Source organism: Nesoenas mayeri, assembly GCF_963082525.1.
Source record: "Nesoenas mayeri genome assembly, chromosome: 23".
Classification (NCBI taxonomy): Eukaryota; Metazoa; Chordata; class Aves; order Columbiformes; family Columbidae; genus Nesoenas; species Nesoenas mayeri.
Genome location: NC_137574.1, coordinates 5083922 through 5225776, shown reverse-complemented (window position 1 = coordinate 5225776; position 141855 = coordinate 5083922). Strand labels below are relative to the sequence as shown.

Genomic DNA, 141855 nt, shown 5'->3' with positions numbered 1-141855 from the left:
AGACTTGCTGGTCATTGTTTCCTCTAAACATCTCCCCAGCCTTGATTGCTTCATAAATATTAATTAGCACAGAACTTGCTGATAAGCCAAGGAAATGGCCGTTGACACGCAATGGGAGAAACACAGCTGTGTCCCTCCCCACCCTGAGATTGCGATGAAACTCCAGATCAGGATGTTAGTGCTGGGCTACAGAATCCTTCTGGTTGGAAGAGACCCTCAAGATCATCAAGTCCAACCAAGACCGTCAAGTCCAACCAAGACCATCAAGTCCAACCAGAAGTGAGCAGAAGCAAGGCAAGGGTTTGGAGCGGTGAGTTTGGGACGGGTGATTCACCGGGGGACAGAGTTACCTGCTAACAAGTGTCCTGAGCACAAAGATAAAACAATCCCGTGATAACAGTTTCCTGGGAATTACTTCTTGCAATCGGCCTTTTGTTCCATGCAAATATGATGCAACTATGGGCACCTGGGAGCATTTTCGTGACACTGGGAGCAGTTGGAAGGGAAGGTTTCTGGGCATGACTCACAGGTTCATCTGATCAGTCCTCCCTGGGAATCATGGTTTGCCTCTCAGGGTCCATTCCTGCCATGCACAGCTCTAAAAGCTTTAGGGTTGAGCAGGGAGACACCAAAAATAAGCCACTTTAGGCACATCTCTAATTTTCTTGTGTAAATTTGCCATTACATGACCAAATTCAAGCGAGCAAGTTGTTCACGCAAGTTTACGTTCCTCAGTTGTTGAAAAAGCGCCCTTCACCTCCAAGAACTTGTATATAAGAGTTTATAAAGATGTAATTATATATAACCTCAAATGTTCAAGGCATTTGGAAGCTGCTTTGCTGGTTGGAGAAGGTGCTTCTCCTGCCACCGCACAACTGGGGTTGGTGGCTTGGAGAGCTCAGTCTAAAGGCCAGGAAGAACCTGGGGACTTTGTGATGGAGGTGGCTAAAGAAAACATCCCCTTTGTTTAGTTCTGCAAGTTTAGACACTTGTGTTTCATCTGGAGAGCCAGCCTGGAGGTGCATCCCCACCCTCGGGGAGAGGAAGGATATTCCTCTTTTCAACCACCTCAAGGGTAAAGACCGTAAAACTGGTCATAGATCCTGAGAATCTGGGATAAAAGCGGACTATTTCCTGGAAAAAAAGCAAAACAAAGCATTTTGGCATGGGGTGTAAATGCTCTTTGTGGGAGATGCCACCCCGGTGCTTTTTCCTGGTTATCTCCATATGTCTGTGTTCCATTTGTTGTCACCCAAGCAGCTCTTTAGGTCTCTGAAGTGCCCTCTTGCACTTGGACAAATGCAGAGTCAATTAAATTAAACCCACAGTGTTAGTAGTAGATAATAGATGGGACAGAGGCAGAAAAACATGGGCGAGGGTCTCTCAGATGAAGCACAGCCTGCAATGACCATGGCGTTGGGCAGAAAACACCTGGGGTCTGTCACCGCAGGGACCCCTCACACCCATCCCCTAATTGTTGTTCCTCCAAGGCATTTCTTTCACACCTAAAGTCTCATTTCACTTCAGTGGGACAGTTCACAAGGGCAAAAACTCAACTACAAGAAGTACAGATTGCAAGATCGCGCACTTAACTGCTGTGAGCCCCACAACTTGCCCCCCTCACCCTCATCCTCCTCTCTGATGATTGTTGCAGAGCAAACCCAGACTCCCATCAAACCCAATGCACTTGATGAATTATTTACTCTCTTCAAAGGCAACTTTGCACCTCTTGAAGCCGAGAGACTGACGGCAAGGAGAAGAATTTCATTAAAAGTGCCATTTTTCAAGCACGCCGGTGAAAGGCTTCAGCCGGACACATAAAGCTAACAGGGAGCATTGTGGAAATGGATGCACGTTAATAAATATTAATCTGTGGCAGGGAAAGGCAAGACAAGAACCAGTCACCGGTAGTGCAGGCTAGACGAGTTAAATAATCAACTATGCACGGCTTTAAAACAATAAGGATGATTAAACATAGGAAAAACGTAGTAAGAGAAGAGGGCCTGTGGGAGGCACAAAGCAAAGCCTGGATGCCTCCCAGGAGAGAAGTGTTGGTAGAATCCCAGAGGTTGAGGTTCTTGAAGGAATGACCCAACTTCACTTCTGTGTTCTGGCCTAGGAGCTAAAGGGTTTGGGTGGTTTTTTGAATCCCAATAGTCGAAGGTCTGTGGAAGAACAGACGGCTTTCACTGAACCATCTCACACCGGGGGAAGGTTAAAGTCTTCAAAGGATTTACTAACTCTAGAATCTCTCCTTCACATCGGAGTAATGACCACCATTAGAGCTAGGTGGGATCCCACTAGAACTAGGTGAGATCCCGCTAGAACTAGGTGGGATCTCATTAGAGCTAGGTGGGATCCCACTAGAACTAGGTGGGATCTCATTAGAGCTAGGTGGGATCCCGTTAGAGCTAGGTGGGATCCCATTAGAACTAGGTGGGATCTCATTAGAACTAGGTGGGATCTCATTAGAGCTAGGTGGGATCCTGTTAGAGCTAGGTGGGATCCCGTTAGAACTAGGTGGGATCCCATTAGAACTAGGTGGGATCCCATTAGAGCTAGGTGGGATCTCATTAGAGCTAGGTGGGATCCCGTTAGAGCTAGGTGGGATCTCATTAGAGCTAGGTGGGATCTCATTAGAGCTAGGTGGGATCCTGTTAGAGCTAGGTGGGATCCCATTAGAACTAGGTGAGATCTCATTAGAACTAGGTGGGATTTCTCCCCTCTCAGCCACAGCCCGAATAGCAAATCTCTAAATCACAGCTGAGCCCCAGGACAGCTGGACACGAAGCTCCTCGGGTGGGTTTCCTCAGATCTTTGCTCCCTGCTCTGTCCCACCAACCAGCGACGAGTCACTGACCAAACCTTTCTTTGCTGACAGGAGCTGTTGGCTACGAGGAGCTGATTCAGCTCGGCCTGGCTTTTTCTCCTGCCATGCCATGGAAATGCATTGTCCCTGGAAATGTGCATTACTCACAGATTCAGAAGGAGCCATCCAGTTACCCGTTACCATGGAGAGAAGGGCAGATACGCCCTAGGGAAGACTCCAAAGACCCAAAACCCAAGGAGAGAAGATTCCACAGACCCAAAACCCAAATGACAGACCCACCCTTGGGAACGCCTGCAGCTGCTGTGCTGAGAAAAGGCCCCGCTGTGGGTGCAGGATTGTGCAGCTTGCAACTGGTTTCTGCTCACTGCCCTACCCAGTGCACACCATTTGGAGCCCAGATGGATCACCTTGCCCTGCGGTGGCTTGTGCAAGTGCTGGGTGACACCAGATCTTCAGAGAGTGGCCACAACGCCTCGACTTGCTGTGCTCCAAGTAACCAACTAATTATATGTATCCATCAGCTAGCAGGACATTGAGGAAACATCTGTTGACCCTCTAAAGAAACTCCAGTTGTGGGATACAACAATACACATCCCTGCTAAGTGCCAGAGGGGTCCGTGTCCATGCTCCCCATCCTATGCAGACAGGGACGCGTTTCTGAAGCTGGAGGAAGCTCTGAGCCGCGCTTCGGCTCCTGCCCAAACCACAGATCAAAATGAGCAACAGGAGCTGGACCTGGACCAACAGACACATGCAGAAAAGTGTCTGGGTGCAAAGGAAACAAAGCACTCGGGGGTTTTGTGGATTCTCCAGCTTGTGTTGCCTTTGAGGAGCATCTCTGAGAAATCACGGGGGGGATTCAGAAGCATTCAAACAGGTGGATGTCTACGCCTGACAGCCTGTTTGTAGGAATCATCAATGCTTCTCATCAGGTCTGCTCAGCAAACCTTTGGATAACTAGGAGTAAAAATCAATGCAACATTCCACCTTGAAAGCTTCACCTGATCCTCTCAGGCTCCAGCCCAGGGGAAAAGCCCAAGAATAAGCAGCAATTTCTTGCCCATCTGGGATTCCCTCCAGAAGCGCACGGGGGAGCAGCCACCGCGGTGAACCCGCCTGCTGGAGCTCCGTGCCGGCCAAGCTCCCCGTGGTGGGAACGGGACAGCCTCAGCCCCACGTTTGGAGGCAGCTCCTGGGAGCTGGATGTGACTCAGCTTCCCTAGGACACAGAAACCAGAGCTGCCCATTTCCCCGCAGTTCTCATCGCAGAGCGGCTGGAGGAGGGGCCGAGCTGCCGCTGCTCGAGCCGAGACGGGAATTTGCTTTGCCCAGAGGTTTCACCTGGGATCCTCTCCAAGCAGAAAACCCCCTCTGCCCCCCCGCCGTCCTGCCTGTGGGCAGCACTCAGGGACATCTCTCTGCCTCTTGTCCTGCTTCGTATTTTATTTTGTCCAGTCTTGCACTGTGACACCTTAAGCAATAAACCCTCCTGAAATACAAGATTTGCATCTCCCATTGCCTTCCATTGTGGCGGCAGAAGAAAGCTCTCCTCGCTCCATCCCCAACCCGTCCCTTAGAGTCTGTGTCCACAAACATGCAAAAAAAACCCCAGAGAAAGCAGAGATTTGTTCCTGGCCGTGCCCATCACAGGTCACCGCACATGCGACAGCCACCACGAAGCTCCTCTCTGCTCCTTCCATCACAGCAATTGCAATGTCAACAGCCAGGATGGCTCCTATGGGAGTTCCACCTCCAATCTTCAACCCGCAGCCAAGTGCCACCTGGCTTCTCTTGGTCAATGAGCCCAAACTGTGTGTCTGGACCCTGACACTTCAGCGCTGGATTGAGCCTCATGATCCAGCGTGGAAAAGCTGCTGGGTGAAATGTAATCCCCAAAAGAGGCAGCAGAGACTGTCCCAGCTTGCCAGCAAACACCTCCCTACATGTTGCTTGCTCCAGACGTGACCGAACGGTTCCGTCCCAGCCCCAGCACCCCCTCTCCCCAAAACCTCGGGTTTCCCCTTCCCGGTGAGCTCATCCAGGCCACTGAGCTCGCTGCAGCTGCTTGCAAAGCACCTCCAAGAGCCGGGAGGTTTTGCACTGTGGCTGTCACAGCCCTCTGGGTTTGCAGCTCCCGGCTGGGGAAAGCTGGGCTTTACCTCCAAATCAGCTTTCTCCAGACACTGGACAGCAAAGAATAACATTTGCCAAGCCTTGATCTCACTCTGGGACTCGGCTGATTTCTTTTCTATGGCACAGACTCAGTGCATGGGTTTGACCAGCTGCACAGATCCCTACACCGCTTTGTACCCATCTGCAAAACGGAAGGGGCTGCAAAGCATCCCCGCTGAAGCAAGGCAAGTAAGAAAAGGGTATCTCCCCTCCTAACTCGTCTCCTTCCTAACACACTGGGGTGACTCGGAGGCTCCCACAGCTCCCAATCTGCAAATGGAGGGCACACTGGGAGCTTCAGAGGCAAATCCTGAGCTCAGGTGCGTGTTCTATGTGCAGGCAGAGCTGCCCGCTCGCCAACTGCACAGCGCTTGGTAGGCAGCCGAGCCCTGGCTTGGAGCAGCAACGCCGTGAGCTTGGGCCACCCCAGGAGGGGACGGGGCTGCTGGGGGATTCCAGCCACGGGGGCACTTGCAGAGGAAGGATTTGCAAAGGTTAGGCAGCTACTCCAGCTTTAGAGCCACAGATCAAATGGCTACCAGCGCCACATTGAAATGTCTGAGAGCCTCAGGGATGTGGAGCAGTGTGGGGAGATCAGCTCCACTGGGGAGTCGATGCATCCAGCTCCACGTCTTGTCCTAACTCTTCCACCCAGTGCAAGAAAACTCAGCATCCCCTGCCCGGGGTAACCCAGGAGATACACGAACCAATCTGTCCCCCACAACCAAAACCCCACAAAACGACCCCACAGCATCTGCTCAGTCCCCAGAGGGGACCCCGTTGCTGTCCAGCGCGCGGTGGGATTTTACCTCGGTTGGAGTGGCCCACGCTGGACGACACAGACGACTTTTGCTTCTGCCGCTTCACCGTCATCATCACTTGCTCCTGGACGCGCTGTTTGCCCGTGCCCTTAGTTTTCAGCTTGTGGTCCGAGGGCAGAGCCAGCGTGGAGCTGGCCTGATCTTGGAAACACTCATAGGCCAAGGCCGTTTTCAGCGGAGAGTGAAGCATGGCTGCGAGCAGAGCGGGGGGCGAGGGGGCTGCGCTTCACCTGACCGCGCGCGACACGGGGCGACAGCAAAGGCGTCTGGTGCTGGGGTTAATCTCCCGAATCCCTCCTTGCCATACGTCCCCCGGCCGAGGGTGTCTCAGGGCTCCTGCTCCCGGCTCGGCTCCCCGGCGTGTGAGCAGGCACACCCTCTGCCAGACTGGATATACAGCCCTGCCTGCACACACCCACGCGCTGCCGCCGCGGCTCCGCAGCCCCCGCGCCAGCGCTGCGGGGCACAGGGCTCCCCGCGGCCCTCGCCCCAAATCTGCCGCCCCCAGCCCGTGCCCGAATGGACGGCTCGAGGGGAGCACGCGGGTCCCGGTGGGAAGTGGGAGGAACGAGGGGCTGGGGATGGACATCACCATTTCCTTCGCCATGGAGGGCTCATGGGTGGGGCTTGGTGGATCTGGGTAGGAAACGGTGCTCTTCGGCAGCTGGAGGATCTTCCACGCAACCTGCTCGTCTTGTATTTTATTATTTCCCTTAATCTAAACCGGATCAAAATGGTGTCTCAGCGCCAAGAGCCTGAGGACGGCCCTGTTAGCAGGAGGCAGCATGGCACACGCATGGGTCACAGTAGCAACACTGCCCACGGTGCGGGCCCTGCCAAGATGCTCCCAGGTCAATGTGTCCCCCTCCCCATTTGCAAAACCTTGCTCTGGCTGCACAGGCTGCAAACCCACCCGCTAAGCCCAGGACTGCAGGAGCGGGGGCCAAGGAGGGTCCTGCTGGGCTCATGGGGGTGACACCCCTTCCCAAAGGGGGTGACACTATTTGCAGGGACAGCCCTACACCCTGGCTCTCCTCCACTAAGAAACAGAGGCAGTCAACAGGCAAAGAACTGGGGCAATCATTGCAAGTAACTTGGGGTAGCACGGATTAAAACAGGCCTTTTAGCAAGAGGAATGGAAGATAAAATGGCTGTACAAGAAATGACATGTCAGTTTATGACTTTGAGCAGAGAACTTTCTCTCTGCCAAGCCACACTGCAGGGACTCGTTTGCAGAGAACCGAACAGCTCAGTGCTGGTGTGACCAGTTTCAGGTCACAGCAAGCGCTGGCAAAGCTCCTGCCAAGCAACGGGAGGCTGATACAGGAGAAGAGGCACAAAACCCATCAGGGGGATAACCAAGGGGTGGTCCCCAGGGCAGCAGCTCCCTGGGACCAGGTCATCAGCACAGAGCCGGGAGGAGGGTGCTGTAGTGGAGAGGACTTGTGAGGTTTCTCTCTGGTGGGAATAGACGGTTCCAAGGGTGCTTTCAGCTGGGTCCCTCCTTGGAAGCAGCTTTATTTGATTTCATAAGAGCAAGAGCGGTATCAGAAAACACAGGGCGCGCTCCTGGGATGATGAACATTGTGCACCTTCCTCTTCTGATGCTCCAGGAGGCTCCTCCAGTGAACTCCAACAGCAGAAACTCAAACTTTGGCAATGAGACAGAGGCCTAGAGCAACCAGAGGGTAATTAATTACCTATGGTCCCCTTTTGCCAGGTTTCCCGACACCTCTGCTCAATCAACCTGGACATTCAGACCATGGCCCAGCAAGGCCAGAGGAGTCAGTGCTGCCCAAGCCTGGGTGGCCCAGTGAGATGGAGGAGGATTTTCTGCTGCTGGGGATACGTCTTCCAGTCCAGGTAGGGAACAGCAAAGCAATACCTGGGTGTTGTTTTCTTCTGTCCTACTTGTTTCTCCTGAAAGCTTGTTATCGATGCCAAGCGATGTTTTCGCAAATCAATGACAGGCTGTCAGCGTCGGATGGCTTCTGCACAACAAAGTGCCCAGCTCTTGCAAACCTGTAATGTCATTTCCCCCCCCGGCGAGGAACAGCCCTCACCCTGTCCCGCACGGGAGAGCCAAGTGTTTATCACATCCCGTCATTTGCTGGCGGATAATACAAATGCTGCGCTCTGGCATCTGCCCTGTTTCATAACTCACCCAAAATGCTGAGCTGGGCTGCGGCACTGGGGACATGGAGCTTACAGAAGCTTTCAAGAAACAATAGTTTCTTCAGGCGGGTTTGCACGGTCTAGCCCAAGGGAGGGAATCTCCCAGGTTTCTGCAACAGACTCCAAACCCACCTCTAAAAGAGCTAAAGGTACTTAAAGAAAAGAGTTTATTGCACCCCTATGCAAACTGCTGTCCCTGCTCTGAATCACGGGTGCTTACTTAGCAGAGCGCGGCGAGTGTCATCCCCGCCAGCCCAGCGCGGCACCGGCGCAGCGGCAGAGCTTGCGCCTACCAGCGCCTGGAGCAAATTCCCTGTCTGCCTCTCTGTCTGGAGCGGGCGGGCGGCAGCGGGAACGGCTGGAAGGGAAACAAACCCCGTGCCGAGCGAGGGGGCGACCGGCGAAAGGCGGGAGGTTAGAAAGCAAAACCAAGTCAACGCGCAACGGGTGATCTGAGGGAGAGCGGGGCCTTTGGCGCGGTGCGGCGGCTGCGTGAGCGCGCGGCGAGCACCGCGTGGCGATGCCGTGAATCACCGCTCCGCGCCCCACGGCGGGACACGCCTTGTGCATCTGGCCTCTTCAAAGCATTTTTGTACGAGTTCCTGGGATTCCTGCCAACGGGCTGATCGCAATCAAAGGGCTCGCTGGCCCAACGCGGCTCCCAGCGCAGGGTTCGCTGTTCAAACTTGTCAGGCGCTCCTGAGCTGGAAGTGTCTAGAGATCACTGCAAAATCTGCTGGGGGAAAACAGCTGGCCCCCAAAATTAGCAACAGAGTCCTGCTGTGGACTTGTTTAAGCAGCTCGAGTTGTTTCTTCCTGAGGGACAGAGGTGAGGGTGCTGGATAATGCCATTTTCTGAGCGGTGAATCAGCCTTGCCCCAGCACAACTGAGACTTCCCAGAGCCTGGTAAGGTTTGTCCAGGAGGACAACGGGATTAGCAAAGCTGTAGCTTCACTCTCCCTCTCATGAAAGCCTTTCCTTCTTCTGTAGGACCAGAAAGCACCAGAGAAACGGGACAAATGGATAGCTCGGGTCTAACAGGGTGACCAGGGCTCAGTTGGAAGTGAGCATGGAGCTGTCAAGGTGAGGAAAGACAGGCAGAAACCTGCTGAGACACCGGGACAGGCTGTTCCTGAGTAAAGCCTTCCCTCTGTTTCTCGCACACGTGTGGCACTGAGATGGTTTTGGGGTGGTGCTGTGGGAGGATGAGACGGTGACAGCGCCGGGCAGATCACGGGCTGGCCCTTGGCAAAGCAGGTAGACTTACCCAAGCCCTGGAGACGTCTCGTTGTGGGTGGGAGTTTATGTGACAAAAAGAAGGAAACCCCTGATTTCTCCATGGAAAGGAAGGACGGTTCACGTAGAGCAGCTGCAAGGCTACGTGCAGCAAGACGGAAGCCTTGTGTGATGGAGATAGAGTACCTGGGAACAAAGTTAATGTCCTAAGAGAAATATAGAATAATTAAAATAGGAAGGGACTGACCCTCTGCCCAAGGCAGGGCCAGCTTTGCTGAACCAGATCAGAACCCAATTGCTCCAGACCTTGTCCTGTTGGGGTCTGATGGAGATCCCACAGCCTCTCTGGACTCTCTCGCAGTATTTGCCTACCCTTGTGGTGATCTTGTTTCCAGGTATCTAAGAGGAATTTGCCATGACCCAGCTTGTTCCCGTTGCCTCTCTTCCTCTCCTCGTGCACCTCAGGAGATCTGGCTCCATCTTCTCTGCATCCTCCAGTTAATGCGCAGCAGAGAGCCATGAGACTCCTCCAAACCTTCCCTTCTCCAGCCTGAACTAACCCAGCTCTCCCAGCCTTTCCTTGTGTGTCCCGCGCTCCATTCCTGACCATCGTGGGCCTGGAGAGCAGGTCAAGCCCTTGCCCTTGCCAGCTGGATCTCCATGGATTCAGGTTCCTACTTCTCTGTTTTGCTGCCCCATTTGTGGCCGATGGAACACGTAACACACACAGTGGGACCCAGAGCTGGGCAGGACACCTGTGGGCTGGAGACCACCCTGTGGAGGAACTTGCAGGTGCCTGGCAGAAGGTCCAGGCTCAGCGCTATCAAGGCTGAAGATACCGGTTGTTCCTTCCCTACACTTGGACATTCCCGGTCAAACAGTCACATCACAGGTCCCACCTTCAATGAGCAACATCACAACCCTGAACTGCTTACAGGTCAGGCTTGTCAGCAGCCAGAGGGACATGCCTTGGTCAGCAGGTCACTCTGGAATGAGGCACCAGGAGTGGCCACGCAGCTGCCAGGGAAGGGCAGGAATTAGGGAGGTGCCCTGCAAGGGGAGGATGGTGATGGAGGAGGAAGGAGCAGAGTTCCTCTCCAGGGGAAGGCCATCAGGTTGGCCAGTCCACCCAGTTTTCATCTCCTTGTGTCCCTATCTCACTTAAGGAGCCTCTGCAAAGCAGGTCAAAGGGCTGCTGATGTCCTGCCATCTCTACCCGGTACTGTCTGCCAGGGCAATGTCCCACTCAGGGTCAGCTCGGCCCACGGTTGTCTCTTCACTCACGCTTGTGAAGATGCTCAGCAGGGGAGATGCTTCCCACCACGACTCATCACGCAGGGTCCTGCTGGCAAAGCCCCTCCTTGCAGGACAAGGGCAAACCTTGAGTCTGAGATAACCAGCTCCTGCAGAGCGAGTCCCAGGAGGCTGTGTGGAGATCCCAGCTCAGGATCTCCAGGATGGCCCCTCTCCCAAGGACTGGCCTGGTGCACCTCAGTGGCAGGACAGGACACATGCGAGGGGACGGGTGCGATGAGGGACTCCCTGTGCTCATGGCACCTTTGGTGATGTTGCAGCCTGTTCTTGGGGACAAATTACCTGGGCTGCTGGAAGAGGCTTCCATTGAAAGTGGGCAATGCTGTTGAGATAAGCACGGGAGGCTGGTCTATGTGTCTGTGGCGTGTTACTGCTCACCACGTCAGCACTCAGGGCTGGGGTCTCGTGGCTGCCTGTGGGGACACGTCAGCCCCTCAGCAAGGTTGTGTTCACACTCCAGGCTGCCAAGTGACAGTGAATCCTGCTTGACCATGCCCTGACAGCCCTCTGTGGCAGACAGCTTCTCCCTAGCTTCATCTACCTGCTCCATTTCTCTAGGTCTTGAGGAGCACCTGAGGACCTGACCAGTGCCACTCCTACCTCTAGATGTCTAATGGGTTGAAGAACCCCCCTCTCCACACCACCCCTTGTCTGGGAAGTCCAGAGGGAGGAGGCAGCGCTTGAGGATGGCTGGGGTTGCATCAGCCACACTAAGACAGGCGAGAAGAGCCCACACTGCCATGAAAAAAACCCCAGAGATAACTTAAGCATGTTTCGGAGGCCCCGTGGGGTGCATGAGTGTTACCTGGGTGGTGCCCTGTAACTGCAGTCAAGTCAGGTCCTGCCAGGTGCATCTGCTGCTTCCAGGAGCGGTTGGAGGGAGGGCAGGGCTGTGGGGCTCCATCTCCAGAGCTCTTGCTGCCAGGCCCAGGAGAACATGATTGCACTGTGCAAAAAGCCAAGGAGAGGACTTGAGCCCATGCCCACCATAAGACACAGCCCAGGGACGTGACTACAACCAGAGAGATGTGACTGGGGACCCAGGTGGAGAAGAGGAGGCGGACAGACACCACAACCAGGTGGGCTCCTCACCTCCCTGTGCCCATTGCAACCTGGGCCAGCTCAGAAGCGCTGCAGGGAAGGGAGAGCTCGTTCCCACCGTGAAAGGCACAGAGGTGACAGGACAAAATTTAGAAAGGGAGTGAGAGTCTAAATGGTGCGAGGATGCCCTTGATTCCATGGCGTTGTGAAATCCCCCGCGCGGCTGGTGGGAGAGGAAACCTCACGGACCAGCTTATGTAAAGATTTAGCAACATATCCCAGTGTGACCCGACTTGTTGCAGCAGCTGCTGGCGAGAGGAGGGGGAGAGGGAAAGGGAGGGAGGTGATCACGCCACAGTCCCCTGGGACAGACGGGGAACACGGTGTGCGACCGGGAGCGGAGGAGGCCGCGAGCACCGCGTGGGCCGTCAGCCACGTCATGGCAAACGCTGGCTGCTCCAACGGCTTACGTGTGGCCATGTGCCCACAGCACGGCTGGCACGGCCATCGCCCCATCACCGTGTGCTCTGCGGGGAGGAGCAGATGCTCCCAGCGTCATAGAATCACAGAATCATAGAAACGTTTAGGTTGGAAAAGAGCCTCAAGACCATCGAGTCCAACCGTTAACGCAATGCTGTCACTAAACCATGTCAATGGAGCCTTTTCACTTCCCACCCAGCGACAGGGAGTCCCATTTGAGTTTCATCCCAGGTTAAGCACCAAGATTTGACATTGGCATGATTGTCCTCTCACAGGGACCAGAGCTGCCCAAGCATTGAGATCACCGGTCTGCGGTGATGCCATCTCACTACCTGTCCTCCAGGCCTGGCCTCTTACCTACCTGAACTCCAGGAGGGTTCCTCTGCAACTGCCAATGTAGGTGGGTCCTCTCCAGGTTAAAACGTTGGGCTGACCCTGTGTATGCAGTATCCCGCAGCGTTAATGCCATCGGTGTCTGACACCAGCAGCACTCGGCACTGCTGCCCGCTAGGATCCATGGTGGGTGACGACGTCCTTCATCACGTTGAAGCCATGTTCAGCCCCTCCTTTGGAAAAGCATCTTCTGGAGGGCTTTGCCTCCCCATCCTCCTTGAAGTTCTGTACTTGGGAAGACTCCAATGCCTGCACAGCACCCAGATTCCTCCCTGGTGTGAGATGCACCAGGCCATGCTGATGGAGACCTTCCTCCACCTACATGCAGGGCTGGGGAGGAGAAGATGATCAAGAAGAGAATCATAGAATCATAGAATCATTTTGGTTGGAAGAGACCCTCAAGATCATGGAGTCCAACTGTTCCCCCACCCCTCACACTGCCCCATGTCCTGAGAACCTCATCTCCGTGTCTGTTCAACCCCTCCAGGGATGGTGACTCCACTACTGCCCTGGGCAGCCGGTTCCAGTGCTTCACAACCCTCTCCGAGAAGAAGTTTTTCCTAATATCCAATCTGAACCTTAACACAGACTCCCAAGTTACTCCCAAGACCAAGTGAGCTCCGGGGTGCCGTGGACTGTGGTAGAACATCTCCGCTCCACGCTGGGGATAATCACCGGGTGGGAGACACGTGGAGCAGTGCTGACCCATGGGGACCCATCCTTTCTCCCACCCATCCCAAGGTCCTGTGGTGTCAGGGTGAAGCACAGGGAGACAGAATGAGGTAGGAGGATGAAAAAGGCACATGAACATCAAGCATGGGGCAGAAGGAGCCTTCAGAGGATGTTATTTACTCACCCGGTATCCACTGTGGGGTGGGACGTGAATGATGATAATGATCCCAATCATAAAGGGTGAACCAGATAACCTGGAAGCTCATTCTCTTATTCAAATAAGTTATGAAACCCTGTTAAATAAAAATTACTATGAACCAATCAATAGATTTATATGAGTCACACTACTAACATTTTTAAGGATATTGTTTGTTTTAATAGTGAAATCTAACACAAGTGATTAGAGATAATATTTGAGGCTAATCTGCATGTCATGCAGGTGTTATCTGTTTCACTCATGTCTGCTTTTCAGGAAGAGCCCATCCTGAGTTGGGTTTTCAAGATGGACAAGTATTCACACGTTCACCTTCAGACTGAACAGGGCAAACACATTTTCCAAGCTAATTCATGGCTGGGCATGGGAACGACCTTCAGGTAACAGTGCTCACGACGAGGCAAGGAGCTTCCCCAACATCCAAGAGGATGCTCAACCACCCAAGTCGTACCTGTGCACTCAGTGCTGACCCTTGCGCGGCTTCCAAGTGCCTTTTGCCAGGCTTCTTCTTGCAATATCCCCTCTCTATTGGAAATACACTCAACGCCAAGCTGAATTTTTGCAGTTGTATCTATACATGCAGGGGGAATCTGGGCCGCTCTGTGAAACACGGCGTTGCCCGTCCAGCTTCCCTCCCTGTGGCACTGAGCACCGGGGAAGAAACGTGGCCGCCCCAGCGCCGGGACAGCTCGACCTGGCTCCGATACCACCCCAAGGAGCTCGGGGCACAGGAGAAGCTCCCCTCCCCTCAGCCTTGCTTTAAGGTGCAATTTATTCCACCTCCCGGCTGCTTGGCCGGGCTCCCGCTCCACATCCAGCCCCAGGCACCACGGAGGGACTTGGTGACGCTGGCTGACAAATCCCAAGTGGATTTGGGGGGTAGAAACAGCGCTCAGCACTGAGTTGGTGTCTGATGTCTTGGCTGTGACACAAAATAAAGGAGGACAAGAGGAGGTTGGTCCTCCAGGGTGCATCCCTCGCCTCTTGCCATGCTGCTGGAGGACAGCACGCACCCATCTGTTTTATGATGGAAACCATGAACCAAGCCATCCGTGCAGGATTGTCCCACACACGACATGCCCCGGTGCAGAGAAGGCAGGCTGAGGTTTTTGCACCAGCTCATCCTACCATTTGCTTGGCTGCCGAAGCCCAAGCGAGATGTATCATTGCCAAGGGCCATCTCCCTTTTACACGTCTTCTGTAGGATGCAATAAACCGTCCCACATACGTCAGAGCCCTTCACTAGGGGAAAACCATTGAAACATTGAGGTTGGAATGACTTTGAGAGGTCCCGAGTCCAATATCATGTTCAAAGTAGAGCTCAATGCCAGCTCAGCTTGGTCCAGTCCTTTCCCAGTTGAGTTCTGAATATCTTCAGTACAACATCCCATCCCATGGCTGCACGGCTCTCAAGGGAAAAAGCTTTATTCTCAGGTACAGCTGAGATTGTCCCTGTTGCAGCTTCTGCAAGTGTCAGTTGTCCTTTCTCAGGGGATCTTAGAGAAGGACCTGGTCCTTCCTGCTGCGGTGGACAAAGGCAGCTGGGTCACCTCTGCTTCTCCAGGGTGAAGGTACCATCTCCTCCAAACTCCCCATACACGCTGCATGCGTTCCCTGACAAAGGAAGAACTTCATGGACCTACAGGGAGCTTCAGTCCACAGATGAGGGTTGATCACTGTGCAAGCAAACTGGCCAAATACAGTCATTTTTAACTCCAGTGTCATTCATAACATCTGGGGGGTTGCAAACATCCTTGGGAAAGGGAAGGAATGAGTGTTCTGGCAGCTAAAACCCGGCTAACGAGGCTGATGATCTGCGGTGTGAAGGTGCCAGGGTTGCAGAGTAGGTTCATCCCTTCTGTGACACTAGAAAGCGATTTCTCTGTTCTTTAAAGACACGGTAACCGCTGAGGTTGAAACACACATATAATTTCATTAAAATTAGATCATTAAGGACTCTTACCTTGTTCTGTAGATCAAAGTGCCTCGTCTTCCTTTTGCAATAAAACCAGCCTGAAATCTTATACAAATGTTTGATCTAGAAAACCAGAAAGGATGTTCCAGTAGTTATTAAGTAGCAGCTGCCCTGAATAATTGTTAACCTTCAATTTCAGTTGATTTGGCAAAATAAAATAAAATTAAGAGCCTTCTGTGCAGAAATGGGTTTTAACACACATTTTCTAGACAGCTCTATGTCATGTTCTACTTGAGGCCTCATCGCCTAGAAATATTCTGCCCTCGTGGACACTGGACAGGAGTGGAACAGGCACCTTCCTATAGCCCAGAAGGAGTTTTTTAAGGAGAGGAACCTCCTTGGGAAGGGAAACTGCTTGTCCTTGGCACAACACATGGCATTCAAAGCATTTACACCAGCCGGGGGAAGGAAAATAGGGCGAATTTGCAACTAGGACACTTTGTCGGCTTTGAGCACTAAAAAAAGTCCTGTCCCCATGGCCAGGATGCAAAAGTGTCAGCCAAGGGGACTCTTGTCCAGCCCAGGGATGTCCCAAGGGTCTTCCCTGCTCCGTGACATTGGCAGCGTCATCACAGCTAATGCAAGAGGGACAAAGCCAGATGCCTGGTCCTGAGGCAGGTAGTGTGAGACGTCCCTCTTCAGAGTAGGTTGCATCCATGGATCGTGTTCTTCAGCCCCACGTGGTGGCCTGTGACATAACTATCATTCTCAGAGGGGCTCAAATGTCAGAAATAATTGGAAAGCAGTGGTGGGATGGGGTTTTTATAGCGTGAAATCCAGGCTTTGTCCAGCAGAGAGCTGGATGGAATAACTCAAAGCTGAAGAGGGAGATTACCATGAAGGACTGGACCCCGCTCCTTGGCAGCACATGTACCTAGACAGGTACATCATGTGTCTCCATCACGGGACACACAGCCAGACATAAACCACCAGCAGATGATCCATGAGTGCTCCAGGTTTCTCTAAGGCCCCCGACAGCAATCCCAGCAATCCAAAAATCTCAAGAGCCCCAAGAGAGCTGCTGGAACTGCGGAGGAACAGGAGGCTGCACCCAAACTCTGAGCGGTCCCGGGTGCTGGGATGGTTATGGGGGAGGTATTTCTTGGACCAGCGGACTGAAAAAAGGGTCTCGAGGGAAAAAAAAAGAAGCTGGTGGTGATTTGGGGCAAGAACCTTGTACCCCAGTAACACATGGAGCCTACAGCACTGGACTTTAAGGAGAAGACAGACACAGGGTTGGACACAGTGTCCTGCACTGGAGCAGGGGAAGGACCAGGGGATTTTCAGAGCTGCCCTCCCACCCTACAACATCCAATCCTGCCATTCAGAGAATGTCCTGAGCTGGAAGGGGCACACAAGGATCATGGAGTCCAACTCCCGTCCCTGCACAGGACACCCCACAGGTCACCTCGTGTGTCTGAGGACGCTGTCCAGTCTATTCTTGAACACTGTCAGGTTGGGGCCGTGACACCTCCCTGGGAGCCTGTTCAGTGTCCAGCACCTCTGGGGGAAGAACCTTTTCCTCATGTCCCACTGCCCCCCCTGGCACATCTGCTGCCGTTCCCTGGGCTCTGTCACTGTCATAGAGCAGAGCTCACCCTGCCCCTCCTGCTCCTGCTGAGGAACCTGCAGCCCATGAGCTCTGCCCTCAGGCTGCTCTGCTCCAGCTGAGCAAACCCAGGGACTGCAGCCGCTGCTCATCCGGCTTCCCCTCCAAACCTTCACCAGCTTCGCAGCCTCCTCTGGACACTCTCCAGCAGCTTTATCTCCTTTTCTCCTGTGTCCCAGCCCTGCACACAGTGAATGCTGCAGGTGAGGCCGCCCCAGCGCAGAGCAGAGCGGGACAATCCCCCCCTGCCCGCTGGCCGTGCTGTGCTGGGTGCACCAGGACACAAGTGGCCAAGGGACTGCCAGGGCACACACACACACACAATCCCAGAACCCCAGGCTGGTTGGGGTTGCAGGAGCTCTGCAGATCCCCAGCCCAGCCCTGCTCATGCAGGGTCACAGAGCAGATCACACAGGTGGGTCCAGGGGGTTTGAATGGCTCAGAGCAGGAGACTCCACACCCGCTCTGGGCAGCCTGGGCCAGGCTCTGGCATCCTCAAAGTAAAGAAGTTTTTCCTCATATTCAGACGGAGCCTTCTGCGCTTCAGCCCGTAATACACACACGGTCCTGCTGCCCTTCGGACCACAGCTCCCGAAGCCGTGATTTGCCTCGCCGGACAAGTTTTCAAAAGCCAGATCTCAGCTCCTTGCTCCCAAACACGTGTCCCTGTAATAGAGGCAGTTTATCCTCGGCTAGAATTGAGCAACCCAACCCTCCTCTTGCATTACCGAGCCTTTCAAGCATCATTTGATAAGCAGTATGAGCGCAGCTCCCCGGGCATTGCCACATCTTTTGGCGTGCTTTGCTCTGCCAAAACTGTGTTCCAAGTTAGCTATAAATTATGCTTCACTTGCTCGCCATGCAACGGGCGAGAACAAAGGCCACTACGTGCCACACCAAGGCAGAAGAGCCAAGAGGCGGGCGGCAGTCGCTGGAGGAGGCAAACCAGCCCCAGCCCGCTGCCAGCCTTGCATCAGAGATGTGGAAAGCCGGGGCGGCTGCTGCTGCCAGCAAAGGAGCCGGGGTACGGCGGTGAGGGACAGGGGGGAAAGAGGGCAGAAAGTTCTGGTTGTGCCTGCAGGGCGCTAAGCTGGCCCAGCGGCAAAAGCAGCAGCAGCAAGAAACGCGGGGGACAGGTGTTGTCCCAGCAAAGAGGACTTGAAGAACATAGGTGGTCGTGCATGGACAGGGTAGGGGAGAAAGGCAGAGCTGTAGGCACAGAAAATGAAACGCTGCACAAGCCAACACCTCTAGAAACTCCAGTTATTCTGAGGCCACCCTAGCATCATAGAATCATTTTGGTTGGAAAGACCCTCAAGATCAAGTCCAACTGTTCCCCACCCCTGGCACTGCCCCATGTCCTGAGAACCTCATGTCCGTCTGTCCAGCCCTCCAGGGATGGTGACTCCAGCACTGCCCTGGGCAGCCTGTTCCAATGCCCCACAGCCCTTTGGGGAAGAAATTGTTCCCACATCCAACCTCAACCTCCCCTGGTGCAACTTGAGGCCGTTTCCTCTGCTCCTGGCGCTTGTTCCTGGGGAGCAGAGCCCGACCCCCCTGGCTCCAAGCTCCTTTCAGGCAGTTCAGAGATCAGAAGGTCTCCCCTCAGCTCCTGTTCTCCAGCTGAACCCCCAGGTCCCTCAGCCGCTCCATCACACTTGTGCTCCAGCCCCTGACCAGCAGGGAATGGCATTGCCCAGGCCAGTGGTTCGTAAAAGGTCAGAAAGCAGCTTTGCTTGCACAGAAGTAAATAGGAGGAAATGTCATTCGCAGGGTAACAGAACTTCATAGGTCAATGCCTCTGGGTCTGACATGCAAATCTGCATCTGCTGGAGAAGGTTGTGCCTGCGGAGGGTGAGGAGGAGCCGGTGTCACCAGCAAGGCTGAGGGAAACAAGCCTCAGTCACTACAAGCACATTATGGTTTGCTACTCTGGGTGGTTTTACTCAAGTTTCATTCTAGCATGGTCCTTTTTGGTTGAGTTCTCGGGTAGGTCTGACCCCTTGGAGGACCCCAGCCCATGGGGCAGACATCCCGCCAGGGCTGGGCAGAAAAGAGCAAACCGGAGGCCTTGAAATTCCCCTTTTACAGCAGGAAGAGCAGATGAGCTGCACAGATGTTCCAACGATTTCCTTATCTTTTTCCAAACACCCCAGCTCCTCGTGGCTTACCGGGATCTTTTCCATGAACCCACGTGCCTCCTGAGGCTGCTGTGAGAGTAATCGAGCACACAGCATCGCGTTTTACTGAACTGGTGCTGCCTGATGTGTCCTGGCTTCAACTAAAACTCCTTGGGTAACAGTGAGGTCCCTCAGATGCAGCAACGCTTGGTTCAGTCACACACATACGGCCCACAGACCGTAACGCAGACGGAGATCCTGCCTGTGCTGCGTTCACCTCGCTTGACTCCAACAGCGAGCAGCTCCCAGCATCCTCGCTGCAGGGTGTTCGCTTGGTCTTTCACAGTACCAGACCCAGAAGTCAGATTAGGCAGGAAATTATGGTCTGGTTGAGACCTTTGCATTGCCAGTATTACTGACAGGTCCATCGAACTGAGAAACCTGTGTGTCTTGCTGTGCTGCCCCATAGAGCTGCCTATGGACAGAAGGTGCCGTGGAGGACACTGACCAGCGTCCCGGTCAGCGTGGCCGGGCAGCGCCCTGCGAGCTGCAGCTCTGCACCGGCTGCCGACATCAGACAAGAGGTTCGGCTGAGATGGGCAGCTGCCGGCCTCCCGTCAGATGCTGAATCACTGCTGACACAGGCTGCAGAGGGTTTAGAAATACTCCACACTTGGCCAGTTTTACTTCTTTTGCACGGCCAGTTGCAGCAGAGTTTCAGCTGGGCGTCCTAAAGCATTTGGGGGTGACTAACCCAGACAATACCAGCTCTCAGTGCCTGTTCCCCTCTAACTCATCAACAACTGCCGTGCTAATGCGGACAAGAGATTACAGCTTAAAAGGTGCTGACAGAGCAGGCAAGGGAACTCCAGGGCCAGGAAGACATGGGGAAGGTATCCACGTGTCCACAGCATCCCGAACCCATGAGGACAAAGCATAAGGATGGGGAACCTCGTAGAAGTGGAGCTTCCCCCCTTGGAGCATCATCCCCGCACATGGAGAACCCCAGTACCCCAGGAAGGGAAGGAGCGACCAGTGCAGATCCAGGACCAACAGAGTCAGTGCGTCCATCTTGTCTTCCATCTAGCCCCATGTTCTCTGCCAATAGACACGGTGCAGGAACAGATCAAGTTCCTTTTACTTCCCTTGAACAAATGAAGCAAAGCTGACCCTGCAGAGCAGGTGCCTCCAGGAAGCCACGGAGCAACTCAAATCCCATTGGGTTCCCATTCACCCTGCCCAGGAGGGGCCGCTACCCAAACCAGCATCCTCCAGCACAACGCATCCTTCCCTGGCCACTGTCCTGCTGTAGCTGCTACAGGATGCTCTGAAGTTGGGACTACAACCTTCAAAAGTGGACAATGCTGTGGCCAGTGTTGAGTTCATCCCTCTGATGTGGGTGAGGTGCTGTCCCAAGAATAAACCTTACCCAAGATTGAGGAAAGGAGAGGAGCCATGGAGTCTCAGATCTAGGCTCTAGCCACTGGAACAGGCTGTCCAGGACAGTGGTGGAATCACCATCTCTGGAGGGTTGAACAGACGGAGATGAGGTTCTCAGGACACGGGGCAGTGCCAGGGGTGGGGGAACAGTTGGGCTCAATGAGCTTGAGGGTCTTTTCCAACCAACGTGACTCTGCAATTCTATGGGAGACTGAAAGCAGACCAGAGCAGTTCGGTCTCTAGTTCTCCCACCTCAAGCAAGACACTAAGCTGGATTTAAGTGAAGGCACAACCCCATCCTGCCCCACCTCATGATGCTGCCCTGGGCTGGTGACCAAGGGGTTCATGCAAACCAGAGCAGCTTGTGTGCACCCACGCTCCACTCCCAGGTCTCTCCATCCTCCAGCCATGCAGCCAGAGCTGAGCAGGGCACAGAGGGGACACAGCGGGACAGGGTAACACGGCTGCGCCCTCCCATGCAGGCTGAATTCACAGAGTCACAGAATCCCAGAGTGTCAGGAGTTGAAGGGACCCGGAAAGCTCATCCAGTGCAATCCCCCCATGGAGCAGGAACACCCAGATGAGGTTACACAGGAAGGTGTCCAGGCGGGTTGGAATGTCTGCACAGAAGGAGACTCCACAACCCCCTGGGCAGCCTGGGCCTGGCTCTGCCACCCTCACCGAGAAGAAGCTTCTTCCCAAATTTAAGTGGAATTCCTACCTCTGCAGCCTGTGAACCCCGCTGTGTGTGGTGCTTGTGCTTTTCTCACCTCCCCTGGGAGCTCCAGCAGCATCTCCAGACCAGCTGCACTGACCCTGCACAGGAGCAAAGGGAGGGACAGGGTTTAGAAGCAGAGATGATGACGTTTGGGTCCAGCCTACAGGAACCTATGGAAAAGCACAACACTCAAAGGTTTGGGGGAGAGGCTGCCAGGGCACCCTTGAGCACAGAGCTACGCCTGTTCTCATCTCACCATCCAGGAAGGATGTTTTGATCTCATCATCCCTCTAGCCAGGGATTAGACACACCAATGGCAGCTCTTAAACGAAGCCTCATGGAGGGTGTTCGGGCTCTAAAGTGTCTCAAGCCTCTGAGGAGCTGGAATTGCAGAGCCTCCCAGGCTGGAAAACCCTCTGCGTTGTCCCTGGGGAGAGCTGGAGGGCTCTGCGGTCCTGCAGCACCACTCCCTGGAGATGAAGGGATGGGATCGGTTACCTAGTCAGGGAGGAGCATGAACAGAGGCTGCTCCAGAGGCTGCTCCCTGTGAGCGCCGCCACATCCAAAGGCAACCGAGTCCTCTCCTGCAGCAGCCACACCCAGGAGATGGGTGCAGATGTTGGCAGATGCTGCTCCAAGGGCTGCACAGGGTCAATCCATCACCATCTTGCCCTGTCAGGAGGATGGGCTGTGAACCCCCTATAGAGAAAGGACTTTTCCTTCCCAAAGGAAACCTGATGTGAAGGGGAGATTTCTCAGAAAAAAATCTGGCATGCAGCTCTCCTCTTTGTTCATTTTCCTGGTTTTGCTGTTTATATTTAAATCAGGAAGCCAGCTGAGGCTGAGTGTAATGGTCAGATCCAGGTACAATGAGGCCAGAGAGAACACTGACTACACAGAACAGCACAGTGGAAGACAGTTTGCCGGAGAGGTCCACAGTTGCCTGAATTCTCATGAAAATTAATGGGAGTTTCTAATCCAAACTTCTGAACTGTCTTTTTTAAAGATATCTCAATATGTGCTTCTGCAGACTCCTCATAGCCAACAGATGACTGCCTTTACTACCTGCTGGTAGCTCATGGTGGGCCTGAGGTTGGTAATGCCTACTTTGTAGATCTGTCACAGTATTTTAAGAGTGAAGCACAGGTCTCAGAAGAATACACTGATCTGCATTCAACCTTCCCAAAGGACCCTGAATTCAACCCCACGGGCTGCTCGTGAACAGATACTGAGACAGCCGGACCTTCCGTGCGGGAGGATGATTCGCTGCCACATCCATGGATGATCTTCACGTCAAAAGGCTTCCCAAGGACACCAGCACCACACTCCACCTCCCGCCAGCAGCTAAATGATCGTCATCCAACCTGCCGTTAAACTCTGGGGTGCACACAGAGGCAGGACCGCAGCAGTGTCCCCTTCTAGAGGACTTCAGCCACAAAAATGAGGCCTGTGCCCCCCACCAGTGCTATCCTGGAGAGAAGGGAGCCAGGACACACGGCCGTACAGGGTGGACATACAGACACGGACATCTACAGTGCACAGCAGAGTGGGAACATGCAGAGAAGACTCAAGGCCCTTCTGCCCCGTAATCTTGGCCACTGACTGCGATGGACAGAGCAAGAAGGGAAAATGAAAGAAAGAAGGTCCAGAGAGTCCCCCCAGGGCTGACCTTAGCGCTCAGAAAATAGCATGGACAAGCACTGCTGATTTCTGAGCAGATGTGATCGCCTTCTCCAAGTCACCAAAGATCACAGAAGTTGGAGTCCGAGCAAAAGAGTATTTTTTGCTGCAAATCAGCTGAATACACTGAACACACCTACTGCCACACATGGCTCCTGTGTGAGGACCTGCTTTCCGCCTGAGCAGGATCCACCGTCATGCACACAAGGGCTAGGAAAGGATTTTGCTCTTACGCAGTTGAAACCTGCTCTCCAGCTTGTTCATCCCAAGCTGGACCAGCTGCTCACGCTCTACAGTGATACAGGCGTCAGAATTAGCCAGGCCCAGCCTTACCTATGAAGAAGAGTGAAGAAAATCCAAGTGCCGACAGATGCACATTCACCAACACGCCCTGCGTCCTCCACCTGGGGTGGGATGGGCAGAGGAGCTCGTGTGTCCCTCCCTGCTGGGCAGCATTGCTGTGCTCCATGTTCATCACCTGGTTTTAGAGACAAACTCCACTAATCTGGTATCGCTGCTCCCTCATCAGTTGGGAATCTGGGAGAGCGGCTCTGAGGGACGGCAAGACAGGTGCCAGCAGCCCCACTGTGCTCCTGGGGACATGAAGCCACAGGCTGGGGCACCTGTGCAATGTCTGTGGATTGTTAGAAGCGGTTCCTGGAAGGAAGAGCCATCAGACTGACCCCAACTCCACAGTTACCGGCTTCCAAAGTCAAACAGCAATGACAAAGAGTGGAAGCAAACCATGAAAATGGGACGCAGACCAGGTTATAGGCACTGATTTCTCTAAATGCCAGCAAACTGGAGTAAGAGTTCAGCCACTCCCAGGGTGCTGAGAGCAGTTTGCCAGCACACAGGGACCATGGCATGAGATCTTCCTGCCAAGCCGGTGGTAAACGAGCAGCACCAGGGATGCAAGAGGGTTTATCAGCACTGCCTGAGCACAGAGCCGTGGCTTCAGTTCACAACCATGCTGGAAACAAGCCCAGCTCAGGCTGAGGTAAGGTTAAGAACAGCTTGGAGCTGGACTGGGGAGATCTTACAGTGTCCTTACAACTTGGGCTGGTGGCACCTGCTCCCATGGGGGCACTGGGCTGTCTGTGTGGTGACAGAGAGCTCAGGAAAGACCTTTGGCTGCCTTTATACTTTGGTGTTATGCTCATAGAATCATAGAATCATTTTGGCTGGAAAAGACCCTCAAGATCATCAAGTCCAACTCTTCCCCCACTCCTGGCACTGCCCCATGTCCTGAGAACCTCATGTCCGTCTGTCCAGCCCTCCAGGGATGGTGACTCCAGCACTGCCCTGGGCAGCCTGTTCCAATGCCCCACAGCCCTTTGGGGAAGAAATTGTTCCCACATCCAACCTCAACCTCCCCTGGCGCAACTTGAGGCCGTTTCCTCTGCTCCTGGAGCTTGTTCCTGGGGAGCAGAGCCCGACCTCCCTGGCTCCAAGCTCCTTTCAGGCAGTTCAGAGATCAGAAGGTCTCCCCTCAGCTCCTGTTCTCCAGCTGAACCCCCAGCTCCCTCAGCCACTCCTCATAGGGATTGTTCTCCAGCCCCTCACCAGCTCCATTCCCTCCTCTGACCTCTCTCCAGCACGATTCCTCTCTCGGCTGTGCCAGTGACTGGGTGATTGCTGCCGGGGAGACTCTTTGGCACCACCTAGACAAGAGACAGGGGTCACAATACAGTGGTGACAGTTATCATGGTGTAAATAAAATGATCCTTGCTTAACAGGCAACATCAACGTTCCCAGTATCAGCTGGTATTGTTGCTCTATGGAAGAGGTGAGATCCCTTGCCATGAGTACATCCTGATCGATAAGTCATTGGCTTATGCTGCCATGCACATTATTATATTTTGAACATAATTTGCATAATTAGACCACACTACTCTGCCACCCTATCAGCATGCTTCGATATTAGCGAGAAATAAACTTCAAAAAGCCTTATATCTGTTGTTCTTCTGTTCTTCCAAGACTAAACAGCAACTTGCATACACAATACAGGGTGAGGGGTTAACTCGTGGCCATTACACATGAAATCACTGTTGCAACAGCCACAGATTGGCATCCAGGAACTGGCTGCACTTCCTGCTCCAAAATAAACACTTACTCACGGTAGGTTTTACTGAACTATGGTTTAATTTCATCATCTACTGTTGCTATGTCTGTACAACATTGTACAAAAGACAATCAAAAAGAACATGTCAGCCCCACGTAAATGTTTGACTGGCTGGCTGAGGATCCAGTGGCTTTGAGTCTTTGATCCAGATTCTCCTGTCTTGTAGATGCTGTCAAAGTACCTTTGGTGGTAAGGCTACACTGCTATAATCGTCCATTTTTGCTTTCCAGTCTCTTCCTCCGCTCAGCAATGGAATCCGCAGCCACGCAGAGGATCTCTGGTGGTACCTCTTTCTGCTCAAACATCACAGATTTTTAACCTCTTTTTTTTGCATTAGGCAAAAACATTCTAGCAACATCATGAGGTAAGGGCAGTTCTGTTTCAACGATGATACCAATGTGGTAGTTTAGGACCGACATCCTTTTTTAGCCGTTTAAGTACAGCATTGATCTGCTCACACTAATACAGCTGGTTCTAGATTTCCGTTCATTCCCATTGACGTGTTTTGCCCACGTTACCCTAGTCTGAAAACTTATCTCTTGCCCAGATAAAACCAGCAGGCAGAGACTCTTTTCAACTTAGAGGTTAAGGGAAATTATATACTTAGCTGCTACTGGTAGTGGAATACATGCAGAACTGCCTCTACCAGAGTCCGGAATCCTTCTGAGAATTAAAGGGAATCTAAAACGATTGCTTCAGATTAGAAAACCTCATGCAAAAAGGTCGTCATCTTAGATCTCTGGTGTTAAGAAATATTCTTGTTGCAGCCGGGCAGCGGGTGAGCGGTGTATGAACGATTGCTCACGCCTGTGTTCTCCATGGAAAGTTCATTTTGGCCGATGAGTGTTCCTCTCATCTTCTGTGTTCCTGAAGTCTCTCATCTGTGTTTCAAAGGTCTAGTGGAAAGCCATGATCATTACCAAAAGATCCAACTCTCTCAAAGCTTTGTTTTCCCCCATTTAGACTACAGCGCAGCATCACGTTCAAGATAGCAACTACTGGATCCGAAATTAAAGCACTCAGACTATAATGCACATCTGAAAATAAATACACAGCTGTTGTACAGAGCCAGTTCTCAGCGACAACCTTCCCATCGTGTAGCAGTGCAGAGATGTCCTCGGGAAGGTCGTGCTACAGGGTGGAGTCTGAAAAGAAGGGAAAGAGAGAAGTCGGTTGATATTGCAATGAGGGGGACAATCCGTAAGGTGTAGTGGAAGAGGGATGTGAAATGTTATGGTGTCAAAGAGACTGAGGTCTATAAAAGGGCTACAGGGATTTAAATGACCCATTTCTCCGCTCATATAATCCCTGAATTGTATTAAAATGGAAAATAATTGACTCAAAGGAAAGGATATTTCCTAATGAACTGAATAAAATTGCCAATGATATTTACCTGTAAGTATATGTACCGTATATCCTCAGCCAACCGCACTGATTCTCTATTCACACCCTGTTTAACTCACACCATGTTCCTCTCTCTCCTCCCTTCTCATCGCCTTTGGCCACCTAACACCAGCTTTTTCCCCATCGCTCCACCAGACCTCGCACATATCGCAGGATCTTCTATTCTGAAGCTCCTGGACTGTCAAAAAATCTGAGATATTATCTTATTAATATGATATGTTATAACTTATTATCTTACTAAATGAAGATGAGATTTTTTCCTGAAAATCTGCTCAAGGTCAACCAAGACTTCTGGCTCAAGCAGAAATCAAGTGTTTTTCTCACGTGTGCCTTTCCATTTCTATTTGTGTTTCATACGTGATCACTAGTAGGTTAATTAAATAATATACTGCCTTATAGGAGACTGCTCTTGTCAGTAAATAAAGCTGTATGGCTACCATTTTTAAGGCATCTTGACAGTAATGACATATCTTGCCGTCACACGATGAGGAAGAACAATTAAAGGTTGTTACCTTTAATAGTGAGGAAGGCTTTGCAGAATGTACGGCCCAATTCATTGGTGGCTTCTGCCATATATTCCCCTTCGTCGTGTTTCGTGACACCCAGGACAACCAGGGAGCAGACGCCAAAGTCGTTTGTGCAGAAATAGGTGGGGTCGTTGGAGAGGTCTCTGCTGTCCTTGTACCAGGTGATCTTTGGGGGGGGACAGCCCCCCACTGCACAGCTCATCCGGCACTCACTCCCGGTCGTCACCACGTGAGGCTTCAACGGGACGAGGAATCTGGGGGGCTGCTTGTGATTAACACCCCTGTATTGCTGCGGTTTGACTTGGAATTCAACTGTAAAAAAGCAACGAAAACCAAAGACGGACAAGCACACGGTGAGATGATGCCCCACAGCAACAGAATCAGGGTTTAAAGGGCTGGTTTTCAATCGTGACACTTGGTTGTGCACAATGTCTGCACTGCAAGTCGCCAGAGATCTGTGCGCCTGGGGATTGTAATCTGTGTTTCACCTCAAGTTAGCCAGAGTTTAACTTTGAAGTCAGAAACTTTGGTTTCTGCAAAACTTAAGCCTTAGATTGTGTTGGGGATTAATTTTGTGGTGAATTATGTGATATAATGGCTGGATATAAAGGATGTATCTGCACAAAGTCAATGAGGGAAGGACAAGCCTTCTGTGCCAGACTGGAATTTCTGAGGGTACCTCTACGCATCCTTGTTCTGGGCAACTAAATGTTCACAGGAGGAGAGACCCATTTCAGGATGGTATGTTAGAATAAATAAAAGCAACAAAACATGACAACACTCAGATAAAAGCTGCTTTACCCTTTGTTTTCTTAATCCTCCAAGGCTGCACAGTTTCAGACGGGCCGCTGGCTCCCAAGTTATTTTTCGCCACGACTCTAAAGTAGTACTCCCGGCCTGGGATCAGTTTGGTGAACGTGAACTTGTTGTTGTAGATCAGGTCGCCCACCACGCGCCACACACCCTTCTGCGACTCGCGTTTCAGGACCGTGTAGTAAAGATCTCGTTCCCATTTCTCGGAGGCCGACGGCTCCCAGGCGACTGTCACTGTATTGGGCACGTTCTCGTACAGCTGAATAGGTCCAGGCGGTTGTGGGATATCTGTTAGATAAGGTAAATAATATTAATGATGTGGGGAAAGCGGCACAGTGCAGAACCTGAAAAGCTTTGAGTGTGTGTCTGGAGTGTGTGATTAGAAGGGAGCAAAATCTGATTCCTTCTCCAGTTGCATAAGCTGATTTGCTATGAACTGAGTTTCTGCACAGCTTACGGATAAATGGACATGAGGGTTCACAGAATCACAGAATCCCAGAATGTCAGGGGTTGAAGGGCCCTGGAAAGCTCATCCAGTGCAATCCCCTCATGGAGCAGGAACACCCAGATGAGGTTACACAGGAAGGTGTCCAGGCGGGTTGGAATGTCTGCACAGAAGGAGACTCCACAACCCCCCTGGGCAGCCTGGGCCAGGCTCTGCCACCCTCACCATCAAGAAGTTTCTTCTCAAATTTAAGTGGAACCTCCTGTGTTCCAGTTTGAACCCATTGCCCCTTGTCCTGTCACTGGTTGTCACCAGAAGAGCCTGGCTCCATCCTCCTGACACTCCCCCTTTCCATATTGATCCCCATGAATGAGTCCCCCCTCAGTGTCCTCTTGTCCAGCTCCAGAGCCCCAGCTCCCTCAGCCTTTCCTCACACGGGAGATGCTCCACTCCCTGCAGCATCTTGGTGGCTGCGCTGGACTCTCTGCAGCAGTTCCCTGTCCTGCTGGAGCTGAGGGGCCACAACTGGACACAATATTTGTACTGCTGAACTTATTCACTTCTTAAGGACACAGTGTGTAGAGTTTTTATAGTTATGACTACATGTCCTTGTGCTGGTTTAACTGAAAATGAGTTACTATTCTTCATGCAATTAGAAACCTTTCTTTTTCATAGCTAGCATGGTCATTATTCGGACTCAGTTTGAGAACAAGAGATAACACTCCGGGGCAGAGTTAATGTTTTTAATTGCTCTGATCTGAGAGCCGAGGATGTTCTGAGCTCTGCACACAGGTGTGAGGCAGCGAGGAAAGGGGATGGATGGACAGAACTTGACTGACACCCAGACCGATCAATAAGAGTATTCCAGCCCATTAGCCCCATGCTGCACATTTAAGGAGAGTTGGGATCTTCCCATCTCTCCCTCTCTCGTGTTCTTCTTCGCTCTTTTTGTCAGAGCCAGGGGAATTCTGTTCAGGAAGTTAAGTCCAGCCTTTTGCCATTTTGCACAGGTTTCTGAGGCTTTTTTTCCTTTTATTGTCTCTAACAGGATCAGCTGTTCGGGACCAGGTGCTGCCTCCTGGGACTGGTTGCTCGGTATGAACAGAGTTCATGAGGAATTGCTTTGAGTATCTTATATTTCTAATATATACATATGTATTTACTAGTGGTGCATTAGTATTTTGTTATTTTATTAAACTGTGTTTATCTCAATCCACGTTTCTCCCTTCCCTTTCAATTCTCTCCCCTATTTGGGGGGGATGAGCGAGCGGTTATTGTGGTTGTATTGCTAGCTTGTGTTAAACCACGGCAGTCCTACAGCCTGCTCTCACTGACCTTAGACAGCTGGAAAAAGCATGAACTGCTCTCCTGGGGTTTGCACCACCCTCCCTTTTTAAGCAGAGTCACCCTGGAAGCCAAGCATCATTTTAATCAGTCCTGCAGACATGGCCAAGTGATATCGCCAAGCCACCAGACTCGCTGCGTTGCCTACGCCTCCTCGCAGTAAATCTGTGCCTGAGGGAGTTACCTGTAACTTGAACTTGGAAGGTGAACGTTTCTCTTTTCCCCAAGCTGTTCTGGAGCTCGATGGTGTAGGTGCCGCTGTCGGGGAACTCAGCTGCTCCAATGAGCAGCTGGGTGGTACCATTTTCAGTCTTGATCGTAGTCCGGTTTGAGAGAGAAAGCCCATCCTTTAACCAGGTCACCACTGGGTCTGGAGATGCCTGTAAACAACAACATGAGTTACAGTCCGCTCGAGCGTGTCTTTACATCTTTACCTTCATTATCCTGTCCGCAGTGCTTATATATTATATATTAATACTTCGAAATACAGATCCAAGATGATCTAAGAGCTCTGGATAAAGGGCTGCTCTAAAGTATCTTTGCAACTTTTTCTCTGTGTCTTTTACGAATGCTGTCGTAGTAAAGTGTTCAAGTTAACCACATCAAACAAGCTGTGCTCTAATAGATCAAGAACAATGGATGACATCAGGAGTTAGTGTTTTCTACTTTTTAAAAGATCTGCTGGTTTTTGGAAAGAAAAAAAGAACCAACACATCCTCAGAGTCTTTATTTCAATCTGTGGTCTCTGTTCTCCAAGAGATTAGGAGACAAGTCAGAAAATACACACATTTCATCGACCTCTTCTTGATATCCCAGATCTTACCTGTGTTGCTCCTACGTTCTGTTGGCATTGATTTCTCAAATCATACGTTAAGTCTTGCTTAGTAAGACAAACACGGTCAAGAGGACCTTCCTAGAAATGCTACCCCAAGGCCTTCTGAGGGAGTCAGAGGCCTCTAAGTATGACAGATTAGATCCGGATGAGGATAATATCGATATGGTTGGATGGGCAGCATTGTGCCTTGTTTGCTGCGGTTAGTGAATGACCATAATCTCATAAAACACCGGTGCCAAGAGTGACAGGTGAATTCTTGTTCCTGTTTTCCTCCTGCTGAAAGTAAATTCAGCGCTGGCAGGTTAAAGGATTTGCCCAGTGGCTTGTAAACAAACACCCGTGCCAAGAAAACAGCGGCTCGGTTTTCATGTCTGTGATTGACTACAACATAAAAACAGATGGGGGATTCTTACAGACGCGTTGGAATACTTACTTCAAAGGGAATGGTAACTTGGATGGTATTCCCTGCTTTTACAACCAGGAGGTTTTTCACTGTGTCGTCTATCAGTAACCTGGGAGCAACTGGAAAAGATGGAGGTTATTAGGAAAAGTTGTAAATTCTTAGAGAGTCGCTGGTTGACAAACTCATATGTGTGTTCAACACCCCGTTCTGACAAACAGTCTGTGATAAAATCCTTATTACTGTGGAAAAAAAAGCTCCTTGATTCAGAACCAGAGTTCAACCCTTTCAAAATCTATTACTATTTATTTATCACTGTGACCAAAGGAGGGAAGTGACATCAAAATACAATCCTAGCCATGTTTGTCTACATGTGGTGTCTCAATCACAGAGAAATCGTCTCTTTGACACACTTTACCCACCACATGGATGATCTTTGGTGTAAAATGACATCTGGAGAAAAGGAAATTGCAATGGATGCTTATGAGATACATGCGCAATACAGAACATCCTCAGGAAACTAGATTGAACTTCTTAAAAATAAGGACAAGGAATTACTGGAGAGAGTCCAGTGGAGGGACACAGAGATGCTGAGGGGTCTGGAGCATCTTTGTGATGAGGAGACACTGAGAGGGCTGGGGCTGTTCAGCTGGAGAAGAGAAGCTGAGAGCGATCTGATCAATGGGATCAATATCTCAGGGTGGGTGTCAGAGGATGGACCAGACTCTGTTCAGTGGTGCCCAAAGCCAGGGTGAGGGGCAACGGGCACAGACTGAAACACAGGAGGCTCCATGTGAACATGAGCAGAAACTTGTTTGCTGGGAGGTGCCAGAGCCTGGCCCAGGCTGCCCAGAGCGGGTGTGGAGTCTCCTGCTCTGAGCCATTCAAACCCCCTGGACCCACCTGTGTGATCTGCTCTGTGACCCTGCGTGAGCAGGGCTGGGCTGGGGATCTACAGAGCTCCTGCAGCCCCACCAGCCTGGGGTTCTGGGATCCTGTGATTCTGCTACAGTGTGGAACTTGAAAGCAGCTCCTCACAATGACCTACAGACCTCGTTTGCACCCTGTTACCTCTAGAACAACCTCGTGCATTCTGATAGCAGCCCACTTGGACTCACCTACTGGCGGAGCATCTTTAACACAAGCTTCCAGCTCCGCGGCTTCTCCTGCGCCACTGTCATTGAGGGCTCTCACCCGTAGGAAGTACGTCTCCTTGGCTTGGAGGCCTTTAATCGTGTAAGTGGTCGCCTCTATGGGAAGAGCATTGCATTTGGTCCAGTTGAGGTTGTTGTACGACCGCATCTCTACCTCATAGCCTTTCACATCAAACCCATCTTTTGATTCAGGTCTCTTCCATGTCAGGGTGATACTAGTGCCATTACTGCTGCTCACTTTAAGGTCCTGCACTTGACCTGGAGGTTCTGAAAGAGAAATGTTATTTAAATTATTTTTCTATGATTTCTGTCTCTTCTTTTCAATCATTTCCTGATATTTCTCAACATTCTTGAAGTGCACCCTACTGTCCTGGCTCCACCTTGTCCTTCCTTCTCTGGAGACATCCAAACCCACCTGGACTGACCCTGTGTGAGCTGCTCTGGTGACCCTGCGTTAGCAGGTGGTTGGACTGGATGATCTCCAGAGGTGCCTTCAATCTCAACCGGTCTGTGTGATTGTCCCAATTGTCCACAGCTGGATGCAGGTGCCTACTCCTACCAGTCATGTAGTACAATCCGTAGCACTCCTGACCTGGTGTGCAGCCCATCCAGAACGCTGCTCCCCACTGCACACAACTCCCAAGCAGGGAATGGGCCACATCTGCACATCTCACAGGAAACCCTTCCATTCCTTCCTCAAGCTGGATGTGGGTTCTCAGCCACTAAATATTCCCCAACGACTTGATCTTTGTCTTCACATACTGTTAGAAGTTACTTAAAAACACCGCCCGTCCACTAACACCACCAGTCTACATCGGCAGCTTTATGTACCCCCAATGCAGCAGGAGGGGGGTCAGTGCACTTACTGGTGGAATCCCTTGCAAACACAGCCTGTGACGGTTCGCTGGCATCTCCCACGCCAGCGGCATTGACAGCTGCCACCCGGAATTCGTACTGCAGCCCTCGCTTGAGATTGGTCATTTTCAGCTTCTTGTCTGCAAAAAGAAAAAGAGAGTGTTGGTTCAGGTGAGTATTCCCCAAGCAGGAAAAGGGGAGGCAAAAGTGTTGGACTTTACTCCACGTAGAGCTGTGAACTGAATAATTCACAGGGGCTGTCGCCGATTCCCCTGCCCTTCCTTATCCTAGTGTGTGTGTCCTTCTGGGACATGTCCATTGTATTCCCTCCCAAATCAAACAGCATCTGAGAGCTATGAAGTTAGAGAAATGATAAATACTACTTTTCCTCATGGGATAACCCAAACCCTTCTATACTAGATAAGAAGTCCTAGCTGGCAACTGATAGATAATTGACAGCTATAGTCAAAATGCGTTTTGGAGCTCATACACATCACTTGTTTTTTTAATCTTCCTTGCATTTTTAAATTCTTGTCTGCCAAGTTCCCAGTGTGAGGAGTGAGGCCAGTAGTTCTGCATATCACAGAATCACATATGAAGAGTTTAGTTCCAGAAATTAAAGACAATAGATTATCTGTAGAAGAGCTATGCTCCAGGATGCAGTGGTGAGCTTGTCTGCACTCTTCTCCAGCCATACACTTGCACACAGCCTAGAAAAAACATCATAAACCTCCTCCCAGGCATTGGGCTGTATATAAAATCAAGGCCTGGCTTTGCTATGGCACAGCTGGGTAACCTCACTTGTGGAAAAACCTTATGAAAACACACATACACTAGAGCTGTGAAAGATCAAATGGTAAAACTCCAGACAAGGGTTACATGATGGAGACAATCAGCAGCTCAAGAGGAAAAACAGTGATGAGAAAAAGTATAAGACCTAAGCAGAAAGGAAGGAGTTAAAAGGCAGTGCTGCCTCCTGAACCCAGCTGCCCTTTTTCTCTCTCTCATGTCTTCCAGGATGTGAGCTCCCTACCTGCTACAGGTGTGTTGTTGACCGGCAACCAGGTCACAGTGCCCTTCTTGCGTTTTTGCACGATGTATCCCACAATTCGGAAACTGCCAGTCTTACGAGGCGCTTTCCAGGTTATTGTGATGGTGTCTTTGCTGGCACTGACAATCTCGGGGGGATCCGGGGCACCAGGTGTAGCTAGAAACAGATCAGTGCTTCATTATTAGCAGGTAGTTTTTTATTGCAAAATAACCAACTGTTGTGTGGCATTTCTTCTAGTTTCCCCAAGGTATTTATACGACTGAGACCTGAAGCTGTGTGTCCCATTTCCTACACAAACAAGATGCAGCACGGACCTCTATTTCTGAATTTCCTTTTCATGAATGATTTGCTGTCATCAGGACTGACAATTCTACTTTCAGCCTATGGATTGTGAGGCATGTACATTCTTACATGGTAGGAAAAGTCAGTGTTATTCTTGCTTCTAATGATAGAATGGAATGGATATTCTTATCCCTCTGCACTCAATATGCACGGCTTCTCATAAGCATGAGGAGAATGTAGTAAGAAGAAAATTAGAATAGAGCATTGCTTTCTCTCTAGTAATAAATTCATGCTCATAGCAAAATCCTTCTAGTACTTTAATTCACTCAAGGACACAGAATAGAATTGGTTGTTTGGAAATCAGGGGAAATAAGTGATCATATTGAAAAATGCTGCATATACAGAGACACTCCTTTGCCTGTAGAGTTAAGAAAAGGCCTCACGTGTTCTTTTTGTAGCCACTCCAGGAAAAATTTTCACTGATCTTGACATATATTGCATTTCCCCCGTGAAACTTGCTTTCCAGTTCAGAATGGAGCAAAGTGAGAACACAACAGCACCTCGCTCAGCATCACCAAAGCCCACAATAAACATCTAGTCTCATGCAAGCTCCACAGATTTGCGTGAAGACTTCACAGCCACGATTCAAGTCCAGATCTGTAGCAACACCCAAAATGCAGTGAGCTTGCTTTGATGTCAGCTTTGATAACAAACTTCCCAGGTAGCTGTCGAACACTTATGAAAAGTGCTTCCTTACCTTTGCTGACGGCCTTCACTTCACCCGATTCCAGCGCATCGCTCGTTCCCTCGGCGTTCACAGCTCTCACTCTGAAGTAGTAGCTCATGTCTTCCTCCACTTTGTTAGTCGTGAATGTGGTGCAGCTCTTGGGGGTCTCTCCCAAAGTCTCCCACTCGTTCTTCCCCATCTGCTGTCTCTCCACGATGTACCTTTGTAGCGGTTTGCCCCCGTCATCCTTTGGGGGATTCCACTGAATGGTGATGTCGTTTGCAGAGCTTTCTACGATTTTGATGGGTCCGGCAGGTGGTTGGGGCTTGTCTGAAAAGACGAACGCACAGAGACCGCGTGTTGGCTCCAGAACCAGATGTGCTGCTGGGTTTGGAGCAGACACTGTCTCTTGCTCACCAGGCTGAGACCCAGTTTGCAGAAGGAGAGCTGGGCATTGGAATTGCCCCTTCAAAACCTCCACTCTTGCAGCTTTTGCTAGTGGAAAGCAGGTCATTGCTCCAAGGGTTAATTGTTCTTATAAGCATTGCACCAATTCAGCTTGCTTAGAAGGAAGAACACCATTTCTGGTCTTCCAAAACGGCACAGATATTTCTGGTAGGGCTGAATTTGACCTTGCAAACCTATTTTAGATTTGCTTGTTGCACACAGTCCCATCTCCCACAGTGACCCACCATTCAGCTGCCGAGGCTGTGCAAAACCCAACTACATTTGTGTCACTAAAGGGCAAGAAACACGTCAGCAATCTTTGCTTGTACCCCGATTTAGTGGAAAATTCATAGTTTTGTTCATTTTGGAACACCCAGTAGCTCTAAATAAGACCATCAGCAGCGTCAACGGGTTCCCTGCCTAAACTTTCCAATGAAAGCCTCAGCGGATGTTACGGGGATCTTACCTACTACCACAAGCTTTAAGTCGATCTCCACGACCCCGCTGTCGTTCTTCAGCCTGACTTTGTAATCCCCACAGTCCTTCCTGTCGCTGCTGGGGATGGACAGCATGGTAAAGGTGTCGGTTTTATCGACACGAATCCGGGCGTCATCCGCCAGCTCCATCTTGTCCTTGAGCCACATGGCTCTGATGGGCAACCGGCCCTGGAAAGGGATCTTGATTTTGACCGGTTGTCCTGCCTTGGCCACAGTAGGAACACTCGTTAAGTTTTTGAGGACCACTTTGTCAACCTGTGGAGGATCTAAGCAGACAACACAAGGTCATTAAAAACCGCAATTCAAAGAGGATAAAGCTCCCCTTGAAGGGAAGGGCTTCCCTCATGATGCTGCCGATAATGCTCAGAAGGTCACAACATCTGGACCTTCACCTTTAGTTGCATGCTCAGTGCTTCACGTACTTATATGTATTTTGCTGCAGGATAATTATCACAAATTATTTGTGGTATCACAGTGCTCCTTTCACCAGAGCAGCTTTTTCATAGGCAATACACTAAGGAAAAGAACGAGGAGTCTTGTCTGATAAAGCGCTATGTGCACCCTAAAATCTTTGAGTTAATGATACAAGTTATTCAGGAAGGCTCCTTAGTCAAATTTGTAAATACAAAATGCACCAACCTGTACAAAACTACCTCCCATTTACCTGGTAATTCTTTAGTATAAAGTTGTATCAATAACCAACTCTAGGTCTCTGAGAAAACACGTTATTTTCCAAGCACAGGGGCCAGCATGCAGCACTGGTAGTTGGGATGGACTCACCTTCCACAAAGATTGAAGCTTCAGTTTTTATATCACCACCTTCAAACCTGTATTTCCCAGCATGAATATCTTCCACTTTGTTAATAACTAGTTTGTGGACTAGACCTTCCTTTTCAAAGGCAACTCCTTCCATGCTTGTCAACTACAAGGGAGAGCAGAGACACACTCTTAAAAAGGAAAAAAAGGGCAATCCAAACTATAACGGGACATACACAAGACTTACGAATGACACGGATATTTCATTACAATAATACTCTGAGATTACTCAAGTACGTGTTTCAAGTAAGCATTGCTAACTCCATAAAGACTTGATTCAAAATCCATTAAAATAAATTTTAGTAAAATCTCCAAGCTCTCTCTTGCTATTCTTAATGGTGAAAACTTTGGCCAACACTCAATATGACACCTCAGAACTCCTACAGTATCATCTAGATCCCACAACTGGCATTTCTTCGGTGTCGTTTTAGAACATGGAATACAGTGTCTACGCTTGACTTCAAGCACTAATTTGGAAGAGCAGTCTTTGCATTATGCCTGCCCGAAAGATTCCTTGAAAATTCCCCTTGTTTTTTGCATGTTCCTCCACGTTCCTCTCATTGGCCAAGAAAAAGGATTGCATGGCAAGAAAGAGACCCACACCATCTCCTTCTGTAAAAAAGAAGGAAAAACACAAAGCCTCCTGTTGTCAGGAGAATGGAAATGTCTTTGCCATGGTTTAACACAGCAATCAAAGCCACCACAGGCACTCACTCCCCCAAATCACACCTGAGAGAATTGAAAGGGAAGGGAGAAACTCATGGATTCAGATAAACACAGTTTAATAAAGTAACAATATAATGCTTCTAGAATCACAGAGTCATTTTGGTTGGAAAAGACCCTCAAGACCATGGAGTCCAACCATTCCCCACCCCTGGCACTGCCCCATATCCTGAGAACCTCATGTCCGTCTGTCCGACCCTCCAGGGATGGTGACTCCAGCACTGCCCTGGGCAGCCTGTTCCAATGCCCCACAGCCCTTTGGGGAAGAAATTGTTCCCCACATCCAACCTCAACCTCCCCTGGCGCAACTTGAGGCCGTTTCCTCTGCTCCTGGTGCTTGTTCCTGGGGAGCAGAGACCAGCGCCCACCTTGCTACCACTACTAGTAATAACATACACAAAATGGAAATAATATATAAAAGATGCTCAATGCAATTCCTCACGAACTCCATCCGCCCTGGGCAGCCGGTCCCAGGAAGAGACACCTGGTCCTGAACAGCTGATCACAGGGAGAGAAAAAGGCCCAGAGGCCTCTGTGAAACGGTAAAATGGCAAAAAGCCGAACTAAAGGGAACTCCTGAATGAAACTCCACCGTAAAGAAGTGGAACCAGAATGGGTCTCTATTTCCCCAGCCAGAAAACCTAGCTCTCCTTAAATACGAAGCCTGACACTGATGGCATGGAATATTCTCATTGACCAGCCTGGATGCCAGTCAAGGTCTGTCCCATCCACGTCCCCTTCCCAGCCGCCTCACACCTGCGGCCAGAGAGCTCAGAAAGACAGCAGTGAGTTCTTACATCCTCTTTTTTCCAATGCAAAGACACTGGAAAGTTACTCCAAGAAAAACATTAATGATGTCTCAGGCTATTCTCTTATTATTCTCAAACTAAATATGCAAACAATGACAGCGCGAGCTGCGAAAAGGTTTCTAACTGCATGAAGAAAGTTACAATAACTTGCCTGCAGTCAAACCAGTACGGTCTTGCAGTAGGAAGGAGATGATATCTTGCTGGGTTTCTATCAGGAATTTTATTATCAACAGGCTGCAAAATCCTACTCAGACTGGGAGAGGGAGGGACACCTTGATGTGACACTTGATAAGAGGTAGAGCCGGAGTACAGAGCATTGCTAACCCAAGATAACAGCAGCTAGAGGACACCTACCTTTAATCCATCTTTAAACCAGGTTCCTACCACGTCGGGTTTACTGACAGCACAAGACAGCTCGGCCGGTTCCCCTTTCACAACTCTGATATCCAGCAGCTGCTTGTTGACGTAACAGCGCAGAGCTGAACGTGCAGAAAAGAGAAGGTTGAAACGATGCTAACCCTGCGTTACGCTGACAGAGAAACGCAGGGAGGAAAACGCACGTGTACGTGAGGAGAAAAGAGCTTTTCCAAACATATATGCTGTAGTCATGACAGACTTTAACACCAAAACACTGGGCCAGTGGCACAAATTCACTGTGCATATTAATCCAATATAAGCAGGCACAGATTTGTTCCCAGAACTTGGAAAAACACAGATCTTTGCACTAAAAGTTAGAAGAAATAAAGTGAAACAATAGGTTTTAAATTGGAATAATATCGAAGAAACATGGACATATGCCTTGAAACTATATGAGAACCAGTATGTTCATGAACTCAAGTCTGGATCTGAATAATTCATTTAAATGAACAGATGATAACTGGTTTGGATAATTTCAACAAAGATCATTTAGACTTTTAAGGCAGTTTGATCTAAGCAAATTGTCTAAGGTCAAACACCAAATCAGTGGTAGAATTAGGAAGGCATTGCGGTATAACCGAATTCCTACATACAGCTACATTTGTCTAAACCATGAGATTAAATCTCTCTCTAGGATTAGGAATGTGAGTATTAAAATGCAAAGACCAGTAATGTAGATGTCATCAATTACACACAAACCTTTCAGGTCATCCAGGCAATAACGTCTTCTTTTTTCTATACTTTCCGGCATCTTCAATAAATCATTTGCTTTCATTTCAAAGCTGGGCTCCCCTTTTTTCTTGTTTATTGAAGGAGGTCCAGCGTAAAGGTCTGACACCTGACCATAATCCAATGGGCCTTGACCAACACCACCTGAACTCCTCCCACGAACAGATCTGTTATGCGATCTACTCCACGCAGAATCTTTGTCGTAACGGGAGCCTAACTGTCCTGAATCTCTGCCCTCGCCCCTGGCATCCCGACCTGAAACTGAATCTCTGTCATGAGCTGCACCTTTGCTCTCTGCTCCTCTGAGATCCCTGCCAGTGCCCATCCCAAATTCATCTCCCGGAGAAGCTTTGCCAGGACGCAAGTCCAGCCCACGTTCAGCACCTCGTCCAGCAGCACCTGCCGCACCGTCTTTACCACGGACTGAATGCAACTCCCTGTCACCGCCTCCCAACCTGCCCACATCACCCACACCAGCCCTGGCTCCACCGGACCCGCTGTCCTTGTCATAGGCAGACCCAGCACTCCGTATGGCAGAGCCACCCACGTCACCACCTTCTGAGGAAAAGCCTTCTCCTCCTGCTCCACCTATGTATCCTGGAGCTCTGCTCAGCATAAAATCCCTGCCAGGGTAAGATCCCATCACTCCTTCACCTCCATAAGGAATATGAGCAGCTCCCGCCACAGACCCAGCTGGGAGACCGTCCTTTCCATAGAAAGAACCAAAGCCCCTTGCGCCAGCTCCACCAGTACCGGCTCCAGCTGGGACACCATCCCTTCCATAGGGAGACCCGAGTCCCCCTGCACCAGCTCCACCAACTCCAGCCCCAGCTGGGACACCATCCCTTCCATAGGGAGACCCGAGTCCCCCTGCATCAGCTCTATCAACTCCAGCCCCAGCTGGGAGACCATCCCTTCCATAGGGAGACCCAACTCCTCCTGCACCAGCTGCACCAGCTACACCAGCACTGGCTGGGAGACCATCCATTCCATATGGTGACCCAACTCCTCCTGCACCAGCTACACCAGCACCACCAAGACCAGCCCCAGCTGGAAGACCATCCTTGCCATAGGGAGACCCAACTCCCCCTGCACCAGCTACACCAGCTCCAGCCCCAGTTAGGAGACCATCCTTGCCATAAGGAGACCCAACTCCCCCTGCAGCAGGTACACCAGCACTACCTAGACCAGCATCGGCTGGGAGACCATCCTTTCCATAGGGGGAACCAACTCCCCCTGCAGCAGCTACACCAGCCCCAGCCCCAGCTGGGAGACCATCCTTGCCATAGGGAGACCCAACTCCTCCAGCAACAGCTACACCAGCACCACCAACACCTACTCCAGCTGGGAGACCATCTTTTCCATAAGAAGCACCAGCTCCACCTGCACCAGCACCACCAGCCCCAGCTGGGAGACCATCTATTCCATAGGGAGACCCAACTCCTCCTGCACCAGCTACACCAGCACCACCAAGACCAGCCCCAGCTGGGAGACCATCCTTGCCATAAGGAGCCCCAGCTCCCCCTGCGCCAGCTACACCAGCACCAGCAATACCAGCCGCAGATGGAAGACCATCCTTTCCATATGGAGACCCAGCTCCCCCTGAACCAGCTACACCAGCTAGACCAGCACCAACCCCAGCTGGAAGACCATCCTTTCCATATGGAGACCCAGCTCCCCCTGAACCAGCTACACCAGCTAGACCAGCACCAACCCCAGCTGGAAGACCATCCTTTCCATATGGAGACCCAACTCCTCCTGCACCAGCTACACCAGCACCTACTCCAGCTGGGAGACCATCCTTGCCATAAGAAGCCACAGCTCCCCCTGCACCAGCTCCACCAAGTCCAGCCCCAGCTGGGAGACCATCCTTGCCGTATGGAGACCCAACTCCCCCTGCACCAGCTAAATCAGCAGCACCTAGACCAGCCCCAGCTGGGAGACCATCCTTGCCATAGGGGGAACCAACTCCTCCTGCACCAGCTACACCAGCTCCAGCAAAGCCTGCTCCAGCTGGAAGACCATCCTTTCCATATGGAGACCCAAAGCCCCCTGCACCAGCTACACCAGCCCCACCAAGACCAACTCCAGCTGGGAGACCATCCTTTCCATAAGGAATCCCAGCCACCCCTTCACCAGCTACACCACCAATACCCGCTCCAGTTGGGAGACCGTCTTTTCCATAAGGAGCACCAACTCCCCCTGCACCAGCTACACCACCAATACCAGCCCCAGCTGGGAGTCCGTCCTTTCCATAAGGAGCCCCATATCCCCTTGCACCAGCTATACCAGCACCAGCAATACCAGCCCCAGCTGGAAGACCATCCTTTCCATACGGAGATGCCGCTCCCGCTACACCAGCACCACCCACTCCTGCTCCAGCTGGGACACCATCCTTTCCATAGGGTGACCCAACTCCTGTACCAGCTCCACCAATACCTCCTCCAGCTGGAAGGCCATCCATTCCATATGGAAACCCAAGTCCTCCTGCACTAGCAACACCAGCTCCACCAATACCTCCTCCAGCTGGGAGACCATCCTTTCCATATGGAAACGCAACTCCTCCTGCACCAGCAACACCAGCACCACCTACACCAGCCCCCACTGGAAGACCATCCTTTCCATATGGAGACCCAACTCCTCCTGCACCAGCAACACCAGCACCACCTACACCAGCCCCCGCTGGAAGACCATCCTTTCCATATGGAGACCCAACTCCTCCTGCACCAGCTACACCAGCACCACCTAGACCAGCCCCAGCTGGCAGACCATCCTTTCCATATGGAAACCCAGCTCCTCCTGCACCAGCAACACCAGCACCACCTACATCAGCCCCAGCTGGGAGACCATCCTTGCCATATGGAAACCCAACTCCTCCTGCACCAGCAACACCAGCACCACCTACACCAGCCCCAGCTGGGAGACCATCCTTGCCATATGGAAACCCAACTCCTACTGCACCAGCTACACCAGCACCACCAATTCCAGCCCCAGCTGGGAGACCATCCTTGCCATAAGGAGCCCCAACTCCTCCTACACCAGCTACAGCACCAAGTCCAGCCCCAGCTGGGAGACCATCCTTGCCGTATGGAGACCCAACTCCTCCTGCACCAGCTACACCAGCACCACCTAGACCAGCCCCAGCTGGGAGACCATCCTTTCCATATGGAGACCCAACTCCTCCTGCACCAGCAACACCAGCTAGACCAGCAGCAGCCCCAGTTGGAAGGCCATCCTTTCCATATGGAGACCCAACTCCACCTATACCAGCAACACCAGCACCACCAATTCCAGCCCCAGCTGGGAGACCATCCTTTCCATAGGGAGACCCAACTCCTCCAGCACCAGCTACACCAGCCCCACCAATTCCAGCCCCAGCTGGGAGACCATCTTTGCCATATGGATACCCAACTCCTCCTGCACCAGCTACACCAGCACCACCAATGCCAGCCCCAGCTGGGAGACCATCCTTGCCATAAGGAGCCCCAAATCCCCCTGCACCAGCAACATCTGCTCCAGCTGGAAGACCATCCTTTCCATAGGGAAACCCAGCTTCTCCTGCAACAGCACCACCCAGACCAGCCCCAGATGGGAGACCATCTATTCCATATGGAGATCCAAGTTCCCCTGAACCAGCTCCACCAATACCTCCTCCAGCTGGAAGACCATCCTTTCCATATGGAGATCCTAAGCCCTCTACACCAGCTACACCAGCACCACCAATACCTGCTCCAGCTGGGAGACCATCTTTTCCATAAGGAGACCCAACTCCCCCTGCACCAGTTACACCAACACCACCAAGACCAGCCCCGACTGGGAGTCCATCTTTTCCATAAGGAGCCCCAAATCCCCCTACACCAGCTGCACCAGCTCCACCTACTCCTGCTCCAGCTGGGAGACCATCCTTGCCATAGGGAGACCCAACTCCCCCTGCACCAACTACACCAGCACCACCAACACCAGCCCTGACTGGGAGTCCGTCCTTTCCATAAGAAGCCCCAAATCCCCCTGCACCAGCTGCACCAGCTCCACCTACTCCTGCTCCAGCTGGGAGACCATCCTTGCCATAGGGAGACCCAACTCCCCCTGCACCAACTACACCAGCACCACCAACACCAGCCCTGACTGGGAGTCCGTCCTTTCCATAAGAAGCCTCAAATCCCCCTGCACCAGCTTCGCCAACTCCTGCTCCAGCTGGGAGACCATCCTTGCCATAGGGAAATCCAACTCCCCCAGCTCCAGCTACATCAGCCCCAGCTGGAAGACCATCCTTGCCATAAGGAGCCCCAAATCCCGCTACACCAGCTACACCAGCACCACCTCCAGCTGGGAGACCGTCCTTTCCATAGGGAAATCCAACTCCGCCAGCACCAGCTCCACCAATGCCAGCTCCAGCTGGGAGACCATCCCTTCCATAAGCAGCTCCAAATCCCCCTACACCAGCACCACCTCCAGCTGGGAGACCATCCTTTCCATAGGGAAATCCAACTCCGCCTGCACCAGCTCCACCAGTGCCAGCTCCAGCTGGGAGACCATCCCTTCCATAAGGAGACCCGAATCCCCCTGCCCCAGCTCCACCAAGACCAGCACCAACTGGAAGCCCATCCTTTCCGTATGGAGACCCAGCTCCTCCTGCACCAGCTACACCAGCACCACCAATTCCAGCCCCAGCTGGGAGACCATCTGGACCATACAAAGCCCCCATTTCCCCTACCAGTCTGCCTCCTGCGCCATATCCATCTCCAGCTGGAAGCCCATCTGGGCCATACATCAAACCAGGCTTTCCCTCCTGATCTAGCTGACCGGCGGCATGGGGTCCCAGGCCAGCCCTTCCCCGGGCAGCCCCTACTTGTCCTGCTCTCTTGAAACTCACTCCAATCATATCATCTCCCACCGGCAGACCACCCTTGCCATCCACATCTGCTCTGCCTGGCACAGAGTCCCTGTCTTGGACAGACCTTAATCCTCCTTTTAACCCAAAGATACGACCATCGCTTATCACTGCGTCTCCATCTAGGTCTGCTTCAGAAACCTTCCCAGGCTCTGTCTTTTCTTTTATCTCAACTCTACGTAGCCTCTCTTTTCCCAAAAATATATGGCTTTCATCAACAGAACCGCCTTGACCGCCGGCTTGACCGTTTCTGTACCAGCCATCTTTTTCCTCATCAGTGTCCATGGGATGATCTTCATCACCATCATATTCTCTGCGTCTAATTTTCTTAGCCCTGTCTTTATCTGGCGATGTTTCTTTCACCTGCTCGGATGGCTCTTTCTCGTCTCCTCCATCCTGCCTCCTCTTTCCTTTGGCATCTGTATTGAAGATGCGTTGTTCGATTGGAGGTGATAGAATTTACACGAAAAGAGAGAGAAAAAGAAGAACAGACAATCAATAGGTCATGTACTGCACGAACAACCAAAGAAAACGTTTTAGCGTTTGTTATAATTTCATTTTAGGACACAGAAACATAACATACTTGAATAATCTTCAATTCAAATCCTGATTTTTTTCAGTATCACATTGAGACATAATTTTACATTTCTTAGGTAAAAGGCAAATATTTTTAGCATTAAAAGCTCAATGAACCCCAGGGGCAGTTTCTTCACATGTTGTACTCCACCTGCACTGGTTCTGAAAGGTCATGAACAAGGTGGTATGAGAGAGATCACCACCTGCTGCAGCAGGATCCCAAAAGAACCCAAAGCAACTGCCTTTCAGCAGCAAAAACCCATGAGCCAGCTGCTTGAACCGAAAGGAGTGTTTCCTTTGAGCTCTTCTAACATGTTTAACCTCTTATTTGGAAAGAAAAATACTCTCCAACAAGATAGTATTGAACAGTATTGGTAAGGTGGAAAGCTCCTTGATCCCTTGTGTGCTGTGCAGTGTTCACAATGACAGTTTCATCAAGACCACACGTGATATGGAGTATTTTTCGATAACTGACAGAGAATATGCTACTTCAAAGTAGCTATAGAGTAAATAAGTCAATAGGAAAAAATTGTCTCTTCCGAAGAGGAAATAGGCTTTAACCAGACCCTCATTTTTCCAAATACAATTTAGGAACTAGAGGCTCCACAATTCATTTCTCAGCATAAAATCATCCCAACGAGCAATCAGGCAGTAAGAGGAGTATCATTTCATTTAACACGCCTCAGTTCGACACCGTGGGAATAACGTAGCATCACTTACGCTCCACGATAAGCCAGGCGTTTGAGGAGCAGAGCCCCGTGTCCAGCGTGTACATCCCGTTGTCAGGGGGCACCACGTTTTTGACAACCAGCTTGTGGGTCAGGCCGTCGGGTGTCGCGGAGATCTGGTGCCTCTCACTGGGCTCCAGGGGGTGGGTTCTGTGCAGCCATACGGCGTCGTAGCAGGGGGTGCGCAGGATACACTCGAAAACGGCGTCTCCTTCCTCAGGACAACGCACGTCCTGGAGCGGCTTCTCGAATCGCACAGGGATGGCTGTAATGGAAAAGAACAGAAGCTACAGAAAGGAAATGGCTATTTCAGGCTTCCAGCAAAAACTTGTGGCAGCTAAAGGAAGAAAAGCAGGAACTTTCTGGCCCTGTGAGCGCTGGTTTGAGCAGAAACAGGTAAAACATAAAAAAGCTTCTGTGCCCAATTCTACGGGACAGAAAAGTAGATTTTTGTATTTCTTACCTTTATACCTCACGTCACTGTGATGTGCTGACCATGTCATTAATGTATTGCAGCAGCACGATGCTTGTATCAAGTTAGTAGTTGTTATCCCGAGCTTACAAAAGGAAACTATAGCAAGAGGTGAGGAATTTGCTCACTGTTCTTCAGAAGTCAGAGCCAAATTGGTACTTGAACCTGGTCCTTTGGACTACAAATGTGACACCCATATCCCACAAGCACCCTCCTGCTGTGTCATTTAAGGAGCCCTTCCTCAGCAACACAGGTAGTTATCAGGTTTCAATGCTGAGCTTTGCATATGCTCCTAGATAAAATTTTCCATACGATAAGGATTTCTTGTTACAGTTGCACATCACTTCCATCAAACTCAATTCCTTACATTCAACATCCAGTTCAGTTGAGAATACAGGGACGTCCTCCACTCGGACTTGATACACGCCTGCATCTTCTGGCTGCACATCGTTGACAATGAAATTGTACTTCTTTCCAATCTGCCGCAGGCAGTGCTTTCTGTATTCATCCCCCGTTCCGTATCTGAGCCTCTCGCCATCCTAGGAAGAGAAAGAATATGTTCTTATAGGCAACGTACAGCTAGGGCAAGGCATTTTGGAGAAAGCAGGCCAAGTATGTGCTATCATCGCTTTATTGATATAAGAACAACAGAGAAGTCTACGCTCCATCACTGCTTATGGACAGGGCTCATTGCAAGACCACGTGCAGCAAGTCCTGCACTGGACAGAGCATCAGACTCTCAAATGAGGCAAAAGAACAGAACTTTGCTGGCCTGCAAAAGGTTTTGAAGCTTAACTAACACCCAGTCAGCGTAACTTTGAAGATAAAGTACTTTCTTGGCTTAGATTTTCGCACCCTCGCAGGTGAGGTCACCACTTTTATATCTGTAACACACTTGGTTACCGTGTTGTGGCTGCATAGATTTCATGCCATGCATTTGAGTCAGAAGGTCATAATTAGTCTGAGCTCCCCTTTAATGAACTCCTATTTCCCCTGTATCAAAGCCCCTAACCACAGTTTGAGTGAAACAGATCTTCCAGAAAAACATCACCGGGAGATCTCAGCAGAATAACGACAGAACAGGATGGGAAGTTTAGATCCTTGAGATCTTGAAGTGAAAAGAACGTCAGTAACTGTTTTCCCTGCACTTGGATTCTGCAATGGACAGACAACTTCTCTTTCACGTTGGAGACTTCAGTGCCTGACATGAGCTGCCCAGCTCATCTCACCCCCTCACCTTGAGCAGATAAACTTTGCTCTTGCTGTTTTTCAGGTCCATCTCCAGGCTGAATGTAGCATTTCCCTCCCTGTTGACTTTGATGTGCTCAAAGTTTTTGATGCTGTGTATTAACTGCAAAGAAAGACACAAGAACGCGGTAAAAGATCAGGCTGCCATGACAAGAGTTCTTCAGCTGTTGAACTAATGCGAAATCAACTTTTCATCTGTATAGAAAAGAGCTACCTCTAACTTTATGTGTATAGAAGAAGTATCAGTAAGTTTCTATAGGCAAATTATATATAATGTGCTACCTCCTGGTCATTCACACACTACGCAACAACTTTCCATCCCGGTTTCTACGTGCCCCTGTATGTGAAGGCCAATTTTGACTCTTGGGCAGTGTGGAGTTCAAATTCTCATCAGAGGCAACTGAATACAGATTTTAGCCATGTGGTTTAATAAAATGATTACCCATCAGTGCCTTCCAAAATTTGTGAAGTGACCTTCAAACAAGCCAATAGCATTTTCATCTGCATGAGTGTCATAAATCATTCTCTGTCATACAATAACATTTTCAGCTACAAAGCCATTTAGGAAGGTTCAGCCTGTTTTCAGAAGCTACCAAGGAACTATAGGACGCCGTGGTCTTTAAAAATTGAGGCTTTCAGTGGTTTCAGTTTCTTTTACCTCTCCTTGTTCAGTCTCCGTGTCCTTCCTCAACTCCTGCAGCTTTCTCAGCATCCCACGGAAGTCAACGATTCCATATTTCAAGCAGATCTTTTCATAATCCCTTCTATCTGCATGCAGCAAGAGTTGCCAGACGGCTTCTTTGTCCAAGGGTTTTGGTTTTGGCAGTGGGGCCCTTGGAACCAGGAGAAAAACACCAAAGATCGAGACATTTTGACAGACAACAAGATGTCTTGTTTTCCTGCACTTAACCCTCTTTCATCTCATCATTTCTATAGATCACTTGGCCATGTAGACAATAAAGAACAGCGCTCTTCCAGAACAGGTTTTCTGCATTTATACAACAAAATAAGCGCTGCAAGGGAACGGTCTTGTCTTGAGCCATAAAGGGCAAGACTAATGCAGTTGTCCCCACTGTTAATAATAATAACTGATAATTTATCAGCAGAGCCACTGGCACAGTTTGCCTGAGGCCAACCTGTATTTTTGTGCTAAAAACAGGAAAGCAGAGAAACAAGGTGTTTTAAGTCAAAATCTCGTGGTGCACAGGAACATACACCTCAAAATGAAGCTGGTACTTTGCGCTTATCTCAGTATCACACAGTGGAACTGTTCTGCTATGTCTCTCCATATGGAGTCTCACAACAACTTTGGAAATGAGAAGTGTTGCTTTGAAGATCTATGGAGCTGTTAGCAGGAAACACCTGGGAAGTGGAACAGGGTGGCCTTCCCAGCAGACCTTACCGCTTCTTCAGCATCCTCCTGGAGTCCTGAAGCTTCTTCTTTAACTCTGTTAAAGGAGGGGAAACAATAAACATTTAGATCCCCAACACTGTAGAAAATATCCCCAAAAAGAAGGTAAAATAGCCACTGCCAACAGGCAGAAACTCAGAGCAGTTTTCTCTGCCATAGCCATGTCCTTTGTGTGCCATTAAAGTTCATCACTTGCCAGGAGGTTTTCCTCTAGACCCTAGAAACCCACTGTTTTCCAGACATGTCAACATGTTTGATCCAGCTGTATTTGACATCACAAAATCCTTTTCCAGCACTAAAAATCCCAGAATCATTAATTAGAATAGCTCAAAGCCATGTCTAAGTTCGACACCTTACCCAAAGGGAAATAGCAACCACAAAGAGATGAACATTGGGGATTAATTAACCCTTGTTTCACTTTTATTATTTACAAGGTTGGGGTAATAATAATGTGGTAGACAGAAGAGTATTAACTATGCCTCCCTCCCAGCAAATATATATATATATATTTGTCTAACTTACCATCAGCAGCATGAACAGGAACATATTTCGCTTTCCTCTTAAATCCAACTGAAAGTTTGTAAGAGAAAACAGAGGAAAAACAAGCCATAAGATGAACAAGATAACACTCAGATTAACACCAGTGACCTAATGAGAACCCCTGTGTCTGTTACCAATGCAAGAGGAAATCCAAGTCTGGTTTTCCTTGTCAATCTGACATTGACTCCTAGTATTCTCCATCTATAAATGCAATTCTATTGCAATGGGCTCTGTGCTTACTGGACACCCTACGCAGTGGAGGGGACCATTTCTGCCCATGAAGCTCATGGTTTAAGCTGTGGTAGGAAATACCAACATCTCGTTCTAGAAATGGGAGCCAAGGTGCAAAGATTATCTGGCCAAATGCAGCGAAGTGCCTTCTAAACTTCCTTAGAGGCCTGCAGGTGAAATGGGCACTTCCATAGTCCAGCTCCGGCTCAAGCAGATCCCAAGAGTAAATCGGTTGTATTTTATGCAGAAAATGCCTATTTTTCTCCACTGGGAAGCAGGGGATTAAGTCAGGTGGACACCACAGACATCTGAAGTGAAGTGGGATGGATCCCTCCCAAAATACTACCTTGTTCACCATCATAAAGAAAGGATTGAGCCAATTCAGCACTAAATTCAGAGAGTTGGATGATGGCCCCTGCTTTACAGCTCAGACTGGTCTGGAGCCACCAAAGTGGGGAATCACAGATGATCTCCAGTCCTCACAAGGGGGAAAATAGACTTTCACACCAAGGATACTCAGACAACCCTCTGGGCACCCACCCAAGGGGACAGCAAAGCCACCCACTTGGGCCCACAGGACCTTTGGAGCACAGAACCCATCAGTCCCACCTTGGATGATCCTGAGGCCAGCAGAGCAGGAAGCTTCCCCGTATTCATTCACAGCGAAGCAACGATACAAATCGCTGTCTTTTGTGGTGAGATTGTTTATCTTAAAAGGAAAAACATAGTAAGAGCTCAGAGAGATGTGCTGTTGTTCTGCTCACACACCTTCAGCTTCTAATAAAACAGCTACTCGGTGACATCTCAGATCTTTCTTCGGCTCCCAGAATGACTCTAAAAAGCTCTGTGTGCTTATCTTTGTGTTATCTCACATCTGGTGACATCTGTATCAGCCCAGAATCAAATCACAGAATCAATTGGGTTGGAAAAGACCTCAGAGATCATCAAGTCCAACCCTTGGTCCAACTCCAGTCTGTTTACTAGATCATAGCACTAAGTGCCATGTCCAATCTCAGGACTGCAGATTTTCCATTGTTCTCTCTGTTCTGTGAGCCTCGGCTGAAATATTTCAGCTTTACCTGCAGAACGAATTCCCTTGTAACGCTATCGAAGAACGTTTCGTATTTGGCAGGATCATCCATTCCTCCTTGGACACGCGTCCATTTGATGGCAGGGGTTGGGACGCCTGTGACCACACCTCTGAAAACAGCATTTTTACCTTGGAAAAGAGGCAAGAAATTAGTGATTTCAGACAGGCTTGAACACAAGGACTGCCACTCCAGGTCCCTTATGGTATCAATAGAGTGATCCCCAGAGTGAGCCATCTCTGTAAATAATTATATCTTATTCTCTCTGTAAAATATGTCTAAATTACCAGTTTAAGCAGCATTAAATGCCCAAACTACTGCAAGACACCTGTCCTAATCTCTACTCTAACTTACCAGTTTTCAAAGAGATTACTTGAAAACTAACTTGAAAATTCACCACTGGCACAGCTGGTCTCTGCCTGTGTTTTATTACATAGCCAAGAGAGGAATTTTTTTGGTATCTTGGTCTGATTTTGAACTCCCTTAATATTTGAGCAGGGCATTTATTAGCAGTGATTAGCTCAGGTCCTACCTTTCCTCACATCAATACTGTCCGGCTTTGCTTGTATTCAGTCATCAAATACACACAGAATCACAGGATCCCAGAGTGTCAGGGGTTGGAAGGGACCTGGAAAGCCCATCCAGTGCAATCCCCCCATGGAGCAGGAACACCCAGATGAGGTTACACAGGAAGGTGTCCAGGCGGGTTGGAATGTCTGCACAGAAGGAGACTCCACAACCCCCCTGGGCAGCCTGGGCCAGGCTCTGACACCCTCACCAGGAACAAGGTTCTTCTCACATTCAAGTGGAACCTCCTGTGTTCCAGTTTGCACCCATTGCCCCTTGTCCTGTCCCTGGTTGTCACCAGCAGAGCCTGGCTCCATCCTCCTGACACTCCCCCTTTCCATATTGATCCCCATGAATGAGTCCCCCCTCAGTGTCCTCTTGTCCAGCTCCAGAGCCCCAGCTCCCTCAGCCTTTCCTCACACGGGAGATGCTCCACTCCCTGCAGCATCTTGGTGGCTGCGCTGGACTCTCTGCAGCAGTTCCCTGTCCTGCTGGAACCGAGGGGCCACAACTGGACACAAGATTCCAGGTGTGGTCTCATACCTTCACAATGCGGTGTTAGCCCACCAGATGTAACTGCTGACATGCTCTGACCATCAACTGAAATCAGCCTGGACGTGCTTCTGGCAGTTTGTATGTGCTACTTATATCGCAGCCGTGAAACGCCCAAACTCATTCCCATCACACACGCGTGCCCCTGCAAGTTCCCATTGCTTCTCCATTTTCAGTAAAGCTCATCAGTGAATCAGCTCCCGGTTTCTTTTTCATTTGGACAAATTTGGGTTTATTAGGAGGTGGAAACAAGAAAACACATTCTTAACTGACAACACTGAACTGCAACTGGGAGCACCCGTGCAGTAGGTGTTTCCCCACATCCTCCCTATGTGTCGTCTTTCTGCAATACCTTCCTCGTCTGCTGGCCCGGCACCACCTTGCACTCCAAACACACCAGGCTGAGCGATTCCAAGAGGCAAGAAAGGGAGAAGAGTTTGGGGTTCACCTCCAAGCTCCCTCCATCTCTGCTCCCCTAAGAACCTGAGCCCAGAAATCTCCAACAGCTTGACCGCTGCCTAGTTCAAACCTGTTCTTTTTCTTCCAAAATGCTTCAAAGACACAGGACACACTATGAAACAATGAATCAGAGAAGTGACTCATGTGTAGGTAAGTGGGAGTATCACAGGGCAACAGAAATGGAGATGAGTTATCCATGGATGTAGCTCAGGATGGAAATGGTTACTGTCTCTTTTGCAATAGTTTTGGTCTTCAGGTGACCAATACTGTTAAAAATTTACCCCAAGAAAGTCTTGCAATATTTCCCACACCCTTCTGCAGTTACCACCAAAACACTTATTTGATGCAGCAAAGCTCCTGCCAACAGATTCTCATCAAAAAGCATCTTCTAACTTCTTCTGAGATTGCAGTTCTATCTGTTACTAAAGTCCATTTCCAACTGATTATAGCTTTGTCATATTTTAGCCCTTCTGGCTGCAATTTCCCATGGTTGCCATCTGCCACAGGACACGACTCCACAGCTGGGACCATCAGCTCATCCATGCACCAAACGCAACGGGGCGATGACGATATAATTCAAGACACTCATTGTGTATCTGCATGAACATTTCATTCAGTTGTAAACCGCCCTAAATTTTTGTATGTGAACTACAAGTAACCTACTGCAAACTAAATAACTTGGAAAACGTAGACAGAGTAGATAGAGCACATCCTTGGTTCATGTGTGGAACTCGCAGGTGGAAGGAACGAGGAGGAGGGATGTGCCACTAGAGGCCACTCTGCTCCTTCATGAGATCTCAAAGGCTCATGAAAATCAACAGATGGGTGTGACAACACTGAAATGCAGGGAGCTGGAAACAGTCTTGTGAGGAAAGAGAAGCTCCAAGATCTCCCCAGGCCATCCCACTCAATAATATATACATATATATCTATATATATATGACTCTCTGCAAGTGCAGAGAGATTACTGGGAGGCTTCTCACTGATTTTTAGGTCTCAGCTCATTAGCTGCCTTCTCTGTACTCCATGCAAGATCCATTTTGCTTCTTGAAGAGGTGCAGCCTAAACAGCATCTGCAGGTAGCCTATTTGACTTGAAAAAGCAAATCATTTTAGTGCTGAACACTCGTCATACAAGTTAGTTCAACAGGAAAAAAAAACAAAACAAAAGCTTTTTCAACATTCTTCATCTTTTTCTGCAAAACACCTACATGGGGAGATTCCTGCAGAATTCACAGGATTTGTTGCGTACATTGGGAGGCAGATTTTGATCTTGTACACTAGTGAAAACTCAGGAGACCTCTACCAGTGCTGCTGGAATTTCATCAGTAGAGCAAAGACTTAGGCCACACAACACTTTTCTCTGGTCTAGTCTCTTTAGAAACTAGCTTGATTTAATTATAATTGTTTCATGTAGCTGAGATGAGGAGTCAAAGCCTCCATGTCTGGGGCTTGGACTGTTTAATCTCACCTTCCTGCAGTGTCAGAGTGAGAGGTTTCCGCTCAAAGTCAGGTGTGCTGCATCCTTCTGGAATATCGTCCACAAACTGTGTGATAAGAACTCCTGGGACAGTAGATTTCTTGAAGTTCTTTGCTAGAAAGGCAAGGAAAAATACCTTTAATTAAGATAACATGATTGTCCTTTAGAAACAATCTCTGAATCTGCATTGTCTCTCTGTAGAACAGTAACTGTTCCTGCTCAGCTCCTCTTTGACTATAAAGGACTCGTTCGTTTTAATGCCATAGACTGTAGGGGTGTCCAAAGAATTAAGGTGTGTGATTTTGCGCTGACTTGTTGCAAAGTTAGAGCCCAAGTGGGAAAATCTGCAACCAAGATGGCAACCCAGGGCCACATCTGCTTACAGGTCTAGCGATGGTTTCGATAGAGAACGCTGTTCGTAGGTTATTGTTCCAAATAAAACTTCATACTCTGGCATGAGAAAGACACCATCGCAAAGGTCAGCAAAACCTGATGGGCCAGTTATTGGTGTCTCTCCTTGAGGTGCTGAGACAGATACAGAATTGCTGAACAAGAAAAGCAAGTCGGGCTTATTCTCAGGAGTTCCCTGGCTGGTTTTCAGAGCTGTGTGTGCTCTCTCACCTGCCTGCTGGCTCGTCATGATGCTTTGCTCAGCTGCCTATGGTCAGCGCAACCGGACTACAGGTTCTCCTGTGAAGAAAAGACCAATTGTTTCATTATTTACAGTTCACAAGAGAAATGAGGGACCTTAACACTGGTCACTTTTAGGATGCAGTTTGCCCTTCACAGAATCACAGAATCGACTGGGTTGGAAAAGACCTCAGAGATCATCCAGTCCAACCCTTGGTCCAACTCCAGTCCGTTTACTAGATCAGGGCACTAAGTGCCATGTCCAACCTCACTTTAAAAACCTCCAAGGACGGCGAGTCCAGCACCTGCCTGGGCAGCCATTCCAATGCCTGACCACTCTCTGCACAGAATTGCTTTCTAGTCTCCAGCCTAAACTTCCCCTGGCAGAGTTGCAGCCCATGGCCCCTTGTCCTATTGCTGATGCCTGGGAGAAGAGCCCAATCCCCACCTGGCTGGAACTGCCCTTCAGGTAGTTCTAGAGAGTGCTGAGCTCAGCTCTAAGCCTCCTCTTCTCCAGACTAAATAAGCCCAGCTCCCCATAGGGCTTGTGTTCAAGTCCCTTCCCCAGTCTTGTTGCTCTTCTCTGGACCCTCCAGCACTTCAATCTCTTTCCTGAGCTGAGGGGCCCAGAACTGAACACAACACTCCAGGTGTGGCCTCCCCACTGCAGAACACAAGGGAAGGGTCACTGCCCTTGTCCTGCTGACCACGCTGGTTTGGATACAGGACAGGACACCATTGGCCTTCTTGGCCACCTGGGCACACTGTTGGCTCATGTTGAGCTTCCTGTCCATTAGTCCCCCAGGTCCTTTTCTGCCTGACTGCTCTCCAGCCACTCTGTCCCAGCCTGGAGCGCTGCAGGGGGTTGTTGTGGCCAAAGTGCAGCACCCGGCACTTGGCCTTGTTGAACTTCATCCCATTGGAATCAGCCCATTCTTCCAGTCTATCCAGATCCCTCTGCAGAGCCTCCTGCCTTCCAGCAGCTCCACACTCCCTCCCAACTTGGTGTCAGCAGCAAATTTGCTGATGATGGTCTCAATCCCCTCATCTAAATCATCAATAAAGATGTTAAACAGGACTGGACCCAACACTGACCCCTGGGGGACACCACTAGTGACTGGCTGTCAGCTGGATGCAGCCTCACTCACCACATCCTAGCGGCCAAGTGGAGAGAGACCTGCACACCAACACATCACGACACATATTTCCAAAACCCGTTAAGACACAGTTTTGAACCACCACAAACCGGGGCTAAAGGGAAAACGTTCACATCTAACAGCATCCCTCTGTCTCCTCTTCCATCCCCATGCCATCTGGCTCCCCTCCAAAGACCTCCTCTCGTGTTTCAGGCAAATATTACACCACATGGCACTCACGTGGTGGGTTCTGATGGATGGCGAGAGCAGTTGCTGAGAAGAAAGCCACAGAGATGGATGTCTAAACCGGGGCATGAAGCAGAAGCACATCCTGGTCTAAATTGGCGTGTCGAAATTAGCAACCAACCTGGGAGCAGACTATGAGCTACTGCTGACTTTGGAAGGAAACGGCAAAGTGTGAACTCGGCGTTAACTCGTTATTGTTACGGATCGCTCATGACCTCCTGCCAAAGGTGCCTCTTTCCCTGTATTTATAAACCGCGCAACGTGTAATGTAACGCGTCACTATCTCGCAAGCAAAACTGTGAAGGCAGATTCCTTGTCATATGAGAGATGCTCAGAAACTATAGAGTTACCGGAGCTCTGAAAGAGCAATTAGATTAGATTCCCCTGGGGGATTAATGCTGTGTCTCTATTTACCCTCTGCCCTCCTTCAGTCAACACAGAGTCACTCAAGAACATGCAACTTTTCACAGTTTTAAAAGGCAGATGGACTTTGTCAGCACGTCTATGACCTTAAATACCTTCTTTCTATCAGATATTCATCCAGTCTGGTATTGTCACGCTACATCTGATGAAAACCCTGGGCAGGACCCCACCATCTCCTTGTTAAACATTTAGCTCGGAGTCGCATTATCTGTGTGACGCTTGGTTTCAGCTAAGGGTGAAAGATAATTAAGATAATAAAAGTCATTTGTGCTGCACATCCTATAGACAGGCCAAAGAAAGTGTAACTCACAGGTCAAATTTTGAACCGAAAGGATAAAATTTGCTTTCCATTCATTAGCAGTTGCAAATAGGAGCACAGACATCCCTCCACAACAAACCCCTCGTGTCCTTAAATCTTATTTTAGGGCTCTGCACGCTACACAAATCTCAAATATTTGGAAAATCATTCTGTGAGCCTCAGTGACTTCAGTGGAAATGCACATAAAACAAGAGAAAAGGGAACGGTACATGGGGCTGTGCAAACAGCAGCCAAGTCCCCTCCTTGTGTCACCTCCGCTCTGGTGTGGGTTGCTTTTGTTGCTCCCCACCAAAACAAGAGGTTTACATTTCATGTGTGTTGATATTTTTGCCTTATCACATAGTTACTTCTGTAAACCATCGGCGAACATTTTCAAAATGGCAAATGAAGGGAATGAACAGCTGGTGAGAGGGAAAAGGCACAAAAGCGCAATGAGAAGCAGCCGATCCCAGGGCAGCCTGCCCTGCGCCGGGCAGCGCGCAGCAAAGGGCAGGGATTTCCACACCCGCTTGATCACCCTCTTCTGATGGATTTAATTTGTCCTCCAAAGCACTGAACCATATTAATAGCAAACGTAATCCCCTATTGCCTTTTGCAGCCTTGTATCTTCCTAAACATGTCACCACTCCTGGAGCTGAAGTGTCTAATGCTCCCAACTTTCAACAAATGTGATGACTCGCCATTAGCTTGCAACACTATTCCCCCAAGTTCTTTTTCTGTTACGCTCACATTTATCCTTTGCTACTCCCGACCCCACACCAGGCAATATCCAAAACATGAATATGGCCCAAATTCTCAGGTCCAAAGCCACCAAGAAACTTCTTATTCTCTTATGTTACCAAATGTACCCTGTCAGACAGTTGCTCTCAGTCCCATGCCACTGTGGATATATGTTAATGTGACTATAACCTATTGAGAGATGGTTACATTCAAATCTAGTTTAAAAAAAACCCAAACAAATACTGAGGATATTTGTACCGGTAGCAATAGGTATCATGTCAGCATCCTCTCAATGTACAATATGCACCATGTGCACTATGTGTAAACTGCTGGGTTACACAGCCTTAAATATTGCAGAAATTCACTTGGATTAAAGATAAGCTGCTGTGAGTCCTTAAACTCCTGTGAATTCTGGTGAGACAGAAGGACATTAATGCCACGCATTGATTGCACAGTTAAAATAACAGTGCCAGGATATGCAAGAGAACATTCTTTCAGCGTAATTAATCCAACCACGTCGCATTTTCTAGTGTCTTCTGTGTTAGGTAAGGACCAAAAAAACCCCGTATCAGATGGCACAGAGTCACTCAGACCCTGCCCTCCTCACTTTTAAAATTTCTCCTCCCTTGTTATATGGATAATCACGTTTTTGCTTGGACTTCAGTTCAATTCTGGAAAAAAGAAACCACAGAATTTTTAAAAGAAATTAAAGATAGCAAAAGCCTTCCAAAAATTGTCACGGTGTAAGTCACATCTTCACTCACGGGTGTCATAGAATCACAGAATCATTTTGGTTGGAAAAGACCTATAAGATCATTGAGTCCAACCGTTAACGCAATGCTGCCAAGTCCCCCCACTAAAGAGTGTTCCTAAGAACCTCCTATCTTTTAGATAAGATGATCGGCAAGCTCACTATTTATTCAACAGAGACAGACAAATGCTTCCAAAAGGCAAGTTACCCCTGGGGGAGATGCTGGTCAGCATCAGTGCAAACTCTTCTATGGTTCTGAATGCAGAACAGGAGCAAGCCACTGGCTACTAACAATATTTTTAATCTACCAAAATAAGCCAGAGCGCCTGAGGGGATGGGAGGTCTGCCCTTCATCTTATCTGTCCGTCAATCTATCTGGCCGAGGCAGAGCGAGAGCCCGTTCCCTTTCACAGTTTGACTGGACACCAGTGGCAGGGCCATAAATCAGCGCCGCCAAGAAGCCAAACATTTGGAAGTCATAGGATTTGGAGGCACTGGTGGTGTCACAAGTCGTTATTTATGAAGTTCAGACAGTGGAACTCGGAGGCAAGATGTGATGTAATTGCTGGCAGAGACCGGTGAGCAAAATTAGCCAAATTTGTCGAGAAGTGACAGGCAGCGAGTGGTTCCCGGAGGTGATGGGTCCAGAGCACGGGATGTACCACAGACACGAGTGCAGCGAATGTGGGGAACAAAGTCATTAGCACAGACCGCAGCAGAAGACTTGACTCATCCTTATAACAAATTAATCAGCGACAGATGCAGCATTCTATTTCTCTTTGTAATTCGGAAAAATCAGGACAGTCCTGACACAGTGAATGTTGTCAGCAAAATACCAAATCGTTGCGCGCTCAGTATCAAATTCCAGCTGCGCTTCACACCAGAGACCCAGATGCTCCCTGAGAAGAAAGATTTCTTACCTAAAAATTTCCCTTTTAGCTTTGGATGGGCTCTCTTTGTTTATTTAAGTAATATTTTGAGCTCGACTCTTCCCATTTCCCAAGGTTTTCAAAGGAAGGTCTCAAAGCCTCGGGTTAGACCCACACAACTGAAGGTCGGCAGCTGTGCAAGCGCAACTTCATGAGAACTTGTGAGCAGGTCACAGGGGGGGAACGTCACAAGCCCTCCCGTGATGAATGGAGGTCTTGTGTGGAGTGGGGAGGAATGCTCGAGGATCAGATTTTGTGTGACTTATCCCTTTGGTAAATCTATACTCGACTTGATCTTCTCTTCTGCCCCAGGGATTATGAATATAACATCAGCGATCGCTCATGCTGTCCACAATTTACGTACACATACACCAGATACTCCATAGCTTTTCAGTTATGAAAGTGGCATTGATACAAAATGCCAAAAGGAGACACACGCCATCTATATTTTCTAAGTGAAAAAGCAATTGCACCCTAGCGGGAGTGAACGGGACAGCGAATTTGTGTCAGTTTGGTGAAGCAGGTACGGGACAACAAGATGAGAACAGATCTGTTTTGATATCCACAACGTACCCATGAAATTTTACATAACATAGACATGTATTTTCATACAATCAATACATTTAAAGTAAGTATCACAGAGCAAACGCAACAGAGTTTTACGAAATGTCCAGAAGGAAAAATAACACATCCCTATTTACTGTTCCAAGAAACAACGCAACCTAGATTAAAAAGTTAGAAACTGTAGTGCCACAAGTCCCACGTTAACTCTATGGGACAGTTACGGCAGATCTCCAACAGCCTGTTGTCTTACCAAGGAAATCATTGTACGCTGGAGGAGACCTCACAACAATTTCCAGACCTACCACAACACAGAGCAATGTCCACTGTACGGCGAAGGCGACACTTGGTCCTCCCAGCCCTGTGTCACCCCCACACAAATCTCAGGGGCGACGTGACCCAACTCACTACCTTACGCACTGAGCTTCTGAGATGATCCTTGAAGTCACTATCGCGTCTGCTGGGTCCGCGGTGGCTTTGTTCGCTGGCTCAGACCTCGGAGCTCCTCATGGCTCCTCAGCGGGACTCCTGGTCACAGATATTGGTGATCTGCATTAAAGAAGCCACGCCCCTTATTAGTCTGGTGTCAACGTCACTAAATGGCAATAGCAATGACAAATTCTTGTCCCGCTCCCATCCCTCCGCTCTCCTAGAAGCCAAGGCTGCGCTCCATGGCTGCCCAGCCCGGATGTCTCTACACTGTAGTTGTCGGAGGGTCGTTCCACAGCCCTGCTCCCCCGTCACCCCGAGTCCTTGGTGAGCCCCAAACGACGCAACGAGCCAACTTGGTCAGATGTGAACATCAGTCAAGGCAACGCTGGGTTTCCAACTGCGAGCTGGGTCGGGACTTTGCACCGCAAAGGTCTGTGCAGATCAATGGCTTGTCCAAGGAGGGGACAAGCTGTACGTCCAAGATTTGTAGGACACGCCAGACTGGTTCTCAGAGGCCGTAAGTCCTTTGGAGATCCCATAAGTCCTTAGCAGAGAAGGAAACCAGTGGATTATTGTATTTGTGTACAGGGCAACCACACCTGGGCTTGGCCTTCAAAAGTAAAGTCTTTAATCTGAGCTATTCAGCACAGACACCTCAATTTGATCCCATCAGCAGCTACAAGCCACGTATTTCCACAGATAGGTTTACCCTAGAAGTGCAAGTGCAGTATATTATGCCCCAAAATCTTTTGCTTCATCTGCCTTTGCAACTTGTAAACCTTCCTACCTCTACTCAAAAAGCTCACATAGAAGCAAAGGTACCTCTATTTAATTCCAGATGTTCACAGAGGTGGCCAGTTTGGGACCCAATGCTACTATATCTTCTCTCGGCAGCACTAACTGCTCAGGTTGGGAGTTTGCTTTCATTCACTTCTGGCCAAGAGTATATAATCCTTTTTTTCCATTGCATGATGTGCCATATATTCATATTAAATCCTCACGTTCAACTCTGAGACAAAGGGCTGGATCCAGAAGTTGGCAATGGAAGGTTTTTTATTGTGGTGACCATGGATTGCACGACGTCTGGGCTGACAGAACCAGAACCTAGAGCTAAGATGTTGGCCAGGATAAGACAGAAAACCCATGCAGTGCATTGTTTCTGCTAGTCTGAGAAAGATGATTATTCGGTGGAAAAGACACTGGTGGTAACAGTACGATCCATCAGCTCGTCTGATCCCGATATCAAAAACTTCTCCTTTGCAGGGCTAGGAACCACCATTTCCATCAACAATTTAAAAGATAAATGTGAAAAAGAAATTCTGGAGTAATTTTCTTCATTCCTTCTTTCTTTTTGGACAGTTATTGCTGGTGACAGTATTTATACCTTCCCAGTGTCAATAGAGGAAAATGCCATTGTTCCAACTGGTGCTTGGGTGAACATCATTCAGTTCTACATCCTTTGTTATGTTTGCAGTGATATAAAAGCAGAGGCAATTCCAAAGTCAAATTAAACAATTTGAAAGTTAATAAGCCAAGAAAATAAGACAACAAGGAGTTTCCAGCAGCAGCTCACTCAGTGGCAGACACTTTTCTAGCAGTGTCCTCATGGGTTTCCCTCTGTCCCTTTCTCCACCTGCTTTGGCCAACGATCATCCCAAAGATGTTTCCTTAGACGTTTGTCTTACTGGTCCAGAGCAGTAGTTATGTTACCTTGTTGATTGGATGCTGTAGCCTCAACCTTTAATAAAACCAGCTATTAAGTCTCTACAGACAATAACACTTCATGGGGATGCTCCCAGAGGAAACATTTCTCGGCTTCTACCAAAACCTGAGTTCAGCTCTCGTTCGTCCCCCACTGAAAAGTGCACTGCCCAAGAGATTTAGTCTCAAATGGCATTTTGCTGTTGGGGGCTGCTTGAACAACTGGGGAATTCCTAATCAGATGGTTGGGTCTAGCAAGGACCAGGAGAGCCACGATTCTGCCTGCTCCACCAAACCCAGACTAAATCGTGCTTTGCTTTATTTCCAGCCCTGGTTTTACAGTTTTCTTGGGGGAGAAGGATTGGAGACCTCTCCTACAGACAGACGGATAACTTAAAACCATCTGTGACAGAGCAAACTCCTCCAAGAGACTGACCTTCTTCCATTTCACTGCTTGTTTTCCAGCCGCCCACCCAAAAGTCCTGTTAACCCCTGCGTGCCAGTGGATACGCTACCGCATGCCACTGAAAACCTGCAAAATGTCATCACGAAGCCTGGGATATTCAGCAGCGGTCACTGCTTTCACTGCACGTTTTTCCCTGGAAGTGAGTTCATTCCCCTAACGAAGAGCGGTGAAGAAGTGTCAAGAGGCAACAGCTGCAGCTCAGTTATTTCAGGATGGGATTATAAAAGTACGTTTTATCTGGAAAAGAGACTCTTCTGATTTTCTGTTTCCCTTCTTCAGTGTATCAATGTGACGTCTGCTCCTTCTGAGAGGTGACAACTGGCCAAACTCTTCCTAGAGACGGTCGGCGGCCACCACACGGCTCAGATAGAGCAAGAAGTGAAGAAACCAAGACCTGGGAGGTCCAAAAAGCTGACTGGATTGTCCAGTTCATGAAGAGATGACCAAGGTCAAAAGCTCGGCTCATGCTTGAATCATTTGGCCAAGCCATGTCCATGCAGCACGGGCGTCCGGTCGGTCACTGCATTGAAGGTCAAGGTGATGTCAGGGAGGCTTTTGGACAGAAATATTCAGAGATACGGAATGGGTTAAGATAGGCAAAGCTCAGCAGTCAGGTTGAAAGTCTACTTTGACATCACGGCAATGAAAAAATCACATAAACGCCATAAAAAAAATAGAAGTTGCGTTCATCTAAGGATGGGCAAGTGCAAGGAAAATGGAATAGAAGTCCAAATTCAGAGATAACTACCAGTTACCTGCAGCCATACAACCATCTCACGTACAATATCGAATCGGGTGATTCTGATAATACCGGTCCTGCTGGTCACGTAAAGGGACGTAATTGTGGTTAGATCAGGTGGGTCTCAGACAGTATTTGTTTGCACCAGGGTGAGGAGCAGTCACACCACATGTGGGTGCCCCAAATGAGTCTTCTGCACTCACAATATTTGATTTTAAAGAAGGGCGATGCACCGAGTATTGAATACTTGCAGCTCCCTCTAATTCCAGTGGAAGATGCCCGTGCTCAGCCTAGACCCTCCACACCAGATCGCCCATGTCATGCACTCCAGAATAAATTCTAGAGACTATTTGAAAGCCTTGGTTATTTTATCCCCCATGCCCAAGGTGCCATTGTGCCCCTTTGTCACCAGCAAGCTGAGGTCTGTCACCGCCGCTCACAACGAGCCACGATTACACCCACCGCAGTCGGCCGGACTTCTCGCGCACTGAGATGCAGCTCAACATAAGGAAAGGATTAGAATCGGGGTAACGAACTCAAGAAGCCGCAGCTCTCTGCTTTCACACCGCGGATTAGCTCCCTCCTTCCCACGGCGTCCAGAATTCCTTCCGCTCCCTTGTTCGGGACTGATTTGATCTGTTTGCAGCCGTGACCGCCCGGCGGGTTCGTTAGCACGATCCATGATGGAGACAGAGCCCGGCTGCCTGTAAACCTGACATTCCTACTTTCCCCGTGCGATAGCCGCCCTCACAACTCCTTTTCTTGCATGTTCCAACACCTGGGTTGGCCAGTATTGGAATTTACTTACTTTTCCGTTCAGAAACAACAAAATATTGGCCAATATATGTTCAATATACACTCACCAAAGATGCAAATAAACATCAACATATTACCAGACATATCACCCCGTTAATACTTTTCACTCCTCCTTGAGACACTGAAGAAAGCAACATTTTAAACCACCGTGTGCCTGAGTGAATGTAAAGAGTACAGCACCACTATATGGCCACAGGACTTTGCCCAATGTCTTCTGCTCCAGCTCAGTTTAACTATGTATATTCAAACCATTTTACATGTGCCGCTCCGTGGGCATGCAGAGGGTTAATAGAACTCACTGCGTGCAGTAAGAAAAAAGCGCTATTCAGATGCCACAAGTGATCCAAGTTATCAAGTTATAAGGGGTTTTCTCATCTCTCCCCCTCTCGCTTCAAACTAGAGCACATAGCAAATACCCCACTTCTGATTTATTTATTTGTTTCCCCAACCTGCCAGTGGCAACAGATGAAAAAAGCCTCGTCCTCGCATGACGAGCTATATTTAATGTTTCATGCCCTAATGTGCCAGGAAGTTGGACACTGAAACAAATGGTAAGAAAAATCTCTCTGAAAACCAAAGAGGTCACAAAATGAGCCACCTTCCCACTATCTCTCCGGGCTGCCTGAATGTTATTTTCAACGCTGTTTTATTAGTGCCCTGTGTGACCTGTGCGTGCACAAGTGAATGTCTACCAAGGTGCCAGAGGACTCTCGCTGCTGGGAATGCTGTCCCGCTGCTTCTGAGGGTTGTTCTCTGTCAAACTCTCACTTTATCCACCAATGAAATACCAGAATAAATAAGTTGTAAACAGAGCCAGAAAATTATGCCAGTGGGAAAATAACAAAAATAGAAATAATCAGGATGGAAAGAGAGGGCATCTCTCCCCTTCCACCCCTACCTGCTCCTGGAACCCGGTGGTTTCACAGAAGCGCCACTGTTGTCCCCTTTGTGCAGGTATGAAACAAGCAGGGTCTGGCACTGCCCGCCGGTCACCTTCTCTGCTTTGTGAAGGTGACCACAAGGAGCTTCACAGCAAACACAGCTACTCAAGTGAAACAGGTACAGGACACTCACCTGCGTGTGCCACCCCCGGGGTCCCCTCCTGTTGCGGCTGCTGTGGAAGCTGCAGGTCCCAGTGTCCTTTCTGCGGTCGGTGCTGAGCTGTGGGATCGGTGCTGGGTCCCTGGGATCCTTCTCAGCTGCTCCCTCTCTCTCGCCTTCCGCCTCCCCTTCTCTCACACTTAATCTCTGTCTCGCCCTCTCCGTTTGGTAGGTGCAGCCTGTCACAGGCTCTTACCCTGCCAGACATCCCCAGGAGGGTTTTTTTTAAGGGAACTCAATACACCTGCGTTCTATTCATTATTATTTCAGTCCGCACCAGCAACGGCGCTGGGCAAATCTGAGATTAACATCATTCTTCAACATTTCACAAGTCAGTCGGAGCGGTGCTTTTGCTGCAGATTGAGTTTCCTCTTCACAGCGACTCAAAAACTTTCAGGCAGCTGAATGTTTTAAAGGAAACTGCAGCTTAATTGGCTTGAAATCAATCTCAGGAATAACTAGTGCTACTAATTGATCGGATAAATTGAACTTCACTTAAAAGTGAGTGGCCAAGCACATTTAAAGACGACGCTTCTCTCAATAGTCTCCTTTTTAAAATAACTCTTTGAAGAGCTAGCAGTATGAATATAAGAGGTTGACAGAGCTCACAGTGCTAATGAGAATTTCTTTGCTTGCAGCTGAAAATTTATTAGCATGTAGTTGAACAGCATGAGCCTGCGCTCCAGTTACAGGGCTGAGAGCAGCCTCTGTCACCTGCATAGCTCTATGCACGCCTGGGAGTAAAACAGACCTCGGCAGCATTAACGGGGATTAGGAACCATTAGGTCAGGCTGGAAATGGAGATCAGATGCACCTGCAGACGAGGTTCCGCTTGTTAGCAAAGACTTCCTCTGGCGGGAGACATCCAGAGTCACCTGGAGCTGATCTAGATAAATGTTGAGAGAAATAAGACGGAGTCCCAAAATAAAAGAGTGCAGGGCAGGGGGTTAAAGAGGCTTATGGAGTTTCTACAGCTTGCAGAGGGCGCCCATGGAGCACTCAATGCTCTCCTTGCTCCCAGCTCTGCAGACGTTTCTGGGGTTTCATTGCCCAGGTTGCTCAGCACAGGGACAGTCGCACATTGGGGGACGATGTCAGCTACATTCAATTTCAAAGGCAACCCCACAGGATACTGGGAGGGAAGGCAGACGTGAGCACATCGCTGCTTCTACAAAGCACAGGGATGAAGTTCAGCAGCCACTGTGCATGAGGCACTTCGAGCACGGAAAGTGGGCAAACTGCACAGCCCCAACAACGCGGCCTGGCCTGGAATCGCATCACCTGCTTCAGCAACACCTGTCAGGAGAAGCAAGAATAAAAGCAAACATCATTTCCAAAGGTTTTGCTTCTAACCACCTGGAACTAATCCCATGCACTCCAGGAAACAATGGGTCGATTGCCCCCCTGTGTAAAATTATCCCTCCAATGCACCAAGCCTTGGTAAGCAACTAGTTGTTAGAAGACACAGCAAGAGGTACAAAGATGAACTAGCAGGATGGGTTTGCCTGTATTTTTATGTACTTTGCAAGACTCCAGATAATCCAAATGGGGTAATTTTTCCCCAAGTCTTTTACTTTAGATGAAGTTTGGATTCTCAGTCCCTTGATATCACAGTGGTCAACTGAAACCCACTGAGGATTTCCTACCTTGCCCCTCGCCAGCCAAGCATCCTTTGTGCTGATGAGAGAGCTTGAGCTGCTGCACATTCTGCTGAGCTTATACTGCAAGAGATTTAAGACAAAGTGTAGGTGATGTATCCAAAGAATCACATTTATACATCTTTACACACACAGTCAGCAAAACATAGATTTCATTTAATGTTGTAGAAGAGTAGAAGCATCTTCTGCCTCAAAAAGCAGAGAAGTGCTAACATCAGTCCGATAGACTTGAAAATCCAACCTGCTTACTCAGAAACCCAAAGGGCAGCCTGTGCTTCACTTAGCAAACCTCTGACACGTCCCTTTCCAATAACCCGCTTCAATGATTTGTAAGCCTGGGTGTTCCCTTCCTTTTGACAGCCCTCATAAAGATTATTTCCTATCAGACGTGTGAGAGGACTCTTCTGGAAACCCACCAACTACTACATGTGAGCTGATCTGAGGATGTCACATTCCAATTCTAATTTCATCTCAAATTAGCAAGTGGTTATTGGTTGTCTCAAAATTGGATTTGTGAGGAATGAGAATTCTTTGCCAAAATAAGCCATTTAGATTTATTTACGATGTAGACAGATTTTGTTACTCTCCCACAGAGTATTATCCTAAAACACCATCAGCGCAACCAGCCCTGACCCTCTCCCCTGTCATGTTTGCAACCCAGTCATTAAATTGTCTGTTAGGAGCTGTACTGAGGGCTCAAAAACCTTCTCATTTCTGCACCAAATGAGGATAAAACACAGAAATGACCACTAGTGCATTAAGTCTGAGAACTCTGAACCTTTGTTGTGACAGACTAAGAACACAATCCACTTTGTGCTCTTCTCGAGCTTTATGGTCATGAAGCACAAAGCCTCAAGTAAGTGGACATGGACATGAGATGTGGTTGTGCAAATTGTCACATCTCAGCCTGTTTTCAGACTCCCAGTGTGTAGGTGTGATGAGAGTGTCCTAGAGTAAGACACCACAACATTGCTGCAAATCCAAGGCATGGGCTCCATCCCTGTGCACGGCTGAGGGAGCTGGGGGTTCAGCTGGAGAACAGGAGCTGAGGGGAGACCTTCTGATCTCTGAACTGCCTGAAAGGAGCTTGGAGCCAGGGGGGTCGGGCTCTGCTCCCCAGGAACAAGCGCCAGGAGCAGAGAAAACGGCCTCAAGTTGCACCAGGGGAGGTTGAGGTTGGATGTGGGGAACAATTTCTTCCCCAAAGGGCTGTGGGGCATTGGAACAGGCTGCCCAGGGCAGTGCTGGAGTCACCATCCCTGGAGGGTTGGACAAACGGACATGAGGTTCTCAGGACATGGGGCAGTGCCAGGGGTGGGCTATGGTTGGACTCCATGATCTTAAGGGTCTTTTCCAGCCTAAATAATTCCATGATTCTATTATTCTATGATCCTAAAGCAGGATGCAGCCTGGCAGCAGAACATCTCTCTGAGGGGCCAAAGATCTACTTTGATCTCAAGCATCCAGACAAAACGAGACATCATGGTTTCTTTGAGCACCCGACTCTGTACAAACCACTCTTGCTTTCAAAAGCCAGACCCCTTCAGCAACCACTGGAAGCCTCCCCTGTGGTGAGGCTGGTGTCAGGTAGCCAGCTTCTGTGGACCGTCGATAATTAGCTGAATGACCTACCAGGAATGACAGCCAGGAGCTCAGTGTATGAACCTGGACATGAAGTGGAGAGAAATACTACCAGGGGAGTGCTGGGGATCCCCTCCATCACCCACATGCAGTCTGTAAAGCCAAACTCCCCTCTTAGTTCATAGAATAGAATCATAGAATCTTTCCAGTTGGAAGAGACCCTCAAGATCATCGCGTCCAACTCTGGCACTAACCCATGTCCCTGAGAACCTCACCTATGCAGCTTTTAAACCCCTCCAGGGATGGTGACTCCTGTAGTTGTCCTACAATGTTCTACCAAAGGGGCTGTGAGCACCTGTGTGGCAGAAAAAAGTTACAGAAGCATCCAAAAGCACTTGGAGCCTTCCAGGGGGTTCAGCTCCAAGACTCACTAAGGGGCATCACATCCAAGAGCTTCTTTTTCAACTATTGGATGTCCCCTCAGCCACCCATATCCACCAGCTCAATGACTGCATTTTCAGGACAGCAGCAGGAGGACATGAGCAGGCTCTGGGTATTCAGTCACACAAAATAAAACGGGCAAAGACCTGAACAGCAGGGATAACCAAACCGGGTTTCTGATTCACCTCTTCCAGCCTCCTTCAAATGGAACCAGTACGTGCCCAAGGAGACTGAGCAGAGCTCACCTGACCCAGCAGTGCTGGCAGAGGAACCTGCCCTTGTGAGCTCTGATTGCCATCTGGGTAACCTGACTCACTCCTGCGAGCACAAAACAGGCCAGAGGACACCAAGAGAGACACTAAGTGCCCGGCCTACAAACGCCTTCTTGGGTCCAGGCCCAAGGCAGGTCTGATATCACCCTGTCACTCTTGGCTGACAGTGGCAGGGTTCTCGGTGGTCTTGTGCTTTTTGCATATCATGAAGGCAGCTGAGCTTTTTGTCCCTAAACACCCCATGACAACATGTTCCCTCACTCATTCTCCCATGTGACAGTGACCCAACGTGTGACAGACACAGGCCCTCACTACTCACTACAAGGACAGGCTGGGAAGCTTAGCAGGGAAATGCCCATAAGAGCTGGAAGCTGCGGAGCAGGAGGAGCTGGGCTGTTCCTGATGGAAGAGGCACGTGTGACTTTAGTCCTGGCAGCGTTAGATGATGGACTCTGTCAGTGATTCAAAGCTCCTGAAGATACAAAACTTCCTTTTTCAAAGTTATCTCAGCTTGATGTGTCCAGACCTGACTAATGGTGCCCAACACCAGGGTGAGGGGCAACGGGCACAGACTGAAACACAGGAGGCTCCATGTGAACATGAGCAGAAACTTGTTTGCTGGGAGGTGCCAGAGCCTGGCCCAGGCTGCCCAGAGCGGGTGTGGAGTCTCCTGCTCTGAGCCATTCAAACCCCCTGGACCCACCTGTGTGATCTGCTCTGTGACCCTGCGTGAGCAGGGCTGGGCTGGGGATCTGCAGAGCTCCTGCAATCCAACCAGCCTGGGGTTCTGGGATCCTGTAATGGGCACTGAGTACCTGGAGCCTCTCCTGAAGTCACTGGGATCATCTGGATGCACTTGTCTCGGTGCCCACGTGCTGGGAAGACCACTGGGATATAATTATCTTGGTCCTTGTGGGTATGTGAATAGGTGTACCTGAGTGAATGAAAACATTTTGTTTTAAAATAAAATCACCTTCCTCCCCTTTAAGGTCTCACACAGAGTTGTGTCACCCTGTTGCAACATCACTTCCTAACTTTGCCCGGGAAAGGCAGAGCCTTTGAATAGGAACTGGATGAGTGATACCGTATCTTGCAGCCCAGTTTACAACTTGGTCTCTGACAAGTCTCCAGGAATTACTTTTTATGTATTGCCTGCAGTGACACGCAGTCGCCCGCGCTCTGTATTTTCCACCCCGAGCACGTTCCGCCTGCTCGCGGCCGGGCAGACAGGCCGGCTCCTGTCTGCTGGAGCGCTGGGGGGACATAGTGAGCAGGTCACTTTTCAAGGCAGATGGATGGGTAGAGGCATCACTGAAACGGGCAGGAGAATGTCAGGGGTGCTGGTACGTCACGGCCAGACTTGGAGAAGGGAGGGAAGGAGGAGTGGGTGTCGGAGACGGATCCTGTATCACCACGGGTGATGGATGAGGCAGGATGGGCTTCTGGGAAGGGTGGCTGGGGCAGACAATACCAGTGCCAGGAGCTGAGCAGGAGGAAACAAGACCCACGCGAAGGCCCTGATTAACCTTGCGTTTGGAGCTGGTCTGTTGCTCTGAAGCAATCTGAACGGCAAGCAAAATGCTTGCAGTTTGGGCCTTCACGAAGTGCAGCGTGTCCTCGTCAATCTCTTTGACTGACGGACTGAGAGCCCCAGACGTTCCAGTCCATGACCATGACAGTGAATGGCTCATCCTCGCAGCCATTCATGTGCTTTTCAGCCAAGCAGATCTCACTTTACGCTCCCCACAACTCCTCTCTTTTCACCTACTTTGGAGGGGTTGTAACCAGGATTTAGGTTTTATTCCTCCCGCAATGACCATAAAGGGGCAGAGCGGTCTATGCAGCCCACGGCGGAGGAGAGAAGCAGAGAAACCTCACTTGTTTATCATCTCAGAGGGCTGGCCCGCATTCCTACACCACCACTACAATTTTGGTTCCTCAGGGCCAGCTGGGTCACGCTGACAATTTCCCAGCCCTCGCTGGGAGCTGGAACACACTGGTGAGATGCTCTTGCCCATCCTTACCCTTCCTTTCATGGCAATATCAAGGAGCTTGGGTTCCACCTCAAAGCGGCAGAGCAGGAGGCAGCTCAGAGAACAAGAGTCCCAGCAACCCAGGGAGACAGACAGCAAAACTCTATAGGGCTCTAAACAGCAGAGAGCAATCAAATAAACCATTAATTGTTGTTGCTCACTTTCTGTAAGCATATGAAAACAAATTTTCTGGGATTTGTGTTTATTAAAACTCCATGCTCATCTTTCAAAGGATAATTTTAGTTCTCTGTCCCGTATACTTACACTAAAAATTCAGCTTTTTCTTCCTGGTGTAGTATTTTCCTATCTATCCATCATCTTCTAAGTGGCTATGTCAGATTCTATGCACCTTTCTTTTCCCTGTCCTCTCTTTATTTAGCCTGTTGTACAATTTGTATCTTCTTTGTAGCTGATGAACTTACACCTCATTGATAAGAGCATTGAGATCTGCAGTTTGGCTTCTCTGGAAGGGTTTTGGCCTCCTTCCTGGCTCTCTAGGTATGCCTGCAAAAATAGAACATGCGCATTGCTGACTTATGACCGTATCCTTGAGAAATAAACTTCCTTAAACAACAAGCCACAGCCGTCTGAGGCAGAAGCCAAGATACACTGGCCTTGCCACATGCCACAAAGGTCAAGAGACCCAAACTGCCAGATCAGACAGGACAGAATGCCAGAAGCAAAGGGCATATAAATCTAATGACTGTCAGCTTAACTATGTCAGCTGATTTCTGAGCTCAGCCAGAGGGTGAAAGGAGAAGGATGGTCCCATTTTACCTTTATAAGTCTCAATGAACTGAGGCTTCTTTCAAACACAAGTAGTTACAGCAGTTCCTTAAGTGTTTCATCCGCAAAATGTTCTTTAATGTTCAGCTATACGTTGTATCAGGAAAAGCCATCACGGTCCAGCCAGTCACGGTGACCTGGTCAGAAGGTGGCAGGAAAGCTGTGTGGCCTGCAGCGCTCTGCTGTATTTATTACAAAAGGATTTATTATTTGCCATGTCACACTGTCCTTACCATTGTTTCCAGACATGCCAGATCACGGCACGCACACAAGACTCAGGTGCAAGACCCAACAGCATCAGTAAGATGTGAGTGTGGTCAAACATTGGAACAACAGCCCAAAGAGATCGTATCTCCACCTCTGGAGAGATTAAAAATGTTCCTGGATAATGTCCTAATGAACCTGATCTTGTTTTGAAAAGGAATCCACTCTCAAAATTGGTCATTCTTTGAGAGCAAGGTTTGACTCGGAATACGGGAAGTCTAGCCAAAAAGAAGGATAAAGGCATCAGTGGGCAAAAGGATGGAGAAGAAGGAAAAATAAAGCTGAAGTTAATCAAATTTGTCGAAACTGTCATTAGAGCAAGTAGAACGGCGCTGCTAATTTTAACCAGTAAACATGAGATGGTCAAATGAAGCTTCTGTGTACAAGTACTAGGGCAAAACTGAAGGAACTTGCTGTGTTAAAAAATGTGGAAAGGCCTAAAAGGAGGCAGCAAACAAGAATAAAACAGAGGTGAAGACAAGGCGGAGTGACAGTGCCTGTCACCAAGGCACGGCCGTGAAGGAAGAAGGGCAAACGCTGCAGAAAAGAGAATTGCTGAGGGTTGAAAACCATCTTGACAAACCATCCCCTTTAAGGCAGGTTGGGGTGGAAGCTTCCAAAGCTCAGCATGCCAGAGGCAGGGATTTAGGATTCCTGGCAACATTCCTCTTCTAATGGTTTTGCTCGCTATGAATTCTGTCATTAAGGCTCTGTGAATAATTGCTGACACACTGCAGCCTGATATCAGCGATTATTAATAACTGGGAAGCCCTAGCTTATTGAAGGAGTCAATCCGTGCATGCTCAGAAAGGAGACAAGTTGTTTTCATTCGCTTGCAGTGAAGAATAGACCTTGAGTGATCAGGTTCCTTCAACCTTGCACACGTGGTATAAAAATACCCTTATGGCCCATTGCTACACTCAGCCCTGACTCTCATGCTCAAGTCTTTGTCACGGTACAAAGTCAATTTGAAATGTAAACTAGCAGTTCAGCTATTTCAACCCTATGTTGGGGCAGATTTTCAGCTGTCTGGTCCTCAAAATCACCCACAAATGAGAGACCCAAGCACAGGGACCTCCACATCCAACACATACATAAAATATTTGGTTTTTTTTTTCTGCTATGACCTTAATTTCCTGGTGTTCTCCTTTGGCTCCTTTTCCACACCTGCAGATTCCATCAGCCTTTTTGTCCTGATGAGTTCAAGAAAGGATGTTTCACTAGGTTTGTCCAACCTGATACATTTTCAAAATCAAGATGTGCTGTGATCAAGTAGGGACTGACAAATACCAACCTACATAGGATTATACATAGGATTATACATAATTATACTAATTATTAAAAATCTAGACAAAAGATGAAAAGGGTTCACTCTGCGGTGTTAAAAGGAGGAGAATGCGGTGAAGAGCCTCAGTTTTAAATAATAATGATGGGGATAGTGATGAAGACAAAGATGACCCGAGAACAAGGATTGAGAAATAGAAATTACTGAGAGCAGTGGAAAGAAAACTCCGAGTGCAATTCCAGCATTAGCTGATAAATTATTGCTGTTAGAAAAATATCTGTGCCAGGTTTTGAGCTCAGCTTTTGAGGCCTCCACCAGAATATGGGGAACGCTGCTGTTTGTCCATGTTCAAGAATGATTTGCTCGAGTAGCAAGATGTACAGAGACGGGCTGCTCAAGGCAGCAGAGGGCAAGTTGGATTAAAAAATAATGAATAAGCTTAGTTTGTTCAGCTTCAGCTCAAAGGAGAGATGGGGGTAAAGATATTAAATACCTTACAAAGGCAAATACCAAAAGGGAGGACAAGGTGACAGAAAGAAAAATGGAAATAAGTGACCATAAAGAGGAACATCAGGAGACTTTTAACCATCACATCTGGCTAACACAGCCTCCTAGTTGGAATAATAAGGTGTTAACACAGATGTATTTATTTTACAATAGGAACTCTGTGACACAACCTTCTGCCACTCAAACTGAGGTGACTTTTCCAAGGTCAGGAATGAAGTCTGGGAGGACAAATGGCCAGGAGACACTGAACTCGGAAACTCTTGGCCGCAGTAAATGCCAGTTGGGAGTGACTTGCTGCACAGTTATTTTGGCAATTTGTTGTCCCTACCCTTGGGCATTCTCTTTCCATAGCCAAACTACAGTGAACTTTGTGCACTGCATGATAGGGCACCCATGTGCGGGGCCAGCAACGAAGAAAGCTTTAGGTAAGACAGCGAGTCATTTCAGCTAACGAGGCAGCATTACACAAGCTTTAAGTGCCACCGATGTCCCTGACAGTGGAGCCTTTAGAACACAAGGTCCCAATTTTTACCTGCGAGCAAGAACTCCACATCCCTTAGGTAGAAATCACAGACTGATATTTCACCCAGGCAGAAATAGCACTTTTGTGGGACTGTCTTCTCCTATGCCAGCTGGACATTCTTAATTTAGTTGTTACAGTTGACGCTGCTTCTAAACTTTATAAAACAAAGCGAACTTAATAGCAATGGCTTAGGATCCACATTTCTGACTGGAAAGGTCTAGACTAGAAGAAAAGGAGACACATGGAAAAGATGAGGGGCAATGGGTACAAATTACTCCTGGGGAGATGCCGATTGGACCCAAGAGGGACATTTATCACGATGAGAACAACCAGCCATGGGGATAATCTCCCCAGGGAAGTGGTGGATCCCCCAACATCAGACACTTTCCAGATTCAGGCTGCTGGGCCAGCTTGTCTAGGCTGGGCTTTTGCCAAGAAAGGCTGGACCAGATGATCCTTGAGGTCATTTCCAACCTAGGATTCTCCCATTCTATGATTTCGCCTGTACGTGTGTGTGTGTACTTGTGTCTGCGTGAGAGCATTTTATCGCGGCCTACAGAGCTCTTCAGGGCCTGAGAATCACAACAGTTGTCTTCGGGTTCACGACCCCGCTGACTTGTGACCAAGAATGCGGAAAGCTGTGATCCAAAGAGAATCCATTCCACCTCCTTCGGCATCCGGCTGACAATTGAGCTGACAGCAGAGCTAATGCTCCAGCATGCTGTGTCTAGTGGGCCGAGGCCGCTGCCGCCGACTATAAATTACACGCGGGCCAGTTTTAACACCTCTTGATATAGTTCTGCATAAAAGCTTTCAGTCCCAGCAGCTCTGCAAGCGGTGAGCGCATCTGTCTGCCCAAACAGGTGTCAATAATAAGGAAATAACCCCCCTGGCGATGGGAATTTTAGAAGCTGCGAGAGGCGGCGGCTGCGGGGACGACAGTGCGGCCGCGGCCACGTGCAGCCGCTGACACCTCCGGGCACTCGGCTGCAAGGGCAGGACCTCCCTGCAAACAGATCTGCTGGCAGGGGCTGTGCCAAACACGGCTGCGACGACAACAACAGGACTTGTACCGTAGGAACGTTTTGCTGGGCCATGAACCCCCAGACTCTTTCCTAAGGAGGCGAGAAACACAGAGCCATTGTGCGGTTTGCTGAACATGAGAAATGACCATTCCTGAGGCAACTACTAGAAAAATCTTCCTCCAGACTTCAGGGCAAAAGACACAAGACCTGACAAGACCATTCTCCAGTCCGCAGTCCCTTTCAGAGCTACAGAGCAGCCACGGGCTCTCTGGTTCATTTCTCCATGTTTGGTGAGACGTGCTGACTAATTTGCTTGTGAATCAAAGGAACTTTTGATTCCGAAAGCAAATTCATCATGGAAACAGTAGCAAGGAAGCAAAACCAAATTAAAATCTCCTCAAAATAATAAACCAGCTTTTCCTCACCCTCCAGCATCCCCCAGAGGTGGAGACATGTCTTGCTTTAACTAATTTGGATGAAGCAAGAGAAGCAGCCGCAGGGTGGGGTGCTGAGAGCCATGTCCTGCTGTGCAGCCGGGTCAGCCGCCCCATGGCCAGCAGCCGCTGTCACTTGGCTGGTGGCCATTGCCACCCTGTGAGCACGGGCTGAGCCAAACCCATTACCCCGTGAGCTCCCAGCACACACGTGCCCGGTGAAATGATCCGGCAGAGCAGCAACTGCAGCCAGCGCCAGCACCCACCTCCTTCACGCTGACCTGCACCGCAGGGAGGTGACCTGGCTTGTGATCAGGGCTGCTGGGTTGCACGAGACCTTCAGCGTGACCAGTGCTGGTCCTGAGAAGATGTCATTTCTGCTTTAGGCTTTTTGTGTCCCCTGACATGGCCACAGCAAACTTTCCAGATCAGAGCATCATAGAATCACAGAATGGTTTGGGTTGGAGGGACCTTCCCAGCTCCCCAGTGCCCCCCCTGCCATGAGCAGGGACATCTGCACCAGCTCAGGGTGCTCAGAGCCCCGTCCAGCCTGGCCTGGGATGTCTCCAGGGATGGTTCATCCACCACCTCTCTGGCCAACCTGGGCCAGGCTCTCATCACCCTCAGGGCCAACAATTTCTTCCTCATGTCCAGCCTGAATCTCCCTCCTTTAGTTTAAAACCATCACCCCTTGTCCTGTCACAACAGCCCCTGCTCAAAAGTCTGTCCCCATCTTTCTGATTGGCCCCTTTTAAGCACTGAAATGCTGCAATAAGGTCTCCCCGGAGCTTCTGTTCTCCAGCTGAACACCCCAACTCTCTCAGCCTGTCCCCAGCAGAGCTGTTCCAGCCTCGGGTCATTCCTGTGGCTCCTCTGGCCCCTCTCCAGCAGCTCCATGTGTGTCCTGTGCTGAGGACCCAGCGCTGCAGGGGGGTCTCACCAGAGTGGAGCAGCGGGGCAGAATCCCCCTAAACCTGCTGCCGGTGGGGCTGGGGATGCAGCCCAAGATACGACTGATCTGGGCTGTGAGCGCACATGGCAGGGTCATGTCCCATCTCTCACCCCCAGCACCCCGAGTCCTTCTCCGCAGGGCTGCTCCCCATCCCTCCATCCCCAGCTGGACGGATACCAGGGGCTGCCCTGACCCGGGTGCAGGACCTTGGCCTTGTTGAATCTCATGAGGTTGTCCAGGTCCCTCTGGATGGCATCCTGTCCCTCAGGCGTGTCACCCGCACCACTGAGTCTGGTGTCAACTTGCTGAGGGTGCACTCGATCCCACTGTCTATGTCACTGATGAAGATGCTAAACAGTACTGGTCCCAATATGGACCCCTGAGGGACACCACTTGCCACCAGTGTCCATCCAGACACCTATCGTCACCTACTAAAACTGTGTAAGACAGTGCAACTCCATGTTAAAGCTATTTACTTGCACCATAGAGGAAGATCTGGACCTGGGGAGCTGTGATGCCATCGCAGCTGTTGGGAACACGCCATCCAAAGAGGCCTCTGTTACTCTGCCCTACAGTCTGTGCGGTCAATAGATCCCTTGAACCATCAATTACAACACACAATTAGCTCCACTAAGCAAGTGTGTCACAGCACAGCCCTGGCAACCTGCCCTTCCTCCCACTCCTCTCTCATTAGGCTACTCCTCTCTTGCTCGATCTTTAATTAGCTTGTCATCAGCAACTTGGCCTGGATTGAATACCCTACATTCTCCCAGATGAAACCATATAAGACAGATGGGACACCAAAAGCAGCAAGAGAGTAGGGTGAGAAGACACGCAAAGTAATCAATACGTGTCCGTGACTACAGGGACAGGCTTGCCAGGGGCAGTAGTAAGATTTCAGCTGGCCTGGACAAAGTGGGAGTGTTCACAGAATTATAGAATGGTTTGGGATGGAACGGACCTTAAAGGTGATCTAATTCCAACCCCCCAGTCATGGGCAGGGGCATCTTCCACCAGCACAGGCTGCTCAAAGCCCCGTCCAACCTGGCCCTGAACGCTCCCAGGGATGGGGCATCCACAGCTTCTCTGGACAACCTGTGTCAGGGCCTCACCACCCTCATGGGGAAGAACTTCTTCCTTCTATCTAATCTAAATCTAGTCTCTTTCAGTTTAAAGCCATTCCCAACACAGGCTGGCTGTGCCCCAGCAATCGCATTCCAGCAAACCCACCACAGGGCAGACAAAACCCAGCAAATTCAGAAGCCTTGAGGAATAAGGCTACTCATTGTACCATTAAAGTGAAGAGTCCAGCCATGGCCAACCTACCAATTCAGCTTGGGGCAGTTTCACACAAAAGCTTTGTTGACACCTCTCCTGACTCCCTCGCTTTCCCAAATTCAGAAGCGCACACTTGGCCTCAAATCACCTTTTCCCTGAATTCTGTGGCCGGGCCGTGTCCCCCCGTCTGCCACCCACCGAGCTCGGCAGATGCCCCACGGCGCCGCCGCGAAACATCGAGCCAACAACACATGGCAGGAGGGGAGGGCAGCAAAAATACTGGACGGGGGGGGAGCAGCTCATAAAATATCCACCTGTTGTCAATCAGAAGCCAAGGCTTATGTCAGCCTGCTGCAAATATTTTCCCTTCCACCTCGGTGACCTTTTCAATCACACCTCATGAGGGGACTGCTCCCATTAAGTGTCACTTGATCCTCTGCTAATGCAGCAGTTATGAAAGGAGCACAGCACTTGTCATTAGGATAAACACCTTTGCGCTGCGAGGAGGCTGAGGAGAAGGGGCTCACACCCGCTCTTCCCTGTGCTTGGAATCATTTTGGTTGGAAGAGACCCTCAAGATCAAGTCCAACTGCTCCCCCACCCCTGGCACTGCCCCATGTCCTGAGAACCTCATATCCGTCTGTCCAACCCTCCAGGGGTGGTGACTCCAGCACTGCCCTGGGCAGCCTGTTCCAATGCCCCACAGCCCTTTGGGGAAGAAATTGTTCCCAGATCCAACCTCAACCTCTCCTGGTGCAACTTGAGGCCGTTTCCTCTGCTCCTGGAGCTTGCTCCTTTATGCTCTGCTGCCCATCACCACCACTGCAGCCCCATGTTTGCACAAGGAAAGCTGAGCCTGGCTGAAGCACCAACCTCTGTCTCCGCAGGCTCAGCTGCCAGCGCCTGAACTAGCACACAAAGAAGAGAAACTGATTTTCTGATGAGTGAAATGCTGATTCAGGATAAAACATGAGGTGTATACTGTTTCCTCAACACAGGGTAACATAAGCTCTACTAACTTTTATGAGGATGGCTTCTATCGCAGCCATCACTGTCCAGCCCTGAGACCCCATCTGAGCTTCCAGCTTCATCACACTTGAAAATAAAGGTCTCAGGGGAAGCACAAACCCACCTTCCCTGCTGCAGCTCCACCTTCATACCGCAGCTCTGGCAGCCTGTTTGGGTGACCTGAATAGGATCTCCAAAGGATTGTGACCACTGCCCTGCAGGACTTACCCAAGAGAAAAGAAGAGCTCAGGTCAGGGCAGCCTCTGCTCCAGGAATGCGAAGAGCCATGGCCACCGCTCTGGTTGCTGGGAGAGATGAGATTCTGGAGCACATGGGTCCCTGGTTTGATCTGGTGCTGTGTTTCTCTGGCCTGTTCAGAGCACAAACCAGTCCTACCGTTAACATCTCACCAACAGGCTCTTTGTCACGCTCAGACAAGTGACCGGCACCAAGGTATTTCACCAGCCCTTTGAGGAGGGTGAATAAACTAATTTCTCAGAACAGAACTGCTCACACACAGCATCTAGCTCTTCAGCCTTGAAGAGAGACCTAAGGACCCCCCAAAAGGGACTGACTTTGGAAGAAATGGCACACACAGACAAATTTATGTGAACTTAAAGGCACTCAGCATCTGCACCAAAATATTTGTCAAAGGAGAAGAAAAAGCAACAAAACGAAGCCCTTTTCTTTTCCAGCTGCTTTGTTGCTCCAGCCCTGGCTCTCTAAATTGTGGTAGATGTCTCCTGGGTCTTGAGGAGCCCCAGAACATGTTCAGCCAGTAGCAGGAGATGAATGTTGTTGGCAGCTGTGATGGAGGTGGCCCAGGGACCAGTGGTAGCACCACTTGGGGACACTTGGACTGCAGGTGGTGAGTGTTCAAGTGTTTTGTAGCTGCCTTACAACTACCTGCCTGGTGTGAGGTTACTTTTGGGCAAACAGGAGATGAATCTGCAGGGACATTTAAGTATCAGCTGCCACGGGTTTGGAATAAATCCTTTCTGGGAAAGACATCTACAGAGTGATGCTGTGCTGGTCCCTGTGCAATGCTTCGAATCACAGAAGGGGAGGGACTTCAGAAGTCTCTAGTCCAAGCCCAAACTTTTCTAGAGCTATACCTGCTATGGTATTTTTGGCAGGCTGGAGCTAGATGTAGATAAAACAGAAGAAGGAATGGGGGCAATAATAGAGATGCTTTAAATCACCAGGGAGAGGTTTCAGCCTTCCCTCAGCTTGTGCTGTGTGCATAGAAGAGACACATGATACTGCTCTAGGAGACCAGGCTGTTGAAATATAAAGGGAGAGATGTTATCTTAGCCCTCAGGTGGTGATAACTGGCTATAATTTATTCAGGTAGAAATCCCTCTTCCCACTCTAACAATGTTTTGTTTGCTCTGTCCTAAATAACAAGCCCACCAGCGCCCTGGAAATGATGACCCACAACACATGTGCAGAGCTCCTAATACTGTGCAATGACAAGAAGTTTCATCAGCTCAGATAAATATCCCTGCCTTCTCGGTGACAGTCCCTCATTCTTCAAATGTCTCACTTCCCCTACCTGCCAACATTTGAAAACTATAAATAGGGCCAACTGGGAGAGGAGCAGGGGATGTGCACGGCCACCCACGGGATATGTGTGCAGCTCAGACATACCTTGGGAGGGAGGCAGTGGGGGGTAAACACCAGGGCACTAGGCAGCAGAGGCCTGACCCTGCAAGGCTGGGGTGATGTGGTGGATCACTGATCAATCCAGAGATGCCTCTGGAGCAGGATGGTTCTGGCTGTTTCTCCAGCTCTCCTGCAACATCAGGAGCGCAGGTCCCTGATGTAGTGATGCTACATCCCCACAGCAAGTGGGGGTTCAAGAGATGAGTGGGAGCTCCAGTGGACCTTGGTGTCACAGAACCCCAGGCTGGTGGGGTTGCAGGAGCTCTGTAGATCCCCAGCCCAGCCCTGCTCACGCAGGGTCACAGAGCAGATCACACAGGGGGGTCCAGGGGGTTTGAATGTCTCAGAGAAGGAGACTCCACACCCGCTCTGGGCAGCCTGGGCCAGGCTCTGGCACCTCCCAGCAAACAAGTTTCTGCTCATGTTCACATGGAGCCTCCTGTGTTTCAGTCTGTGCCCGTTGCCCCTCACCCTGGTGTTGTGTATCAGAGTCTGGGAGCAGGATACCACCACCTACCTACCAGCACCTTTCAGTAAGCTACCAGTATCCTCCAGTGTTGCGCCAAACACCTTCTGACCCAGCAGCCCCAGCCCTGTCTCTGTACCAAGGTCTGCAGGTCCTAGCAGTGCAGATCACAGATAAAAGCAAGAACCTCCCTGTACAGACATTCTTTACTCCTACAGCCAGAGGCTGGATCTTGCTCTGTGTTACACACTGAGCCCAGAAGAGCAGGGGAGGGAAACATGATTTTTGGCTCACCCCTACTGCTCACAGAACCATTTGTTATAGAGCCGTGAGCTCAGAACAATCCAGCACAGGTCTCAGTGACGTGGGAGCGTTAAGCAGTTGTGTGTCGCATTTTCACAAGCCGCTCCTGTCAAAAAACACCGCTTGAAAAAGTCCTGATGAAGCAGAAAGCCACTGCGGCGGTGGCGCAGAGCAGCTTCTTGGCCCAGGCCCTCTTTTGTCTTCCCTTCCAAGCAGAAGGCTCTTTGACAAGTTCCAAATGGATCTTTGACAAGCACAGAATAACCTGCTTTCCAATCAGCGTCTACTTGCTGGTAAAGGCTGTTAATTGCCTCGTAGAGTCTTCTGTCAGCAACATTATCCCCTCCCGTCCTGCTGAGAGCGGGACAAGGGATTGTCCTCCAGCGGGACGTGGAGAGGGAGAAGGTGAAATATAATATGAGAAATAACATCTATGGCAGCAAGCGAGGCTAACTAAAAAGATGTAAGAGAAGCAGGAATGCCGGGGGAGGAAAAGCATGGAGTTCTCTTGACAAAGGTCCAGGATGGTTTTAAAAGGGCCCAAGAAATTATTTTTTAAAGTCTATTTTTAAGACAACCTACATGTGTGATGAGAGCGCTGCCTGCCACACCGCTATCTTGTTACCTCCGAGATTAGCAACAAAAAGATTAATTTAGACAGGATGAAGTATTTTCTAACAAAAGCGTCACTGCCTTCTGGGGAGCAAGTCTGACCCCAAAAGATCACGTAGAAGGAAATCCCACACCACATGAGTCCCCCAGCTGGAAATACAGCAGTTTGGGTTCATTTCAGCACAGCTGGGGTGACTGCCGATGGCATCGTGTGTCTGCAATATGTCACTATAATTGATCATAAATATATGTACTCCACTAGAGCTGATAACTAAAGCTGCAGAGATAGCAGTGGAGTGGGCCTGCACTCCCATTCTCTGAGGAAAGTTCATCAAGCAGCAATTAAATACTAAAACGAGCCCACGGTCTTTGGTTCAGGAGGTTCCTAAGACACAGACAGATGGAGCTGCGAGGAAAACCAGGCAGTGAATCCTTGTACACCAGCACAGCTCTTGTTCCTTGCCCTACACATCACTGTTACACAGGGAGAGAAGTGAGCTATTTGCCTAGATTCTGATGGAAATCAACATAAATGTACCTGCGCACTTGTATTAAAGTGATCAGCGTAACAGCGGGAGCCTTCAGGAGCTTGCCACCTGCACATCACTGCTTGCTTTTCTGGCTTATGTTTTTTTCCTCCAAATGATATAGAAATAAAAGTCCTATGATCACTTCCTGTCCGTTTTCCAAGCAGACAGCCCTCTCTGATGCTGGTCCACATAGCAGATGATAAGCTACTATAGCTGGAACCTCTATTTCTCTCCTCCTTGAGGCTCAGCCCTGAAGGGAGAGGCAAAACTCCCACCTGTATTGATAGATACATAGGAATGGCCCATCTGAGGACTCCCAAATTAACAGCTGAGAAGTGGCAACATTTGGGCTGTACTGAGGTAACCTGCTCACTTATTAACATTTTTGCATTCTCCTCCTTGCCAGGGAGACTGAGCATACACTGAAAATCACCTCCTCCAAACGCAACCCAATCATTTCTCCACATTGCTCTCCACAGAGATCACTTCACCCTTTCCAAGCCACAGCAGCTGTTTAGCAACAGCTCAGAAGGGAACAAATCCCAGACTTGGGATTTTTTTAAGGAGACAAAACCCCAGCTGTGTAAGTTGGAAGGGGGATGAGACACTTGGTTCAACACTACTGCTCCTAAACCAGCACCAAGCAACCCTTCCAAACCATGGGGACTTGGCTTTAAACTGCTCCCAAAGCAGTGATCTCCAGCAGGAAAGATTTGTTTGGTCTCACCTGAAGTATTTTCCCCGCTTTGAAGCAGGAGGAGGGGTCCCTAACCATCAGCCCAGCTCAATAGCTCTTAGCTGACCAAGTTCACAGCCTGAGGTGGGCTGGGATGACTGTGGCCCAGCAGGAACGCGGCCTTAGAAGGTAAAACCGAGCCACAGCAGGCCTGGTGCCAATAGCACATTTAAGCTTAAAGGTTTCATGCCATGCCATCAAAAACCTTGGATAAACTTCTTTTTGGCTGAACCAGGTGTCACAGGAAAGAATGCCAACTTCAGGGTTTCTCTGCCAAGTCAGGACGAGACTTACAGGGAAGCCCATGCAGTGCAGAGATGGGCACAAAGCAACCCAACAGCAAAGGACGGTCCCCAGAGGCTGCAGTCCCATCGGTGCCATCTACCACATCCACCCTGATGTCATTCCTTCCCCTCTTCCCCCACATCGCATGCACATCAGCGTCAGGACAGCAGGAAGGGTGTCACTGATGCTTCACAACCATTGATGCACCCAACTGTGCTGTAAGCGCTGCCCCTGCGGACGCTGCTCTGCCTGCTGTCAGGGGAGATGAAACCCAGCGATGTGCCTGGCCCTGCAAGGTCTCCGCCTGCCCCAACTCCATACGAGCACATTCTCTTACCCCTTCAGATGGCAGCTCCAGCAGCTGAGGCCACTTCTCAAGCTCCTGCGTGGCTCACAGCAGGGCTGCATCACCACACAGGCTCCAGGATGGAGCATCAGCTCCTGAAAAATGCTTCTGGCCACAGAGAATTCCCTTTTCCCTCTGAGAAAGCCTCTGTTCTTTGCTTGGGAAAGCACAGCGAGCTGAAGCAGAGGGGAGCAGTGTGGAGCAGCGGCCAGAGCACTGCACTGGGGGGAGCAGCTCTTTTCTAGTCTTCAGAGGCCTGGATGAACTCAGACTGTCTTGTTTGTAAACTGTCAATATTTAGTCTGGAAATGGTTTTCAATCTAGGGGCAGAAGCAGCCTATGAAAAGGTTAAACACAAGTCAAGCCCTTTGGGACACAAACCATGTCTGGGTTGTTTGCTGCCCCAGCCACCCCACTGCAACAGGAGCCTCCTCACCATCGCACCCCAAGGTGTAAGCGAGCGATTGCTGCACAGCCCTGGGTCGGGACACCCAACTCTGAATCCCATGGGCCAGATTTATCCTTTTGTGGCTGTTACATCAATGGTTGGTCTCTACAGCTCACATCGTTCACAAAGCCAGCCTGTCTGTGCACAACCAAAGGACACACTGACACCATATCTCCCCAGTTATCAGCGTCCAGCACACACTGACACCGTATCTCCCCAGTTACCAACATCCAGCATGCTGGGAAAGCCACATCTTCTGTCCACCCCCCCACCAGCTCCTGCCTGTGACTGACCACATTTATTCATTAACATACACCCTGAAATCTCTACGAGGCTTCTATGCATCCTTTTAAGATCATCAAGTCTTTCATGTGGAGATCTTAATGCACCCTCACAAGCAGTTCTTGTGACCCTCACGAGTTCTTCAGTCGCCCTCACAGAACCACCACACACTGTCTGATGAAGGAAACTGAGGCACGTCACCAGAAGCCACTTCCTTGGAGTTAAAAGGGAGTGGACAGCAAAAGAGAGAAGATTTACTGTTCCTTGATCTAACCAACCACCCCACACAGCTCAAGAAGGTCGGCCCGGTGCCCAAGCGCCCTTGTGTCCTCTCCTCAAGCTTACAATCCCAAAATCATGTTGCAAGCAAATTTCATTTCAAGCTTAACACAAAGACCAGATCATTTTGTCGCAGCTGAAGAATGAAATGCTTTCTCCCTGAACTACAGGCCACCTTTTATATTGGTAAGAATTCTCTCCAGGGTAATTACAAGTCAATCCGTTTGTTTACAATTCAAAATAAATTGCCCTTCAAATATCTGCCAGCTGATGTGATCCCATCCTTGTGCCGGAAAGAGGTTTACAGTGTAGCCAACACCCATTTCCAGAAAGAACAAGGACAAGCTGTTCTTGCGTGTCCTCAGCCGCTGGTCATGTTCACAAAAATGCCACCTGTCCTTCAAAAGCTGACACCATGAACATGAGTAAGGACTAATTACATCAGTAAGGGGAGAGCTCCGGGTGTTAATGTCAATGTCTGATGCATTGCTTTTACATCTTTTTCTTTGTTTCCTATGCTGATCTCTGATTCCTTCTCTCTCCATGCCAGATTAAATGTGTTTGGCCTCAATTCCCAGGACGCTGCCTGGGGATGCTCCTCCGAGGCTCCTCTGTCACCTGCTGCCAAAGTGTGAGGCAGAAATTGGGAACCAACAGCCCCACATAGTCATTGCTAATCCTGCGCTACCCAAAGTACAATGAAGCCCCTTTCCAGAGCACTGTGCTGGTCACAGACCTCTGCAGGCCAGTCTCAGCGGATAACATCAACCCAGTTTACCCAGAGCCCTGTGCAAGGGTTCAGGACTTATTAGTGCATTAGATTTTCAAACAGACCTGCATTCAGCACACTGAGAAACACAGGAAAAACAACCACATCTGTGGGATCTGTACAGTCGTGGATCTACAAATGAGGACAAGGCTGAGCAATAGGCAGGGAGAAATAAAGCAGCAAGTTATGCTCTCTCCAGCCAAACTCCCTCTTTTTCCATCACTTCTGGGCTTTAAGGGAATGACATCCAGGGTCAGACAAAAAGGCTGCTGGGCAGGGGGACAGAGAGAAAGAAAGGGAACAGAACATAGTCTCTTGGAGGTGTCATGTGTGAGATCCTTCCCATCACCCCAAAGGCAATGCACACGCAGCTAACCCTCCCTTCCAGGGAATCAGAAACCGGCCTCCTGGAAAAGAGACTTGAAACTGAAATGCAACTTTGAAGCTCATCTTGTATTTGGTGTGTAAAAAATGCAGTTGTGATTCGTGCTAAGATGTTTAATGTTTACAGGTATAACCAAATGAGGCACAGACTCTGAACTTGGAAAAGGGAAAGGTGGTTAAGTTCTACGTAAAAAGTTACTAAACTTGTTTAGGAAGTTATATTGATAGAGGGAACTAACATTTTAAGGGTTAAGCAACTATATAATAAGGGCCTACTAACAAGCTAACATTTTAAACCACATTATTAATATCTAGTTTAGAGCTGTATGTAACTAATTGTGCTAAAAAAAGCAGGACTTCATTAAATGCCAAGATAAGAAGTTTTACAGCACCAGCTGCAACCTTGAGGAGACAAGATAGCCAAGATTTACAGCAAAAAGGGGGCGCCAGTCTGGTTGCAGTCGGTTTGGTAGTTTGGGTTCCAGCCAGTTCCTCCTAATGACCCAAAGGTAAAAAGTCCACGGTGACGAAGCTGAAGGAGCCTCATCCAAAGACCCCTAAAGACCCTTCCTCAAATTCACCAAGTGACACTGCGCAGGCACAACAGGGGAGGGTCAAGGAGGGGAATATGTAAATGGTTATCTGAGACTCATTCTAATAAAAAGCGGGAAAGGTCATGAATATGTATAGGCATTTCTGAGGTCATTATGAATATGTAATATCATACTGTATTTAAGCACACTTCTTATTGTTAAAAGTGTGCGTGTTGGGCGGAGCGAATCCCCCGCGCACCCAGCGCTGTTTTGCTTATGCTCTAATCAACACATGTTTAAAGAATACAATTAAGGAATTGGATTAAACGTTGTATATCCATAGAAAAAGCGTAAGTTATTTATTTCAGGTGGGTGTGTGTTTGAGGCACTCACCTTAAAAAACCTGATCCCTGTGTTTGGTGTTTCAGCTGCCTGGGCTGTTCCTTTACTCACTCCTGGGCATTGCTCTGTGTTGTCTCACCAGCTCAGGCTGCTTCCTCCAAGTGTCCATCCAGCTCACCCCGGGCCCACAAGAAGCAGCGAGATGTATCTTTGGGCTGCAAAAGAACACAGAAAACCAGATTGCTGTGGCAACAGGCATGTCAGAGAAGATAAAAATACCTCCTCATCAGTCGTGCTGGGAAAGATGGTCACATGAAATCCCTGTGGTCACCTGGCTTTTAAATCTGTAAAAACCGAGTGATTTCACATTGAGAGCATCCCGCAGCCAGGCCTGAGGTTCTGCTATGAAAATAGAGCGGTGAGTTAGCACCAAATAGGTTCTTCCGCTCAGCAGTGCTGGAGTAGGAGGAAGGAATTAGAAGTCCCTTGTGCACCTAATACCCAGGATTATTCCCATGGAATATTTCCTTAGATCAGTCCAGCTGACATAGGTCACAGGGCTAGAAAAGATTCCAGCTGAGTGAGCGGGGAACACGGCCATGGCAAGATCAGGATTTTACCCATTACCGCAATGGAAAGAAAAAGTGCTTTTATATCAGTAATTTCCACACCTGGGTGCACGGGACATTTTAAAGGCTGGCAGTGTCCACAGAATATACATTGTACAAACCCAAAGGCAAGCAGTCTCAATCAATTTACTCCTTCTAAGGAGTTAAAACTATCTATGCCAGCCAGACATCGATGCTGATTTACACATATTTCTGCCTGAATATATTTCTCACCTTAGTCTTCTAAATTTTATTTTCATCAAAGAAGCAAACTGTTAGGACTGGAAACATCCCTGTCACAATGGGCTATGGCTCCACACAGCAAAGATTACAGCCTGGTTCCTTCATAGAATCATTTTGGTTAGAAAAGACCCTCAAAATCATTGAGTCCAACTGTTCCCCCACCCCTTGCACTGACTCATGTTCCTAAGAACCTCATGTCCGTCTGTCCAGCTCTCCAGGGATGGTGACTCCAGCACTGCCCTGGGCAGCCTGTTCCAATGCCCCACAGCCCTTTGGGGAAGAAATTGTTCCCTGGATCCAACCTCAACCTCCCCTGGCGCAACTTGAGGCCATTTCGTCTCATTCTATCACTTGTTATTTCAGAGAAGAGACCAACACCCTCCATGCTACAACTTCCAGGGAGGCAGGATGGGGCTGTGGTGCTGCACTGATCAGCCCCATCACCAGAGAGATACACGGCTCAGAAAGGTCTTTCCCTGCCCTGGCTCACCCCAGGCAGGCACAGCTGCTCCAGCCGCCAGGTTACAACAAGTTAAACCAGAGGTTACACAGAACCCCAGGCTGGTGGGGTTGCAGGAGCTCTGCAGATCCCCAGCCCAGCCCTGCTCACGCAGGGTCACAGAGCAGATCACACAGGGGGGTCCAGGGGGTTTGAATGGCTCAGAGCAGGAGACTCCACATCCGCTCTGGGCAGCCTGGGCCAGGCTCTGGCACCTCCCAGCAAACAAGTTTCTGCTCATGTTCACATGGAGCCTCCTGTGTTTCAGTCTGTGCCCGTTGCCCCTCACCCTGGCGTTGGGCACCACTGAAGAGAGTCTGGTCCATCCTCTGACACCCACCCTGAGATATTGATCCCATTGATCAGATCCCTCTCAGCTTCTCCAACTGAACAGCTCCAGCTCTCCCAGTCTCTCCTCATAAGAAAGTTTGAGCCTCTTTGTTTTTTCCTTTTCACCAACAGGAGCTTTTTACCTGAAAGAGATTTAGATCTTGAGTTTATCCAGCGCCACAGACACAGAGCTCAGATCAATCAGCAAAGGCCGGATTAAGCAGAGGAGCCACTTGACCCCCGATGCAGAGCAGAGCCCCCCGGGAGCTGCCGGAGCAGGGCCAAGGCTATTGCACACCTGAAGTGAAGAGCCTGGCCACCGAAAATCACAGAATCACAGAATGGACTGAGTTGGAAAAGACCTCAGAGATCATCCAGTCCAACCCTTGGTCCAACTCCAGTCCGTTTACTAGATCAGGGCACTAAGTGCCATGTCCAACCTCACTTTAAAAACCTCCAGGGCCGGTGAGTCCAGCACCTCCCTGGGCAGCCATTCCAATGCCTGACCACTCTCTGCACAGAATTGCTTTCTAATCTCCAGCCTAAACTTCCCCTGGCAGAGTTGAAGCCCATGGCCCCTTGTCCTATTGCTGATGCCTGGGAGAAGAGCCCAATCCCACATGGCTAGAACTGCCCTTCAGGTAGTTCTAGAGAGTGCTGAGCTCAGCTCTGAGCCTCCTCTTCTCCAGACTAAACAAGCCCAGCTCCCTCAGCCTCTCCCCATAATAAATGTGGCAAAACCCAATATATTTATAGAGCCAGATCTTAAAAAGGTTCTCCTTGGGAAAATGCAAGACCCTTGGAGAAGCAGAATATTCTTCTCAACACAATGGAGTTAATGGTGTCTGAGGGAGTCTAATACACGAGATCAACTGCAGACCCACAGCTTTTGAGCCTGGAGTATCACGAATATCATTTATAACTATACAACAGCCATAAAACAGACACCAAGGGCACCACTGTGGCCGGCCTTACCCCTTTGGTGGACACAGAAATACCGTTGTTGTGAATGGCACGGGGCCGGCTGAGGGGGCAGGTCCTGCAGGCAGAGCCGGCGGCTCCAGGGGGGAACGGGGCTCTCAGTGGGCTCTGCTGGGCGACGGGGGCGTCAGGCGGGCGATACCCGCGGCCTGGTCCGCCTGACACGGGCCGCTGACAGGGATTCCACCAGCATCTCGAAACCTCCCGCCCGCCACCGCGTCCCCGCAGCGATGAGGAGCTGCGGAAAGGTGAGGACGCTCTTCACAGGTCCGGCGGAGCGATCTGCCTTGCGATTGGCCGCGGCTACTGCCTGTCACAGGGCGTCACCCTCCGCAACCAATAGGCGCGCAAGAACCTGGACGGGGGTGGGGTTTACAGGGGGCGGGGCTGCCGAGCATCTCCGGCAGGCGCCGCGCCGCAGGTAGGGCCGGTGGGGCTGCGCCGGGGGCGGCCCGAGGGGAGCCCGGGCCGGGGCCGGGGCCGGGGCCGGGGCCGGGGCCGGGGCCGGGGCCGGGGCGGTTCCCTCCCCGATCCGCGTCCCCATCTGCTTCCCGTCCCCGGGGACGCGGGCTGTGCGGGGTCTTGCCCGGGGGAGGCTCGGGGCCTGCGCCTGGTGTGGGAGCGGGAGGTCGGGTGGGTGTCCGGGGTGGTCGGAGCACAGCGCCGGGGTGGGTGGGTGGGTGCTGTAGAAGGGCTGTAGGTGCTGTGAAAGGTGAGGAGGGTTTGGGGGGCTCCTTTTGGGGGCCTTCATGCCTGGAGGCTGCCACCCTCCTCAGTCACAACCTCCGAGACCCAAACCAGCCGTGAGTCCGTCTGTCGTCCCCAGCACTGCTGGGCTTTGGTCCTGATGCTTGTAGACAAATAGCTGCTCTAAGCTTGGCTGATTGTCTGGACAACAGCTTGAAGGCATCTGTGCAAATGCCTCTTGGAACACACTCGGTCAAACTCGGCAAGAACTGCATATAAATTATCCTTTATGCGGCCTCCGGTGTTTCACACTCGTGACGGGTGGACTCTTGTCATTCCAAGTTTTGATTTTGTTATTGCTGTATGTAGTATACTAGATCACATTTTCCACAGTTTATATTGAAAATGATGGTTTTTGAGCTGTTCACGTGATCTGAATGTAGCTCAGCAAGCCAGATACGTGAGTCCAGATCTGCGAGTTAAAAATTCAAACGAGTAGGAGTCAAAAACCACTCACGATGGGGAATATGCACCATGCAGCTCAGATAAGTCATTAACCAGCATTTCTGATATACAGCTAAAAGCCTGATGTGTCTCTCCAAGGAAAGAACCACTGTCTGAGGACATTTCTGCTGCAAGGGTTAAGAAATACGCTGATGGGACTGGAATGTGTTTTGATGGGTTTTGGCAGGTCAGCTTGTTAGAAGTGGCTGGTGTTTTGTTTAGATAAAGAAGAGAGGAACCCGGTGTTTGTAAAATCGACAAAGAATTAATTCCCTTAATTCTTAGACTACTGACATAAGGTAAAGCAAACAGTGATAGAATATCCCGGTGATGTAAATACTAATGGGATTATGTTAGGAAGTAGAGTTTAAGTACGTGGAGTTAGCTGTGGAATTACGTATGCCGTATGGAGCTGATTAATGAAGGTGTAAATTACCTTCCCTGAGTAAAGCTGAGCTGAAGTCGCCGTTCAGAGCTCACCAATCAAACCAGCTCCGGATCAGCCTTAGGACTGACTTTGCTTTTTGGAGCAATGAAAATGAACTCAATATTCCTTTGGATTCGTGCAAACACACGTCTCTGGTATTGAAATCAGCAATATTTTTTCCAGGACTGTGGTAGTTTGGATGTGTAGCTCTACATGGTGGGAGAATTTTTGATAAGAGTGTTTCTTGGGATCTGTGTAAAGTGTTTCCAGGAGTTTCTGATCAACATCAGCCTTGATTCAGGGACAAATTCATACTTCCTGAGCAAAACAGAGGCAAGTGGGTCGGGAGAGGAAGCTCATACTGTCTCATTCTGGCTGCGTTCCGCTGAGATCCTCTATCCTGGATGTGAATTTCTGTTTCCTCAGCCTTCCGCAATGTTTGCCCAGTGCCCCTGGCCATGTGCGAGCCCCGTGCTGCTCATTGCGCTGCTGTGCTGCATCCTTTCTCCTCCAGCACAAGCCATCAAGGTGAGTGAACAGCTTCAGACACAAGCCCTGAACCATGTCTGCAGATGTGTATTTATATTATGTAGAGGTGTGGATGTATATGACAGTGACCTCTGCTTTCCGCTGTGTTTTGGAGTTGGCATTCTTAAATTTGTTTAAAAAGTACCTAGTGACTTGAGCACAGGTGCTGGAAACATTTTAAAACTGAAGTTATTGATGTGAAAGAAGCAGCGCAGAAAGAAGAGGCATCTCTCTCCTACCGAACGCTTCGCCTTTTCCCAGAGGTTCGGGTGATGAGGGCAGCGGAACTGCACACGTGCTCACTCACTAGTGCCACCTCCTTTTGCTTCTGCAGAGCTCGGAGGACATGCGCTGCAAGTGTGTCTGTCCCCCGTACCGCAACATCACTGGGCAGATCTACAAGAAGAATGTGTCGCAGAAGGACTGGTGAGTTGTGGAGGTTGGTCCATGAACGCAAGTATTCCGAATTTCCAGCTGGTGCTAAGAAAGTAATTCCCTGCCTGTGCGACAGGCATTTTTTGAACAGAGATTAAAACTTGTGCTCCAGATCCTTCATCCACTGTTTCCCTTCTTTGGATGTGCTCCAGGACCACAATGTCTTTCTTGTAGTTCTGGGCTTCTCACAAAACGAAAGCCCTTGAGGTGCTGGAGCGAGTGGAGAGAAGGGAACGGAGCTGGTGAGGGGCTGGAGCACAAGTGTGATGGAGCGGCTGAGGGACCTGGGGGGTTCAGCTGGAGAACAGGAGCTGAGGGGAGACCTTCTGATCTCTGAACTGCCTGAAAGGAGCTTGGAGCCAGGGGAGTCGGGCTCTGCTCCCCAGGAACAAGCGCCAGGAGCAGAGGAAACGGCCTCAAGTTGCGCCAGGGGAGGTTGAGGTTGGATGTGGGGAACAATTTCTTCCCCAAAGGGCTGTGGGGCATTGGAACAGGCTGCCCAGGGCAGTGCTGGAGTCACCATCCCTGGAGGGTTGGACAGACGGACATGAGGTTCTCAGGACATGGGGCAGTGCCAGGGCTGGGTTATGGTTGGACTCAATGATCTTAGAGGTCTTTTCCAACCTAAACATTCTATGAATGTGGGAGACATGATTTCTTAAGCCATGGCTCTCAGCAGATGTGGGGTGTACCCCCCAGTCCCCTTCACCTGGATCGGATCCCTGCAGAGACACTTGGACAGTCTATCCCAGGAACTTTGGACTAGCTGAGCTATCAGAGGAACTCCTAAAACCAGCTCAGCATTATCCACCTGATGGGAAAGACAGAAAAGGTCACCCCAGTGTTTTTCCAGAGAACATTGGTTTTACCATATTCTGTTGCTGATTTTTGGTTTCTTTGCGTTGCAGCAACTGCCTGCACGTTGTGGAACCGATGCCGGTGCCGGGCAGCGACGTGGAGGCCTATTGCCTGCTGTGCGAGTGCAAGTACGAGGAGCGCAGCACCACCACCATCAAGGTGAGTGCAGATCTCCTCCCTCCAGCTGGCTCCTCCTTGCCACGCCACGCCATCCCAGGCACAGCCGCGCCGGCGCGTTCCTGGAGGAGAGCCCACAAAGGGAAAATAAAACTGTGGCAGCTCATACACGGTGAGAGCGCCAGGGGTGCGAGTCAGGAGGGCTCCTGGCAGCGAGGCACAGGCTGCGTGGTGTCCCTGCTGGGGGTGTGTGACAGTGCCAAGCACCGCTGAGCGCCGACGCATCTCGTTGGTCTCCTTTCACGTGCAGCACGTGCCCTAACAGTGTGGAGACCAGCGTGGTTTATGCAGTGATGGCGCTGACGTCTCATCAGCCTCCCTGCAAGCACCTTCTAGTGAGCAAAATTAGAACGAGGGAAAAGATCAAACATCAGCGGCTGCTGTGAAAGGAGCTTTCTGGCCTCCATGGTTCCTCTTCTCCAAGTGACTGATCCTTTTCTACTGCGCTGTCCTTAACTGCAGGTGATCATCATCATTTATTTGTCGGTGGTGGGGGCACTGCTGCTTTACATGGCATTCCTGGTGCTGGTGGACCCTCTGATCCGGAAGCCAGATGCTTATACCCAGCCTCTGCACAACGAGGAGGAGAACGAGGTGAGGCTGCGCTGTTGGGGGGGACAGGGTGGGGAGAGGCTGTTAGGTGACAAGAAGACATTCCTGTGTAACCTCATCTGAGTGTTCCTGCTCTGGTAGGGGGATTACACTGGATGAGCTTTTGAGGGCACTTCCAACCCCTGACACACTGGGGTTCTGTTTCTCTCTCTTGCAGGACACTCGCTCCTTGGCCGCGGCGCCCACCCCGTCTGGCGCGAGAGCCAACACGGTGCTGGAGCGGGTGGAGGGGGCCCAGCAGCGCTGGAAGCGCCAGGTGCAGGAGCAGAGGAAGACAGTTTTCGACCGCCACAAGATGCTGAGCTAGATCGTTGCACCACTTCCCAAGAGACAGGGCAGCGCTGCCGGTCGAGACGGATGCCCGTGGTGTTTGCTGGGGAGCTCTCGCCCTCTCTGATGTACCGTCTTCGTCGAGAGAAGCAGACCAAAACGCTTACCTCCAGTTTTGTCCCTTTGCCCTTCACCTTTCGGCCCAGAGGCTCCTAAACCCTCGCTCGGCTGACATCTGCACTGATTGTTCGCCCCATGGCTGCTTGTAAACGCCGGTCGGACACAGCGCTGGTGCTCAAGCGGCGGCCGCAGCTCCTGTGTGTTGTGCTCAGCCGGGCACCACGTGCTGGGACCAAAGTCACCGTCGGCCCATCCCGCACCAGAGACTGGGGTCTCAGCACTGGGTGTTGGAAGCTGAGTCTTCCTGGGATAAAAATAGCGGGGTAATTCTTCTCTGGGATAAATTGTCGCTCCTCCAGAAGGAAGGAGCCTCCTCCTCCCCCAGTTTGTGCCGATGTTAACTGGGCATCGTGGTGCAGAGCCCAGCGCGGTGCAGCGGGAGGAGGAGGAGGTTCCCTGCTGCTGCTCGCTGGTGTAAACGGGGTGGATTCCCACTCCCTTCAGTGGACTCCATCCAGATTTACACCAGCATAACTGAGACTGCAGCTTGTTTCTGTGTAGGTGAATACCGCAGACTGATTAGTACATTCAGGTAAAAGGTTGATTTAGATTTAGATCTTTTCCTGCCTTAGCAGTGGATAAAAACATACTGGGGAGAAAGCTTCCTGTTTGTGCCCGTGTTGGTGACCTGTGGCACACTCACCGTGCAGCCCGGAGCAATTGTGTCCAAGAGAACTGGAGCAAAGGCTTTACTGAGGCACTGCAAATGCTTCTCTGGGTCTTGGAGCCCTGGAAAGGGGACGATTGTGCTGCTCTGAACCCTCTGAGAGCTCGGACTGGACCTGGGGTGTGTGGAGGAAGCTGAAGTGATTCTGCCCTGTGTATATTGAACATCGATAATGTGAGGAAGGTGCTGGAATTTATCATAACCCAAACTACTCTGTGATTCTATGTAGCATCTCTATTAAATGCAGACAAAGATCTATTCCAGGCCGGGCTGGTTTTCACGGCAAAATCCCATTGTGCCAGATCTGGGGCTCCCAGCACCGAGTGGCTGCTCTCCAGGCTGCCAAGTAGATGCAGGAACTTGAGCTGTGGTTATGGCACACAGGGTTTTGGCACCACAGGTGCATCCCTGGGCTCTGGTTTGTGTCCGTCTGTGCTCGCAGGGGGACTGTCCTGCTCCAGGAGAGCTGGGCTTACACCAGAATCCCAGAGTGTCAGGGGTTGGAAGGGCCCTGGAAAGCTCATCCAGTGCAATCCCCCCATGGAGCAGGAACACCCAGATGAGGTTACACAGGAAGGTGTCCAGGCGGGTTGGAATGTCTGCACAGAAGGAGACTCCACAACCCCCCTGGGCAGCCTGGGCCAGGCTCTGCCACCCTCACCCCCAACAAGTTTCTTCTCAAATTTAAGTGGAACCTCTTGTGTTCCAGTTTGAACCCATTACCCCTTGTCCTGTCACTGGTTGTCACCAGCAGAGCCTGGCTCCATCCTCCTGACACTGCCCCTTTCCATATTGATCCCCATGAATGAGTCCTCCCTCAGTGTCCTCTTGTCCAGCTCCAGAGCCCCAGCTCCCTCAGCCTTTCCTCACACGGGAGATGCTCCACTCCCTGCAGCATCTTGGTGGCTGCGCTGGACTCTCTGCAGCAGTTCCCTGTCCTGCTGGAACTGAGGGGCCACAGCTGGACACAAGATTCCAGATGCATCAAACCGGAGCAGTCCCGCGTGGCACAAGGTAGTCACAAACTGCTCCAAGCCGTCTCGCATACACCAAGCAGATCGGAATTCCTCGGTTGGTGAAAGCTGAGCAGTTATTGCTAAACGCCTACACTGGGGGAAGCGCCAGTCACGGCCACATGTGCTGGTGCCAACAGCTTCTGATGGGCTGATCCTGCCAAACCCCAACAGGAGCTTTTTGGGGCTTTGTCCCTGTGCGTACCTGTCGCCCTTCCGCACCTCGCCGGGCTAAAATGTACCCAGAGCCTCACATTATAGCAAAATTGCATTTTCCGTTACTCATCCTTGTTCTGCGGTGCTCAATCATTGCACTTTTCTCCCCATTTTGGAAACGCCATCTCCCCTCTCGGTGTGAATCCCTCATGGACACTGGGTGTGATCCCTGGGAGCTGCAGCCTCCCGAGAGCTGGAAACCTGCACCAAGGCTCCGAATAGAGCTGATGTGATGGGTCCATCTGGTGGCCGGTGCCCTCGGAGACACCAGTGCCCACAAGTTGCAGGGAGGGGGTCCTTGCTCCCTGTTTCCCTTATTGTGGAGGGCAAGGGGTTGGTGAGCAGCACCCCCAAACCTGTTTCCAGGAACAGCTTAAAATAGGATGGGAGACGAAAACAAACCTGCAGGTTAGAAACTGGGCGCTGGTGGGTTAGAAAACTCAGATGGGGAGGGGTGGTGTGAAGAAGTTATAAAAAAAAAAAAGCCACTGCCTGGTTAATTATTTAGTTCGTTAATTAGTTAATTAGCTCTGTCTGTGCATCATCCTCCCTGGGAGGAAATGTTTGCTGCTGCCCAGCCTGAATTCCCAAACGTCTGCTGCTGCTCGCTGGAGCATCCCTCAGGCAGGCACGGCCCCATCCAGCTCCCACCGCCCTCCGGAGCTCATAACTTAATTCCTTATCAAAAAAGGGAGTGAGAAAAATAAAGAGCTTCTTAGTACAACGTCCATCCGCTTTGGCACGGTGCCCGTCGCCACTCAGCTCCCCACCGCGGTCCAGACCTCGACGCTCTGGATGATGAGCCACTCGCTCTGGTCGCGGGTGACCCGGATCCTGACGCACTCCACGGGGCCGGGGATGACGTTCTGCAGCCCCCGCCGCTCCAGCGTTCCCTTCTCGAAGGTGCCCACCGTGGTGTAGGCGGTGCAGTCGTGGCCATTGGGTCCCCGCCACCGGCCCAGCTCCAGCACCCCGAAGCGCAGGAAATCGCCCCGGCGCTCCTGGGAGCCTGTGCGCACCCGCACGCGGGCGACACGGACCGGCTGCTGGAAGATGATGGAGAAGACGCTGCCGGCCGATGGGTTTTTCCCCCAAAAATACCCTTCTGCTGTGCTATAAGCCTTGAGGGGCTCGTAGTTCTCAAAGACGGACATGCTGGTGAACAAGGTGGCCGGTGGGTTATCCGGGATGTCCAAAGCGTCGGGCTGGAACTCATCGTCCTCCAGCCGGTTGACGGTGCCTTGGAAGGAGGAGTAGAGGCCCATGTGCTGGAACAGGGAGGGCTTGAAGCGGATGACGTCCTTCTGGGTGAGCAGGAGGCGGAAATGGACCAGCAACCAGTCGCAGGGCATCTCCTGGTAGAAGAGGAGGAGGAAGCGAGCCAGGCGAGGAAGGTCGCTGGAGCGGTAGAGCTTCCCGATGTAGCCCAGCTTGGAGAACTCAAGGGTGGCCCAGTTGGAGCCTTCTCGGGAAGCCAGCGCCTTGCGGATGGCCGTCAGGAAGGACTTGGCGGACCACACGTCGTCCTCGATCATCAGGTAGTAGGAGGAGAGGTTGGCAGCAAAGGCGAGAAGGAAGGCGTAGTCCACGTTCTGCTTGGACCTGAACTTCACCCGCTCCTCCGGGTCATTGTAGTTTCTCTTGAGGCCCTGGAGCGTGGGGTAGAACTCGTGGGGAGCGTGGATGAGCAGGAGCCGGCCCAGGAGGATCTGCTGAGCAAACTTGCGGGCAATGTCAGCGGCCACACGCACGTTCCAGCCGGGGTCGGCGTCGGCCAGGTGCACCACGACCACCATCTCCTGCAGCTCCTCCTCCGTCGACTGCGTGAAGAGGGACTGGAGCGTGGCCGGCAGGTAGTAGCCACGTGGCCGCCGCACCGACGCCAATCCCACCACCAGGAATTCTGCGAGGCAGAGGGAAGGCATCAGCAGGCTCCAGGGATGGTGACTCCAGCACTGCCCTGGGCAGCCTGTTCCAATGTCCCACAGCCCTTTGGGGAAGAAATTGTTCCCACATCCAACCTCCACCTCCCCTGGCGCAACTTGAGGCCGTTTCCTCTGCTCCTGGCGCTTGTTCCTGGGGAGCAGAGCCCGACCCCCCTGGCTCCAAGCTCCTTTCAGGCAGTTCAGAGATCAGAAGGTCTCCCCTCAGCTCCTGTTCTCCAGCTGAACCCCCCAGGTCCCTCAGTCTCCATCACACTTGTGCTCCAGCCCCTCACCAGCTCTGTTCCCTTCTCTCCACTCACTCCAGCACCTCGATGTCCAGAGTTCGCCCCCCACCTCTCACACCAGGTGGTTTTCCCCGTGCTCTGCCCCCCACCATCGCCAACGTCCTCACTGGAAAGCAGGAAACTCAACCCCAGTTTGATGGGGGCTCAGCCACATTCCCCCCAGAGATCTGGGAAACCTCAAATGTCTGCGGTCACCCCAGTCCCAGGTGCAGCAGAAGCACAGACCACACTTGGAACACGCTGACCTCCCTCCACCCCCACACCTAATGCCCAGCCTGGGGTCCTAGAGCCACCAACTCACTTTTGTGGGGGGAGTGAGAACCAGCCAGGAGGTGGTAGGAGATGTTGTGGAGCACAGAGAGGTCACCCGTGTCCTCGAGGATGCGCTGGGCTCCCCCCGGCTGCAGCAGCTGCAGGACCGTGGCCGGGGCCACATCCCCAAGTTCCACCTGGATGGGATGCAGGTCAGAGCCCAGAGCTCCAGGGACACACTGGAGCAAGGGGAGAAGACAAAGGGGGAACCAGAAATGAGGGGGAGCCCCCGTCCTGCCCTCCCAGCGCATGGTCAGGGGAGGCCCAGGGTGAGGAGAGGGGAGAGCTGAGTTTGGAGGGGGATGTGGGGCAGGGAAGGGGCAGAGCTGGGTTTGGAGGGGGATGTGGGGCCGGGAAGGGGCAGAGCTGGGTTTGGAGGAGGATGTGGGGCCGGGAAGGGGCAGAGCTGGGTTTGGAGGGGGATGTGGAGCAGGGAAGGGGCAGAGCTGGGTTTGGAGGGGGATGTGGGGCCGGGAAGGGGCAGAGCTGGGTTTGGAGGGGGATGTGGGGTGGGGAAGGGGCAGAGCTGGGTTTGGGGGGGGATGTGGGGTGGGGAAGGGGCAGAGCTGGGTTTGGAGGGGGATGTGGGGCCGGGAAGGGGCAGAGCTGGGTTTGGAGGGGGATGTGGGGTGGGGAAGGGGCAGAGCTGGGTTTGGAGGGGGATGTGGGGCAGGGAAGGGGCAGAGCTGGGTTTGGGGGGGGATGTGGGGTGGGGAAGGGGCAGAGCTGGGTTTGGAGGGGGATGTGGGGTGGGGAAGGGGCAGAGCTGGGTTTGGAGGGGGATGTGGGGCGGGGAAGGGGCAGAGCTGGGTTTGGAGGGGGATGTGGGGTGGGGAAGGGGCAGAGCTGGGTTTGGAGGGGGATGTGGGGCAGGGAAGGGGCAGAGCTGGGTTTGGAGGGGGATGTGGGGTGGGGAAGGGGCAGAGCTGGGTTTGGAGGGGGATGTGGGGCAGGGAAGGGGCAGAGCTGGCTTTGGGGGGGTGTGGGGCAGGGAAGGGATGGAGGACGCTCCAGTGTCCCCTTCAGTGGGATGTCACCGGTGGGGGACTCACCTCCGGGGGATCCTGCTCCTGCCGGCCGCCCCCATGGAGGATGAGGAGAAGGAGGAGGAAGGAAGCTGCGAGCACAGCCGTGAGGAAGCGCTTTGGGGAGCATCGCATGGCAGTGGGTCCCGCGCCGAGGTCTGTGGGAGGAACGGGACATCAGGGCACAGCGCGGGGAAAAACACCGTCCCCTGGATGGGACACGGGGGGCAGCGCCTGGACCCACCCCCGGGGCTGCGCCCCCTGCCTGGAGCACCCAGGGTGGCCGTGGGGCAGGGGGGGTGTCCTGGTTTTGTTAAAAACAAGTTTCTCTTTCAGTGAATTTTGCCTGTCAGCTAAAGCTTCATATTAACTGCATTGTCCTGGAGAACCAGACACATGTTTTGGTGAACACAGCAATGGAATGCAAACTTATTGATAAGCACGGATGGACATCTCGCGAGAGGGGCGACGAGAAACAAGTGACCAAGAAACTGACCAACTGTGTATAACATTCCATTCACGTGAATACTTCATATAAAATGGGAGATCACGAGGATCTCGCTCCCTTTTTCTTATGGCGACATTAGGAGAGGACCTTGCGAGTGGTCCCTGTGAACTGAGGCCAGTGACAGACTGAATCCAGCTCCGGTTGGCTGTGAAGTCTAATCCAGGACTTCGGGTGCCGGCTCTGCAGTTGCTGGGACTTTCCAGATTGGTTTCGTATATTTTGTATTATTTTCTCTATTCTTACTAGTAGCATTAGTAAAACATCTTTAATTTTTTCCAACTCTCTTCTCTCTGTCCTTCTTTCCCTCCCGATCGCCTGTGCTGAGTGGAAGGGGGGAGAGGGAGGGACAAAAGGGGAAAGTGGGGGGGAAGAGGAGGTTGACAATACACCTGCCAGGGTTTGATTGTTACCCCACAATCTTAACCTTCGACAGGGGGACACTTGGGCACTGTCCCCTTTGGGTAGGAAGGGTCAGGACACCCCGACCCTGCAGCACCCACAGCCCAACCCGGAGCAGAAAGAACGCGGGTGACACACACATCAGGACACACACATCAGGGGAGGCCTTTGGGTCAGGGTGACACCCCAGGAGCCATCACTGAAACCTCGAGACTTGGCACCGAGGGCTCAGGGCTTGGCAGCGAGCCCTGGGAAACGCTCGGGGCTCAGCGTGCTCTTCCAGCACCGCCGGGACGAGGCAGGTTCGGCAGCCCCTCCTGCCTCAGCGCCCCCGGGCACCCCCGTGGCCGGGAGCCCGTCCCAGCGCTCACCTGTTTGGCAGGACAGGAAACTTGTCCCTGAGGGGGACTCAATGTCACCTGCAAGGAATTCTTACTGCCCTTGAGACACTTTGGCTTGTAGCAGGTGTGGCAGGACAGTAAAAGGCTCCTGTGTTTGCCTGGGTTTTTCCATTATAAATATCACAGAATCATGTTGGTTGGAAAAGCCCCAAGATCATGGAGTGCAACCATAACCCATCCCTGGCACTGCCCCATGTCCTGAGAACCTCCTGTCCGTCTGTCCAACCCTCCAGGGATGGTGACTCCAGCACTGCCCTGGGCAGCCTGGGCCAGGCTCTGGCACCTCCCAGCAAACAAGTTTCTGCTCATGTTCACATGGAGCCTCCTGTGTTTCAGTCTGTGCCCGTTGCCCCTCACCCTGGCGTTGGGCACCACTGAACAGAGTCTGGTCCATCCTCTGACACCCACCCTGAGATATCGATCCCATTGATCAGATCCCTCTCAGCTTCTCTTCTCCAGCTCAACAGCCCCAGCTCTCCAGTCTCTCTCTTTATAATAAAGGTGCTCTAGGCTCCCAACCATCTTCACAGCCCGTCCCCCTGGGCAACAGCCCTTGGCATCCTTATCGCACTGACCTCGTCCAGGAACGTTCTGGTTAATCAGAGATAAGCAAATAAAGCAGAGTGAGCAGTTCTCCCCCGGGAGGGCTGGGCTGAGCTGTGCCCATGGCAAGACCCATCTCCGTCAAGGGGAGCAGAAGATTCACCTTCCCCGAATTTGAACTGGGTGGGTATTGGGGAAGGGGCTGCAGGAACCCCCATGGTGGCACAACATGAGCTCTGGGGAACAACAGGCTCCTGGAGCTGCTTAAAATCTCTGCCCTGGTCACAACAGAGAGTGGAGAGAACTGGGGGTGCTCAGGACCACAGGACCAGCTCTTCCCAAAGCCCCAGCCATGGGGGCACAGGTAGGCAGGAGCAGCTTTAGGGACCCATCTCTGGCCATGGGGACATCCCTGAAGCCACCTTGGAATAAGATTCCTGAGCCCAGACCTCCCTGATCCGCCGTGCAGCACCCCTGGGGAATGGGGGAGTCGCACACACCTCACCCCCCCGGCAGCGCTCTGCACCACAGGCTTAACAGAATAGAAGGTAACAAACGCTGCCTTGTAATTAGCCCCTTAATGGGGCTTTTGGGTTTTGCCTCCATGGAGAAACAAAGCAGGCCAGCTCGGTAGGCACAACCAGGGGCCACATCACCAGGATGCAGCATCTTCCCGGTTCCAGGTGCCTCCGGAGCATCCCTGTCCCCAGCGCCTTCCCCACAGCTCAGCAGCTCGCTGGGGATGTCCCCAAATGCCACCCCTCCCGTGGGGCCATTGGGCTGGTGGCCAGGGGCCACTGGCTGCCAAAAGCCACTCGCTCGGAGCCAGACAAACTCTGGCGCTTCGTTAGGAGCCTCCCAGCCAAACGGGCTGTGTGACACAGCAGCCGTGACTCAGGGCGGCGAGCGGGTAAATACACGTCCCACGAGGCTGCGAGGAAGGGCCGGATGCTCCAGCTGCTTCCTCCGGCGCTGGGGACAGCGGCTGCGGGGAGGAGGGGACAGCCAGGGTCACCGTCCCACCGCCAGCAGCGCCTTTCCATGCGGGGGAAACTGAGGCACGGAAAAGGGCTGAGCATCATGCGGGTAAGCACCAGGTGTCCTGCTTCACCGGTCAGTGCCCTCAGCCCTCCCAGGGGGTCCCTGAGATGGAGAGGGACAGGGTGTAACCTAGCACCCAAAATTGCTGCTGGATGGAGCGGAGATGTGGGAAATCGTGGCAGCACGATGTCCCCGATGGGCTGCGGGGGACGGGGTGGTCCTGGACCCCTGGGAGCCGGCCCGGGCCCTGGCCCCACAGCCTGCGGGTCTCCTCGCTCCACGGGGAAGGGAGTCAGGAGGGAAAAGCCGCGTTTCAACAGCGCAGGACTCGGGGAGCCCAAGCTTTGGGTCAGCCCAGGTCTCCCACAGCCCCACCTGCAGGTAAAGGGACGCTGGGGTCTGATAGGTCCCCACAGCTGGCACCATGGGGACCCCCAGCCCCCCACCCTGCCCTCACCCCCTGGCTCAGGGCACCCCTGGCTCAGGACACCCCATTCCCACACAGCCCCATCCCGTGACAGCTCCTGCCCAGCGCTGCTCCGGGACACCCCCTGAGGCGCAGAGACTTACAGGGTGCGCGGCAGCCCGGCGCGGGGGGCACGGCGGCGGCCTCGCCGTCTCGCCAGGGTGCTCGGTCCTGGCAACTTCCCCAGACTTGGCCGGACTCCGGTTTCTCGCTCGGCAAAGCCCCACCCCAGCCCTCGCCTGCCTCCCACAGAGGAGGAGCATCCACCGAGTCCCCTGCCCCACGCCATCCCCTGCCCCACGCCCGTGAGCGCTCGGTGAACCAGCCAGGCTGTTGGGACCCCCAGCAGAAGGATCAGACCCCCCCAGGGCTCTTGCCAGGCCCCAGAACCCCAAACTCATGTCCAAACCTGCCGCTTCAGTGGTACCAGGGTGAAAACTCACCATGCACCAAGCTGGGAGCCAACTCGTGTCCAAACCTGCCGCTTCGGTGGTACCAGGGTGAAAATGCACCATGCGCCAAGCTGGGAGCCTGGGGACATAGAGCCATCGTGTCTTTTCACCCCCGTTTACTTTCCAGCCCATGTGTTGAGACGGCAGAAACCTCTGGGGCTGCTGCACCACAACTGCACCCCCTGCCCAGGGCAGAGTGGCTGCCGAGGTCCCCCCATGGTGTCCCCCCATGTGGACACGGCGGCTTCCCCGCACACGCCAGCTCCTCACTGGACCTTCGGGCATCACAGCTCAGGCTGACAAAGCCCATTTCACCCCCACGGACCAACATGGGCCACACAGGACCCTTCCTCCACCCATTTCCTCCACCTTCTGAGCCTCATTTCTTCCCCACCGCTTCCCTCCTCCACATCCCCAGCAGGAACGTGGCCCCGGAGCACCCATGAGTGACCCAACGGCACCACTCGCACCCAGCTCAGAGCCAGATGTGCCTCCACATCTCCCAACACAGCAGCTCCCCCGCAGCTTCTGGTGTCATCGGCAAAGTTGGACTAGATTGGAATAGATGGTCTCCATGAGCAGAGGGGAAGTCCCTTCCCTTTCCCTGCCCCTCATCCTCCCCAGTTATCCGCACCAAAGCGTAGAACCCGTTTCCCTCCTCTCCTACCTTTGAAAAGCCCTGATGTCTCCACCCAAGCTCTGTCTTCTACAAATCACCCCGTCACCTTCCAGCCCCAGCTGCTCGCTGTGTTTTTGGACGGAACCGCTGGCGTCAGCCACATCTGTGAGGACAAAGGTGGCCGCGGAGAGATAAGGCAGAGCAGGAAGCAGAGATGGCGCTGAGATGTGAGGAAGGGACGTCTGCGGGTTCCCAGATCCGCTGGCTTTCACTTTTCCCACACTGTTGCATTTTTAGGTTCTTAAATTCCCATCACAGGATGCGAGTCCCTCTGCGTTGCTCCGTGGGGATGCCCTGTCCACATCGGAGCAGGGACAGGACGGGATTTGCACCCAGGAAAACGCCGGGAGGGCCAAGGGAGCTGAGATGGTGCAGCCCAGTGGAAATTCTCTGTTTAATTGCACGTGGGAAGGATGGGCTGTGGGGCTCGGTGGTTCACGCGAGATGTCGAAACAACCAGCAGCAGCTGAAGGGTGGGGACGGTGAACGCGTCACCGCAGATGCCCCGTGACCCCCATGGCTGTGCAGGAAGGAACCAGCGCTTGGTCCTCGTGGGAGGAAGAGGAAGGTGGGGGGACGGGGCACCCAGAGCACCGCCGCAGAAACATGGCTTTTGGGGAGCACACAGCATCGCTACGGCAGAGCCTCTGGAATCCCCCCTTTGGTCCCCAAACGTCATTACCCCCGGTGAGGGCCACAGCACAACCCAGGTCCTGGTACCCAGGGCTGCTCACAAAACTGCCTCTGGGCCGGAACGTGGCGCTCGTGCTTTTTGCTCCTTAAATAATAACGATAATAATAATCATCATCATACGTTGAATATAAATATATTTTTATATCAATAACAAAATATAACTATAAATTCAATATAGATTTGCTATATATTATTTATTAATTTTCTGGTGATGATAATGATGATGATTATTTTGGCTGAGGAATAGAGAGGTGGCTTAAGTGGGGCTACAAGGCACATTTTTGTCCCTTCAACTGAAATGTTCTATTTTTGCTTGGTTTTGGTATAAACTGGGGAAGAGAGAGAAGCCCCAGGTGCAAAGGCTGTTTCAAGACGTGCGTGTGGCTGCACAGACACAAACCCAGCCCAGGGAGGACCAGTTCCCCCAGTCCGGGCCGGAGCTGGGTACTGGGGTGGGATGGGCACAAAGGGACATGCTGCAGGTACCGCCCACCTCCCTGGAGCACCCAGACCCACTCAGCTCTGTCTGACACCCGATCCCAGCGAGGACGGCAGGGACAGGCTGGAGGGTGATGGAGCCTCCACGTATCCCCTGGGGAAACCCGAGAGCCCGTCAGGATCCGCTGACAGCCCGTCCATTATTCAGGAGCCCGAGCGGGACAAAGCGCAGCTGAAACAGGGCCCCGCGCAGCCAGAGAGAGTCGGGGCTGTGGCCACCGCGATGCTGCTCTGGGGATCCATTTCCAAACTGGGGATTCAAGTCACCTCCCATGGGACCAGGGGAACTTGAATCCTGGGGGTGGTTTTGAGCCCCTCACAACAAGAAAAGGCTTGAGGTGCTGGAGCGAGTTGAGAGAAGGGAACGGAGCTGGTGAGGGGCTGGAGCACAAGTGTGATGGGAGCGGCTGAGGGACCTTGGGGGTTCAGCTGGAGAACAGGAGCTGAGGGGAGACCTTCTGATCTCTGAACTGCCTGAAAGGAGCTTGGAGCCAGGGGAGTCGGGCTCTGCTCCCCAGGAACAAGCGCCAGGAGCAGAGGAAACGGCCTCAAGTTGCACCAGGGGAGGCTGACGTTGGATCTTGGCAACAATTTCTTCCCGGAAAGGGAAGCAGCATCACCAGGCTCACAGTGCCGGCATCATTGTGCAAAAGAGGAGTTTTCAGCGGAAAACACCTCCTCAGAGCACCTCGGGTTCTGCAGAGAACAGGCTGCAACTGCACAGGCTGACGGTGTTTCATTGCTGAACTCCAGTGGAAAAACTCCACTAGGTGACATCGAGGGCTTGTCATCGAGTTCAGCGGTACTTGTGGTATTTAACCCCACTGCAAAACGGTTACATCCCAGTAGGCCCAGCACAGGTGGCACTGAGCACAACCCGCAGCTCCAGCATCAGCTCCTCCCCTCCTGCCCCACAAAGGGAACCACAACCCCAACCGGGCTCCGCTATCAGGGGAAGCAGCTTCGTTATCACAGTTACAGCACCTTTTTCTTGCCCTGTATCTCTGCTTGGACCTATCCAGTTCCAAAACTTACCTGTTGGCATCCACGTGTGTTCAGCAGCAGTGAAACACCAAAGCAGCTTTCCCAAACGTGTGTGTCTGAAGCGAACAGCACAGAGCCTGTAACGCAGACCCGAGGTCAGGGCGGGTGTCCTTGGTGGTGATTTATAGAGTGGCAGGGACAAGAAACTCCTCACAGGCAGCTGAAGAACCACAGGGTACTTGCATAGTAAATTCAGAGGGGGATGGCACAACCTCCTCTCCTTCCAGGAGCTTCACTTAACATGGAAAATTGCGGAGTACTCCTATGCGAGACAAGATCTGGTGTGAAACGGGACTGAGGAGCTGCGTGGGGAGCAGGACTCAGCCTGGCGTCACCAGTTCAGCTCACACACACCCCAGTCCCTTCCCTGCCACCACCAGACCCCCCATCAACCGCAACATGTCCCTTGGTTGAGTTAAATCCCAGCCCGACTCATTCTGTACGCAGCAGGGCGGCCGGGCCCCCGCGTCCCTCTTCTCCACAATGGCAGGGCTGCTTCTTCCTCACAAATTAACTTGTTTAGTCAAGAAGCAGATCGCCGATTGCTCCTGGGCTTTCCCATCTCAACAGGCCGGCACCGCCGCGCTTGGAAACAACACAAAGTCCTTCACCACCGCTCCGGTTATTGCAGTTTATCACTCCATCTCCTCTCCCTCCCTGTTCATCTTCTCTGAAAAGAGGTTTTAAAGGTTCAGATCTTCTTTTCAAAGAGGAAACACCAGTGTGAGAACCTGGAGTATCTTTACATTCAAGACAGACTTTTGCCTGACAACTTCGCTTTGAAATAACTCCTTTGTTTGATCATTTATGCTTTTTTCTTTCCTTAAACTCGTACCTGCTGGACTGTGAATTAACATTATTGTTGGTCACAGCTGCTTCGCTTACTGCTTCTCAGACACTGAAACATCCCACTGCGTTCCAATGCAATCCTGCTGCAGTAAAACAAACACGGATTTTGTTTGTAAATTGTTTCTGGTGGTACTAAAGCTGGAAAGGAAAACCTCCTCCTTCTTCCCAAAAACAGACAACAGGACCACTTTCATTAGCACCAAAAAGGATTTTAAATGAACAGTTCCAGGGAGCTCCTTTCAAATCATAAAACGTGAATTTTACATAAAAGTGTGTTTACAAATAATTTCCGCTTTACACTCATCTCTGCCCATCACTGCCCAGAAGTTATATACATACAGACTAGCTCAGCAGCTTCAATCACTTGCAAGGAGACTGCAGAATTTATTTAAGAAATAAAAATAGGATTTCCTGGTTCCTAGAAATTCTCTTCAGCCTGGCAGGTTCAGTCACCCGCGGCTGCCGCAGGCTCGGGCGAGCACTAAGCTTTTGGGGAGAAGGGATACTGGGGGTGCCACCAGTCCAGGAGCCGCACGCTGTGCACGGGGTCCAGCACGACCTGCACGCCCTGGTCCGGACGAGGCTTCTTGCCGTTGCGAACTGGGGCGTCCTGGAACACCAGGCGCACGCGGTGGTGCCTCATGTCCGTGCTCACGTTGATGGTGAACTGCGGGGAGAGAGACAAGGAGGCGCTTCAGGAAATGAAAGTGATGAATGAACAGAGTTCTCAACAGTACGCTTTTAGATATATATGTTTTTAAATTCTTCTAAATAAGTAACATCACCCAGCACACACAAGAGAATGGTATGATCAGGCCCAGTCAACGTGGGTTTATGAAAGGCAGGTCCTGTTTGACCAACCTGATCTCCCACGACAAGGTGACCCAAATAGTAGATGAGGGAAAGGCTGTGGGTGTTGTGTAGTCGGACTTCAGTGAAGCCTGTGACACCGTATCCCACAGCATCTCCTGGAGAAGCTGCAGCTCATGGCCTGGATGGTGTATCTGCCATGGATAAAGAACTGGCTGGAGGGCTGGGCCCAAAAAGCTGTGGTGAACCGAGCCAAATCCAGTCGGTGGCCGGTCACAAGTGGTGTCTCCAGGGCTCAGTACTGGGGCCAGTTCTGTTTAATCTCTTTATCAATGATCCAGATGAGGGGATCAAGTGAACCCTCACTCAGTTTGCAGATGCCACCAAGTTGTGTGGGAGTGTTGATCTGCTGGAGGGTGGGAAGGCCGTACAGAGGGATCTGGACTGGCCGGATCGATGGGTCGAGGTCAATTGTCTGAGGTTCAACAAGGCCAAGTGCCGGGCCCTGCACTTGGGTCACAACAACCCCATGAATGCTGCTGCAAGAACTGCTCTTTCTCCCAGAAATCTGGGACCACAGACACCCCAAAAGAGTTTGCTTGTATGTTTTTGCTCTCAGAAAGTATTGCCGTAAGGTAAGGAGATATTTTATTGAGGGAAGACCTTTTCTTCCACATCCTCACCCCTTGTACCCTTTGGAGTTCTGCCAACTCCCCTGCCCCCAGGTGCTGCACAACCACAGCTCCTTGCAGATTCTCTACATCATCTGTATTTACTGCACCAAGGAGGGAAGAGCAGATGGAAATACAGAAGCTCAACCGAGGAGATCCTCAGCATTTCCTCTGATCATTAAATATAAGATTCCCAGAGCTGGTTTGGTGTGATTTACACCTTCATCTCCTCACAGAAACAACACACGCCAAGTTTCCCTGGCAGGTTTCTTCAGTACTCACCAAGGTAAACGTCATACCCATGACTATTGGCACGAATATGAAGTTGAAGGTGGTGATCTGCAGCAGACAGCAATCCTGATCCGGATTTGTGTGGACTTCTTCATACTGAATCGGTGGCTGAAGACCTTTGCAACACTTGCTCTTAAATCTGGGAGACTGGAAGGAAAGACAGACTTATTGAGCTCAGCAGGAGCCTCCAATGAGATCTTCGCTTCTTCTCACTAGTGACCATCACCACATTTGCACATTTGGACAGTGTTACATCCCGGGGGTGTTTAAAAGATGTGAGGATGAGGTTCTTAGGGACACATGTTAGTGCCAGGGTTGGGTTAATGGTTGGACTCAATGATCTTAAAGGTCTTTTCCAACCAAAGCAATTCTATGATTCTCTAAACAACCAAAAGCCATGGCTCAGGACAGGCAACGTGCAGGCCAGTTTCTTTAGGGGAGAAAGCTGCAGAATTCCCAATGTTTCCTGAAACAACTGGCTTCTCCTGACACCCATTCCTGGTGGTTTTCATTGGCAGTGTTGGCATTTTTTCACTTATGTGGGAAATCATTCCAATGGTAAAACAAGACATTTCAGATTTCAGTCTATATTTTTACACAAGTATTCAGATTCTTGGTAGGAATTAGTAGCAATGACCCAAAGATCAGATTATTTCCAGTAACAAGTGATGCACTCTTAGAGCAGAGAAAGGATGCCAAATAAAAATCAAAAGTAAAACCACAGTATTCTAAATGTCTTGGTAACACAGACTGAAAACTGAGTGCAGTTTCAGAACGTGCTTTAGTTTACCATGGGAGCCAGAGTTTCCATTTATTCTCTGAACGCATAAAAAGTTTCCGCCTTCATTTCTACCACTCAGAAAAATCATTACCGCTTCAAAAGAAGTCACAGCCATTCCGGTTCTTCTTTCATACCTGCTTTTTGAACTTGAAGTTGAATTCCCACATTGCTTCTTGTCTGTTCCCTTCGAGCTTTTTGCACCAGAAAAGCAGACACTGAGGTGGAAAAAAAAAGAAACACAAAATTATGAAGGCACCACTTTAAATAAGTTTTAGCAGAGCATAAAGGCTTCCAATTACAAACACAATTACAAAGGAGCAGTTAGGAGCTAGTTATTCAAATTATTTCTGTTCAAAGAACACACACAGAGCAGTTTAGGTCTCCCAGTTTCAAGCTGGCCAACTCATCGTGCAACTGAAGGATACAACACGTAGCTACTGATGTGCTAAACAGAAAAATCCCATTGCGCAGTTTGTCCCTTTCCTAAAAGGCAGAGATGAGCCGTAAGGATTCAACCACTTCTCCCAACCACCAAGAAATCCCACTAAACTGGACTCTGAACAAGAATAACGCGAGGAACAACAGAATAAGGATCAAGGAGAGAATCCAGAGACTGATACAGGAGCTGTGAGGTGACAGATGAGAAAGTTCCTGAGCCACTTTAGCGACAAAAGCAGGTCTTGACATCACTAAGCACCGACTGTCACACTTCAGAGTATAAAAACACCACCAGGTTCGTACAGTTTGATCAACCTGCCTCTGTTTTAAAAGAAAACAAGACAAGGGCCTCAAACAGCATCTCCCGTGCAGACATACACCAAAAGTCTTCTAATTTAACCCAGTTATCACTGTGCGATCCACAGGATCCATCCCAACACCTGTTCTAGAGGAGGAATCTCAGAGTGCATGTATTAAACTGCGTAGGAGGGAAATTCCCTGCCTACAAGTGAGTAGAAGCAACAAGCCCTCAACAGCCAAGAAAAGAACCTGGCCAGTCAGCCCGGGAATCACCGAACGCTCCCACACCGCAGGTGCCAGCCCATCACAGCTGGTCTTATCTTTCTACCATTGTCAGCAGGAAAAGGAAGAATTATCTGGGCAAAGAGACAACTCCCCACAGCCCTGACACAATCTCTCCCACGCGAAGAGAACACCTGACTGGGTTGCTGGGTGAAGCATACGTTTAATTCCACGACAGTGTGACCTCAAACAAAACAAAGCAGCATCCACTATGGGGGCTCCGTAATTAGAGACTACGGCTGATACGAAGCCCTTGACTTCAACTCTGAGTCGTGTCCATAAACAAGAGTCCTTAAAGGATCTTTATCTCGACAAACCACATGAGGTGAACAACAAAGCTACGTGGAGTCAAGCTCAGAAACATGCGCCAAGTAACCTCCACTCGGGAGGAGGTAGCCCTCAGTTTTTGCCAATAAAAAGACTTTTTCCAGATCTTTTTTTTAACTCATATGAGCAGCAGATGCTGCTGAGTTTCACTCCAGCATCGGTAGCGTTTGTAATACACCCGCAGAGACAGCCTGGGCTAGTGACTTGTTTGGTGATGGCAAGTAGTGAAGCACAAAACGGTCAGTACCTCCTAAGGGGCAGAGGATGTCGTCCACGGGTCAGCCGTCCTGCCCTTCAGACGCGCCGTACGGCCTGCCGCTCCACCAAAAATAATGGGGGTGTCTTTAAAGGGCAAACACTTCTGCTGACACCATAACGGCTCCAGTGTCCCACACAAGCTAGGCTAGGGAAAGAAAAAAGGAAATTAAAGAGGAAAAGCTAGATTTGAGAACACCCGGGTCTGGGGTGCCACATGCAGTTTACAGGGGCATTTGCCACTAGTTTTAACGACCCATAAAGGAATAACCAAAGCCTAATAAAGCAAGAACGTGGGGAGGCAATGTCAGACCCTCCTCTGCACCCACTTTGCTGGGCGTTTCTGTGCACAGGTGGAGCTCAGAGCCTTGTGATAGGACAGCAAGACCAGACTCAGGATGGCTTTTTTATGCTCCGAGGGGTCGTGTCAAACCTCTACTGTTCTATCAAAGCCTTGTCACCATTTAATTTCCTTTTTAAAAAGCTGGATAATAAAAGACTGCACTTCAAGAATCTTCCTCACGCCGTTAGTACAGTAGCAGCACTAGCAGTGGGCACCAAAGCCGTTATGATGTCAACGTGAACGCTTCCAAAACGCCGACCCTGCCAGCATCACCCCAGGGTTTCCAGCTCTCACAAACCCAAAGTAAGACTCGGAAGGACTAAGGTTAAGTTGGAATTTCCCAGAAATGTTTTGCTTTTTATTTTTTTAAGAGAGATGATATTCAACCCGGGTTATTCAGGAAGAGAATGAGGAGCTCTGGATGCAGAGATAAGCCTGCGCACAGAACTGTGCGTTCTTCTCCTGCTCTGCAGCACCACCTGCTTGTGTTGCTGCTCGATGCTCCCTGCGCCAAGTGACATTTTTTTCCAGTAACCACCCAGGGAGAGGAAGGAAGAAAGGAGGGACGTCACCTACAGAGAGATGAGCTTGCTCTATTTTGCACGGCAAGTACAATTCTTCAGCCAAACCTCATTCAATTGGTTTTGTACTTTGGAAAGTGTAAACTCACATTGTTGGTTAAGCTGCTCACAGCCAGTTGCAAGTTAAAAACCAAAACAAGAGACTCAGAGGCATTTCAGAGTTAATGGTCCGCAGCAATTAAAGACAGATGGATACACCAAGCTGGGATAGGGAAGGGAATCACCTGCCCACACCAGAGACAAACCCTGTGCAGCCCCACACAACCGCAGCCCCAGACCCAAAGCAGACGTTTGCTCTGCGCAGCCAAGCTCACAACCTCGCTACGCTCCCTCACCCAGACACCACAGACGACGGGTGACCTACAGGAACAAAGTGACTCCCTTTCAGAGGTTAGCAGTGTCACTTCGCATCTCTCCGGACGCCTGCTACGGAGAAAAGATGGATTCTGGCAGACAGCGTCAGAATAAAGCAGAAGATATAAAAGCTGATCCTACTGCAACCTCCTTTCAGCAACAAATTTGCAACAGAGGAGGGGAGGGCTGCAAATACCCCGAGCAGTTCTGATATTCAGTGAAGCAAGTGCCTTTTTGCTGATGACAAAGTTTTTGTGGTAGGACTTAGGCAGAAGGTACCCAGAATAATAACTACAATCCTTTGCAGTAGCAACTACACGGACACAAGTCATCTGCATACTTTCAAAAAACACTATTCAGAGTTAATAATAGTCCTACACCCAAGCTTCACTGGCCAACATGTTTTTCTTCCAGAAAGAGAACACAAAAAACCCAGAAAGAGCAACACCACAGACATATCCAACCTCCTCAGTGATTCCACTTACTCTGGAGTTTTTTAAAGTGCTGGGAGTACTGTCTGGAATAGCTGGATTCCTGGAGACTCGAGACGCGAAAGGCTCGTACATGTGGTACAGCGAGCGGATGACGCACGCACGGAGACAGTGCAGCTTCTCCATGGACTCCGGCCGCAGGCGGAGGGGCAGGTACGCGTCCAGACTGTAGTGCCTGAAAAAATGACAAACCCATCACGTGCTGAAGGGTCAGAATGTCAGAGACATGCAGAAGAGAGCTAAGACAAGATCCACGCTCAGAGAAAACTGAACATCCGATGGACCAGGGGACCTCCTGTTAACTCTGAGCGCTTCAAGGGTGTTGGACGGCTCTCCATGAAATCACCTGAGTCTCAACATCTTTCCCTGCATCAGGCAGGTTTCCAGCACACACATCAGCACATCATGCTGCGATTCCCCAATAATTCCACACAGACAGTTGGCTCAGAGAGACCAGATGGTGTTTTAGTTGCAGATTGCCAGTTTCTCAGGGACTCTTTTTGGCTGAGCCTGACTGCAGGCTTGCAGACAACCACCCGAGCCGTCTGAATGTCCGCGCTCGAGGGTCAGATGCCAAAAGAGCCTTTGCTGGGGAACTTCACCCTAAAAAATGGGGGTGAGGATGACAACAGCTGCTGTTTGCTCTGTACTCCTGCTGCTTGTGCCTCCTGAGCAACAGCTATAGAAACATTAAGAAAATGTTATGTTCTGTCCTGAAGGAGAGTCCAAGTGGCATGCAACAGGATTTGTTTCAAGTTTTGCCCATCGCTTTGCTCTTATTCTCCTCTCACTTTATTTCTAACTTAGTTTTGCCACCAAGGCGGCTCCAAAACACCTCAGTTTCTCTCAGGCCACCCTAATTACAGGAAGGTGGCCAGGATCAAAGCTTGAAGCAGGGTGAGTCTTCTATCAGGCATGTTTGCCCACCTTTCAGCAAGGTAACGGCATTGACCTTACTGTAAGCACCTTGAGTGATTTACACACAGAACACTGTTACTAACAGGAGTGTGTACGCCACGGCAGGCAGAAAACACAGTGCTTTGAGATGTTATATGGAGCATGCAGGCATATGAAACACAAATCCATTTCTAGATCCAAAGCAGATATGCAAACACTCTAGCACACTACTGTATAGTGAAATGGCCTCAAGTTGCACCAGGGGAGGTTGAGGTTGGATCTGGGGAACAATTTCTTCCCCAAAGGGCTGTGGGGCATTGGAACAGGCTGCCCAGGGCAGTGCTGGAGTCACCATCCCTGGAGGGGTTGAACAGACACGGAGATGAGGTTCTCAGGGACGTGGGGTAGTGTGAGATCTAGGTTATGGTTGGACTTGACGATCTTAAGGGTCTCTTCCAACCAAAACGATTCTATGAAATATTCCCTTATTTACAGCTCTGCAGAGAGCTGGTTATGCTGAAGCCTTCTACAAATAGTTTACAAATTCTCCGGAGTCTCACCTTCTGTAGAGCCTGGTCCAAAAGGCAGCAGTGCAAGTAACGGTCCAGGCTTTCTTGCAAATCAAGGAAAACCGGACAATGTCTTCAGGGCGAATGTAGGAAGCCAACAGCAGCCAGATATCAATGGGGTACTCTTCTCCGCCACCCCCATCGGGATTTTCTAAATGCAATGAAGGTTTGTTAATGTAGGAAATAACCTCTTGACCAAGTCATATCTAGAGGCTTGTGCATTACTACTGGTAGCAGCTTTACTACTGGACCCTGTTTCAATTCTTGACCCTTTCCCAGCTGAAAAATAACACTTAAGTGGAGAAATCAAAATTGGATGGCAAATACAGAGGTGACTTTATGCACAGGAGGGCCAAACTCATGCATTTTTATCAATGCTGCTCATTGAACAGGTCATCAAAAAATACTTAATACTAGAAGTCTCTGAATGTTGTTAAGACATTGCCAAGCTCCTTGATTCTTTGTTCAAATGCTCAAAATACTTTTCTAGAGGCTTTGGTAGGGAGGGCAGGCAATTCTCTTCTGCAACTCTTCTAATGGCTTAATCAGTTGCTTTTCTTAAATCTGCAATTTAATTAAACCTTCTGAGATGGGAAACTTTTAATGCAATTCACAGATGAGCAGAATGGCCCGTTCTTCCTCTCAGAGGTGTCAGAACCGCTCAAGCAGAACTGAAGATTCCGGAACTCCTTTCACTCCTGCGGTGTTTTTAAGATAACACCACACGTTTTTCCACAGACATTGCTCCAGCTTTAGGAGAAAAACTGCTTTTAAAGGATATAAATAGCTAAACCATACCAAGAAATCAAAAGAGAAAGAAAACATAGAACTGCAGAGCACAGTATCATTTTGTCTATTATAATTTTTTCTTCCCTAAACACATAGCAGAAATAAGACAGAAAATGCTCTGGTAGAACAGAATACTGTCTTTCCAGGCTTGTAACTCCCATAACTCCAGTCATGCAGATATTTCTACTTTCCCAAAAGTACCAAGGATAGGTTAATAAAAGAGATTAAACTCTTATCCCAGAGGAGCACTGTGCAGCTAAGCCCACAGTGGAGGTTCATGTGTTACACAAATTAGTACTAGTCTTAGTAAAGTTCAGTTTTAAGTCCAGAAAACCAAGTTAAAATTTGTTTCTCAACCTGAAAGCAACTTGTTATTAGAAGCTCCTGCAGGATTCCACAGTGCAGCAGAACAGTTTGTTGCTTACGCTGCATTGCAAATAGTTTTCTATAGAGTTGCATTAAGTGTAAATGCTGAAGGATACACCTCCCTGGAATTAACTTACATTGATGTCGCTAGGGCCAAATTCACTTGTTTGTTAGGAGGGGAAAAAAAAAAGCATGGATTTTGTGAACAAATGCATCATGGACAGCAGCGTTTTTTCCCCAGAGCAAACCCTGGTGTCACCAACAGGTGTTCAATGAAGTGACACGTCCAGTGGTAAAGCTTCACAACTCTTTCAAAGAGCATTAGTTTCCCAAGGCTGAGAGAAGGTTCCCAAAAGGAACGAGCCCTCGGGCTTTGATTTCATGCCCAAGGCCCTGCCTTTGTGAAATGACACGAGCTCTGACGGAGCCCCAGCAGGTTTAAAAGTGTTTCGACCCTTCTTTGTGCACATACAAGTTGCAGAACATCCCGAAGGACCCCGTGAATGACCTGTAAATCACAAGCACCAACATCACACACACAGAAGGTGTCCAGACAGAGCTCCAGGAGAGGCTGGTGACCACACGTACCTTTGTGCCTTTTGCTCTTCTTCTTCCTAGACACACTTCGCCCGTTGACGCTTTCCTTCGTATCCATCTCATCGCTGCTGTCGCAAGACTCTCCCGATACGGAGAGAACTTCCTCGGCAGGAACGCAAGAAGCTTCCAAACCACAGAGGGATTTTACTAGAATGACAAGCAATAACAGTTTATCAGCAGAGAGAAAAAGGTGATCCAAGTTCAGGAAATACTTCAGCGGAGCCACTGCTAAGGAACGAGGCGTTAACTGCACTAAAGCTTCCTACACAAGCAAGTAAATCCTGGGCCCAAGGATTACCTTGTCAGAGAAAGATTAGCACGGGTGAGTGAATTAGAAACATCATTATTCAGCTTCTTGTTTTAAAGAATGAACAATGTGAGGGCGATTGCCAGCACATTATGCAGATGATCCCATTGGTTTGGCTGAAGCTGTTTACAATTCCGAATAAAACAACAGGCCCTCTTTCTGCAGCGCTAACTGGTTCCCCTGCATACCAGAGCTTCCTTGCGTGACCACGTTCAGCCCAGATAGAGCCAGCACCTACTCTGTAATTGTTCTGTGAACACAGAGAAGCTACACTCCCTTTTCAGCAGGATAAAGAGATCCTGCGGCTGATGACAGACAATCCATCAGCAATAGAACTCAGTGCCAAGTGTATAGGAGCTCCACTTATCCTAGAATTCAGTGGAGGAAAAGACTCTGGCCTAATGCAAGTTGTGTGGGTTGAGTTTAGGTTTGGGTTTTTTGCCTTTGGGAAGAGGTTTAGACACATCCCTGTTAGGAAATAATTGGTAAAATTATTTTAAAAACTTGATCTGTAAACTGAGGGCTCGTTAGGGCAGACAAATACATGTGTGAGGCAGTAATGACAGTCTTGAGAAAGAAATGTGTGGTCCTCTATTACAGTTGTGTGAGGTACTGTCACAGACCAGCACTGTAAAAGCATTTTAGAAATCCTTTGCAAATAGTCTGTAAAATTCATTCAAGTTGAATTACATAGACTCATAAAATCATTTCAGTTGGAAGAGACCCTCAGGATCACTGAGTCCAACCATAACCTAACTCTAGCACTAAATGATGTCCCTAAGAACCTTGTCTAAACGCCCTTTAAACCCCTCCAGGGATGGTGACTCCACCACCAATTTCAACCTGATGTGCTTGGATAAAGAAAAGGACTTTAACCAAGAGACATCTGAGCACCTCAGAGGATGTTGTGCTGCTCCAGCCTTTCTAACCTCACACCAGCTGAAGCCCAGGAAGGGTTTATCCATCATGGTTACAGTCCCCAGAGCCACCAGAGAGGAAGACATGCTATTTGAGATAAAGGGACAGAACGGCAGGCAATATAACAAGAAAACTATATCAGGAGCTGATCATAAACAAATTCCAGATGACACGTTCTCATTTCTAACTGCAGAATGAGGTTTTGAAATGGTAATACAGCAGATGGAAAGCCAGTCCTAGGACAGAGCTTGACTGAACACACTGACTAGAGCTACTTTCAGTGCTTTGCTAAACCAGCTCTAATTTGCTTTGCACAGTTTGCTCCGTAAACTGTACATGTTTACAACAGCGGTATTGCTCGCTGTTGGAATGTACTGCCCTCTCTACTTGACCTTTTATAGGCAAAAAAAATAGATAAACAGGTAGCATCATGAATGGCAGTAAGTTATGACATCAAATATAGCCAAGCAAGAGAAGACAAGAACAGACAGAGACTCAGAGAGGGGATTGGGGGAAAAAAAAAGGACACATTCTGAAAAGGAAAGATCAAAACGTGAGTTGCCTGAATCACCCTGCACTGCAGTCTCACAGGGACACCCTCCCCATCTCACAGCGGTAACCCCCACCCCAGCCCTGCGGCTCGGGGTGGGAAGAAAAAAGCTCAGGAAGATTCCACCCAGCTTTTGCTCCTTTCCCCGCTCGCTGGCAGACACACACAGTGCGACGTTTACTTGGAGCCAAGAGACAGGAGGTGAGCGAGGCCAAACGCTGCAGCTGCTCTCCCATACCGCCTGCCTGCTGTCCCCATGCTGTGCCACGCTGCACAGATAAGGCTGCAGCTGCGTCAGGGCTGCAAGAGATAAGGCTGTCACACAGCCCTGTGGCTGGGGAGGAGGGATCCCGAGGATCCCGTGAGGGGAACGACCGGGTGGCGCTGCACCAACAGAGGAAACAGCCTCGAGTTGCGCCAGGGGAGGTTGAGGTTGGATCTTGGGAACAATTTCTTCCCCAAAGGGCTGTGGGGCATTGGAACAGGCTGCCCAGGGCAGTGCTGGAGTCACCAGCCCTGGAGGGGTTGAGCAGACTCCGAAACAGGGCTCTTAGGGACATGGGGTAGTGCTAGATTTAGGTTTTCGTTGGACTGGATGATCCTGAGAGTCTTTTTCAACCAAAATGATTCTATGAAAAGACCTGAGAAAGGGATGAGCAGGGAACTGCTGTGCCCTGGAGTCACCCAGACAGAGCACAGGGAGCCAGAATGTGAGCAGCATTTGAGGAGGGGGCTGAGCTGGACAAAACAGGAGATGCGGGACACAAGGTCTTGGGGTTTGGCAGGAACAAGAAAGACAAGAAAGAGGGTTTGACAGGTAAGAGCCTGAAGTGCAGCTGCCTCAGAGACAGAGAATACAGAAGGGTGGAGAGAGGGAATGAGACAACAAAAGAGGGAGGTGCCCTCACCTTAAAAGCTTGAGAAGCAGCAGCTAAAAAGGATATTAACCAGCATCACTGCACCCGTACACTTTCTCCATGACAGGCACTCATGCAAAGAACATATTTTCTTTAAACGTGCAAGATTTGAGCAACATAACACAAGTTTCCTTATATGAAGGGTCCAGTCGTCACTGTCAGTGTAACAACATTCACCTCCAACATGTGTGACAAGCCACATTTAAGAGTCAAGGCCTAAACATTATCACTTCTCAAGCAAACAGGGCGTGTTAGTTCAGAATGTTACCAGTAGCTAAAAAACAAGGAAGTAGATAACAAAATATTGCCATACTTTTCTAGGAAACTGCTTGTTTATACAGTTCACCAAGGAAATGGCAACACCCTCAAAAGATCCTCTGCAGCACAGGGGGGGAACACGACTGCCAGAACTATCATAACCTTATTCCCTTAGCAAAGAATTTTACCTGCTAATAAAGTTGCCTACAGTTTTATATGAGGTAATAAGGTAATAAAGACTCGTATCATGTTATTTCCTGCTTTGGGCAGGAGATAACACCCTATAGTCTATGGGAAAAGGCCTTTCATTTCAGGCACTAACAAGGACTCAGCAATTCTTACTGGCCATCCAACAGGCTTTCTGCAAAACCTCTTGTCTAAGATTCTAAACATCTGATTCTGCAGAGCAACACAGACTGATTTTCAGGCACGGAAACAGATTTTCTCAGGCCATGGAAGGGGAGCTTTGTACATCACACAGAGGCCAGCAAAGCGGGGAGCAACCTGGGGAAAAGAGGGTCCCCCCAGTGCAGACTCACCTTCCTGCTGAACAGCGTTGGCCACAGCTTTTTTCACGCGTCCTGATTTCACGACAGCTGGGTCTGAGTTGGCATAATCTGCCACCGTCACTGCAGGAGAGCAGGGAGATCCAGCGTCAGCGGGATTATGGATTACAGGGAAGGGGACAGAAGGTTGAAGAGCCTCGATACCTCAAGGGGACACTCCCCGTAGGAACAGAGTCTGAGCAGGAGGTGCAGAAGAAGGAGCCCCAGCAGCTTCCAGCCCAGTCTGTTAGTTTGCCAAGCCCAGGGGAACCCCCCCAGCCCAGGGGAACCCCCCCCAGCCCAGGGGATCATCCCCCAGCCCAGGGGAACCCCCCCAGTCCAGGGGAACCCCTCCAGCCCAGGGGAACCCCCCCCAGCCCAGGGGATCATCCCCCAGCCCAGGGGAACCCCCCCAGTCCAGGGGATCATCCCCCAGCCCAGGGGAACCCCCCCAGTCCAGGGGAACCCCCCCCAGCTCAGGGGAACCCCCCCCAGCTCAGGGGAACCCCCCCCAGCCCAGGGGATCATCCCCCAGCTCAGGGGAACCCCCCCAGTCCAGGGGATCATCCACCAGCCCAGGGGAACCCCCCCAGTCCAGGGGAACCCCCCCCAGCTCAGGGGAACCCCCCCCAGCTCAGGGGAACCCCCCCCAGCCCAGGGGATCATCCCCCAGCCCAGGGGATCATCCCCCAGCCCAGGGGATCATCCCCCAGCCCAGGGGAACGCCCCCCCAACCCAGGTCTCCCTCCACCAACACCAAACCCCCTTCCCTGCCCCACATACGGCATAACTCAAGCCTGGCTTATCCTCTAGGCCCAAGCTCCTCCTGCACAGACCCAGACGGCTCAAACCCCCCCCAAATACACCAGCCCAGATTCCCCCCTCCAGCTGGAAGCAGCTCTCGTTCTCCACAAGCCCGACTGAGTCCAGCTCCCCTCATCCCGGCCAGCCCCTCTGGAAAGGCCACTTGGTCCCTCAGGCCTCACTCTGTCCACCTTCCCCCGGTAGGCCCGAGCCCTGGCCGGGCCCCGTTCTCCCCTCAGGCTGCTCCCCCGGCCCGTCCCTCACCCCGCTCGGAGCACACGTCCTCGGCGCGGAACTTGAGGCGTTTCCGGGCGCCCCTCCTGGGCATGGCGGCGGCGGCGGGGCGGCCGCGAGGGGCCATGTCCCGCCCGGGCGGCTGCGGGGCCGCGGGGACAGCGGGGACAGCGCCGCCCCCGCCCCGCACCGTGACGTCACCCGGCCGCGACCCGCCCGGCGCGCCGCTCTGACGTCACAGCGTGCCACCGTGGTGTGGCTCCCCCCCCCGCTTCCAGTCACAGAGTCACAGAGTTACAGAGTGTGACCTGGAAAGCTCATCCAGTGCAATCCCCCCATGGAGCAGGAACACCCAGATGAGGTTACACAGGAAGGTGTCCAGGCGGGTTGGAATGTCTGCACAGAAGGAGACTCCACAACCCCCTGGGCAGCCTGGGCCAGGCTCTGCCACCCTCACCCCAAACAAGTTTCTTCTCAGATTTAAGTGGAACCTCCTGTGTTCCAGTTTGTACCCATTGCCCCTCGTCCTATCACTGGTTGTCACCCAGAAGAGCCTGGCTCCATCCTCCTGACACTCCTCCTTTCCATATTGACAGACAACCCTGCACCTTCATGGTATGTAACATTAGGAGGATGGACGTGAGGAAGGAATTGTTGCCCTGAGGGTGGTGAGAGCCTGGCCCAGGTTGGCCAGAGAGGTGGTGGATGAACCATCCCTGGAGACATCCCAGGCCAGGCTGGACGGGGCTCTGAGCAACCTGAGCTGGTGCAGATGTCCCTGCTCATGGCAGGGGGGGCACTGGGGGAGCTGGGAAGGTCCCTCCAACCCAAACCATTCTGTGATTCTATGATTCTATGACCCCTTCCCTGCAGGTGCAGTGGTGGGTGGTCACCAGCTGTAAACTGTATTTCCGATTTCTTTTAGGGTTAAATCGTGTGCTCAGTGCTTGTTGGAGAAGTGGTGCCACCTACTGCGGGATGAATCGCTCCAAGAAGAGCCACTAAGGGAAAACAGGAGTGACAGCCCAGAGCCTGATGGTGATTTTGGGGTCTGTGCCCCCCGCAAATGCTCACGCCGTGTTGAAATGGGGATTTGGGCACCGCCAAGAGCAGAAGCAGGTTGGTATTCTGAGCCACGCTGTACTCACAGGCTGGTGGGGTCCTGCTCCCCTCCTTTGGGATTTACACAACAGCAGAAGAGTCCCATCCCACTCTTCTTCCCTTGACCGGCACCAAACAGCCCCCATGTGCTGCATTTTCCACCCATGCTCCTTTCCTACAAGACCACAGGGGATGATTTGCCTCTTGGAAAGCCAGGGCTGCAGCAAAATGCTTTCGGAGCTGTGGCTTCAGCTCTTGTGCCTCCCTGGAACGAGGTAACATGTGAGGTACAGAAAAATCCACATTTCTTTTGCTTTCAAGGCATGGCCAGGAGCTAACGGTGTATATAACTCACATTTCTCACCATATTTATTTCTCTCATTGTTTCTTTAAATAGATTAAGAGAATTTTATCAGCAAACAACATACCTTATGATTGAGAAGACTTTTGGTCACCCCAGACAGGAAAGACCATTCCTTGACAGAAATGTTATTTCTAATTCATCTGATTTTAAAACAATGGATACAAATTAAGGGGGATGGTGGATCCTGGCACTGATGGCTTTACCCACCTCTTCGGTAACTGAAAGTGTTTACCTTGGACTATACTATTAACCATCGTTATTTAAGAACTGTATCACAGTATTATTTTAGAAAAGTAGAGGCGTTCTCAGCTTGGGAAACTCTAGCCCGTGGAAAACAGATGAAATTTTATCAGGATGTGACAAAAGCAGCGTGAAGGTGGCTGTTTGCAAGTCCAGCTGGTGTTTGGGTCCAGCTCACTCTCTCCTCCAGCAGTTGGGTGCATTTATCAGACACATCCCCAAATTCCTCCAGGAAAAATACTGAGGAATGAGCTTGATGTCCCTGATAAAAACCAGTGAGAGGAAGGAAATGCTGCTGCTCTGGTGACACCAGGGATCCCTCTGTCCCTTCTGTGTTGCCACGAATTGGTCCTGGGTGATGGATGCCTGAGGATGCTGGTGGCTCTGTGAGGGTGTGAGTAGCATCTTATGATTTCAAGGGCTGCAAATTAATTACTTATCTGCTGACGACACCTCTGTGTGCTGGGCAGGGTGATGGGGCAGGTTCGCCCGTGAGCTGCTCCCACTGTAGTTTGTGCACATCTCAAACCCCATTTAGTAACAAGTACCAGGACGAGAGGAAACGGCCTCAAGTTGCACCAGGGGAGGTTGAGGTTGGATCCGGGGAATAGTTTCTTCCCCAAAGGGCTGTGGGGCATTGGAACAGGCTGCCCAGGGCAGTGCTGGAGTCACCAGCCCTGGAGGGTTGGACAGACAGACATGAGGTTCTCAGGACATGGGGTAGTGCTGGGGGTTGGACTGGATGATCTTGAGGGTCTCCTCCAACCTGAATGATTCTGTGATTCTATTTTAGCAAGAGAACTGAGGGTGATTGGTTTTACCCAAATCAGGAGCACCAATGTGCCCGTTCCCCCAGCTCGGAGCGGAGCCTCGGTGAGGAGGGGGTGGCGACAGGACACGGGGTCCCCGCCTGGCCCCAGCTTTGCTCCCCACGTAACGGGGCGGGGAAAGGGACCCCCCAGGCGTTGGCTTCCCCACAGCCTGGCTGTGCTCCTGCCCCTCTACCTTTGGGGCGGGATGAGCCACCCCATGGGGGCTCCTAAACCCTGGGCGGGGTGGCTCCTTGCATCCCCCAGGGCGGTTCGTTTCCCCAGGGATTTTCCTGCCCACCCCATGGAGGTTTCTGCCCCCCAGGACGGCTCCTGCCCCCCCGATCCTGTTGTGCCCCTCGACCCCCATCCCCGCGGGGCGTGGCCACTCGGGAGGGCGTGTCCGTGGGCGTGGCCAGGCGGGGCCGCTGACGCAGGGGCGGGGCGGCAGCGGCGGCGGCAGCGGCGGCGGCGGCTTCCAGCGACTTCGGCGCTCGGTGAGTGCGGGCGGGGCCGGGCGGCCCCACGCGGCCCACGGGGGATGCTCGGCCCCCGTGGCCGCCCGGTGGGGCCGGGCAGGAGGTGCTCAGCCCCCCCATGGTGCGGCTGGACGCGGGGGCTCTGCCGTTTTTGCCTCCCGCCCGGGGATGCTCAGCTCGCCCCCGAGGGGATGCGCTGCTCCCCCCGGGGGGGCTTTGCTCCCATCGCCCCCCAGGTGGGGCTGGGATGGGGATGCTCTGCCCTACTGTGCCCCGCGGGGATGCTCTGCCCCCCGGGGGGGTGCGTTAGCCCGGGGGTGCTTTGTCTCGCAGCCCGTTACCCCTTGGAGGGGGTGTCTGAGTCAGGGGATGTGCTGAGCTCCGCCGTGTCCCTTGGGTTGAGTCTGAGCTGCGGGGTGTCATCCTTAACCCCGAGCTGGGGCATGGGAGGACTTGCTCTCCCCCGACATGACCCCCAGGCGGGGCAGCTGAGCCAGGGGGCTGCTCAGCCCCCCATCCCCGCAGGGTGTGCAGACAGGAGGGGTGAAGGGGTGGACACATCCACCCCCTCGGAGGCTGCGTGGGGTGGAGTGGCCGTGATTCCTCTAATCCACGAGTGCAATGGGGGGTTCCTTGATTTTTCCCCTGCTCTCTGCCCCTGGCAGCCCCCCAATCTGCTCCCAAGCTATCCCTTCGCACCACCCCCCCATGATTCCACCTGACGCTGAGAGGGAGGGCGGGCATCCTGATAAGACCGGTCCTACCACGGCCTTCTCCTGCTTCTCTGATTTCCCAGCGCCGTCTCCTGCCTCCCTCAGTACCGGCTCCAGCCAGCGAGCATCCGCCTTGCGAGCATCCACCCAGTGCTGAGCTCAGGGCTGGATCAGCCCCACGAGCATCCACTCAGTGAGCATCCCCGCGGCACCGAGCGCTGGGCTGAATCAGCCCTGGGGAGCATCTGCCTGGCACCGAGCTCCGGGCTGCATCCCCGGCTGGGATTCTCACAAGAGAGATGCTTGTGGGGCTGGTTCAGGGGCAAACGCCCACCAAACTGGTCCAGCCCACAGCTCAGCACTGGGCAGATGCTCACCAGGCTGGTCCAGCCTGGACATTGGCACCGAGTGGTTGCCCACTGTGCCCAGGGCTGGACCAGCCCAGTGAGCATCCAGCCAGCTTAGCCAGCTCCAGCTGTGCTCACGCTGCTTCCCATCCTCTTTTCGGCTGGTGCCGTCTCCTCACGGCTGTGGCACACTGCCTCCAGACATGGTGATTTTCTCCTGAATAACACCAGCCCTTAAAGGGCTTGTTTATCCCCTAAATTGCATCATTATCACAGCAATTGGCTTAGGAAGCTGGGTTTTGTTAAAGCTGTGCAAAACCTTCTGGGGACGCCTTGGTTTTGGCCAAGTCGGGGCTGGCAGAGTATTCATCCAAGCTTGTTTGCCACCATCTGCTGGTACACTGGCATGAGGTTCTCCTGGTGGGTTTGACACCACCACGATGCCACTTTGCAGGCGCGAGCTGGTGCAGACGCAAAGTGTGAGCTGGAGTTTGGTACCGGGATGAATGTACATGTGTGGTTTGGGAGCTTTTCGGTTGTGGCACTGTTCGAGGAGATGGAAGGTTGATGTCTTCATAGTTCTGATGGTCTGGGGGTCTTGGGTGTCTGTGCCCTTGGCATCTCCAGATGGTGCTGGTTGGGAAATGGGACTGATCTCCCCTTGGAGATTTGTCCGGGAGGCACCAGCACAGGTTGCTGGTGCTGTCCCCACCAGGACCAGGAGGTGCTCAGGGACACGGATGACTGCTTGGCTTTGGTGCAGGTGCCTCCTGCATCTCATTCCCAGGAGACACACTGGAGGTTGTCCAGGACCTGGACCACCAGCTGCAGGGCAGCGGGGACCCCCCAAACCAGAGGTTCCTGAGTCACCACTGGTGGGACTGCTGGTGGGATCTGGCTTTCTGGGGTGGCCATCTTAGCTGTGGCTGGGCAGATGTGGGATGAAGTGACTCAGCCGCCTCCGTGCAGCTTTCTGGCTGCATGGTGAGGGCGAGCAGGTCTCGCTCTGCACCGGTGGCTCAGTCCAGCTGTGCCTTGGCGCTCACCAGCAGCTGAAATGCAGATGCTGGAGGACTGAACCTGCTGGAGATTTGGCTTCCTGCCCATCGTTTGTCTGTGAAGGTGCCAGGAGTAAAAACCACCCTAAGAACTTCTTTGTCTGTATCTTTTGCTGGCTCTTTTTGAAACCCTTGCCCTTTCACGCAGCTCCCGCTGGGGGACAGGGACAAGGATGGTGGGTGAGCGATGGTCTCGGTGTGCTGGGTGGGGAGGTTGTGGCTGTGAGTCAGTGCTGGGGAAGAGCCCAACACCCTGTTGGAGGTGAGAATTCACACTGAAGCTGGGGAAAGCAGCCCTGGAGCCTCCCCCAAACTGGGACCCAACTGGAAGCGCATCTGGAGGTCTCAGCTCTCTGGGGACAGGGAGTGACTTTGACATCTCTGCCCACTGCCTGGGCAGTGCCATTTATTATTTTCCAGCAAAGCAGAAAGATACTGGGTTCTTCAGCAAACCTCGAAACCTCATTTTACAATTAATTTCCTCCTAAAGAGTGTTTTGGTGAGTCTGACATCTCCCAGATGCTTCCCAAAAGTGAGCAGGGAGGTCTCCAGGCTGTTAACCGGAGGGGAAGGACGTTGGATCCGTTGCTCGACTTGCTTCCCAAAGAGGTGTTAAATGCTATAACATACCCCCCAATGTACAGATGCTTTCGGTGAGTGTGAGGATGATGGTCCTGACCAAGGGTGAGGGCTCCACAGGTGGGTCCAAGCCCTGACCAGCCTCCTGAGGGATGCGTTTGGGAGTTTTCAGCTATTAACGGGCCCCTCTATGAGCAAGCGATGCCGAAAGGCTCGGAGGTGGGTGCACGTGTGGGTGCGCTCACACGAGTTGGCATTTGGGAGGAAAGCCGGGAAAATATCACATGAAACAACTGCAGCGTTGGGGGCCAGGTCTGTGTTTGGACCCATCTGGAGCAGAAGTGGTGAAAAATGATTCAAGGCTCTTTGCTAAAAGAGAGTTGCACTGATATAATTGGATATTCCTTCATTTTGTGCTGTGGTCAAGCAGGTTAAAATCCTCGTGGTTGTGAAGCCCTCGGTTTGAATTGCACGGTGAGGGTGCCCGAAGGAATGAAGCGGGTGTTCATCTCTCTCCCTCATCTTTGTGCAAAGCCGCTCAGCCCCTGGCAGTGCAGCGATTTCCATCCCGCAGTGGGGACATGGAGGGATTTTGACACCGGGTGCCAAACCTTCCCCAAAACACAGGGCCAAAAGTCACCGGCCAGGAGGTGACTGACCCCGTGTCCTCCACCTTGCCCTTTCTATCCTGAATCTCCACCCTGGTGTTTTAAATCAGCTCCCGGGTCACTGTTTCCAGCGCTGTAATCCTGCAGGACTGACAAGGCTGGAATTTATCTGAAATGCAGATTTTTATGCATTTTTTTTTTCGGCTCCGGGTTTGCAGTTTCTACCACGCTTCTGTTAGCAAGCGCGAGGAGGTACCGGCTGGGTGGCTGCCGTTAATTGCATCCAAAAAAAAAGGCAGAAAACAAGTGGCAGATGAGAGCTCATTTCCCCATCCTCCTGTCCATTGCGACTGATTTCCAGGAGAGGGCAGTTCCCAGGGATTTTTGCTGCGTGATTTCTCTCTCCTCTGCAGCTCCGAGCCGACATCGGCTGCCGCTGCGTGCCGGGGGGTCGGGAGGCTGTGCCACGCTAGGAAACGCCGGGGCATGGGCCCAGCTCCTCCGGGGGAGCTGAGACGTTGGCAGCGTGCGGGCGATTTCTTTAACTAGTGAGCAGTGTGCTGCGGGGCTGTGCGGCAGGGGAGGCTGCTCTGCCCACTCAGCACTCCATCCAGCCTCCTGGAGGGCTGAGGATCCATCGCCAGGGCAGGATGGTGCAGCAGGGGAAGGGAACCCCTCCCCAAATCGCTGTTCATCCCTCAGGTGCATTGATTTAAAGGTTTTGTTTCCACCCTTTCTTGGTAGAAATGAATTTTCTCCGTAATTATGGATGGGTTTTACCTCCCAGCTTGCACCATTTGCAATGCAGCTGGTGTGCTGGGACAGAATCAGAGAATCATTTTGGTTGGAAAAACCCCTCGAGATCATTGAGTCCAACCATTCCCCACCCCTGGCACTGCTTTGTGTCCCTGAGAACCTCATCTCCATCCATCCAGCCCTCCAGGGATGGTGACTCCAGCACTGCCCTGGGCAGCCTGTTCCAATGCTCCACAGCCCTTTGGGGAAGAAATTGTTCCTGATTTCCAATCTCAACCTCCCCTGGTGCAACTTGAGGCCATTGAGGAAGGTGCTGCTGTGGGGCTGTGGGCTGCGTGGTGCCCTGGTGGGGTCAAGAGGAAGGTGGAATGGCTGGAGCCTGGGAAGGGAGGATGCTCGGCCACTCAGCTGGCCCAGCGCTCACCTTTCCGGGAGTCTCGTTAGCGCAGGGCATCCTCAGACAGATCCTCTGCTGCCCAAGCCTGGCCTTTCTGCCTTCCAAAATCAGGAAGGGTGTTTATAGCCATGCTGTGGCATTAACACAGGTGTCATAAACCTGATCTCAGGCTCTTAATCATGAATTAAATAGGCTTGGTGGTGCTGCCTACTGCTGTTCCTTGGGCAGGAATTCATGGTGCCAGGGGCTGCGGACAGTGAGGGGAAAGATGGGCTTGTCCAAAGTTTATAACCTCAGTAATCCAGTTAATCTGCCCTGTAATTCAGTGCCTGGCAGCTGGACTAACGAGATCTTGGCCTCTTTCTAGCATCTACCCCCTCTCTGCAAACTGTTTTGCAGGAAGGAGTCAAAAAAGGTCCAGAGGTTATTTTTGGCTGTGGCTGATTTATTCACACGCTGATCAGCCAGGAGAGGAAGTTATTCTGGTCCCCAACTGTCCCACATAATGCGCAAGTACCTTGTGCGAGTGCGATTTCTCCGGGCGAGGTTGCGAGATGACGTTCTCGTTTGGGGGAACGAGCTCTCAGGAAGCACCTTAATGGCTCCACGGTCTGCGATGCCACTCGGGGAACTCAAATCAGAGCAGAGCCAGGGGACATGGGCTCTGCACCCTCCTGTCCTCGGTCATTGGGGGACAGACCTGAGCTCCGTGTCCCTGGGGTGGTGGAAAGCACCGTGCCTTGAAATTCCGTCTCCAAAGGAGCACCCAGCTAAATTGAGGGTCTCCCTGGGTGAGATTTGGGTTTGGGGAGCGCAGGGCAGCATTTCAAGGTCCATTTGGGCACACAGTGTCATGTTGAGGCTCGGGAAGCGCTGCGGTGGCTTGGCTGGTGTCTCTGCAGGACAAGGTGGCTTTGGTGCTGCTGGATCTCTTGTCCCCGTGTTTGTGCTTTCCCTGGCACGCTGCAAAGCCGAGCTCCCCGCTCTCAGCAAGGGGTGGTGGGGAGGAGATGTGAGGGTGGCATGGCCAGATCCCGCTTCTCTCCTCTCTTCTCTCCTCTCTTTTCTCCTCTTTTGTCCTCCTTGTTTCCATGGGGCTTCCCAGTATCACCACAGCCTGTTTCTTGCCAGGGCTGGTGGGGGTCAGGCAGAGTGGGTGTCACTGAGACATGTTCCTGCTGGTGCGTTTGCCATCCCGTTGTGCCGGTTACATGTTTCCCACCCCAGCTGGCGTTGCCATTGGCTGCATCCCTGTGCACAGGTGCCGGTTGCAATAGAGATCCTGTCCCTGTGTCACCATCATGGTTGCTGCGGGGCTGAGGTGTCAGTGGTGGTGATGTCTGACCATGGGTCCAGCATCAGCAAAGGGGCACCTGAAGAGAAGCTCTGGGGAGACCTTATTGTGGCCTTTCTGTACTTAAAAGGGGCCCATAAGAAAGATGGGGACAGACTTTTGAGCAGGGGCTGTTGCGACAGGACAAGGGGTGATGGTTTTAAACTAAAGGAGGGAGATTCAGGCTGGACATGAGAAAGAAATTGTTGGCCCTGAGGGTGGTGAGAGCCTGGCCCAGGTTGGCCAGAGAGGTGGTGGCTGAACCATCCCTGGAGACATCCCAGGCCAGGCTGGACGGGGCTCTGAGCACCCTGAGCTGGTGCAGATGTCCTTGCTCATGGCAGGGGGGGCACTGGGGAGCTGGGAAGGTCCCTCCAACCCAAACCATTCTGTGATTCTATGATTCTGTGACCCATGGAGGGGCTGAGCAAACCAGGTGTTGGCTACTGCTTTGCCACTTGGAAATCCTGGCTGTGCTAGAGATCGGATGGATGGAATTCCTGGAGATCCCCATCTGCCTGCTGAGAGTTGTTGACCTCACTCCTTGCCAGGCAGGTGCTCATGAGCTTCATTGGGACACAGGGGACAGAGCGAGGTCTCCAAGGTCACTGCCAGCATCCCAGCACCTCCCCGAACCACTCTGAGGGCTTGGGCTCTCCGGTCACCGTGTTCACAATAACATGACTTAACTCATTTTAACCCATTAAGCGTTTAATTGGAGCCAGAAGGTTCATCTCTCTTGATCTGAGCTGCCTTTCCTTCTAGCCCAGACCAAGAAAGGCTTCGCTTTGCTGCCATTATCTGTCTGATATCCAGATGTGCCTCTCAGAGAGCAGCTCGTGTTTGATGGAGAGAAAAGACTTCTCTTTCCTCCTCCCCAGCATCAAAACCTGGATGATAATCACTCAACTATTGCCAACAATTTGGAGCTGCCATCTTAAAAAAAGAGCATTTCTTACCATTTTCGATCATGTGCTTCTAGTTAATTTAGTTCCCAGACTTTTGCAGGGGCCATTTTTGGAGATGGCAATCAGAGCATCTCTGCAAGCAGAAGCGGCTTTCGTTCTGTGTGTCCTTTGTGTTGACATGTGTATAAAGACATTTTGTCTCTTCAAACGAAGCCGCAATAAGCCCCAGCATTGCTGATCACTGCACGGCTCTTCGTGAACGCTGGTGTCGCTTTCAAATCACACGTCGTCAATAAATCTAATTCTAACTGCCCTGCAGCAAATGGCATCAGCCTGCACTTTGAGATCTCTCCCACACGTACTCCCGCTGCCTAAAAATACCAGCGCTTTAATTCTCAAATGACTTGGCTATTGTACAGCCACCATTTTTTGTTTAAATATTGCTGCATGGCTCAGTGCAGGACATCTGTTACACTACAAAGGGTGAAATTCTGCTCTTGAGATCTGATCTTTAAGTAATGCCGTGTCGATCTTTGGGGTGCATGAACATTTATTACTTTTGCCCTCCATGCTGTTCATCAGGGGTGCAGCAGCATTCAGGGAAGCAACGTCCAGGAGGTAAAACTCATCCCTGATGTGGCATCAAGCAAAGTGCCCCCCAAAACTCATCTTTTCCAAGCCCCCAAGCCGTCCCTGTGGTGTGGGGACCAGAGGTGGACGCACACATCTGGCTGGTGTTACCCACGAGGATGCTCTTGTGTCCAAATCGCTGCGTGTTTTAGGAGCTGTCAAAACCATGGTGTACTGTGCCTCATCCCCATTAACCCTCCTTGTGTGTCCCATGTGTCTATTCCATCCTCTTCGCGGCACATATATAATTTACATGTCTGGCTTTGAGACGCAAAATATAGGACTGACCACTTTGGGTTGAGCATCTGGGCCGCTCTATAATGGGTGAACACAGAGGGTGTGCTGGTGTTTCCAGTTCACACAGGGCACTGGGCAAACTGGTGTGTAACTCAGAAGCAAGCAAGCTTTTCTCCCTAGCAGATTCGGTCTCTTGGCCTTGTTGGCAGGGAGAGCCGATCTACGAACAAAGTCACCATGCCTGGAGGTGTTTAAAAGAAAAATAGATGAGGTTCTTAGGGACAAGGGTTAGTGCTAGAGTTAGGTTATAGTCGGACTCTTGAGGGTCTCTTTTAGCCAAAATGATTCCATGATTCTGTGATTCTCTGACTTCAGCTCAGCCTCCCGGTCTGGGATGGAGCTGCCTTTGCTCTGGAGCCCGCAATGCTGCACGACACCGCTGCAGCCCAGACACTGCCCTCCCCGCCTGTCACCGCCACAGCATGAAAAAGCCTCCAAAAGCCTGAAAAAGCCTCAAAAAACCTGAAAAGGCCAGGGCTGTGTGAGGCCGGACTTGCCCAACATGGGCACCAGCTGCTGCTGGCAGCAACGGCTCTGCTCAGCCCTGCCTGCAGATGCTCGGGCTCAGCTCCTCTGAATCACAGAATCCCAGAGTGTCGGGGGTTGAAGGGCCCTGGAAAGCTCATCCAGTGCAATCCCCCCATGGAGCAGGAACACCCAGATGAGGTTACACAGGAAGGTGTCCAGGCGGGTTGGAATGTCTGCACAGAAGGAGACTCCACAACCCCCTGGGCAGCCTGGGCCAGGCTCTGACACCCTCACCGGGAACAAGTTGCTTCTCAAATTTAAGTGGAATCTCCTGTGTTCCAGTTTGCACCCATTGCCCCTTGTCCTGTCACTGGTTGTCACCAGAAGAGCCTGGCTCCATCCTCCTGACACTCCCCCTTTAGATATCTGTAGACATGAATGAGTCCCCCCTCAGTCTCCTCTTGTGCAGCTCCAGAGCCCCAGCTCCCTCAGCCTTTCCTCACACGGGAGATGCTCCACTCCCTGCAGCATCTTGGTGGCTGCGCTGGACTCTCTGCAGCAGTTCCCTGTCCTGCTGGAACTGAGGGGCCACAGCTGGACACAAGATTCCAGGTGTGGTCTCCCCAGGGCAGAGCAGAGGGGCAGGAGAACCTCTCTGACCTACTGACCACCCCCTTCTAACCCACCCCAGGAAGATGATGGATGGTTCCTGGCGGGGTCAGAGTGGGTGTCCCCTCGCAGGGGGGATGCCAGAGTGACTCCTCCATTTGCTTGTCTGCTCAGGATTCTGGCAGCTGAGTTGCAGAATCTGGCCTGAGGAAACAAGGCAGCATCCGTGCTCCTCTCCTCAAGAGCCAGAGCAGGGTCATGGTGACATGGCATAGCGGCATGGTGGCCCGGGGATGGCGGCAGAGCGGGATGAGTGGCCTCTGTGAGGATGCTTCAAAATACGGAGGCGTTTCACCACCATCCCTTGCAGCTGCTGTCACCTTCTTCGCCAGCATGGCCTCTCAGCACCCCAAATTTCTGCTAGGCCACCCCAAGAACACCACCAGAAATCAGCCCACCGCTATGGTCACCAGGGCGGCTTTCATGGGTGAGCGGAGCCTTTCTCAGGTGTTCGCTCCCCATCCCGATTGTTCTGCAGCTGTTCAACATCTCCCGCTGTATCCCGGTTCTCATCAGTCATTATTTCTCTCTGGGTGAAGGCTTTTTAATAACATCTGACATTTCAGCCATTTTTGAGTCATTTCCTTTCTTCTAGTCCAATTTTCTTCCTCCTCTTCGTGACTAGGAAGCCTTTCTTTGTCCTCGGCCAGAGGGGAGGTGTCTGTTATTGCCTCTGTTATCACATCCCAAGGAGGTTTGATCGGGTTAATGAAAATCCTTCTCTCTCGTGTGTCGCTTCCACTCCCATCTTCTTTAGCCTGGTTTCTTAAGGAAATGAAACTAAAGGGCTTGTGTCATCACGGCCTTTTCTCTCCCCCCGCTCGCTCTCAGACACGTTGGTCTCTCTTAGCAAATCTGATGGGCTGGAGAGCTCAAAACGCTCGGGGGCTCGTGGTGGCTGGTGGGGAGGACAAAGCCGGGTGATGCCCCATAGCGATGTGGCGCTGGGGCTGCGGATCCCACCGGGAGCACAAGGGCCACCGGGGCCGTGTCCCCAAGCCCGTTAGCTGGGATGACAAGCTGCATCACCCAGCTATTTTTGCTACCCAGCTGATTTCTCGTGTTCAGTAGGGAAACCAGGGAAGGAGAGTGTGGTTAACCTCACAAATGGGGCATTATTCTGGCTTTTCAGCCACAGAATTGTGCGTGGCCGTGCTCGAGGGCTCTTCTGCAGCAGCGGGAGCTGCAGCTGGTTTGGGTGAATCTGCTGGAGTGTGAACTGCAGCGGCAGAGGAGCCGGCGGAGCTTTTCCGCTGCTGCCCGTGCTACAGCAGAGAGAGGCCGTGGAGCTTTCCAGCTGCAGAATCTGGTTCCCTGGTAGGAAACTGGGGATTGTAGCAGTACTGGTGAGGAACGCAATGTGCAGTTGGTCTTTCAAGTGCTTCAGTGGAAAAGGAGCAAGGTTGTGTCCTTGGAGCTTGTTGACCTTTGTAATAAGAGATGGGGAACCTCCTGAGCGTGTGCCCTCTTTCTCAGCCTGGTCTGGGGAGAGGGATGGTGCTGGGGAGGAGGGTTTGTCAGAACCTTGCAGTGCGGAGATGCTCAGCCCCGGCCTCACAGTGAGGAACCTGCCTGCTTGGCTCTTTAGCCAGGGACTTGGCTTTTCTGTGGGTGAGTTAATGCTCCTCGGCACCAAGTCGTGTCGTCTCTCTGTGCCGTGTCCTTGGCTTCGCGTGCACATCTGGTATTTCTTTTGAGCAACCTATTCTGCTATTCTCTCTCCAGCCTTCACCTCTCACACCTGGAGCGTTGCAGGACTTCAGCGTGTCACACTGCTGGATGAGGAGACTGGGCTTGTCATCAGGAGCTGTGCATCCTGCTCTGCCGGGCCCCACCAGGCACCTGCCTTTTCCTCTCCCTCGTGGTCCTTCCCAGCATGGGGGGCTTGTGTTGGTGGTACCAACCATGGGGAGAGCACATGGGCACTTGCGGCTTCACAGTGAGCAGGGTCCTCACCAGGTCCCTTCTCCTAGGGGCTCCCCCAAAGTGCACAAGTGTGATGGGAGCGGCTGAGGGAGCTGGGGGGTTCAGCTGGAGAACAGGAGCTGAGGGGAGACCTTCTGATCTCTGAACTGCCTGAAAGGAGCTTGGAGCCAGGCGGGTCGGGCTCTGCTCCCCAGGAACAAGCGCCAGGAGCAGAGGAAACGGCCTCAAGTTGCGCCAGGGGAGGTTGAGGTTGGATGTGGGAACAATTTCTTCCCCAAAGGGCTGTGGGGCATTGGAACAGGCTGCCCAGGGCAGTGCTGGAGTCACCATCCCTGGAGGGTTGGACAGAAGGACATGAGGTTCTCAGGACATGGGGCAGTGCCAGGGGTGGGGGAATGGTTGGACTCCATGATCTTGAGGGTCTTTTCCAACCAAATTGATTGTCTGATTCTGTGATTTTATGATTCTATGGTTCTATGAAAATGCGACCCCTTTGGGATCGCTGTGTGTCCCAGCTCATGGTGCATCCCTTTCACCTTGCTTGGCCTCTCTACCTACTTGTGCTCTGCTGGGTAAGAAGTTTGATGGTGGGAAGACAAGACTAGCCTTGATGCCACCATGGTCGTGCTTGATGCAGGTGTTTGGGGTGTGTTTCGAGCTCAACCAACTGTGAGACATGGATACCTGTAGGAGAAGGGCTTGGCAGTGGCCCCTGCTCAGGAGCTGGGTGCTTGTGTGGTTTCTCTTTCCAGGAAGCATTTTGGTTTCCTTTGTTCCCTCCAGCCTCTCTTTTGATGGCGGTGAGATGGGCTCTGTAATTGTGGAGATCCCAGCTGAATAAACCACTGAGGAAGCTGCTAATTTGAAGACATGTCTGCAATAATTAAATCATTATCTGGAGGGAAGTAGAGAACAGATACCAAAACGGGCCTAATTAAAATCCAAACCCAGAATGACTTGGGCCCTGGGCCAGAGCACAGCATAATCCGTAGGGGATGTCTTCATGTGTAATTGCTTTTCAGAACATCAGTCCCACCAGAAAACCCATTTTTTCCTGCTCACGAGACCAAGGTTGACCCAGGAGCCGTTTTGTCTGGTCCTGTCCTGTGTTCGCCAGCTTGATGATGGCTGGATGCTTCACAAAGGGCAGAGTTGATGCTGAGACCCAGTTTGGGAAGGTATTTGTTTCTTGGCCCTCAGGAACTAGAGATTCTCTGGAAGATTTGTTCCTTATCTTCTTTCAGCCCTCAGGCTTGGCCAATGCTCTTTGGAAATCCCTTGAGATCTAGGAGCAAGGTGGGCTTGTGTCTGTGCCTCCTCCGTGCCTGAAAGGGTTTGGGCATACAAAGGTGCCACAGGGAGCCAGTGCCTGGAAGGAAGGTGGCTTTGGCCATAAAGAGGGATGAGTCTTGTTCAGGTGGATGCCTGTCGAGGGTTAGATTGTGGGGTGACAATAAAACCCTGGCAGGTGTATTGTCAACCTCCTCTCACCCGCCACTTCCCCCTTTGCCCCTCCCTCTCCCCCTTCCACTCAGCACAGGCGATCGGGAGGGAAAGAAGGACAGAGAGAAGAGAGTTGGAAAAATTAACAATGTTTTACTAATGCTACTAATAAGAATAGAGAAAATAATACAAAATATACGAAACCAATCTTGAAAGTCTCAGCAACTGCAGGGCAGGCACCCGAAGTCCTGGACTGGACTCTACAGCCAACCGGAGCTGGATTCAGTCTGTCACTGGCCTCAGTTCGCAGGGACGACTAGCAAGGTCCTCTGCTAATGTCGCCATAAGCAGAAGGGACGAGATCCTCGTGATCTCCCACTTTTATATGAAGTATTCATGTGAATGGAATGTTATACACAGTTGGTCAGTTTCTTGGTCACTTGTTTCTTGTCGCCCCTCTCCCGAGATGTCCATCCATGCTTATCAATAAGTTTGCATTCCATTGCTAGGTTTACCAAAACATGTGTCTGGTTCTCCAGGAAAATGCAGTTAATGTGAAGGCTTTAGCCACAGGCAAAATTCACTGAAAGAGAAACTTATTTTTAACAAAACCAGGACAATGCCACATCTGGGGTGGGAGCACCTCTGGAGAGGTTTTGTGTGCTTCTTCGCCCGTAAGGATGCAGCGCATCGCTGGGTGTGAGCCCAGCCCTTGCGTTATCCTGGGGTGTCAGCTCTGAGCAGCTCCAGATAGGTGGAGGTGACTCTGCTGAGCTGAAATGTGGTGGCTGGCAGGTGTGGTTGGGATGTTGGAGATGGGAAAGGGACGACACTGTCATGACAATGACGGATCTGCAGGGTGGGTGTTAACGTGCACACCTGGTGCTGTGAATGCTTTGCCTGGCGCTCGTCAAGCCTAATGGGCCACCATGTCCTTTAGGATGGCCGAGCCCCATGCAAAGGACAATGCAGAGAAATCCCACCTCCTGTTTTCAAGATGCTGGGTCCAGGGTAAATTCAATCCTTTTGGGCTCCTGCACAGGGTGGATTTCTGCATCAGGGAGGCGTTGCTGCTCTGTCTGCATAAACTGAAGTCCTCATGGGGATGGTAGCAAGGTGAAACCCAGCGGCATGCGTCACTTCAGACAAGCTGGCCTAAAATCATGGAATTTTGGCAGGAATGGGCTTGCAGTTGTCCAAACCAGGCCCCTTCCAATACTGGTTGAGATAAATTGGTGCATTTACCCAGTGGAGACCAGATCAGGGAGCTCTGTCTGACAGATGTGTGTGTCCTGAGATTCGTTCAGTGAACACCCCTGTATCTTATTGATGCTGATCAATATCTCAGGGTGGGTGTCAGAGGATGGACCAGACTCTGTTCAGTGGTGCCCAGCGCCAGGGTGAGGGGCAACGGGCACAGACTGAAACACAGGAGGCTCCATGTGAACATGAGCAGAAACTTGTTTGCTGGGAGGTGCCAGAGCCTGGCCCAGGCTGCCCAGAGCGGGTGTGGAGTCTCCTGCTCTGAGCCATTCAAACCCCCTGGACCCACCTGTGTGATCTGCTCTGTGACCCTGCGTGAGCAGGGCTGGGCTGGGGATCTGCAGAGCTCCTGCAACCCCACCAGCCTGGGATCTTGTGATTCCATGATTGTGTATGAGCACTGCAGGTAAAGGTCATCTCAGGTGGGCTGGGGATTGCAGGCAGCATCTGAGCTTGGGGAGATGACAGGAGGACATGGCATCATTTTCCCCTACATCGCCCTGGAGGGACTGCAGCATTGCAGCCGCTCTGGCTCTGCAATGGTGACGTGGTGGGTCTTGGGGATGAGCTGCTGACCCATCCCTAAGCCAGGGCTAGTGGAGCTGGGCAAGAGCACGTGGGCTCTGCTTGGTCTGATATCTGCAGGAACAGAGCACTGCAGGATGCCCAGGGTCCAAAATCACGTCATAAAGAAGCCAGAAATTTAAAGCGCTCTGTAAAAATGGTCACTAAACCATCTAAAAGATGTTGGTTCTGCTGCTGTGCATGCGTTGGGTGTGGAAAGGGACTCCCAACCCTGTGCGTGTCCTGTGGGCTTGAGAGCTTTAATACGCTGCTTGCTTTTAATAGAGAGGGCACGTGACGTTGTCATCTCAGACAGCAAATGTGTTGCCAGCGCGTTGGGTTCATCCCCTTCATCCTCCCTCCATTCATTTTAAGATTTTGTGGCCACCCTGTTTCCCAGTGCCCCCAGGAGGGAGGGAGGGATGGAAAGATGCTCAGACAGAGCGACCGGGATGGAAACCACCGCGCCTGCTTCTCCTCCAGCCAATCATGCACTGATGTAATTACCTACATTTAATTTCTTTAAAACCCTGCTGAGCTGCAAACGCTCTTCCCCCATCTCCCAGCGATGTCTTATGTGGATCGGCCCAATCCTGCTCTCACCTCCTCCTCCTCCTGGGGTGGATCGGGGGATTGTCCCTGCTGCCTGTGCTTGATCACGGGGCCATTTGTCACAGCTCAGAGTGTCCAGAAGCCCCTTGAAGTGCTGGGGGGCTGCAAAGTGCTGCATCAAGGGACTTTGTGCCAGTGGGCGTAACAGGCGTGGATGCTTCATGGACACCCTTTGGTGGTGATGGATGAAAACATAGGCGTGGTGTTTTGATGGTGGCATGGTCGGGGCCACCACCTTTGCAGTCCTCTTGGGCTGGGCATGGCCATGGGACCTTGTGGAAGGCACGGTGGGGACAAGGTCACAAGGACCTGGGGCTGGCGGTGCCGGCGCAGGGCTGTGTCCGGGGTGCACCGGGTGCTGCTGGCAAGGACGCGGAGCTCACTGCATTAGCTCAGCTCCACAGAGCTGACATTTTAAGAGGGAATGAGCTGGAAATTGAGCTGAACTAATGCCCAGTGCTGCTTTTTGTGATGGTAAAAGCTCAGATGAGAGCTCTGCTCACACGGAGAAGAGCTGCCACCCTACTACAAACCACGACACTCTCCACGCTTTCTGGAGCAGGTTTGTGTTAGTTCCCTCGATTTGAAGCTTGCGCTGTTTTTTCAAATCCCCCAAACCAGGGGAACTGTGCTGGGGACTGTATTTCCTCTGGCCGGTCTCTCTGCTCATCCAGTGTGGTGCTGAGCATCCCGAGATCAGGTGAGGAAGACCAAGGCAGGGCTGGGCATGCACTGTTGGAACTGTGGCAAAGAGGGTGGGTGCCAGGACCACTGAATGGGCACAGTGATAGCATGGGCACTAATAGATGCCCTGTAGTGCCTGCACCTTTGCTAGCCTCTCTGGGGACATCTTGAGGGGACAGAGATGGAATCATAGAATCACAGAATGGTTTGGGTTGGAGGGACCTTCCCAGCTCCCCCAGTGCCCCCCAATAAGCAGGGACATCTGCACCAGCTCAGGGTGCTCAGAGCCCCGTCCAGCCTGGCCTGGGATGTCCCCAGGTATGGTTCATCCACCCCCTCTCTGGCCAACCTGGGTGAGAACCTTGTTTCTTGCAAGAAATGAGGGTTAAAATGCAAGAGAAATGTCGGAGAAGCCTTCCTGCGGCGCTGCCCGGTGTGCCGAGCAAGCTTCAGCTCCGGGCTCATTTTGCATAAGGAAGAGTCTGGGTTGAAGATGTGGACTTGCTGGATGTGGGTTAGACAGAAACAGACAGAGCTCCAGTGCCTGCACTTTGCCCCTGGCTGCCTTTTAAATGTCACTGTCCTCAGATGTCCCCGCACGGCTGCTTCTGCCATGTCATGCCATGTCCCGTCGCTTGCCGTGAACCGTGGGGGTGAGACGCCAGGGGCTGACACCGGGCAGCAGTGGGTAATCCCAGCATGGGGTGGGGGCAGACGACGGTTCGTCCCCATCTCTGCTTCTTACTGGGACCAGTCCTGCCCTTTGTGCTCCTCTGCCGGCTTCATCCACCCCTTCCACACCACAGCCAAGGTGCCAAAGGACCGAGACTCAGCCAGGGAGGGTTGTGGTTCTCCCCAGCATGAGGATGATTGAGAAGAAGAGCAGATTTTGACCAGGTGGGGATTACACCCCACGATCCTGCCTTGCCCTGTACGGAGCTGAGCGCCCGCAGCTCTGAGACCCATTCACCCCTGTGTCCCAGGGAGGGTGAAGATGCCGGGGGGATGTTGCAGAGTTGTCCTGGTTCTGGATCGGGCCCCATCATCCTCAGAGCTTGACTGCAGCTGGGAATCGCGCTGGTGTCCTCCCCACCTCGACTCAGCCGCAGCTGAGCCAAAGCTGTTTAGTAATTAGCTGCGCCATCAGCAAAGGGATTAAATAACTTGCTGAAGGTACAGAACAAAATGAAGGGAAAGCAAAAGGGGTGAGTACAAGGCTGAACTCTCCCACATCTCTTGAGCTACCAAGGCCATCTGAGTTGTCTGTGGTTGGGGTCATCCAATGCCCAAGCCAAATGCCACCACTCTTCTGGAATAGCTGCCTGCTGTGGTGGGTATTTGTGTGCAGGTGGGGGAAGAGCAGGTGAAGCTGCCCAGCAGAAAAAGGCCCTGGGGGTGTTGGTGACAGCGGCTGAACATGAGCCCATGTGAGCCCAGGTGGCCAAGAGGCCACCAGCATCCTGGCTGGTACCAGCACTGGTGTGGCCAGCAGGCCCAGGGCAGCGACCGTCCCTGTGCTGGGACCTGGGGAGGCCAAACCGCGGATCCTGGCGTCAGTTTTGGACCCCTCACACCAAGAAAGGCCTTGAGTTGCTGGAGCGAGTGGAGAGAAGGGAACGGAGCTGGTGAGGGGCTGGAGCACAAGTGTGATGGAGCGGCTGAGGGACCTGGGGATTCAGCTGGAGAACAGGAGCTGAGGGGAGACCTTCTGATCTCTGAACTGCCTGAAAGGAGCTTGGAGCCAGGCGGGTCGGGCTCTGCTCCCCAGGAACAAGCGCCAGGAGCAGAGGAAACGGCCTCAAGTTGCTCCAGGGGAGGTTGAGATTGGATCTGGGAACAATTTCTTCCCCAAAGGGCTGTGGGGCATTGGAACAGGCTGCCCAGGGCAGTGCTGGAGTCACCATCCCTGGAGGGCTGGACAGACGGACATGAGGTTCTCAGGACATGAGGCAGTGCCAGGGGTGGGTTAACGGTTGGGCTCATTGATCGTGAGGGTCTTTTCTAACCAAAGTGATTCTCTGATTGTAAGAGCCCACTCTGCATCTTTCCACGGGGCTCGGGGGCGCCCATGGCACAGATTTCAGCAGCCGCCCTTCGCGCTGGTGACTCTTCCCCCGTCACTGAATAAATTAGCACCAGCAAGTGCTCGCGATGTGTGACTAAAGTGGGGCAGGGGCTGGTTTGGCAGCGAGGGGGAGGGCTCCCGGCTCCGCACCGTCAGGCTCCCAGCTGAAATAACTCCTCAGCAAAAGTGTCGTGGGGGTGGGAGGGATGTACCCCTGGCAAAACCTCAAGTGAAGTCATGGAAAATCACCAGCTATCCCTCCAGCTCACAGCAGCCATTGACAACCTGGGCTCTCCCTTTCAGTCCCCACTGCTGAGAGCAGCTCAAAATTTCACCCTGCTCGTGGGGAAACTGAGGCACAAAGCCTTGCACTCCCAAATGTGAGGGGACTTCACCCCAGTGACAAATGCACAGCTTTCTCCCCATGATTGCAGGCTGAATCCACGTGCCTTATTCCCTCTTAAAAGGAGTCTGCATCCCCCTTGGGCTGGAACCCAGTGCAATTGCTGGGATCCTAGCGCTCACCTTTACCTGCAGAGTCATTGTGGGGCTGGTTCACCTCAATGTGCTTCTAGAAGAGCCTGCATTTCCCTCTGTTACTTGTTTAACTAACCTTGGGTGAAGCAGAAGTCAAAAGCTTTGGCCTAACGAAGCAAAGGACACAGCGTTTTGTTGCAAAGGTACAGAAGAAAAGGATGAAACAGCCACAGAGATGGTGAGCAGAGCAGCTATTGGAAAAGGAAATTATCGTAACCAGCGTTGTGGCTTTTCTGCGTCGGGTCGGTTGCTGTAAATACCCTTCCCTGTCTCTGCGGATGGACCTGAGTGCAAACCGCATCCTGGAAGAGTTGTCGGCTCGGTGTCATTCATGCATCAAGCGCATCCTCCTGCTCCCTTCCAGAGAGCCCGGCTCGCGGCACAAAGTGGTTTCCCAACCGCTCACCCATTGAAGGAATCGGTA

The 141855-nt window shown here is 51.3% G+C and overlaps 6 protein-coding genes across 6 annotated transcripts in view; 1 reads left to right on the top strand and 5 right to left on the bottom strand.

Annotated features, from left to right (window-relative positions):
* Positions 1-6013, bottom strand: part of PKP1 (plakophilin 1) — a gene marked incomplete at both ends in the record, with an annotated part of 41155 nt that extends 35142 nt beyond the window's left edge. The window contains one exon of the mRNA XM_080358269.1: positions 5812-6013. Coding sequence (XP_080214395.1) covers positions 5812-6013 — 202 coding nt within the window. The remainder of the gene's footprint in view (positions 1-5811) is intronic.
* Positions 6014-26918: 20905 nt separating this feature from the next.
* Positions 26919-43996, bottom strand: LOC308048896 (uncharacterized protein; the record flags this gene model as incomplete). The annotated part of the gene is made up of 13 exons (XM_080358225.1): positions 26919-27259; positions 27749-28048; positions 29734-29929; positions 30818-30906; positions 31903-32205; positions 32805-32933; positions 33827-34000; positions 34884-35183; positions 35767-36063; positions 36578-36719; positions 38500-38624; positions 39262-41718; positions 41863-43996. 13 exons carry the CDS (start codon positions 43994-43996, stop codon positions 26919-26921), a joined length of 6987 nt encoding a protein of 2328 aa, XP_080214351.1.
* Positions 43997-44891: 895 nt separating this feature from the next.
* On the bottom strand, positions 44892-54173 carry LOC308048894 (immunoglobulin-like and fibronectin type III domain-containing protein 1; the record flags this gene model as incomplete). The annotated part of the gene is made up of 11 exons (XM_080358223.1): positions 44892-44920; positions 45479-45751; positions 46326-46497; positions 47196-47309; positions 47865-48039; positions 48609-48654; positions 49140-49187; positions 49998-50097; positions 50468-50607; positions 53525-53647; positions 54155-54173. The coding sequence occupies 11 exons, from the start codon at positions 54171-54173 to the stop codon at positions 44892-44894; spliced, it is 1239 nt and encodes a 412-aa protein (XP_080214349.1).
* Positions 54174-91244: 37071 nt separating this feature from the next.
* Positions 91245-93726, top strand: TMEM9 (transmembrane protein 9; the record flags this gene model as incomplete). The annotated part of the gene is made up of 5 exons (XM_080358517.1): positions 91245-91337; positions 91672-91763; positions 92681-92789; positions 93270-93401; positions 93577-93726. 5 exons carry the CDS (start codon positions 91245-91247, stop codon positions 93724-93726), a joined length of 576 nt encoding a protein of 191 aa, XP_080214643.1.
* A 2505-nt stretch (positions 93727-96231) lies between these two features.
* Positions 96232-107119, bottom strand: LOC308049037 (alpha-1,6-mannosyl-glycoprotein 4-beta-N-acetylglucosaminyltransferase-like). Its single transcript, XM_080358438.1, has 4 exons — positions 106049-107119; positions 99360-99490; positions 98297-98444; positions 96232-97668 (listed from the first exon to the last, which is right to left on the bottom strand). Exons 1-4 carry the CDS (start codon positions 106056-106058, stop codon positions 96524-96526), a joined length of 1434 nt encoding a protein of 477 aa, XP_080214564.1. The 5' UTR covers positions 106059-107119; the 3' UTR covers positions 96232-96523.
* A 142-nt stretch (positions 107120-107261) lies between these two features.
* Positions 107262-120784, bottom strand: TMEM183A (transmembrane protein 183A). The gene is made up of 8 exons (XM_080358439.1): positions 120612-120784; positions 119538-119627; positions 116040-116195; positions 114288-114447; positions 112825-113005; positions 109594-109674; positions 108670-108825; positions 107262-107573 (listed from the first exon to the last, which is right to left on the bottom strand). Exons 1-8 carry the CDS (start codon positions 120706-120708, stop codon positions 107388-107390), a joined length of 1107 nt encoding a protein of 368 aa, XP_080214565.1. The 5' UTR covers positions 120709-120784; the 3' UTR covers positions 107262-107387.
* Between the last annotated feature and the right edge of the window lie 21071 nt (positions 120785-141855).

Bases quoted from the DNA above. Each gene is read 5' to 3' on its own strand.
- LOC308049037 (XM_080358438.1), bottom strand. The intron at 98,445-99,359 runs GTGAGTCCCCCA...CATCCCATCCAG, and splicing joins AGGAGCAGGATCCCCCGGAG to GTGGAACTTGGGGATGTGGC. The intron at 97,669-98,296 runs GTGAGTTGGTGG...TCTGCCTCGCAG, and splicing joins TTCTCACTCCCCCCACAAAA to AATTCCTGGTGGTGGGATTG.
- TMEM183A (XM_080358439.1), bottom strand. From the start codon at position 120,708: ATGGCCCCTCGCGGCCGCCCCGCCGCCGCCGCCATGCCCAGGAGGGGC. The intron at 116,196-119,537 runs GTGAGTCTGCAC...TTGTCATTCTAG, and splicing joins CAACGCTGTTCAGCAGGAAG to TAAAATCCCTCTGTGGTTTG. The intron at 108,826-109,593 runs GTATGAAAGAAG...CTTTCCTTCCAG, and splicing joins ACTTCAAGTTCAAAAAGCAG to TCTCCCAGATTTAAGAGCAA.